The 131,263-nt window shown below is 37.4% G+C and overlaps 1 protein-coding gene across 4 annotated transcripts; it reads left to right on the top strand.

Moving 5' to 3' along the window:
* Window positions 1–32,162: 32,162 nt before the first annotated feature.
* LOC149787583 (CXXC-type zinc finger protein 1-like) lies at window positions 32,163–114,501 on the top strand. 4 transcript variants are annotated; one of them, XM_089973757.1, is made up of 15 exons: window positions 32,163–32,630; window positions 44,049–44,173; window positions 51,540–51,640; window positions 55,058–55,176; window positions 58,664–58,762; window positions 65,336–65,404; window positions 87,641–87,741; window positions 88,244–88,292; window positions 93,107–93,202; window positions 96,454–96,623; window positions 97,631–97,838; window positions 102,897–103,004; window positions 104,072–104,215; window positions 109,320–109,472; window positions 114,294–114,501. In XM_089973757.1, exons 2-15 carry the CDS (start codon window positions 44,097–44,099, stop codon window positions 114,435–114,437), a joined length of 1,638 nt encoding a protein of 545 aa, XP_089829883.1. In that variant the 5' UTR covers window positions 32,163–32,630; window positions 44,049–44,096; the 3' UTR covers window positions 114,438–114,501. The 4 variants fall into 4 exon arrangements, with proteins under 4 accessions (XP_089829883.1, XP_089829881.1, XP_089829884.1 ...); XM_089973755.1 differs by lacking the exon at window positions 32,163–32,630 and adding an exon at window positions 33,793–33,914; XM_089973756.1 differs by lacking the exon at window positions 32,163–32,630 and adding an exon at window positions 34,676–34,831.
* The last annotated feature ends 16,762 nt before the right edge of the window (window positions 114,502–131,263 follow it).

Genomic DNA, 131,263 nt, shown 5'->3' with positions numbered 1-131,263 from the left:
CTTTGGGGACCTGGTCTTTTTCTTTTTCTTCTTGGGGCTTCGTTGAACTTTTGTCTTAGGGATAACTTTGGGGGCATTAGGATCCCATCTTAAGAGTGAGCGAATGATGACCCCTCCTAGAGTACCGCTCCCTCCAGGTTTCAAAATGATTTGTTTTTTGGTTTGAGTGTCGATGCGGGGATCGGCCAGTTGGACCAAAGCGACTTTGTTTCGATCGAAAAAGCGTTGGGTTTGATGAGGAATCTGAATGATTCCTTGGAGTAATTGACGTGCCGTCACCGTGAACCATCGTAAGACTTCTTTGAGGCTAGCTTCTAAGACACGAGCTCGTGTTTGTGGATCTTTTTCTCGACTGATGCCATACAAGGCACGAATCAATTTGACGGGAAGATGCGACTGAAGGGACGTCATGTTCGCACTGAGTGTGAGACAGATGAAAAAGGGTCTGAGGTTTTTATAGATTTTTTTCATGGGGAGTGAAATGAAGTCGAGGACGGAGACGTGTACAGGACAGGCCCTCCGTCTTGGCACCAGTGGTGAAACAAGTGGGTACGAAATCGCAAATCCTCGGGAGTGGTAGGTTTCAAATCGACGAGTAAATAGGCGTGTGGCGTTTGAGTGGCATCGTCGTACGCCTGAGTCAGCCAAGGCGTTCCTAACTGTTTGGCTAAGACTTGCACTTGCGATTTATCTCGAGGGCTTTTAAACAAGACCACGTAATGCGCATTGAGACTGATGGTGCGATGGGCTTTACTTTGTTGAAACAAATTTTGGGTGATGTAAACGACACTGGCATTACGGTGATGCCCTTTGCGCGTGAACCACAATTTAATTTCTTCTTCGTCTTCTCCTAACATGTCGTCGAAAATGACCAAATGGGTTAGACGGGAGTCAGAGACGATGCCGTCGTCTTCTTTAGGAATGCCTTCCACAAACACGATGGAATCGCCTTGACTTTCTCGCAAAAGGCTGTACGCCGATTGCCACTCTTTGTAACATCATACGATCCGTTGAGGGGGCCGATCGATCAAATGATGTTTATGCTCGATCAAACGTTTGACGAATTCGGTTTTGCCCGAACCGCTAGGTCCAGCAATGAGCATGTTAAAGGGATGGCGAAGATACAAAGCCTCCCAACTGGCACGATCTAAGTGTTCGTCGATGACTTTGACAGTAGAGGAAGAGGGAGCAGAGACAGCAGAGGTAGCCATGGTGTGAGAAATGTCACTTGTGACACGAAAAACAAACAAGACAAGAGTTTATATACTTTTTTCAGAACACGTTTATTGAATGTTTCAAATATGAACACGAAAGACAAAAATACATACAACCCAAATAGTGATGTACAGGAATATAAAACACAGCAAAGCGATCAAAGTGGAATATAAACAAGTGTCTGTACAACATGTTTTGGTTAACCAAGATGTCCTAGGGACAGTGTGTAATGTTCTTACAGTCTCTACATGAGGTATTGTCACACAAGTGTCCTCCCGGAATGACCTTTCAGGAATGTCCATGACAGTCCTGTCCTGAAGCGAGTGGTTGTTCTCGGTGACGGGTTCTTCTGGCACCGTCACTAACACAGGTTGAAAAGTAACTTTTTTCCTTGAACAACTCTTGTGCATACTGGGCCACTTCTTGGGTCCAAACCTCAAAACCCCCTTTTTTCCAGTCACGAACATCTGTCCAATGAGGGTGTAAGTCACAAGCTACACACACATCGTCATACACGTCTTGGGTAGCTAAAAGTTGACGAATCTTTTTTTCCTGTTGAGGTCGAGAAGTATCCAGATGAAACCGCAAGGCTTTGAGCAAAAGGAGTTTTTCGTGACCATTTAAGGCCATGGAGGTGGTAAGTACTGATCGTAAAGAGTCCACAAAGAATCGGCTGGTAAACGAAATCCCAGAAAACAAGTCACTAAGACACACACCACTTGTCGTCCCAAATTGAATGGATACAGTTCTTGCAATAATCGATGGTAATGATCCACGGTTTGAATATGGTCATTGAGTTCCTTCCACGGAATCTGTTGGATTACATACGACATAAGTCGTGGCATAGCTGCCTGTTTTTATAGTCTCTTTGTTTCGAAAAGAATACACGTACTTTCTAGCCAGTGATGTTCGTTTTCCAGTGGGTAATGTAAATCTTGCATACTGTAACCGAAACGTCAGAGTTCGATTAGAAGTTTCCTCTTCCGCTAAGTAGATTCCACGTAAAATATGTTGGTAATCCTTTACCTCGTCTTCCTCAATGGGTTGCTCTAGGTGAATCTCGAAGTAACCAAAATGATCAACACGTGAATCATCGGGGGCCTGGAAGTATTGAACAAGGTCTGACCACTGAAACAATTTCTGACGAATCAGTTCTCTTATACCCTTCAGGTACCAGTGGTTAAAGATCTGGTGACGTAACGGATGCAATTGTTCTTTACGTTTCACTTGTATTTTGACCAGCTCTCGGTAAATGCGTTCTCTCAACTCCACAGGTAAAGCACGAATGTTCTCTTGTAAAGTATCCATGAATAGGTCATACTAAATCCTCTTTGGTCTGACACAAGAAATGTACTCTTTGCACAAACATGGTTTCACTTCAGTGTCGAATTTAAATCGTTGAGTCACTAATCTACACATTACAATTCGTTCAGAAGTTTCCTCTTTCACTAAGTTGACATTGTGTTCAAGATGTTGGTAATTCGTTAACTCTTCCTCTGGAATTCGATGCAGTACGTTTACAATGATGTAACTACAATCGTCCATACCAAACCAATCCTTTTGAAAACTAGAGGATCGTTGATCAATGTCTGTCCGATGGAACACTTTCAATTGAATCAATCCTTGTATAGCTTTCAGGTACCAGTGGTTCAAACACCGGTGACGTAACGGATGCAATTGTTCTTTACGTTTCACTTGTATTTTGACCAGTTCTCGATAAATGCGTTCTCTCAACTCCACAGGCAAAGCACAAATGTTCTCTTGTAAAGTATCCATGAACAGATTATTATGGTAAGAAGTTACTTCAATGTCTCGGTCCCACTAAGGGTAAGTAATGACAATTCGGTGACCATCGAGCATGTTCTACGTAGGCCGAATCTTGCGGTTCCCAGTGGTGAAGTGACACACCGCAACTGAAGCACTTGACTTTATCTCCTTCGCCCAAGTAGAAAAATCCGGCTCTGGCTAATTCTTCGGGGGTCGGTCCTCCCAGATACTTAGGCCATTTTCCTTTGAACGATTGAAGACGATTTTCAAAGTCGCAGTATTCCGACAAACGCACAGGGAACGAATATTCGTCTTTCACAGGTTCGTTTCGATGAGGGTTGAGTGACATGGGTAGGAGTTTGCTCAGGGCTGGATGACATCCGTAGGGGGGTAGATGTGAAGGTGAACATTCCCCTTTAAAACGAAACCCAGTAAAATGTCCAAGAGGACGAGCGGCATCACTTTCGCATCCCACAGGTTTGACACGCACAGCATCACTTTCCATGATAGGGGTAGGGGCACTAAAGTTCCCATGATGCATTACGGCATCGCTCAGGTCACAAGGTACAGCATCGTACCCATCGCAAGGCTCACAATCGCATTCCACTTCCGAAGCCTCACACTTGAATTGTGCCCTTCTAAACAACTTGTTCTGTGTTTCTCTGAAAGTATTCATCTTGTTCGCTCGGTATTGGTAGTCACAATGAACTATCGATTTTGCCTAGGGTTCCTTTTTATATACAGACCAATACCGACGTGACCGTACGGTAAGGTGAAACGATTGGGAAGTCGAACTCGCTTCTGGTATACAATTTGATAGATTTTTTCCAAGGGTCGACTGACGATGTGGTGAGTGGGTAAACGTACAATCTTGTTCGGTTGATAGGTGGTCACTTTAAAGTTTCCATCCTCTCCCGATTGCAAGGCTTCTTTCAATACCCCAAAGTTGACCACTCGACTGGTACGATAATTCAGAGTCAGTCCTTTCACTTTGCACGTCGTGTGCACTTCTCCTTGTTTGTCACGGTATTCGTAGCCGTAATTTTTGGGACCGCCACTGACGAAACTTAAAATCTTGTCGTCGGGATGTTCGTCTGTCCAGGCTCCTAAACGGTCTCCTTCGATGTTAGGGTGATGTTGAATCGGGTGATGGCTGTAAATGCAACTGTCCGTGTCAAAGTACAGGACGCGTTCCCCTAACAGTTCTAAAGCCTCGTACAATTTTAAGCGAGCATTGGCTGTCACGTAAGCCGCAATGATGACATTTCCAAAAGGGTCGTCTTGTACAAAGTCCAGATCTTCTTCGTAATTGACCAAGATCAAATTCTCTCGAACGACGTCCACGTGTTTCATGTATTTGGTTTTGTCGTGAATCATCTGGAAGTAGCGGGAAGGTTCTGTCAAATATTCCGTCTTGGGTAAACACGGTCGTTGTGCCATTTTACCCCACAAGCAATTTAACATCACTTTGGCAAACGATCGCCTGCCTTCGTTTTTCTCGATGTGGTCTAAAGTGATGCCTTCTTGTTCGTAGTATTTCTCTTTGAATTGTATTTGGTCTTCGGGAGTGTGACACCAGGAAGGATAGCCGCTGGCTTCTTGCTTCAGTTTCAAAAAGGCATCCACGTAGTCTGCGAAAATGCCTTTCTGAGTAGGGTCACCCTTGCGGTATTGTTGTGTCTTGGGAAAGTGGCAAATTTCGTACACTTCTAACAGTTGGTATCCCATGTCCAGAGCTTTGAACAATTCTACGCTGACCCACGTTCCCGTCAAGGCCCGTTCTTCCTGGCTGTGCTGACAAGGTTGGTCTTGGTTGCACGATTCGGCACAAGTACGGCACAAGGGAAACATCAGTTTGCCTTGACAATGGTGAGGTAAGACGGGATGGTAGAGGTTCGTGGGAGGCAAAACTTTGCACTTGATCAAGCCTTCGTATTGTCGAATGTTGACCAGGTCGATGTGTTCCGTCAGCAATTGCGGGTGCCCTGTAGGAAAGTGACAATATTTGCACACGTAGGGATACAGCGAACACACGTCCAAGTATTTGATTTCTTCTCCTTTCTCTTCGTCGGCTTGGTACAGCAAACAGGTGGCATTGGTCCTTCCTCCGTACAAACTATCCCTCGGGTTCAGGGGGTCCATCAGCTTGTAACTTTCCACGACACGTTTAAACTCGGGATCGGTTTTCATACGGTGATCGTACTCGTGTTCCCACATTTCCACCACTTGGTATCCTTCCTGTTCTAACTTTAGGCGTCGCTGACAAGTGTCCTGGTACAAGTCTTCCATGGTTCGTTGGAAAAACTGATTTTTAGTACCACGGTCAGGGTAACAAACAGGACATCCGTGAAATAAGCAACCGTTAAACTCATACACGATCTTGGGGTTTTCTAAGTCCCAGCCATCTACCGAATACGTTCCGATGGTCTTTTCACCCCCTCCGTTGCGGGCATGCTGAATCCACTTGTCTTCCTTGTCGCACAAGTAATGTAACCAACGTAGGGCTTTGACCGAGTATTGACGCTTGACAAAGTGGGTCGTTTGAGGGCTTATGACAGCCACTGTGTTTTCAGGCATGAATCGTTGTCGATACACTAGGGAACACGCTTTGGCAATGGTGCAAGCTTCTTTCAAAGGATCCACCCCTCCGTGTTCCATGAACAGTTCTCGAAATTTTCCACAGCAACGCCGTAAAATGTCCACGTCGGAACGACAATACTTTAGCATTTCTTCCTGAAAGTCGAAAGGGTCTGAGGCGTGAATCTGGTACCAAGCGTAGAAAGCTTCTCGTTGTTCGGTACACATGTTGTCGGGGTCGTAATAGTGAGCCTCAGGCAAATGGGGTAGAACGGCGTGTTGATTGGCTTCCGTATTGAAAAAGTTTGGAAAGTACCCTTTAGCCATTTCTGTCATTCCAAACGTTTTAGGCATTCGACTCAAAGGCATGGCCAAATAGCTCATCGAATCTTTAAACTGTACTTGTCCCACTTGCATGAAAATGATTTTGGCTCCGTTCAAAGTCACTTTAGGACGCTCGGTGCCTTGTTCCGTATAGTGCCTCAAAAGAAACTGTCCATCGTATCCGGAGAAATTGTGAGCCATCACCGTGGCATGACGATGACAATCTCCGTAACGTTCGATGTCCTCTTGGCTCCACGTCTTGTCGATGGGGTCTAAGACCCATCGAGCGAAATCGGCTAGCGTGTTCGGCCCCCGAAAGATTTTTTCACGTCCTCCAGGAATCTTGCTGCAGTGAGGGCAATGACTAAAGATAGGTTCTTGAATGCACTTCTCGCACGCTCGATGAGCCACGCAGAAATTAGGAATGTGAATGCCGGTCTCTTGCATGCATTCGAAATCGAAAAAGATGAAATTGCCTTTCTTCTTGTGACCGTCCTCTTTCTCTGGTGGGGGTTGGTATTTTTGCACGTAACATTGGTGTTCCAAGTCCACGATGTGGTGACAAATGTGACATTTTTTCTTTCCTGAACATACGTGTGCCTTGACACTATTGGTACGTATGACTTGTTCACACGTAGAGCACAATCTCAGCAGTTGACAAGCGCATTTCTTCTGTGAACCTTGCGTCATCAAATGTTGTTGGTAACAGGTAGGGCTGACAAACGTGCGCAGACAAGTTGAACAAGGCACTGGTTCTTCGCTCAGACAGGGTGAAGAGGCCAAACATCCTGTGCATTTCCATCCACAATGCTTGTGTTGCTCTCGATTGTTATAACCATGGTCACATTTTTCACAGTAATAACTGTATCCCAGGAATCCAGTGATAGTGGTAATCGTATCGAAATGGTCATCGTGATAATAGACATGAATGTATTTTCCGTCCTTAAAGTCTTGCCCTCGAAACAATAGAGGTCCGCGCACTTCTTGAGGGTGCACTTTCAAGGTGTAGCGTGGAGCTAGGACATCTTGCAATTTTTGCATCTCAGGAATGCCACAGGGTGTGTCTTTGGGCAGTCCGGCTTGTTGTAACAGGAGTTCTGCTTCATTTCGTTGTTTGGCTCGGTCGGAACGTTGAATAGTGTCCCAGGTTCTTTTCCATTCTACCGTGTCGTTCTTGTTGGCATAGGTTCGTCCCACCACGATGGCTCGGGCTAAGCACATCTGGTCATGAGGGTTGTCAATTCGGACGAGACTTGTTTTGGTGTTGCGAAGGTCGTCCACCAATAACATCTTTTTGCGTCCTGTCCCTTGAGGAGGAGAGACGTGGGTCATGTCCAGTGTGGCTTTACCATCGGTGATGTCAAACTGGTCATTAGATTGTTGTACGTGTTGAATCTTGTCCATGACTTTGGAAGCAGTCAATTCTGCAGGGGTGCTAAACTCGATCCAAACAGGGGATTTCAAACCGTCGTGTTGTATGGAAAGTCTCAAGCGATCGTCTTCTTTGGGTTGACATTGTCGCTTGAGTGCGGTGAGCAAAGAATCCCACACCTCGGTGATGAACACTTCTGCTTTCTCTAACGGCACTTCAGCCTTGAAATCTTTAAACTTCACCGTGTATTTGTAAGCCGTGGTTCTAAATTTTCTAGAGGAGCGCTTTTCCGTCTCTCGAATGGAATAGTACTTTTCAGGGTTAACTAAGGGTGGTGAACTTGGTTTAGAGGTTTCGGATTCTGGTTCACTCATGTCCTCTTCAAAATCACTGGCATGAATTTGTGCCAAGATTTCAGCCCTGGTACGAGGCGATAGATCACGTTTCTGCCTCTTACTTTCTTCTTCTTTCTTCTCGAATGAATGGGATCGTTTCATCTTGAAAGCAAAAAGTCAAATGACTCAAGTTCAAACACCATAAACTACTTTATAGTCATGGCAGACCAGCGTATATAAAAGGGTGTGTGTCTTGTCCTTTCACTATTCATTTCACTCTCAAGCCGAGCACAACGATGGAAGAGACTAACCAGATGGAACGTTTCGTCAGAGCTTTGCGAGGGGTCATTAGAAAATTCTCTTCAGACCAGCCTACGGACTACTCTCCTTCCTTTAGAGATAAAAGTCAAGATACTTGCTATATCTGTCAGAAGAAAGGGCATTGGTCTTCAGAGTGTCCAGACCGTCAAAAAAGAAAAAAAAACAGGGGATAAAAAAGACAAAAGTCAAGATACCTGTTATTATTGTAAAGAAAAAGGACATTGGTCTCCAGATTGCCCAAAAAAGAAACAAGAGGAGTCAGAAGAAAAGAGGAATTCTTCAGAAGAAGAGAGGGATTCTTCAGAGGAAGAGAGGGATTCTTCTGAGGAAGAAAGAAGACAGGTGAAGAAAAAGAAACAGGAGAAAAAAAGAAGAAGGGAAGAAAGCGAGGAGGAAGAAGAGGAAAAGAGTGTGACGGTGAAGAAATTCAAAAAACAGAGAGACTAAACAAGGAGAAAAGAAGAAATCAATGAACTTTTCATTAAAGTGTTGTGTTGTGAATTGTGAATAGGATTGTAAAAAAAATGGAGAAAAGAATAAAATAATGATATAAGGTAAGTGTCTTTGAGTTTTGATTTTAAAAAAAATAAGAAGCTACACTCACGCACTCATACACAGACACGTACTATAAGGGTAAAATGGGTGAGTTTTTTTGAGTTATTGGCAAATTGAAATTGTATTTCTTTTCGAGAAATGTGGGTGGCCCTGAAAAGGGCCTTTTTTTCTTCATGGTGAAAGGGTGAGTTTAAGCAATCAACTTTAACTGCCTTATGCCTTTGCCACGGCCAAGGCCTACTTCTGGACTGCGTAATGTTGATGATGATTGAGTTGAAATCACTAAGGGTGGTACGGTAGGCTTAGTCACAGGGTTGACGTGTTTAGCTCGGGAAGGTCGTATTCTCTTCGGTCGTGATAAAGAAGTCTGATACATTTGTTTCAGACTTCTTAACTCTGCTAAAATGTCCAACAGTACCGTGACCGTTTGATTTTCACCCTCTTGTTTCTTTGCTGCTACTTCTTCTTGCTGTTGCTGTTGTTGTTTTTTTCTTACCTCTTCTTCTTGTTGCTGTTGCTGTAGGAGAAAAGCCTGTTCCGCTTCCTTTTGTCGTTGAATAAATTTCTCCAATTCTTCTTTCTGTCTCTGTCTAAAATTTTCCACTTGCGGTAATGAAGAAGGTAACGAAGGTTCCGGAACAAATTCTTGAGAGGAGAGAAAATCCACAAAATCCCAATTCACCTCTTCTGAAAGTAAGTCCGAGTTCCCTTGGGCAGTCTCCCCTGCTAGTGCACCCCAATGGATCGTTTTCTGAGTTTCCGTCATGTTGAATCACTGTCGCATAGATTGACTGCACACAAACGCTAGCGAATCTATATAGACTACGTGACGTCACAGACTGCTCTCTTCGGATTGGATGCGGGCTGACTGAATTCTGTAACGCGTGTTAGGATTGGTGAATGAACTCAATCCGTTTCAATCCTTCCTATCCCTATAAATAAGCGCCGTTCACTGCAATGATTCACCTATTCTCGGAGCCTCAACATGTGGACCGACGTTGAATCTTCAACCCTTGTGTCAACGATGATGTTCAGGACGGACATGCTCATGTATGTCCGATCCAAGTGGACCGTTGTCCACAGGACCAACAGCAGCCTGTGGATAAGAAGAGTCTATATAGAGAGACAAGGTTGCCTCAAGCGGACTCTGATGTATGGCCCTGCTGTAAGACGAAGTTTGAGGACAAGAAGATGTCGCAAATGCCCTTTATGTTAAGGGCATATTAACATAAACCCAAAGGCCCTTTTCAGGGCCAGCCATATTTCTCGAAAAGAGATAGTCTTTGAATTGCCTACCCCTTTTTTTAAAAAAATTTTTAAAAAAATAAATCCCATGTTAAATTCCCCTTGTCCGTAGAGTGACCCACGATTTATCGCGATGTTAAATTCCCCTTGTCCGTAAAGTGGCCCACGATTTATTCCCATGTTAATTCCCCTTGTCCGTAGATTTGCCCACGATTTTTCTCCATGTTAAATTTCCATTGTCCGTAGATTTGCCCAAGGGGTTTTTTAATGCTAATTCCCATTGTCCGTAGGGTGCCCCCATTCACTACTGTCAAAGGAATTTAAACAGGGTGGGACTGTATAGCGTCAAGGGAAATTGAACATGGGATTTTTTTAAATTTTTTTAAAAAATTTTTAAAAAAAGGGGTAGACAATGGAAAGTCATTCTCTTTTCGAGAAATGTGGGTGGCCCTGAAAAGAGCCTTTGGGTTTATGTTAATATTAATATTAACATAGATGGCATCTGTCACATCTTCTTCTTCTTCTTAAACTCCTTCTAACTGCAGGTCCATACACAAGTACCCTCTTGAGACATCCTTGTCTTTCTATGTAAACTCTTCTCATCCATAGACTAGTATCTGTCCTATCAACAACAGTCCACTTGGACGGGACATACATGAGCATGTCCGTCCTAAACATCATTGAAGACACAAGGGTGGATGATTCAACTGTGGTCCACATCGTGAGGCGACGAGAACAGGTGAATCAATGCAGTGAACTGCGCTTATTTATAGGAAGAGGAAGGATTGAAACGGATTGAGTTCATTCACCAATCCGAACACGCGTTACAAAATTCAGTCAGCCGGCATCCAATCCGAAGAGAGCAGTCTGTGACGTCACGTGGTCTATATAGATTCGCTAGCGCCTGTGTGCTGTCAATCTATGCGACAGTGATTCAACATGACGGAAACTCAGAAAACGATCCATTGGGGTGCACCAGCAGTGGAGACCGCCCAAGGGAACCCGGACTTACTTTCAGAAGAGGTGAATTGGGATTTTGTGGATTTTCTTACCTCGCAAGAATTTGTTCCGGAACCTTCGTTACCTTCTTCATTACCGCAATTGGAGAATTTTAGACAGAGACAGAAAGAAGAATTGGAGAAATTTATACAACGACAAAAGGAAGCGGAACAAGCTTTTCTCCTACAGCAACAGCAGCAAGAAGAAGAGGTAAGAAAACAACAACAACAAGAAGAAGAAGTAGCAGCAAAGAAACAAGAGGGTGAAAATCAAACGGTCACGGTACTGTTGGACATTTTAGCGGAGTTAAGGAGTCTGAAACAAATGTATCAGACTTCTTTATTACGACCGAAGAGAATACGACCTTCCCGAGCTAAACATGCCAACCCTGTGACTAAGCGTACCGTACCACCCTTAGTGATTTCAACCCAATCATCATCATCATCAACAGTACGCAGTCCAGAAGTAGGCCTTGGCCGTGGCAAAGGCTTAAGGCAGTTAAAGTTGATTGCTTAAACTCACCCCTACACCAAATAAAGGCCCTTTTCAGGGCCACCCACATTTCTCGAAAAGAAATAGCCTTTCAATTTGCCAATAACTCAAAAAAACCATTTTACCCCTATAGTACGTGTCTGTGTATGAGTGCGTGTTTGTAGCTTCTTATTTAAAATCAAAACTCAAAGACACTTACCTTATATACTTAATTTATTCTTTTATCCATTGTTACAATCCAATTCACAATTCACAACAGAACACTTTAAAAAGTTCATTGACGTCTTCTGTCTCCTTGTTTAGTATCTCTGTTTTTTAAATTTCTTCACCGTCACACTCTTTTCCTCTTCTTCCTCCTTGCTTTCTTCCCTTCTTCTTTTCTTCTCCTGTTTCTTTTTCTTCACCTGTATGCTTTCTTCCTCTGAAAAATCCCTCTCTTCTTCCGAAGAATCCCTCTCTTCTTCTGAAGAATCCCTCTTTTCTTCTGACTCCTCTTGTTTCTTTTTTGGGCAATCTGGAGACCAATGTCCTTTTTCTTGACAATAATAACAGGTATCTTGACTTCTGTCTTTTCTAGCCCTTTTTTTTTCTTTTTTGACGGTCTGGACACTCTGAAGACCAATGCCCTTTCTTCTGACAGATATAGCAAGTATCTTCACTTTTATCTCGAAAGGAAGGAGAGTAGTCCGTGGGCTGGTCTGAAGAGAATTTTCTAATGACCCCTCGGAAAGCTCTGATGAAACGTTCGATTTCGCTAATCTCTTCCATCGTTGTGCTCGGTTAGAGAGTGAAATGAATAGTGAAAGGACAAGACACACACCCTTTTATATACGCTGGTCTGCCATGACTATAAATTAGTCTATGGTGTTTAAACTTGAGTCATTTGACTTTTTAATTTCAAGATGAAACGATCCCATTCATTCGAGAAGAAAGAAGAAGAAAGTAAGAGGCAGAAACGTGATCTATCGCCTCGTACCAGGGCTGAAGTCTTGGCACAAATTCATGCCAGTGATTTTGAAGAGGACATGAGTGAACCAGAATCCGAACCCTCTGAACCAAGTTCGCCACCCTTAGTCAACCCTGAAAAATACTATTCTATTCGAGAGACGGAAAAGCGCTCCTCTAGAAAATTTAGAACCACGGCTTACAAATACACAGTGAAGTTTAAAGATTTCAAGGCTAAAGTGCCGTTAGAGAAAGCAGAAGTGTTTATCACTGGCGTGTGGGATTCTTTGCTCACCGCACTCAAGCGACAATGTCAACCCAAAGAAGACGATCGCTTGAGACTTTCCATACAACACGACGGTTTGAAATCCCCTGTTTGGATCGAGTTTAGCACCCCTGCAGAATTGACTGCTTCCAAAGTCATGGACAAGATTCAACACCTGCAACAATCTAATGATCAGTTTGACATCACCGATGGAAAAGCCACACTGGACATGACCCACGTCTCTCCTCCTCAAGGGACCGGACGCAAAAAGATGTTATTGGTGAACGAGCTTCGCAGCATTAAGCGTAGCCTCGTCCAAATTCACAACCCTCAAGACCAGATGTGTTTAGCCCGAGCCATCGTGGTGGGACGAACCTATGCCAACAAGAACGACACGATAGAATGGAAAAGAGCCTGGAAAACCATTCAACAATCGGACCGAGCCAAACAACGAAACGAAGCAGAAGTCCTGTTGCAACAAGCTGGCCTATCCAAAGACACACCCTGTGGCATTCTTGAGATGCAAAAATTGCAAGATGTCCTAGCTCCACGCTACACCTTGAAAGTGCACCCTCAAGAAGTCCGCCGACATCTGTTGTTTCGAGGCCAAGACTTTAAGGACGGAAAATACATTCATGTCTATTATCACGATGACCATTTCGATTTCATTACCAGTATCACTGGATTCCTGGGATACAGTTATTACTGTGAGAAATGTGACCATGGTTATGATAATCGAGAGCAACACAAACATTGCGGATTGAAATGCTCAGGATGTTTGGCCTCTCCACCCTGTCTGAGCGAAGGACCAGTGCCTTGTTCAACTTGTCTGCGCACGTTTGTTAGCCCTGCCTGTTACCAACAACACCTGAAGACGCAAGGTTCACAGCAGAAATGTGCTTGTCAACTGCTGAGATTGTGCCCTACGTGTGGACAAGGCATACGTACCAATAGTACCAAGGCACACGTATGTTCAGGGAAAAAAAATGTCACATTTGTCATCACATCGTGGACTCGAAACACCAATCTACGTGCAAAAATACCAACCTCCACCAGAGAAAGAGGATGGTCACAAGAAGAAAGGCAATTTCATCTTTTTTGATTTCGAATGAATGCAAGAGATCGGCATTCACATTCCTAATTTCTGCGTGGCTCATCGAGCGTGCGAGAAGTGCATTCAAGAACCTATCTTCAGTCATTGCCCTCACTGCAGCAAGATTCCTGGAGGACGTGAAAAAATCTTTCGGGGACCGAACACGTTAGCCGATTTTGGCCAATGGGTCTTTGACCCCGTCGACAAGACGTGGAGCCAAGAGGACATCGAACGTTACGGAGATTGTCATCGTCATGCCACGGTGATGGCTCACAATTTCTCCGGATACGATGGACAGTTTCTTCTCAGATACTATACGGAACATGGCACCGAGCGTCCTAAAGTCACTTTGAACGGAGCCAAAATCATTTTCATGCAAGTGGGACAAGTACAGTTTAAAGATTCGATGAGTTACTTGGCCATGCCTTTGAGCCGAATGCCTAAAACGTTTGGAATGACAGAAATGGCTAAAGGGTACATTCCACACTTTTTCAATACGGAAGCCAATCAACACTCCGTTCTACCCCATTTACCTGAGGTTCACTATTACGACCCCGACAACATGCGTACCGAACAACGAGAAGCTTTCTACGCTTGGTACCAGGCTCACGACTCGGACCCTTTCGACTTTCAGGAAGAAATGTTAAAGTATTGTCGTTCCGACGTGGACATTTTACGACGTTGCTGTGGAAAATTTCGAGAACTGTTCATGGAACACGGAGGGGTGGATCCTTTGAAAGAAGCTTGCACCATTGCCAAAGCGTGTTCCTTAGTGTACCGGCAACGATTCATGCCTGAAAACACCGTGGCTGTCATCAGTCCTCAAACGACCAACTATGTCAAGCGTCAATACTCGGTCAAAGCCCTACGCTGGTTACATTACTTGTACGCCAAGGAAGACAAGTGGATTCAGCATGCCCGCAACGGAGGGGGTGAAAAGACCATCGGAACGTGTTCGGTCGATGGCTGGGACTTAGAAAACCCCAAGATCGTGTACGAGTTTAACGGTTGCTTATTTCACGGATGTTCCGTCTGTTACCCTGACCGTAGCACTAAAAATCAGTTTTTACAACGAACCATGCAAGACTTGTACCAGGACACTTGTCAGCGACGCCTAAAGTTAGAACAGCAAAGATACCAAGTGGTGGAAATGTGGGAACACGAGTACGATCACCGTATGAAAACCGACCCCAAATTTAAACGCCTCGTGGAAAGTTACCAGTTCATGGACCCGCTGAACCCGAGGGATAGTTTGTACGGAGGAAGGACCAATGCCACCTGTTTGCTGTACCAAGCCGACGAAGAGAAAGGAGAAGAAATCAAATACTTGGACGTGTGTTCGCTGTATCCCTACGTGTGCAGATATTGTCGCTTTCCTGTAGGGCACCCGCAATTGTTCACGGAACACATCGACCTGAAAAACATTCGACAATACGAAGGCTTGATCAAGTGTAAAGTTTTGCCTCCCACGAACCTATACCATCCCGTGTTACCTCACCATTGTCAAGGCAAACTGATGTTTCCATTGTGCCGTACTTGTGCCGAAACGTGCAACCAAGACCAACCTTGTCAGCACAGCCAGGAAGAACTGGCCTTGACGGGGACGTGGGTCAGCGTAGAATTGTTCAAAGCTCTGGACATGGGATACCAACTGTTAGAAGTGTCCGAAATTTGTCACTTTCCCAAGACAGAACAATACCACAAGGGTGACCACACGCAGAAAGGCATTTTCGCCGACTACGTGGATGCCTTTTTGAAACTGAAGCAAGAAGCCAGAGGCTATCCGTCCTGGTGTCACACTCCCGAAGACCAAATACAATTCAAAGAGAAATGCTATGAACAAGAAGGCATCTCTTTAGACCACATCGAGAAAAACGAAGGCAGGCGATCGTTTGCCAAAGTGATGTTAAATTGCTTGTGGGGTAAAATGGCACAACGACCGTGTTTACCCAAGACGGAATATTTGACAGAACCTTCCCGCTACTTCCAGATGATTCACGACAAAACCAAATACATGAAACACGTGGACGTCGTTCGAGAGGATTTGATCTTGGTCAATTACGAAGAAGATCTGGACTTTGTACAAGACGACCCTTTTAGAAATGTCATCATTGCGGCTTACGTGACAGCTCATGCTCGCTTAAAATTGTACGAAGCTTTAGAACTGTTAGGGGAACGCGTCCTGTAATTTGACACGGACAGTTGCATTTACATCCATCACCCGAGTCAACATCACCCTAACATGGAAGGAGACCGTTTAGGAGCCTGGACAGACGAACATCCCGACGACAAGATTTTAAGTTTCGTCAGTGGCGGTCCCAAAAAGTAGGGTTACGAATACCGGGACAAACAAGGAGAAGTGCACACGCAGTGCAAAGTGAAAGGATTGACTCTGAATTATCGTACCAGTCGAGTGGTCAACTTTGTGGTATTGAAAGAAGTATTGCAATCCGAAGAAGATCAACACTTTAAAGTGACCACCTATCAACCCAACAAGATTGTACGTGTACCCACTCACCACATCGTCAGTCGACCTTTGGAAAAAGTCTATCAAATCGTGTACCAGAAGCGAGTGCGACTTTCCAATCATTTCACCTTACCGTATGGACACGTCGGTATTGGTCTGTATATAAAAAGGAACCCTAGGCAAGATCGATAGTTCATTGTGACTACCAAGACCGAGCGAACAAGATGAATACTTTCAGAGAAACACAAAACAAGTTGTTTAGAAAGGCACAATTCAAGTGTGGGGCTTCGGAAGTGGAATGCGATTGTGAGCCTTGCGATGGGTACGATGCTGTACGTTGTGACCTTAGCGATGCAGTAAAGCATCATGGGAACTTTAGTGTCACTACCCCTATTATGGAAAGTGATGCTGTGCGTGTCAAACACGAGGGATGCGAAAGTGATGCCGCTCGTCCTCTTGGACATTTTACTGAGTTTCGTTTTAAAGGGGAATGTTCACCTTCACGTCTACCCCCCTACGGATGTCATCCAGCCCTGAGCAAACTCCTGCCCATGTCACTCAACCCTCATCGAAACGAACCTGTGAAAGACGAATATTCGTTCCCTGTGCGTTTGTCGGAATACTGCGACTTTGAAAATCGTCTTCAATCGTTCAAAGGAAAATGGCCTAAGTATCTGGGAGGACCGACCCCCGAAGAATTAGCCAGAGCCGGATTTTTCTACTTGGGCGAAGGAGATAAAGTCAAGTGCTTCAGTTGCGGTGTGTCACTTCACCACTGGGAACCGCAAGATTCGGCCTACGTAGAACATGCTCGATGGTCACCGAATTGTCATTACTTACCCTTAGTGGGACCGAGACATTGAAGTAACTTACCATAATCTGTTCATATATACTTTACACGAGAACATTCGTGCTTTGCCTGTGGAGTTGAGAGAACGCATTTACCGAGAGCTGGTCAAAATACAAATGAAACGTAAAGAACAATTGCATCCGTTACGTCACCGGTGTTTGAACCACTGGTACCTGAATGCTATACAAGGACTGATTCAGTTGAAAGTGTTCCATTGGACAGACATTGATCAACGATCCCCTAGTTTTAAAAAGGATTGGTTTGCTCTGGATGATTCCATCTACTACATTGTAAACTTACTGCATCGAATTCCAGAGGAAGAGTTAACGAATTACCAACATCTTGTTCACAATGTCAACTTAGTGAAAGAGGAAACTTCTGAACGAATTGTAATGTGTAAATTAGAAACTAAACGATTTAAATTCGACACTGAAGTAAAACCATGTCTGTGCAAACGATAAATTTCTTGTGTCACACAAAAGAGGATTTAGTATGACCTATTCATGGATACTTTGCTAGAGAACATTCGTGCTTTGCCTGTGGAGTTGAGAGAACGCATTTACCGAGAACTGATCAAAATACAAGTGAAACGCAAACGCAAAGTTATTGAACCGTTTTTAAATTATGCTCTGTACCAAAGTATAAGAAGACTGATTATGAGTGGATATTACATCAGGCACAAAGGTAAACGAGGCTATTGGCCACCACCCAAGGATTCCAAAAACAGTGTATATACTTATGGATACTTTACAAGAGAACATTTTGGGCTTCCCTGAGGAGTTGAGAGAAAGGATTTACCGAGAGCTGGTGAAAATACAAGTGAAACGTAAAGAACAATTGCATCCGTTACGTCACCAGATCTTTAACCACTGGTACCTGAATGGTATAAGAGGACTGATTCGTCAGAAATTCATTCAGTGGTCAGACCTTGTTGAACACTTTCAGTTTGTGAATGATGAACTAGACGTTCGTAATTTTGGTTACTTCGAGATTCACCTCCTGCAACGTATTGAGGAAGACGAGTTAAAGGATTACCAACATTTGTTATGTGGAATCTGCTTAGCGAAAGACGAAGCATCTAGACAAACTCTGACGTTTCGGTTACAGTACGTAACATTTAAATTCCCTACTGGAGAACGAACATGTCTAGTTAGAAATTACCTTTATTGCTTCCGAAACAAAGACTATAAAATCAGGCTGCCATGCCACGGATTATGTCACATATTATTGAACAGATTCCGTGGAAGGAACTCAATGACCATATTCAAACCGTGGATCATTACCATCGATTATTACAAGAACTGTATGCATTCAAAATGGGTCGACAAGTGGTGTGTGTTTTAGTGACTTGTTTTTTGGGATTTCGTTTACCAGCCGATTCTTTGTGGACTCTTTACGATCAGTACTTACCACATCCCCCATGGCCTTAAATGGTCACAAAAAACTCCTTTTGCTCAAAGCCTTGCGTTTTCATCTGGATACTTCTCGACCTCAACAGGAAAAAAAGATTCGTCAACTTTTAGCTACCCAAGACGTGTATGACGATGTGTGTGTAGCTTGTGACTTACATCCCCATTGGACAGATGTCCGTGCCTGGAAAGAATGGGATTTTGAGGCTTGGACCCAAGAAGTGGCCCAGTATGCACGAGAGTTGTTCAAGGAAAAAAGTTACTTTTCAACCCGTGTTAGTGACGGTGCCAGAAGAACCCGTCACCCAGGACGGGATTGTCGTGGACAGGCCTGAAAGACCCTTTCGGGAGGACACTTGTGTGACCTTACCCCCTACTATAGAACTGGTCAGAACTTTACCCAAAACATATTGTACAGACACTTGTGTTTATTCCACGTTAATGGTTATCATGTGCCTTTTATCGTTGTACTTAAGCCTTTGGCTTTTATGTATTTTTGTCTTTCGTATTCATGCTTGAAACATTCAATAAACGTGTTCTGAAAAAAGTATATAAACTCTTGTCTTGTTTGTTTTCGTGTCACAAGTGACATTTCTCACACCATGGCTACCTCTGCTGTCTCTGCTCCCTCTTCCTCTACTGTCAAAGTCATCGACGAACACTTAGATCGTGCCAGTTGGGGGGCTTTGTATCATCGCCATCCCTTTAACACGCTCATTCCTGGACCTAGCGGTTCAGGCAAAACCGAATTCGTCAAACGTTTGATCGAACATAAACATCATTTGATCGATCGGCCCCCTCAGCGGATCGTGTGATGTTACAAAGAGTGGCAATCGGCGTACAGCCTCTTGCAAGAAAGTCAAGGCGATTCCATCGTGTTTGTGGAAGGCATTCCTAAAGAAGACGACGGCATCGTCTCTGACTCCCGTCAAACCCATTTGGTCATTTTCGACGAGATGTTAGGAGAAGACGAAGAAGAAATCAAACTGTGTTTCAGGCTCAAAGGGCATCACCGTAATGCCAGTGTCGTTTACATCACCCAAAATTTGTTTCAACAAAGTAAAGCTCATCGCACCATCAGTCTCAATGCGCATTACGTGGTCTTGTTTAAAAGCCCTCGAGATAAATCGCAAGTGCAAATCTTAGCTAAAAAGTTAGGAACGCCTTGGCTGACTCAGGCGTACAACGATGCCACTCAAACTCCACACGCCTATTTACTCGTCGATTTGAAACCTACGACCCCCGAGGATTTGCGATTCCGTACCCACTTGTTTCACCACTGGTGCCAAGACGGAGGGCCTGTCCTGTACACGTCTCCGTCCTCGACTTAATTTCACTCCACATAAAAAAAAATCTATAAAAACCTCAGACCCTTTTCGTCTGTCTCACACAAAGTCAACATGACGTCCCTTCAGTCGCATCTTCCCGTCAAATTGATTCGTGCCTTGTATGGCATCAGTCGAGAAAAAAATCCACAAATACGAGCTCGTGTCTTAGAAGCTAGTCTCAAAGAAGTCTTACGATGGTTCACGGTGACAGCACGTCAATTACTCCAAGGAATCATTCAGATTCCTCATCAAACCAAACGCTTTTTTCATCAAAACAAAGTCGCTTTGGTCCAACTGGCCGATCCCCTCATCGACACTCAACCCAAAAAACAAATCATTTTGAAACCTGGAGGGAGCGGTACTCTAGGAGGGGTCATCATTCGCTCTCTCTTAAGATGGGATCCTAATGCCCCCAAACTTCTCCCCAAGAAAAAAGTCAAACGAAGCGCCAAGAAGAAGAAGAAAAAGACCAGGTCCCCAAGAAGAACTTCTCCAGTGGCGAGACCCTCCTCTTACCAGATACCACCACTCCGGAAAAAGAAAAGAAGCCCCCAGAAAAAGAAACAGAGAAAAAGTCCCCAGAAAAAGAAAAGTCCACAGAAGAAAACTAGTCGCAAGAGAGGCACTTCGGCCATGACGCAACTTTATACTCGCAAACCACGACCTGCCACGGCGGTGACCGCGTCTCCGGCAGCCTCACGTTCATCCACTTCTCCGTTGATGCCACCAAGAACTGAAGAGTACTTGGAGACGTTGATCACACCAAGAACTTCTCCGTTGATGACCCCAAAAAGAACTTCCCCAGTGGCAGGACCCTCCAATTTAGTGGCAGTGGCTTCTGCTCACAAAGGACCTTCTCCCAAAATCAAAGTCCAAGAAAGATCGGGCATGTTGCAAAGTTTACTGGATTTGTCCAAGCAAGAACTGGCTCGATTTAGTCCGTTGCGTACCCTTGCACGACGTGTCATGCCTGTCCTCAAACTGATACGACGTAAAGACAATCAGTGGCGACGCGTTCCAGTATAAAAAAGGCCTGTGACCAAGTCGGGGGGTATCAGTGTTTTTTGGTGCTCCTGAAGACTCAAAGATGTCACCCTCCAGAAAACCCCAAGGAAAGAAAAGGAAAGGACTACCACCATGTTTAGTCAAACATGGGGACATGTTATCTGTCCTGTCCAAAGCATCTCCACCCCTACGAAAAAAACTCATTCAATCAGCCTCCAAAGAGGTCGTCGATACCGTGTGCGAATGTTATTTGAACGTCTTGAAAGGCACGATCCCTTTGTCTAAACACCAGAAACAATACTTAAGCAAATATCGTCACGTTCTTCGCCAAATGGTTCAAAAGAAAATTCCGATTCGTCAAAAGAAGAAGATGTTGGTCCAACGTGGAGGTATTTTACCCCTCTTGTTTGGTCCCTTGCTAAAAGGAGTCTTGGGAACCATGTTGGGAGGACTGGTGGGAGCAAGATAAAAAGACCCTCGGAAGTCCCAAGATCTCAAAATCGACCCCTGACAACCCCATGGAAGGACGAAAGCTAGCTTTAGTGCCTTACAAACGATGGATGGAATACCATCGGTGGCAGGAACAACGCACCCCGCATTTACCTCCCAATCCCAATTTGAGCCAGATGTCCCAGTTACAACACGAATTGCAGTCCTTGATGGATCGCCAAGATTTGTCCGAAACAGAAAAATCGCAAAAGTACGGTCAACTCTTGCAACGACTGCAACTCTTTCACCAAAAAGCTTTAGACGAAACAGCTCTACCCACTCTGAAAGATTTTAAGACCTTGATGAAAAGTCCAGTACCATCACCAGTACCAGTACCACCACTACCAGTGACCAAGACAGATAAAGAAGAAGAAGAAGAAGGGTTTCAAACTCCACCAGAAAAAGTACGCAAGTTAACAACACCACCTACCCCCAGAATTGGATGGATGAAAAAGATGATGGCCATCCCTTCTTCATCACAAGAGAAAAAGAAAGTGAAGACAGAAGTGAAGACAGAAGTGAAACATGAACCGATATCCCCCACTCAGACATCCTCCTCTTCAACACCTATTGCCGGCCGCACACGCAAAGCATTGCAATCCAAGAAAATACCCCAAGAGAAAAAGAGTAGCATCCTCCAAGAGTGGGTGTCTTATTAACACACAAACACAAAAAAATGGAAAAAGTCTTAACCAGCATTTACTACGATCCCTCTCATCCTGCAGGTTACGCAGGAGTTCAAAAATTGTATCGTGCTGCCAAAACTCGATTGAAAAGTCTCCGTTTATCCCAAGTGCAACGATGGTTACAAGAACAAGCTACCTACACTTTACACAAACCCATTCGACGCAAGTTTGCCAGAAGTCGCACCCGAGTGGAAGGCATCGATCATCAATGGCAAACCGACTTAGCCGATGTCTCTCATTTGGGCAGCTACAATCGTGGCTACAAATATTTGTTTTGTGTCATCGACGTCTTTTCCAAATTTGGCTGGGTCGTGCCCTTGACTTCCAAATCGAGCAGCGAGTTAGTGCGAGCCCTGCAACGGGTGTTGAAACAAAGCGGTCGTCACCCTCTTCGATGGCAAACGGACAAAGGCACCGAATTTCTGAACCAAGCTTTCCAAAAAGAATTAAAGAAACGTGACATTCATTTTTTTACCACCGAGAATCCCGAAACCAAAGCCAGCATCGTGGAACGTTTTCAACGTACTTTGAAAGAACGCATGTGGAAATATTTTACGCATCACCACACTCTGAAGTATATCGACATCTTACCGCACCTGGTGCAAGCGTACAACCAATCTTACCATCGAAGCATCGGACGTGCCCCGCAAGAAGTGACTCCCGACAACGAAGTGCTGATGTTTGAGCGTCTGTTTGGTACGTCCCCGACGAGGGCTGTCCCCAAGAAAAGTGGAGAGTTGGTCGTAGGAGATTGGGTGCGCATTGGCAAAACCAAACGCACTTTCGACAAAGGTTACTTACCTAACTGGACGACCGAATTGTTTCGCGTCACTGGACGAGTGCATGGCCGTCATCCTACCGTCTATAAATTGGAAGACATGAACGGAGAAGTGCTCAAAGGAACGTTTTATTTGGCCGAGTTACAACGTTTCACCAAAAAAGAAGACGACGTGTACGACATCGAAAGCATTCTCGAACGCAGAACCCGTAAAGTGGGCAAACGACGTGTCAAAGAAGTCAAAGTACGTTGGAAAGGATATCCACCCAGTTTTGATTCTTGGATCGACGCTTCGCAAGTCATCGACTATAAAAAGAAGTGACCATCATGCCCTTTCACACAGACGCAGCTACGTCGACCACTCCTTCACCTAGTTCTTCTGTGCAAGATTTACAAAAACAACCCGTGTGGGTGTGGTGTGGAGAACGTGTGCCTAAAACGCAAATCGTCTTTTTCTGCCAAATCTTCGTGGTGTATTGTGTCATCGGGGCAGCCATTGCCAATTTGAGTTTGCAACAAGGAGACAAACAATTGTGGACCATTTTATTGAGCAGTTGCATCGGTTACCTGCTTCCTAATCCCTCCCTGAAATTCACCTCGAACGGGAACCCCGGGAACCTTGTGTCCAGTGCCAGTGCCAGTCACCACTCCAACAATAATAACCACAACCAGAACCCCATTTTGGGCGGAGACACGCCTCTGACGTCCAGTAACCCCTCGGACAGCCACAGAACTCTGGAATTATGAGTCACCAAAACCAATTTTACTTAACCTTACCCAGTGACAGTTTCATGGAGGTGTTTCCCCACAACACGTTGTGCTGTTACACGGCCAAATTACCTCAGGCCATCCCCTTAGATCACGAAGCCCATTGGAAAGTGGCTTTAGTGGAAATCATTCACCCGACCCAAGTCCTCAATGTCCTTCCCAATCAAAATGTTTTTGATGTGGAAGTTTATAACGAGCAAATGCAAAAGCACTTGGATACCAACGTCAAATATGACAAGAAATCCCGTACACAAAATCCAAAGTCAACTATCTATCACTTGTTCATTCCCCCAGGCTATTATTTTAGTGGTCAACATTTGGTCAGCACCATAGCCACCAGGTTTAATGGCGTGTTTCTGAAAGCTTTGTTGTATGTCAAAAAAAGTGTCACCCTGGAATACCACAAAACAGCTCTTCGCTTCCTGATGAAATTTCCTGAGTCGGGTAAAATCATGTCTTTCTTATTTTGTCCTGAATTGTTTGACATGTTGGGCGGAGACATGAACATGAGAATGACCATGATGAAGAAAAACGAATTACCAATCGTTTACGACAACGATTCTTTTAGCAAGTAATTTCGTACCCCAGTAGAACTGAATCAAGGACTGAATTTAATGTTCGTGTATTCCGATGTGGTGGAGTACAACGTGGTGGGACACACCTCCGTACCGTTACTGCGTGTCATTCCTTTCAAAGTGGATTCTGCCACGAACGCTGACGAGGAAGGTGGAAACACTTACCATGTCCACCGCGAATTTGTACATCCTCACTATTTGCCTGTCAGCAAGTCGTATTTGGACACTGTCAACATTACTATAAAAGGAGATCTGGGACAAAATATTCCATTCACCAAAGGAAAAGTCACGGTGAAACTCCATTTTCGAAAACGGTTCTCTCACGTCTCGTTTGTCATGTATCCAGTGTACCGAGGGGTTGCTCGACAGCGAGGACACGGTTTAGGAGATATGTTAAAATCGGCCTTTCGTTCGGTGGCCCCGGTGTTGAAACAGATGGTGACACGCGGATTGCACGCCTTGAAAGATGCGGCACTGACGCAAGGCAAAGAATTTCTCCAAAATGTCATCATCGACAAGCAAAACCCCAAAGAAGCCTTCATGAGGGCAGGCAAAAATGTCTTGCTGCAAACGGGTAAAGACCTTTTGGGCCGACGAGACACACGTATAAATGCCCTGCACGCTACCGAGTCAGGCATTCAACAAGGACAAGGCAGAAAGAGACGACGAAGAAAACACCCTTTCACCAGATTTCACACGTCTAAAGCGAGAAAGGCCAAGAAAAGAAGAACCGTTCGAGACTTAGACGTTTTCGATTATTGAGAAAGAGACAAAAAAATGATGCACCGAGAGTCTTGCGCTTGTTCCAAGTCGGAACTGGATCTGTTTGCCATGCCCCCCACCATGATGACGATGCAAGAAACCCAGTGGGTGGAATTTCACCCCGTCTCCTCTTTGATGGATTCCGCTCCCATCGAGTTTGAAATCAAAGGACAACCCAAAGATTACATCGATCTGAATAGCAGTTACCTGTATTTGAAAGTGAAAGTGATCGAACCACCTAACGCTAACCTAGACAATGATGATGTAGTAGCTCCCGTCAATAATTTCATGCATTCCTTGTTTAGCGAAGTGGACTTGTACTTAAATAACAAACTGGTCAGCAGCAGCATGGATACTTACCCTTACCGAGCGTACCTGGAAAATCTCTTGACGTACGGAAAAGAAGCGAAGAACACTCATGTGGATGCTTGCGTGGTATGGAAACCTGACCAAGCGACTAAGTTCAACGGCATTACACTTGCTGGGGATGCTTCAAATCCAACGGGATTTGTAGAACGACGAAAGAAAATTCATCTAAGTCGTAGTTTAGAACTGATGGATCGTTTACATTTGGACATGTGGTTACAAGAAAAGTATTTGCTGAACGGGGTGGATATCCGCTTGAGACTGAATCGCAGCAGTGCCGCTTTCCATTTGATGGCTGCAGAAAATTCCACTTACAAAACCGTCATCCAAGAAGCCAGACTCTACGTTCATCGTCTGGAAGTGTTACCTAAAGTGGGAAACGACGTCAGTCAGACGTTGAGCAGAACGACCGCCAAGTATCCGATCCGACGAGTGGAAGTGAAAACGTTCACCATTCCTGCTGGACAGCGATCCATGATCGAAGATCATCTGTTCCAAGGACAGTTACCCAAACGTTTGATCCTTGGTATCGTCAAGAATTCAGCGTTCAACGGAGCCTACCATGAAAATCCTTTTGAGTTTCAACATTACAAAGTGTCCAAGATCGAGGTCAGTCGTGATGGCAAAACCTTGTGTACCCGACCTTTCGAGCCTAACTTTACCCAGAAGAATTACTTGAGATCGTACTTGTCCCTGTACGAAGCCACCGGACAGTTAGGAACCAACACCAGTCACGGCATTACGTACGACGATTATGAAGGAGGCTATGCTTTGTGGGCTTTCGATTTCACTCCAGACCAAGGCAGAGACGAGGGACATTTCCACCCTATAAAATCCGGCCAGATTCGTGTGGAAATTCAGTTTGCGAGTGCACTGGAAGCAGGGCACACAGCGAACGTCATCCTGTATGCAGAATTTGACAATACAATAGAAATCAACAGTTTGAGAGAAGTCATTCTAGACTATTAGAAGCCATGGAAGACTGTTATCCATCTTTACCTAGTGGAGAAACCTTGGAGATGGAATGTAAGGAGACCGTTGAAAAAGAAGAATCCCAGGACAAAGACGAAGAAGTTGTCATGATGAAGTCAAGATGGCCAGAACAAGACGCCCATTTAGTCTCCTGTTTTGCCAAACACTTGGTCGAAAAAATGACGGAATTGATCAAGAAAAATTGCTATGGATGTCAAAACGATCATCCCAGTCAAATTCAACACGATAAATGCCTGAAGTTGAGTCAAGAAGAAAAACTGGACGAGTATCTGGACGAAGCTTGGAGTCTCATCTCGGACGAAGACGTGTTGCATCAGTGGTATAAAGACTTGCGTGAACATTCTTGTCCACCATTAACCACTCAAGAGATCAATCGTATCGAAGCTCTCCTGAAACAGAGTGAGGAGACGAAACGAAGAAACGGTTATTCGTCAGACATTTTCAAGCAAAAAGTCAGGATCGAATTGATGACATATTATTACCTGTGAAGAAGAAGAAAACACACAAAACAATGGATACCTGGGAACTTTATTACCTTTTGAACCACAGTTCGTACACGGCTTCTTGGAATCCTGTCGTCTGTGCTAAAGACGAACTACCTCATCGCAAACCTCAAGACCATCAAGCTTATGTCATCAACACGGACGACAGTCATCTCCCAGGAACCCACTGGGTAGCCGTTTACTTTCCTCAAGAAGGATGTGTGGAATATTTCGATTCGTACGGATTGCCCCCTTTGGAAGACGATATCATCGACTTTATGAGAAGAAATGCTCAAACCACCCGATTCAATAATGTGAAATTACAAGGCACAGATTCCTTGGTGTGTGGACAGTACTGTGTGTATTTTCTGCATCATCGCAGCCTAGGTTATTCCTTAGAACATTTAGTGACTCATTTTGATCCTCGTTCTTCTTCTTGAAACGATGTGAAAGTAGATCGATGGTTTTGTGACCATTATGCTTATCTTTTGTCTCAAGCTAGGAAACGTAGTGTCCATTAATGGCCTAATAACTTCCAACAGTGGAAATCACAATTTCATTCACAACGTTGTCAGCCCTGTTTAAAGTAGAGTGTGAATTGAGAAAAAAATGTTTGTGATTTGAAAAAAATATTTGATGTTATAGTTAGTTAGTTAGTTGGATTATAGTGGTTTTCGTTCTTTTGAACATGTACCACTTTTTTATTCACGCACTGCGTGATTTTTAATTACTCCTGGGGGAAGGAAAAGGAGCCTCATCCCCCAGGCTTTTATGTACTCAAAGAGTACTTTTTAATTTAGCCACTCAGGTGTAGGACTAACTAGTCCTTAACAACCTGACTGAAAGGCTAATAGACATGAGTGGGAATAGTCACACCACACACTCGTGTTTCTTAGTTGGATTGAAATGCCCCAGGTGTCAAACCAAGCAGTATGTGACTCCCGCCACGATTGGTCGGCAGCGATGAGGTCACATTAGGACAGGTTTGGGTTATTGTTAAAAAATGTTAGAGTTGTTGGTTAGTGTTAAGTGATTTTTGAATAAAAATGTTGTGTTTTGAAAAAAAAATTGCCTTTGTCTTTTTGTTTGGCTATAAGAATGTTTGATTCATGCTCTTTGACTTCTTACTATCCCTCTCATGACACTCATTGAACGTTGCGGCTCGAAAACCGTGGAGGGATGTTTTCCTTCACGTCCGCGCTTTGACTTTAAGAACCGGGGCAGTTTCCAGTCTAACCATCCATTGTCGACTGATCCTCCTACGAAGATGTGCTCCAAACTAGCTAAGCTAAACGAAGCCTACGTGAATTTGCATAGGGTCAGACACAGTCTGATACCGAAGCCAGAAGAGATAGAGAATGTGAGAATGTCAAAAGTCACTGAAGACCTGATAGAAGAGCTCTTCAGAGAAGAAGTGAACAGGGAGAAAGAAGAATGGACAGAGAAGTACAGACTTCAGAGACAGCAGCAACAGCAACAACAACAACAGCAGCAGCAACCTGAACCTGACAGAGGCTTTGTCGATTGTCGTATCGACACCAAAGAGTTCTTCTTCTCTTTCCGAAGAAGCAGACCTATCGCCAGAAAGTCTATCCTCAGAGGACATCGCATTCTTAGAAACTAAAAGATTGCCATAGCAAAGAAAAAAAACAGCCCTTTTCAGGGCTACCCAATACTCTAGAAAAGAAATAACCATCGATTTGCCAATGTGTGTAGGTAGAGTAGTGTGAATATAAACACAAACTCTTTTTTTAATAGTGTGAGTGTATGTGTTTGTGTGTTTGTGTTTGTAACCGCTCACGTACGTTGGTGTGGATAGTAGATTAAGATGATGTTTTTTTGGTGTTTGAGGTGTGGGGAGAGTAGATTTGGGGGTTTGGTTGGATTGCTTTGCGTATGTGGATAGTATATTGAAGTGATTAATGAAAAATTTTTTTAGAATAGTGATGGGTAGTATAAAAAAAGTGAGTGAGTGTTTCTTTTAGGTCCCTGCGTTGTTTGGTCATGATCTAGGTAAGATCAATTTTATGTTTTTAGGGGGATGTTTTCCTTCACGTCCGAACTTTTAGTATAAATTGAAACTCGTTCGGCAGTCCAGCTACCTTTGTTGATTGATCAACACCAGAATGAACACCAGACTAGCGAAACTGTTGGAACTTCATGTGCATCTGGAATATGGCAGGCGCCTGTTGAACGAACTGGCCGCGGAGGCCATTGTCGAAGAGGGAAGGATGAGAGTGGAGGAGGAAAGAAGAAGCAAAGAAGAGGAGGAAAAGGAGAGAAGAAGAAGAAATTTCAGAATCCCAGAGACAGAAAATTGGGATTCTGAAGCTCTTTATCCTGCCTCTGCTCTCTCCCCCAAAAAAGTAAAAAGCAACTGGGGAACAAGATGTGTATGTGGCGCCAGGCCTGGAAGGTGCCACCATTAACCAGGTGTCCATGAAGTTCCAAAAAAACAGCCCTTTTCAGGGCTACCCAATATTCTAGAAAAGAAATAACCATCAATTTGCCAATGTGTGTAGGTAGAGTAGTGTGAATATAAACACTGACTCTTTTTTCATAGTGTGAGGGTATGTGTTTGTGTGTTTGTGTTTGTGTTTGTAACTGATCACGTAAGTTTGTGTGAATAGTAGATTATGGATTTCTTTAATGTTTCTTAGCGTATGTGAAGAGTATAGTTTGGGTTTTATTATATGAAATGAGAAAGTAGGGGGATGTTTTCCTTCACGTCCGCGCGTTGTTTGGTCTAGGTAAGATCAATTTTATGTTTTTAGGGGGATGTTTTCCATCACGTCCGCTCTTTCACTATAAGAACCCACAAGATTTTATGTTCGAACCATTCTAAGGAATAATAAAAACGAAGATGGTTGTTGCAAGTGATTTGTTCAACAACTTGGTAGATATATACAATTGGATAATGGATGGTATCTATGTAGTGGAGAGACTAGAAAAAGAATGGAAGAGAGCAGAGTATCTGGACTACGCTAAATGCCTAAACGTAGCAAAAGAAGTGATAGCAGAAATGATAGAAGAGGAGGAAAAGAGATTGAGAGGTATGATAAATCCCACCTATGTCAGAGTGGGAAGCCTAAAGGAAGCACTTGACAATGCAAGCAAAGTCAGGTGCTTCTTGAAAATATGTCACATGGGACAGAGTGCTCTTTTGTGGAGAGAGGTCAGGACAGACTGAGGAAAGGAGATGAGTTGATGAGAAAAGTGATGGAGGTAGAGGTAAAGAAGATTAAAGAGAGATGGAATAAAGAAAGAAAAGAAGAAGAAAATAGAAAGAGAAAAGAAAGCTTTGAGAAACTGAACAATAACTGGATACGAATACAGGAGAAATTCCAAGCCATGGGTCACCCGGACTGGATGCCTGAATCAGAAATAAAGAAGAAGACAGGAATAATGGCTACAGAAGTGGAGGAAATAAAAGAAGAAGATAATGATGAAACCAAAGGCCCTTTTCAGGGCCACCCACATTTCTCGAAAAGAGAATGACTTTCCATTGTCTACCCCATTTTTTTAAATTTAAAAAAAAAATCCCATGTTCAATTTCCCTTGACGCTATACAGTCCCACCCTGTTTAAATTCCTTTGACGCTATACAGTCCCTATTCCTATGTTCAATTCCCCGTGACGCTCAACAGTCCCACGATTTTTCTTCATGTTAATTTCCCTTGACGCTATATGTTCCCACGATTTTTCTCCAAGTTAAATTTCCCTTGACGCTATATGTTCCCAGGGGGTGTTTTTAATGCTAAGTCCCATTGACGCTCTAGTATCCCCATTCACTACTTATATCACGTCTCCCGAGCCAGGAACCAACTTTTAGTTCTCCATAACCTTTTTCCAGTGGGAGAGTTTTGACACACGCGGAAGCTTCGCTTCTCAAGGCCGCGTCAGGGGTTCATGGGTAGGAACACCATGATAGGTAAGTGTGGTCTTGTACACATCTTCGGTAGTATTCCATTTTGTTGAGCACCCTGTAAAACTCCGCCGTGCTAGTTCAATCTTCGATAACCAACCAGTAGAGTTTACTACGTTTGTTGAGGCTGCTGTGTGCTGCAGCCATAATTTGTGAATAAACACGCACTTGTTGATGTAATTGTAAAGAAATTATGTTGTTATCACTGCCAGACACACTGGTTACTATCGGTATACTTCCAATAAGAAATCGAATTAATGTGCCTATGATAGCCAACGCATTCTTCATTTCCGCCACGCCAAAGCCAATAATTCGCGGGTAAAATGATTTTCGTTGTGATATCATCTCGCAGCTGAAGTTCCGATTCGATTATGTTGTTTACGTCGATGGTTTCATGGTCCATCACAGTTCTTCTATTAATATTGTCATTGTGGGGATTAATTGCTCGACAAGCTGTCCTTATTCAGCTGAAACAAGGCCACGCACTTCAGTTCAAGCATTTGTAACATTACAAAAAATATGGTGTAACTCCCATGCATTCATAGAAAATGTATTTTTTCGGATGAATATTGATGTCACCGGCAATTGTTCCTTCTTGGAGAATGCCACCATATTCACCTAAAACTAGATTGATTACGCACATGCTATGTGTCTGCAATGATCGCCAAAAAATGCTACGACCTCAAGTTGATGTTTGTCTTTTTCTGTCAGGATAAATGCTGGTGTGACATGACTAACGATGAATGTAACCTGGGTTGATTCGTCGATTTATTACAATTTATCGTGGCAGAAACACTCCTTATATGTTTTTACTTTGATTTTTCAGTTTCCCGAGACTGGGTGACACTATTAGATTAACTGAAAATGGAAATCAACGTAGGGTTCAATAAAGTGACCCCAAAGTAAAATTATAAGGTGGTAAAAATCCCCAACTCACCAGGTCCAACCGCACAATGCGGTAAAGTGACACACTTTCGACAAAAAATTATTAACAATATTAATACATGACCAAACTCAACAAAAGTTAGATTATATAATTTTGTCATAAACCCTAACCACCAGGCTCAGCCACGCAAGGCGGTAGTGATCAAATCGAATCATAATACACAATAAAACTAATGTAAAATTTCTAGAAGCAAACAAAAAGAAAAAAAAAAAAATAATAGGGCACGACCCGATACTATGTCAAACCCACCTCTATCTCATTATATATTAACAAACCGCCAGAAGCACAAACAGTACGCATTTTAAGTCCAGTGCAAGATAACATCTTTCATACCAACGATTCCTGGATGAATAGGACGCAACCAGAGTGGCGTTCAGTGTAAATCAACAATGTAATGTTAATTGCCTTGTGCCCTAGGGTGGCACATATTACTACCCCCCTCCCCTTAGAGGTCAGCAAGGACAGACAATGTAGCTCCGTGTTAAATTCACGTTACAGGTCAAATGGTCTCATTTGAGATCAGCAACTTCTAACAATGTATATAATGTGCTCTCGACTATATGAATGCCATCTTTATAGCCTCAGTGTCAAATTCCCGATTGAGTCCAGTGTCCGCAGCGTAAACCTACGTCGTAATGTTAATTCCCCGTTTGAGGCTATGGGTTCATGTATTATTACTCACAGACTCTACTCCCAGCTGGTAACATGGACGGAAGATCAACTGTACACGCGGTGGGGAGTCACCCCTGTAATCTGAGCAATTCGTTAAAAACAACCAGTTGACTGGATAACAAAGAGCTGGCCTACAAGTCATACAACTTCTAAGCTTGATGTCTAAGGTTGAAATTTTGCCAGTCAAAAAGGATTTTACTTTTGTACAGCGACTTTTTATTGGCTGAGGTGAAAGTTTCGTTTTATACTCAAGCTTAAGAGTTCTGATATCCCGCTATGTAGTTTTGCAAGGAGTAACTGGCAATTGCTTATGCTTCACTTTTTTTGTATGGAAGACAAACGGAGACATAACATATTTACGGCAAATGAAATAATACTTTCTTGATGCAATTTTGGATAATTATGCGACGGATGAATAGAGTGGCTTTCTTTTCACGTGTAAGAAAATCAAAGCACACTCTTACTGGCTAAATATGAACTAACTTACCTGTTTTCAGGTAGTTTGTCTCACGGGAGAAAACGAGATACAAGCAAAGCACTTGTCTCACCATAATACTTGAGTGATTATCAAAGCGCAATAGGTTCAAGTTGTTATTTTAAACTCGTGGGGAATAAACAAGATCAGGTAAGTTTGGACTGAAGAGATAAAATATGACTTCCTTACTTTACAACTATGTACATATATAACGTAATTTCAAGAGCATGTTTTTATCATTATGGTCGCAAGCTCTTATGCTTACTAAGTTGTACGATGACTGTAACGGGTATTGTTTATACGACTTTATACTATGCCAGTCAATGCTAATTACGAAGATGGTGGTGGTATATCAGTCCAGTTGGCCCTACACTACATTGAGGGGGGAGGGGGGCCGCACTATCTTCGTACTGCCCGCCATGCAGTCCCCGTAAAACGAAGCTATAAAGCTGAACTAGGTAATATTTCTTGATATTCTTGGGTACTGCTGGCTAATACAGGTAAAGGGTAAGTGTAAATGTCATTAGGAAAAGGCTGGAATTAGGTAAAAAGAAATGTAATTACTTGCCACTTGAACTAGCAGTATTCCTTTTTTAGTTTCTTAAACATTAGCCAAAAGGCTGACCAAGACAAAAACATAAAATATAGTTTGCAACATTTCATAAAAATGTACATGAGAGCACATGCACACGTTTCCACAACATACGGATAATCTGTTCCAACACATACTGGTGACGTTACAGGTGAGCAAACTCAGCTTTAGGACTACATTTTTTAAAGGGGTTAATTGAAAATGTACATGGTTATTTTGAACTTTGAACTCTAAATCTTAGTTATGCCTCGATATGAGCATGAATCCAGAAAAGCATGCAGACACTATTCCTACATGCAAGACCTCGACGCTGATATTGATGTTGTGGGCGTCATGGTCCTACAGCCAAACGGCGCTGTGTAGCGTGTTTTATGTTGACTAACAGTGTTATGAAAGTCAAATTTTCAGGAATATTTGACACAACTGACAACTAAAATAAAGACGCTTTTCTACAAAGTAATGGCATAATGTTTTATTCAGACTTTACTTACTCTGATGTCTTTTCTCTAAAAAAATTCAGATTATCACAAAAGAAATGGACCTGTTTTCAAGTTTCGTTGGCCTACATTTCAGTTGGCTGGAGAGCGATGAAAGCCAGGAATGCCGAAATCGGGTTAAGTTGAAATATTATTCTTTAACGAAACGAATAAAAATATATTATGCCTATTTGAACTGTAAGCAACAGTTCGTTTCGTTCAAGAAACATATTCCCAACTTGAACCTACTTGTACTTCGGCAACTACCGTCGCATTGCAACAAATTCGAATGTATGTCAACGGAACGCGAAAATGCATCCATTTGTTAGTATCACATTTTCATTCCTCCAGGGTAAAGACAGCACAGTAAGTATATTAATTACACATAGATTAGTGGAAGAGTGTCGATATAGGCTGCCAAGTGTGTGACAAGTTCCTGAAACTTTGATTTCTCATTCCGATGTCAAAGACCTCGGAACACGCTATACAAGGCCATTATGGTAAACACAATATGCGCTATATCTAACTAAAGCAGACACGTGAAAACCATTACAAACATAATTATGTTATAAATGCGCAGGTAAGAAAAATTTAATTTTTTTTTGCCATTATTTAAAAAAAACCAAGGAAATAAAATTTAAACTGGTAACGCAATTATGGAACATATATGTCATAGCACGGTGTTTGAAATGATCTAAACGTACAACATAATTAAGGTGTGACGGACGTCGTACGGGTTAGTGTCACAATTTATGCCCATGCCATGGTGATGCGGTATGAAAAGGGCAAATATGAACTTTACTATCATATTGACACTCCCTATATTCGACCGTAACAACTATGTGAACACTGATATAATGACACAACTTATGTAATTCAGATTATTAATTATTGAAGGAAGTCTGAGTTGGTAATGAGTGTATATCATAATCTAAGGGCCTGAAAACAGACCAGTATTTTATATACTTTTATTGTACTTTGTTTTTATTTACTCATTTGTTTTTATATTTCATTTTATTTATTTTATTATTTTATTTAGTCAGTGTGGTAATTTTTTCGACATCGGAAATATCCGGATTAAAACTGATAGCGGGAATACGTTTTTCTTTTCTTTTATACAGAACACTTTATTCGATGACGTTTCTTACAAGATCATTTTACGAACAGAACCTTACGTACAAAATTGTCACAATAATTTGTAACTGGTTGCGTTTCATTATGATATTTTTCATTCTTTTGTATAGCTGCCTAAGCAACTTTAAAATATTTTGAAAATGCAATCGGTAAGTTTGTCGTTAATGGTAAAATGTAGTCATCATTTGCAAGCATTTAGTGATGGCTGGAGCGTGAACTATCGGTAAAGTATGTTTCAAAGGGCATCGCAAATGGTATTCTGTCATCATTCAGACAGTATCATGCGATCGTTCCCAAAACTTACAAAATAGGTTTTAATTTGAACTTGAATGGTTTCAGAAGGTACAGTCCTGTTTTTTTTTTCTGAACGCTCAACCTGGGTTGAATATCGTAATGCAATTCCGCGTTCATTTGATTTAGCTGGAACCAGGAATCGGTCGAAATCACGGTCTCTCTAAACACCTGAGGACTCTCCAAGAACACCCCAGTATTACATATATTGGCACCAAAGCTCTCAAAAACGCACTAAGAAGCGAAAAGAAAAGCAAGCACACATACATATTGTTACCATCAGTCATTTATAGTATTGGTTGATGTCCCTATTTCCAATAACCTACGGAAACTAACTGTTATGCATCAAATATCTTTAATTGTATAATATTATTAAACAATTTCCTTTTTTAATGGCTATGTACCATACTTCTCTCATTTATTTTGCTACAAACTGTTTATATACAAATTTTCATTTTAAATCATTCATCAACATTTTTGACAGAGACGTTTAGAATACATGACCAAAGAGTGTTACAAGCTGCACACGAGTGATTTCCCTTGATTTTATGTAGCCGTGAATGAAAGTCACTCTGTAATTCCTTTCGATTTTACATCAATGTCGTACACAGACGCTTCTTACAGAACTTACAAGAGCTTTCTGGAACATATTGCTACAGAGCTAGATAGAGGTGTTGAGTCCATGGAAGTAAGAGTGTCTGAAATGATGGAATTTGGAAGTGATGATGAGAAGAGTATAACCAAGCCAATATAGCCTGTATTCACATCGGTTACACGCTATCTTTGCACTAAACATCTGAAGGATAATGCCAGGCACTTCCTTCAAAATAAAATATGGGTGGAAAAGGGTGAACGTGATATAATAATGACCCAAATAGTTGATACCGATGTCATCACAGACACAAATACTATCATAGATTTTGAAAGTCGATCGGAACTTTTGGAAACAGTCATCAATGAACAGCATCTGACATTTGCACCATACTTTATAAATAACTTGAAACCAAGACTACATACATATTTTTTAAAAAGATAGCTGTAAAAATACTGAACGCGTGATTTGACTAATGCATCCATCAATAACATTCTACAACTTTCCGTTTGACTGGGAACCACAACACGCACAAGATCTAATACATAAACTTTTTTCATGGTTGATAGAAGCGCTCTTTACGACAGTGGAAATTATCAGTTAACTAAAAAAGAACACATTTGCCACATATATAACAGCGTCTGGAGGTGCAAATCTGAAAAGCAACGCATGGAGATTTTTGCAAACGTCCTCAAGGACATTAAACGTATATAGAAATCAAAGTCATGAAATCACAACATGGAAAATACACCGTAATTAATAAAGCTATTATTATTATTATATACTACTAATTATAAAATATATATTGTTTTGGAAAGCTAAATGTTTTATTAAGAATTTTACATGCATCTGTAATCGTATTGATTTATTGTATAGAAGATTTCGCTACTAACTTCATGATCATTAATAATTAATTTAGAAATAAAACACATTGGAAAGTACAGAACATGATATATTGTTATTTAAAGTCAAACATTTAATACTTCGCAATTACTGCAAACAATGTTGGAGTCAGCCTGAAATATTGAAATTAGTAAGAGGTTTTTACTAATCGTTAATTGATTCAGTATTTAATTATTTACATTATGTTCTAAAAAAAAAGAAATCCTATAACTGTATGAAGTTGGTAAGATTGAAGGAAAAAAAAATTATATATATACTTTTATATCTAAAATGTATGAATATACAAGCATCATCTATGCTACTTGGTATGTTCAATTCAGAAATAGATAAATAAATAAATATTTAAGAGATGAAGACTGAAAGAATAAAAAAGGATAATGAATAATTACACTAACCTGTATCGCAAATGTGATGCTATCATTTCCTGCATATATTACAAAACAAAACAAGCTAACAAGGCCTGACATGATTTAGATAATGTACACAAGGATAAAACACCATTGTCACAATTAACAGTTATGTTCATATTGTACCACAATATATCCGATCGAAATGTCACAATATAAACTGTAATTACTATAAATTAATCCAAAATTTACACACGTTGGCTCATTTGTACAACTTTAAAGCGTGTGGCGCATTTAATTTTCCAACCTTTTTCTTTTCATTCAAATTAGAGTGCATTGATTAACTTAATAAAAGTGACTTTAATTATAATTGACTGTTTTCTATCTTTTTTTTAAATTGCAGACATCATTGAATAATCGTGTGATTTGTGGGAATGGCCATTAGCAGTGTGCTAATTATTGTTTCTAAAACAAATCGGATTTTTTATGCAAATTTCTAGTGTGCAGTAAATGTGATTTATTTTCATTCAGATTAGCGTGCACTCATTAACTTAATAAATGTGACTTTAATTAACTGTTGACATTTTTTTTCGGCGACTTAGAGATGTGTTGGTATCTTCTTTAATTGTAGATGTCAGTAATGGCATGATTAGTGGAAATGAATATTAATGCTAATTATTATTTTAAATATCCATGAATTGGTGGCGAATTGTCCCTGGACTGGAGTTGAAGTGTCTTTTATGCTGTATATTCAAAATAAAATGTATTCCTTATACTAAGACGTATTTACTGAAATAAATACAATTAGTAGTCTTCTACATGTTACATTCTTTATGTCAATATATGAACTACCCTGTCTCAATAGCGAATCGAGAGGACATGCCAAAACTGTAAAGATGATGCCGTTACATTGACAAAATGGGTGTATGTCTCTTTATCTAAAGATGTTGTAAGTGGTGCAGATGTCGTAGCTCGTAGACATAGTCTGAATCCAATTTATAAAGGGTATTTTTCTGTATGAGTACCTTCACTGTTTGTTTCAAAAGCGGCATTTTTTTTAAAAACACAACTAAAAATTTGCCTCCCCTCCTCAGTTTTGCTGCTCTATGTATCAGGCTGATTCGGGTAATGGCTGATTGGGACCATGCTTATTCAGCACATATTATGGGCTGATTCGTCCCAAATTACAGACTGATTAAAAGACGAAATACAAACAATGAAACACACATACCTGGTTTACTTTAGAAGTTATGAATGTTTTCGCAAGCATAGTAAGAACATATAAAAGGTCAATTTTCATCGTTTTACATTTATTTATTATATCAAGGTTATAGATTAAATCAGAAACAAGATATGAACTATCGCATTTACATTTATTTTTACCAAAATAACTTTCCAATGTTTCAGTATAGAACATATAAAGTTAACTTTTTCATAAATTAGGCCATTATCAACACTATCAATCAATAATGCATATTTATTTATTACTGAATTCTCTAGCAAAACTTATTTTCTTCGCATTATATTTACCAAACAAATTGCATAACGAGTTATTGACGAGTAAAATGAAAGTATAACGTTTCAGTTATTGATGAGTAAAACAATATAATGTATCAAATAGTTGTCAGAAACAGTACAAAAGAACATCCGATATGCATTGATCCTGTCCTTCTGCACACACACGCTTTTTACAAAACTTACAAGAGCTTTATGGAGCATATTGCTACAGATCTAGGTGAAAGTACATACTAAGTGTTTGTTCCATTAATCAAGGTTGACACGCTAAAGACCAAAATTATTGTGGAATAAATAATAATCTATTGGGCCACGACTAGCAAAATGTTTATATTAATGCTTGACTGGGACTTTTAGCCCTTGGGGGTGCGGGTGGTTGGTTGACAGTGAACATATTTAAAAGTAGCCTCCATCGACGTGTATTAAAATCTTTAAATTAATGTGCTGAAGAAAATAAATATAAAAAACAGAAACAATAATAAGGCCCACTTAACATCAAATGTATTTATCGACTTTTTTTTAATGAACCTAAAACTTACTCAAGTATTTGACTTAGTCACAAGAACTCTTACATAAAACAACAACTGGATTAATTTGTTGCCTATTGCCTTAGAATTTGCTCTTCGTGACAGCGGGAATTATCAGTTAACAAAAGAAAAAAACATTTACCATATACACAACAGCATCTGGAGGTGCAAATCCGAAAATCATAAGACAGAGATTTTTGCAAAGTTCCTCAAGGACATTAAATGTACGCAGAAATCAAAGTTCATAAAATCACAAGATGGAAAATATACCCTAATTAATAAGGCTAGAGGAACTGCACGAAAACCTTGTCAGCGAAGAAGGCCTGTCAATGAGAGGACCAAGAAATGCTAAACAAGTACTAACAAATGAAAAATTGAATTGTTCATGCTCTATGTTAATAATTGTTAAAATAAAGGAATAGAGGAATAGTTAAATTGTTATTGAGATAAACTGATAATTTTGTATACAATACATTTGCTATTTTGTTTAACTTATTTAACGACTTATTTGTGGTATTGCTAATTATTTATAAATGTTGATAAATATTCACGTTACTGTACCGGAACACTCTTTGTCAAAACGGGAGTTATTTCCCTTGGCAACTCCTGACTTCACTACTTTTCCTGTTACACAAAATATCGCTAAATATTCGCAGCTTTTTGTTTGTTTGTTTGTTTTGGGGGGTTTGTGCTGTTGTTGAAATTTGAAGTAGGTATTATGTAAAGTTTAAGGTGTTCTTGGAGAATATTGGGGTGTTTAGTGAGACCAGTCGATATCATTACATGGACAAGAGAGCTTATCAGATGCCACCACAGTAAAATAAAACATTGTTTGCATTATCACCGATGGAAGAAAAGTGTTCTCAGGGACAAGAACAGGAGTGGTCACTTAAAAGAATCACAAGCCCAGACACAAATTCCAGAAGTCCAGACTCCAAAAGTGCCATGTTTTTATTATGTTTTCTTTCGCACAATGTTGCAGTTGGATTACAATGAAAAGAAATTACATCATCAGCATTGTTTTCCATTATCATTGGAACCTTATCTTGCTTTAAACAGTTTCTCTTCACACCTTATATGGTGTCCATTGCTATTGCTCAAGTTGTTTAACCAGTGTTGCATAAGAGTTTCTGCTGAAGTACTTTTTAGGTTTGTGTTTCCTTTTATTCTCACCTCCACCAAAAGGAAAGCTGACTTTTAATCAGAGAAAATCGGAGTTTTAAATTTTTTTAATGTATTTAAAACAATTTAAATCAGATAATTATAATATCTTAGATTGGTCATAAAGGCAAGAAATCACATGAATTGACATACTGTAGTGCCATGTTCTATAAGAACTAAATGTGTTTAAAGTGATAGTACACAAATTTCACATATTTGTCTCAGCACAGACATTATTGCTGGAAAAAACGCAACATTAATGGAGTACAAAACAGCAGCTGTAGCAGCAACAACAAAGATAGAGAATATATTGAAAGAAGTTATTTTTAATTTACAAAATTTTGTTCTAGTCACAAAAACATTTTGATTTTGGTCCATTGTAGTTATGATCCTGCTGATAATGATTATGATTTGTTATTATTTTGTGTTATTATTATTTCTTCTTATTATTGTTAATATTATTATTGATAATAATGAGGAGAATAAGTATTTATTATGCCACACTGAATGCAAATTCTAAAACAAACTTAATGGAAATAAATATGATATAATACAAATGTAGTGAATAGTAGCAAGAGTAGATAACTTTAGCTGAGAGAAAGAGAATGGGCATTTTTTTTTTGCAAAGAGAAATGAATGAGTGTACAGTCTGGTCAAGATCTTCAGTAGTGGAACTTCGTGCATTATTTATTAAATGGTTTTGCTGTCACATATGTTCTAAAACTTAACAATGCTACAAGTGTCTGATGAGACCTGACAGCATGTCCAGTTTCACTGAAACTAATTCTGACATACTTAAGGATAAATCTAGTCGGGTGACAGAGATCTTGGAAACACTTACGCGTATTTGGATGCCAACTTTTGATCTGGGATGCAGAAAATCACTGAGGCAGGTATCCTGTATGCATGTAATAGGTGTGCGGCAAAATTCAAAGACTTGCTAGTCCTGCTTCAGCCACCTGCTTTGTGGGGAAAATGTGTTGATCAATTAGCTGTGCTGATATTTACAATGACAGAATTCAGTGACTGAAAAACCTCTTGATGTACATGTTGCCATTATAAGAGTACATAAAAAAGAACATGATGCAATAGCTGGGCGACAAGTTCAAAGGCTTTGACTAGTGGAGGGTGGGGAAATGTACTGATATTTACAGTGATTGAATTCAGAGGCAGAAAGACCCAGAGATGTACATGTGGTCGTTTATAAAAGTACATCAAATAAACAACTTTAGCTTTCTTTATTGTGTTCATTTCCAAATGTATTGGAATAAGTAGTGCACGAGAATTAAGAGATGTTGAGACTTAGACAAAATGCCATTCGTAAATTTGGATAAGTATTTTGGGGTTAAACGGCAAACTTACGAAGATTGTAAAGAGCTTCAGAAGAGTGCTAAAGCTGCTATAATTGATAGTTCGGATAGGACACTAGCTACATGTAATAAAGTGTGTGATGCCTAGCTTAATGTTTGGAATAAGTCTTTGTATTAACAAAATACAGTATCACTCTGACGGACAAACAAGAGCTATTTAAGAGGTACATTGACTGACCATGCTTTTTAAAAAAATGCCCCTTGCCTTAGCCCAGTTAGTTCTAGTGTTGTAGCGAAATGTATTCATGAATAGATCAGTAGCTAGGCCTAGATTTGATATAGATTATGGTGACAAACAAACTCTTGTCCATTCACAAGCATATGTTTTGATAGCTGATTAACCATTGACCCTTTTCAGAGTAAGGTAGCAACTATCAATTTCCTGCATGATATCATTTGATGATAAAACATACATGTGTTTTAAGATCAGAATCATTGAAATGGATATAAATTAACTGACTCTTGTACACTATTTCATCATAAAATTAGTTTGAAATTGTAAGTGAACCAGTAGGCCTAACAGGAAATAATGCCAGACTTCGCTAAGTCTGGGATGTACCAGTTTATTAGATTGTTTGTTTTCGTAAATCATCAGGTAAATATTTTCAGAAAAATATACAAGTCACTGTAAGCAAAGCTAAGGTATTATTTGATTAAAGATTTAACATTAAACTGCAAATTATGTAGGTCAGAAATGTATAGGACAATGCTATGTTGTGGAATTCACAAGATACACTTTAAGGTCTAAGCTGTTTTCCAACTTGACATGTATTTGCAAAAATAAGAGAAAAAACAGCAATCAGATACTATTTAACCATTGCTTAAAATTAATACAAGGATGTAGACAAATAAATAATCCATACATTTTGCTATCCTGTCAATGGACTATTGCAATGAAGCTATATTAAAGTGAGTAATTACATTATGAAAACCTCTCAGTCTAAAAATAGATGCACTCACGTCTATGTTGATTCTGTAGGAAAGAAGGGACTGCAACTTTTGATGGTGGGACTCCTATTTTTACCAAAATGGGAGTCCTGGACTCCTAGTTTTAAAATCCTAGCAAGACCTCTTAGTGAAATATGATGTGATTAGGGTCAATAAGCATTACCACAACTTGCATTTGCATACATGACCTAACAATCAGTGATGAGAAACTGACAGTAAGTGGACATTAATGTATAGCTACAGAAATGCTATAATCTCGGCTTAGATGTCTCAATTCTCCCAACCCAGTTCTACTTGTGATTTTCATCTCTCTTGAGTTAAATATAAATCTTGTCAACTATAGTGGCTCTTATTCTTTCTTGATGGGAGGTCTGTATATAATACTGTTTTAGAGACAAATTTAGAATGTTTCCACCCATCCTATTTTAAATTGATCTGATTTATTCTATGTATTATTGTAAAATGAGAAATTTCTTTTAATAACCCACAGGATCACTATAATACAGTTTTGATTGATCTTGTCCGAAGTTCACTGATTATGTAAAAATCAGACAGAAGGTGGATCAGATTATAATTCAATGTTTATTATTCATTGACTTCAATAACAACTGTAATTCATAAATAAACTTATATGATGTATTCGATTCACTGTCAGAGCTAGGTTCAGTTATGTCTTTGACCATTGTTTCCTGTTCCAACAGCATGCCACAACTTGATGGCATCTCTTGGATTATAATTGTTAATGTTTGTTGAATTAAGGAGCACCATATTTAGCGTGATTTCAGTGACAATAAATGAAAGATTTGACACATCAACAAATGAAAATGAAATTACTCAACACACTTTCATATTTCTCTCAATACTCAGTGCAAAAAGTGCACATTACATCTATTCCTCAATCATACTTTGGCCATTTAATTTTCCCAGCATTTTAATAATTTCTTACTCTCTTGTTTTGATCAGGTTTATGATCATAATCTTCTCATCATCTAATTTCTGATGTTTAGCTGGTAGATGCACACATTGCAAAAACTTTCATTGTTTTTCAAACTTTGTCTTTGTTTGACACCATATAGCTACTATTATCTTGATGTGCTGTGAAATGCTACTGCAGTTGACACTGCAAAATGCATGCAATGATGTAAAATATCAGAACATGTTATCTGATATAATTCTGGGTTATTAATTTGAGTCAACCAAAGATATCTTTTCCCAGTGGCCAATATTAACCTGATATCATGAATTGTTATTGATATTGAAATCATTGTTTTTGCTAGTTTTGCCCAAACTAGTTCCATATGTGTGAAGACCATTGGGACAATAATCTTCCAAATTGACTAGATGCATGAAATGATTTTTATATATATATATATATATATATATATATATATATATATATATATATCCATTTCTGCCATATGATTTATTGTACCTTGTCTAGTGCAGGATATTAGTAGCTATTCAGTTAAGACAATAAAAAGTCATTTAACCATTAAAGGGAATGGCATTTCATGTTTTTGATACATATGACAAAGTACTACTTGTTGACTGCTATGATAGTGACGTGTACATTTTCACTGCTACAATGGATTAGTGTTGGCTGGTATCGCTGACTATGTGTTAGCAGATTTTCATGCCCTGCTTTAGTTATATTTTAATGCCCTGCTTTAGTTATATTTTAAAAAATTCTGCTTTAAATTTTTGTTCAATAGTTTGTGCTGCCAGAGAGGCAGGCTAAGGTGAACCAATTGATCCGAGCCATGGAGCAAGTGACTAACACTGATGAGGAGATTCGATACTGCATATGTAGATCCACTGATGGAACCAGGTTCATGATGTAAGTCTTTTGTACTATTTTTCAAGTTTGTTTAGGTTGTAAAAAATCGATTTCCACTTGTCAGTAAATGGAAAGCTTTAGACACAATGTTAACAATTGGGGTTCAAGAACTGAAGAATGAAGTTCTTGGAAACAGGGACTATTACTATACCTGACTCTTGCCTTGAGTGGAAATGATGTAGATAAGGAAATCTTAGTTATGTACCAGAAATGTTTTCAATTATGGTCTTTATAAACATTATTGTGTAGATGGTATAAGGGCTTTTTTTTTTCTTGAGTCTAACAAATTTATACTTATGAATTATGTTCTTATTGTCTCATCAGAGTTAGCAGTTAATATGACAAAGGTGTGGCATTTTTCTCTTTTGTCAGTAGTGTAAGTTTGGCAGTTAGCTTTTGTGTTGGAGTGTTTCAATGTTATATACAGAAAGGGTAAGTTGTAGCTTAGTTAGTGGCTCAGGCACATTGTTCCATTAAATGCTTTACCTTTTTGCTCTTCCTACTTAGTTTGCCAAAAATACACCAAATTTTGTTATATTACAAAAGTGTAAGTTTTCTTTTGGCTCCATTCCCATGCAGTGATCCATGGGTGAACCAGTTGATATTTTGTTCTATTCTAGCAATAAGGTTTTGTTCTCTCTGCCTACGGGGGCCCCAAGAGGCCAAAGGGTCTAAAGCACTCTTCGTTACGGATCACTGCCATTTCACCTCTGTCTGCATGGTTTTGAGTCTCAGGCTCGGCCAATGTGGATATGTGAGAAAGCTTGTCGGTAGCTTCTCGTGGGTCGGTGGTTCTTTCCAGGGTTTTCCTGGCCTCTTCCTCCACCATTAATACTGGCCGCCATGTGTAGCCTATCTTGTGCTGAAAAATGGCATTAAACCCTATAACAACAACAACTTCTCTCTGCCTACTACAGTTTAGTTTTCCAACAATAGCTTGATGTTGCCACAATTCATTGTTGCCAAACATTGTCATAAAGAAGCCTAGTGGCTCCAGTGGCCTATTGGTTAGAATGTCTGCCTCGGATGCGGGAGGTCGTGGGTTTGATCCTTGGCCGATTCATGCCAAAGACTTACAAAAATGGTGCTAACAGCTGCCTCGCTTGGTGCTCAGCATTAAGAGGTTAGTGTTAGGACTGGTCTGCCTGGTGTCGGGATAATGTGACTGGGTGGGACATCATGCCACATGTCTGCGACATGATGCCCCAGTGTTAGACATCACTGTAAACTGTCACACTGCAGACATCGTAGCGATGCGACTGAAAAGTTGTTGAAGCTGCGTTAAAAATCCAAATCACACACGCACACGTAAAGAAGTCTTTTGATTTAGGGTAATAAGATCAACTGTCAAAGTCAATGACTTTCCTCACAATAACATTAGTTATACTTCACAGACCTGCACAGTTTTGTGGATGGCATGCACTTATGGTAAGGAAGAAATGTATTGATTTTGGGATCAGAGGGCAAGGTCAGTGACTGAAATAAGGAAATGGTTCCCATACAGTAACATTAGTTCTACAATTCAGACGTAAACAACTTTATTGATGGCTTGTATATGGAGTAAGTTAGAAAAATATTAATTTGGAGGTCAAGTTTTGGTGTCACTATAGCAGAAAAATGAAAATTGGTTTGTATAAAAAATATAAATTTTAGACCTTATACTTTTACCGAGGATGACAAAAAAAGCTGGTTGATTTCGGATCAAAAGGTCATGATCATTTTGACTAAATGAAGAAAAATGTTTTTGCTTTATATCTTTAGCTGTAGACCATGCTTATTGACCATGTTTTTGGTGGGCTTGCACTGAAAAAGAGGCATATTAATTATGAGGTCAAAATGTCAGGGTCAGGGTCATTGTGATTTGAAGAATAATGAGATTTACAGAATAATTTTTGTTCTAGAGCAAGTTCTTTTACCAAATTTTGTGGATGGCTTGCATTTTAGGGTAGTAGAGGAACCTTTAGGTTCAAAAGTCATAGTCCTTCTGACTTTATTTACTTTGTGAGTGATTAGGTAAAATTTACACATCGATGAATACCCAACCATGATCATTTAATCCTATAATCTTTTTTAAGCAATGAGAAGCAAAGAAGTTTGATTTTATAGCAATCAATGGCATTTAAAATGTATGGTAAAATCCTGTAAAATGAACAGCTACCATTGCTAACTCCAATTTCGACCTTTCTTCGTCAAATCAACTTATTCCATCAGCAATGCATTCCATTTTAAGTAGCGCGTACTTGAGTTTCATTCACCATTTCACATTGCCCCATGATACATAACCTGTACAGAATCACACAAACATATTGACTACTGTCAGAAACTTCATACTTTACATCTTAGCCAATGGCTACTGATGGCTTCAACACATCTAGTTCATTTACAACATTCTTGTTCAATTTTAGTCAATCCCATCTGCTACGTCAGATGACCGTGACCTTACATAATAACAGCTGATATGGAATGAACTAGTGTGCTAGATTAAATTTCCAATCAAACCTTAAATCATAATGAATTTTATCAATGAACAACATGGAAACATGAACAAGATGATGCTATCCCTTACTAACATAAAGGTAACAGTTAAATAAATTGTATACAGAAATAGCATGTTATATCATTCTCAACAGCGTTAATACTTGTGAAGACCTGTTCAGTGATCTAATGTCCGATGAAATGCAACTAATGTCACAGTTAAGTTTATTCAGCAACTTCATACTTTACATCTTAGGCAATGGCTACCCGTGGTGTCAGCACATTTCTTTTCATATACAAAAAATAAACATTTTATATCTTTTTCATCAGTGTTAATACTTGACAAGACCCTTTGAGTTATCTGATCAGAAATTAAACGTGCAGTTGTTAAATGTAGAGTTGCATAGTTAAGTGCTGGAAACAATTAATGACTACAGATCCAAAATAATTTAAATTAGCAAACTTTGTTCAGTCTTTGAATAGTGGTCTCATAAATATTTGTTTTTATTTTTGTGAAAGTGGTCATGTTCACCAAACAACCAACATGTGCACACACATTTCATGTTTTTTAAAAAAGATAAGCAAACAAAATTAAAATCAAAAAAGTATTTAAAAAAATACCATTGACAATGCCAATGCCCCTTTTTGTGTTTCGTTTAGCAGCCTCTGAGTATTGATTTATTTCAAAAGCTTTTAAGTCCTCAGATAATTTCCTGAATCTTGGTTTATATCCCTCAGCTGCCTCAAAATTGACTGGCCCAGTTCCCACGCTATTATTGTTGTTGTGTATATCATGGGTGACTGAGGTCATAGGGTGCTGTGTGAGGGAATTTATCAATCTCTGTTGTTCTGTTTCATTTTCTGCACTTTTAACATACACCACATTATAGACAAATCCATTTTAATCTTTTTAAATCGCTGCTATTATTTCTTTTAACTCCTTGTCATCTAATTGTTCAAAAAACTCCAGAAAATTGCAGTAAAAATTCACCGTAATTGGTCATTTTGCATGACTAAGTAGCAGACAATTGCCAAATTGTAAAAAATGCATTTCAATCAAAGAATATTGAAAAAGTATAAAAAGGTTATAATTTCTATTTATTTGCTGAATATAAAACGTAAAAGGTGAAACAACCTTTTCACAGTGACGTGTCTACAATGTTTATTTATATTGCAAACAGTACAAAACATGAAAGTAGTCCCAGAATTTATCAGTGTGTAAAAAAATTCCAGATCAGTAGTTAAAATAGCTGAGATGTGAGATGCACCTTATATTGCCTATGAACATTTTGGAATGTTTTTGAGATGCCATATGAATTTGTATGTAATCACAATTTATATCATATATTAGCTTTAGGGCAACTTTCAAAGGTATGTTTAATTTTTTCACCATAAGTCTCTATTTTTGTTCGTTTTTCACCATTATATACAAAATCTTTTACCATATATACTTGCTTATAAGATTGCCAGATGGTATATTCTGTTGCCAATAAGGAAAAGAAATTGCAGTTTAGAACATTGGCGAAGCTCAGCAAAATACTGGTGTTGACAATAGTTTATTTCATCAGTGAAGTGATTTTTGTGATAAAAAGTTACTTTCTTCATTATTATTAAGCTTATACCTCACGTAAGCTATTGATCGTGTCTATTAAAATTGCATATCTGGTGTTTAAAAAGTTACGAATTTGCTGTATATTGTGCCGATCTTGGTCATAAACTTGATATAAATTGGCAGCGTTACATATTTTTGAGCCACGAGAACGATGTCACTCAGTATCTGTACAACATCCATCATTATGGCAATGCATCTTCCTGTTTGCATTACGTATCTGACAAACTTAACTAAAAACTATAACAGTATGATAAAATGTCAGTGCTAAAATCAGTATTTATTTTTAATTAGTTTATTGTTAAAATTTTAATAAATCTCCACACAGAAAAGTCTGATGAATTACGGTTACACCAACATGACTGCCACACCATGTAAAGTATGAAAGTTGATGCAAACTGTATGCATTTGATGGTAATAAGTATAAATAATAAAATAATGTATACAGTAAGAAAACATACTACACAGGTAGTTTGTCAATATTAGAAATCCAAGTGAGCGTCAAATTTCAGAGCCATAAATGACAAGATCTTCACACACAGGAGTTGAACCATGATTGAAACTCGTTTTATTATCAAAGGAAAAGCATGGTTTTTGGGTATGATTGGATTGGTTGTTTCGGGCCACCCTAGTCTCACTGAATTTCTGTTCTAAAAAAAGAATGCAATGCCCAGAGTCCTGGATGCACACAAACGAAAAAGCAAAATTTAAAATTTTGTACCAAAAAACCCCATACCAAACAGTTGTATGGCTGTACACTTACGAAAAAGGAAAAAACTTTCAAATTACAGGTAAACCATACAAGTTGACACCTATGTCATCAAGTCAGGAAGTACACATACTCAAGCATCTTACAGCCAATGAAAGGGGCTGAGCAGCTATGTTATTTTTAGCACAGATGTTTCAGAATAACGAAAAGCTTATGAATGAAATTGTTTATTGTCACAGAACCAAACACTATAAAGCTTACAAGTTAACTGTAGACTTGTAAAGTGAACTAATGCAGTGAGGTTAAGATGCCATTAAAATTGGTTTCTGGTAGTATATAAAGCAAACCATATGCAAAAAAGTCTTCCCCATTGATCTCACAATGCAATGCATTGAACAGAAGTCTGTTGCAGATGCATATAGTTGTGACATATTTAATCAAAGCTCTACTACACTACATGCTTTCTTTTTCAAAACTGCATCTTTCATTATCTTTGTAATGTCCATATTATATTTAGAGACAGACAGATTATGAATCATAACTTTCAGTCAACTAAGTTCATCTTTAGATTCAGAAAGTGCCATTGATTATTAGAGGGTATGCATTGATCCAATGTACTACAGTTAGTTACATTTTGGAGTTTACATACCCTCTAATAATTAATGGGTTAGGGTTACTGGCAGAATTTAGAAATAAAATGATACAGCTCTTTATTCAAGGTAAATTGCTGTTTAGCACTGATTTTTAAGTCCAGTGGCCATTGACCAAAAGAGCTTAGGAGATGGTTTGTTGTCCGTTGTCTGTCATCCATCATTCATTGATTAGGACAAGTTTGTTATTGCTTCTACTTTTAAACTATTTGGAGCATTGCCATGAAACTGTACACACACATTCATTGTAAGGTCTGGTTGGTCCTAAATAAAAAATGGGGATGCTCAGAGATCCATCATCTTGCTAACATTACTCCACCTGGATTGATGGTCATATCGTCATGATGATTTCACTGAAAGACTTCTTATTGTGTATAGTTGGTCCTTTATGAAAATTGCATTGATCGGATGGCTTCCACAGTGAAACTTTTGTTATTGCTGCTACTCCTGCATGAAAAGTCATATTGTCATATAGTTTTCTCAAGATGATTTCTTTTGATATCTAATTCATCCTAAATGAAAATGGTGCCAATTGGATATCCAGTATGGCCATCACAGTGACATCTTGAAAATTTCTTAACACTACTCCTTGCGAATGGATGATCATTTCATTTTGTATTTTTCACCAACAGATTTCTTGTGATGTCTAGTTGGTCCTTTATGAAAATGATGCTGATCTGATCTCCAGTTTGGCTGTCTCAGTGGTAGTCTTGAAAATCTGATTACCAGAATGGATGATCATTTCATTTTGTATTTTTCACCAACAGATTTCTTGTGATGTCTAGTTGGTCCTTTATGAAAATGATGCTGATCTGATGTCCAGTTTGGCTGTCTCAGTGGTAGTCTTGAAAATCTGATGTCCAGTTTGGCTGTCTCAGTGGTAGTCTTGAAAATCTGATGTCCAGTTTGGCTGTCTCAGTGGTAGTCTTGAAAATCTGATGTCCAGTTTGGCTGTCTCAGTGGTAGTCTTGAAAATCTGATGTCCAGTTTGGCTGTCTCAGTGGTAGTCTTGAAAATCTGATGTCCAGTTTGGCTGTCTCAGTGGTAGTCTTGAAAATCTGATGTCCAGTTTGGCTGTCTCAGTGGTAGTCTTGAAAATCTGATGTCCAGTTTGGCTGTCTCAGTGGTAGTCTTGAAAATCTGATGTCCAGTTTGGCTGTCTCAGTGGTAGTCTTGAAAATCTGATGTCCAGTTTGGCTGTCTCAGTGGTAGTCTTGAAAATCTGATGTCCAGTTTGGCTGTCTCAGTGGTAGTCTTGAAAATCTGATGTCCAGTTTGGCTGTCTCAGTGGTAGTCTTGAAAATCTGATGACCAGAATGGATGGCCATATCTTCATGGGGTTTTAGATTTCTTATGTTGTCTTGTTGATCACAAATGAAAACGGTGCAAATCTGATTTCTGATATGGCTGCCTCTATGGCCACCTTGAAAATCATTATCAGTACTTCTGGATCACTGGTCATATTGTCATTTTTAGGCTACAGTCAGACATAACTGGGACTGCAGTCAAGTGCTGACACCAGTATAATTATACATTTATTTGATGACTTAAGAATTACTATAATATATAATGGAATATGTGAATTTTGGGTGATTCTAGAAAGAGTATTAGAGACTTTCCCATCACCCACTAATGGAATTTTTCTGGCTTAAAAACAAATCACCAACAACGGTGATCATTTGCCATTTTCAGTTTTGGCAATTAGTTGTTTGAACCTAGGGAAAGTGCCCCCTCCATGTAAACAATTGGTATCTGTAATTCTTGAATGTGTAACAGATAAGATAACAGATAATGTTATTTTTATTTTATGACATAATATTTAAAATAATTGTCTCGTTTCTAGTGCATGCTTTAAAACATCTTGAATAGGGTAGAGTTGTAATTTCCTTTCTTGTAATACTAATAGCTACTAGTTCTTTGCAGTGGCTGTGACTGTTGTGAAGAATGGTACCATGGTGATTGCATTGGAATTACTGCTGATGATGCCAAGGCAATTAAGAAGTTTTTCTGTCATATTTGTAGAGGTATGCTATTGCTTTTTTCAGTAAATAGAAAGATTTTCTTGTTTACACATGTCATTCTATATTTAGTGTATATTTGAAGCTTTCATAATCACTAAAACAAGAAGCACAAGGTTTTGAAAAATGTCAATGTGGCATTTTACATAGCATCAAATATATGCACCCAAAAACAGGTTCCATTATTTGTAGCTCTGCTGGTCATAGACCAGATGAACTTATAGGATGGTTTCTTGTCCATCATTGGTCCTTCTGTTAGCCACCATTGTGGCCATCTTGAAACTTTTGAAATCACAACTCATGCATGGATGACAATATTGACATGACATTTTCATCAGAACACTTCTTTTGATGTCTAGTTGGTCCTAACTGAAAATGGTACCAATCTTACATCCAATATGACACTAAAAATCCTTCTATACATTTTCTTTATATATTTAACATCTGTCAAATGTGGACATTGGATAGTGATTTTTGGTCAACAAAGTTGTGTATAAAATAGACTTCAGGACCTAACACAGACACAGATTTACCTTCTCTATGGCTCACCACAAGCGGAAACAAATGTATACAGATTTGTGAAGCCCTTGACATTTAATTACGTAGCTGAAATTTTTTTAATGCTACGTTAAAAATCCAAATCACACACGCACACACACATACACATACGCACTCAACAGACAATGACCACTTTTGCATTAGGTTTTAAATTATAATTTATTTTTCCTGCTTAGTGGGATCACCATAAAAACATTTCCTGTCCAAATTTCACTCTCCTGGTTAAATCAAATAACAATCAGTTCATTTTTCTGATTCAGCATTTATTGTTTATTAATATTGCCTCAGATAAACAGTAAAAATTGTATTTCACAGAATTGTACGGGAGATAGTCAAGGTTCATGTTCATTTTCTATCATATTCATCATTACATTAGGTCAAGCATCAGGTATTTCTTGATATTTGGTGAGTTAAGGTGTACCTTCACTGGATCTGTCAGTGCAGATTTTCCTGGTGAGCACCTCCAATCTAATTTCACCATTTTCATTTTTGACTGAATGCATGTTCAGCATCAGCCGGAGGAGAGGGTAGAGACAGGTACATCAGTCCAAAAATGTTAGAATGTTGCTGGCTGTATTTCATGGGGACTGTTTTCCCACATCAAGTTATAAGCTGGTGTTACTTTTGTGCTTTAATATAGTGAATAAATACAAGTGTTGCACATGATGAATAAATACAAGTGTTGCACATGATGAATAAATACAAGTGTTGCACATGATGAATAAATACAAGTGTTGCTTATGTTTAATTTGTAATCACTGTCGCTGCAAATGGCATTATAAGTGATTATATGTGAATGACAGCACAATTAAAATTGACTTTTTGTATGTAGAGCTCGGTTTTAAGTAGACTCCACTCTTTCTCCATCTCCTGAGATTTCAAGTATTCCCTCTGCAGTACTGACTAAAACTGGTTCACGTGGGTGTTAACACATTCATCACCAAAGTATAGAAAATTAATAGATTTAGTATACTTGACTATGAAAAAGGAATGTTACTCTTAGTTTATGAAATCAGAATAAGTGCAGGATTATGTTGCCTTTTTTTATTCTAATGGCTGTCTCTTTGGCCTTTAGAACTTTTGATATTGATTCCTGATATTGATGAACTAAGCAATTATAGAGTTTGTCCAGCAGTATCTTGGAGTTGGCCATGCAGGAGTTCTCTCTTTTAGTGCCTGGCCATGGAATACATCAGCCTTAATAAACTCTCTCAAGCATTCTGTTGTACCATCACTGAAAATCACTTGAAATAGGTTAGGAAAAAATGAATCACATTCATGTAAGAATGCAAAATACGGCAGCTACAGTTTAAAAGAAGACCAAAAATATTTGTGGGAAATGAATATGATTTAAAAAATAACAAATTCACTGCTAATAAAGCAGAGTTGACCAGTCGTGATACTTACCAAAATTTGACACTGTTGCATTAACAAGTAACTGTACATCAGCAACAATACATGATGGGTTCTGCAGAACAGTGATAATTTTAATAGTACTTTAACCACACCAGTGAAGCAATAGGCAATTGTCATGCAGTTACCACTGTTCAGTGTCTTCAAATAGCCTTTAGCTTTCAACAGCATTAGTTCATGTCAAAGTACAGTGAGTCAGTGAATGTGTTACAGTTACAGAAAGTACCCACTATGTACATCAATAGAATCAATGGCTACCAACTCCTGTAATTAAATGGTTTTAAATATAGTTTCATATCTCTTGTTTCTTTAAGGTGAAACACATTGTCTTGAATGCTTTTATAAGTTTATAATCCTCAAGCTTAGATAAATCATCAAACACTCACATAGGTACTGCTCAATATAACTAACCAGAGATGCATTACACTCAATGGATAACACATTATTATTCATAAGGGACTTGTGAGTGCTAATATGAGGTAACCAGGGAGAAGAGAAATGGTATTTTTCCCAATTCATAGGTAGTGCGCTGTAGTCTGTGCACAAAATTTGTAGCTTTAGATGCATTTAAATAGATGATCTTCATGAAATGAGGTTCCTGTAAACATCCCAGCAGGGGGCTGAATATTTATGTTTAAAAGAAACCCACCTTCAATTTTTATGTAAATGTTCTTTTTTTGCAAGCAAGTGATACAAAGAAACCTAATTTACTGACTGGCATTTCTGGACCAGATATTGTTGGAAAATGACAATTTTCATTTGCCACAAATGATCTAGATAATGAGAAGAATAATTCTTTTCTAATATAAATCAGGCACAACCAACTGGCTTTTGTAGCAGAGATAAGTTACATTTCATAATGACAGGGATTTATTACCCAGGCATATAGTTAGAAAAAAAACAGAAGTCTTTGGGCCATCTAATAGTAGAAATCTATATGCCCTTGATACTTTTTTATGCATATAATGCTTCAGGATGTCTTGTAATGTAGCTCCGGAAGTGATGCTGAATTTTATTCCTTTAGTTTTATTGCTGCTTTTAGATCAGTCACGTATCTGATTTGATAAATATTTCATTAAACCTACAAATACAGTAAGACTTCATAAACTGGACTCTCATTGACCCAGCCACCTCAGTAACTCCGGTCCAACTACATGCCATATATTTTGGTCCCACAAGGCCACTGTAATGTTAATGTTATGTCAACTTCCATAAAACTTCGATTAGTTTTGGTCCCAACAATGTCTGGTTTAGGGAAGTTTGTATTCTATAATTTTTTTGATTAGTATTTAACAGACATTGACTCCTAAAAGTCTCACTAATGTTAACCCCCTTAACAGAAGTTTGCATGCTGTAATTTCTTTTCATCCTTTCTATAGTTATTTAAGATATATGCAAATGTATTCCTGGTATTGTGGCTGGAAATCTCTTACCTTTCTTTGTTTTCTCCAGACAAAAATCCATCATTAGAAATCAAGTACAAGATCAAAAAGAAGCATAAAATATCAAGATCGGAGGAAAAAAGACCAGACAAAGACAATCTTGAGTACAAAGAAAAGCTAAGAGAAAAGGTGAGTATACATTAAAATTTAAATGGAGACTGTTATATCTGTACCATATTCAAGAAAGGTAGGCAGTAATAGCTCCTCAGATTGTATATTGCAGCCATAGATTTTTTTTAATGAAATAACAAACAGGCCAGGTATTGATGGTGTCCACCCAGTAACTGACAGGTCACCATTTTTCACATGCCTTTCACTTTGTGTATTCTGGAAACACCGGTTCCATTATATACTTGTTCTTCTTCTCTTTAGTGTTGTCCCAGAATTTGGCATAACATTACTTGAATATTTAAAACCAGCTGCATATCTTAAATTAAGTAGTGACTATTAGGTTGGTCCATTATCTTTTCCTGGATTAAAATGATTAGGTTATGGATTAAACATCTGTTGACAACTTCAAACGTGGTCACTGGGCATTTAACAAAGATCCATTATACACCATTACAATTAACCAGTCATTTTACTCATGATCACAGGTCATAATGCATTTGTTTGTGCATACATATTTTTGCAGACTTTTCCTTTCTAGCCATTATTTTGAATCTTATTGTTTGCTTTACATAAGCTAATTGTAATTTGACTATATAACTAGACTGTGTAATGTTCGGAGCTGATTTTTAATTTTTAGATAAAAATATGTTATATAATCTTATTGTAAACCATATATCATTCTCATTATCTAGGTCATATAAATTTCTACTATTAGATGGCCCAAAGACTTTTTTTTTTTCTTTCTAACTATATGCCTGAGAGGGAGACTCTCTCTCTCTCTCTCTCTCTCTCTCTTATGCTATGACAAAGGAATCAGTGTGAAATCATGTTCTTTTCTATTTTTGAGACCCCAGTTACTATTTACAGGAGGGGATATTTAGCTTGCACTGTGGGTTTAGCATCCCAGAAAAGGAAGGTAATGCAATAGCAGCAGGTTTGTATTTCATGTTTAAAATTAGTTGTATCTCCCAAAAAGCTACATTTTCCTAATGCCTCATTAGGTTGAATACAGTATATACTTATTATGATCAAGTTTTTCATAAGTCACCTATGGGAGTGTTAAAGGTCTCATACCAGATTTTGCATCGTTATCAGTTTTTGTCTCTTATCAGGAGACTTGTCCTTTTTTTTTTATAGGCAACTGTTTGTACATCTGGATACTTTGAATTGACATTAATGGCTATTTAACTAAATTTGATTTGTACAGTGGGACCAGGTGCAAGCATTTTGTTAATGGCTTTAACCTAGCATTCATCTAGGAAGTTTTACAACTGCTTGTTTTAAATATGGGCATCCTATAAAACCCAAAATGGCTGACTGCATGCATGGTTCATTTTCAGTTGATGATTTCATTTGGCTGATAATGCTGATGATAGCAATGATGACAATGAATTTGTAAGTTTTAAAGTTTATTAGATTGTTGGAGCTGGGAATATGTTTCTGGAGATACCAGTGAGTAATTTGGAGCCTGAACATGATGGCATATTGGTAAGCCCTCTATTCAGCAGTATTTCAAATTTAAATGTTGAATGGAGAATACCTCAGAAGCGAGAGGTCATGGGTTTGAACCCTAGCTGAGTCATACCAAAGACTTACAAAAATGGTACTAACAGTTCCCTTGCTTGGTGCTCAGCATTAAGAGGTTAGTATTAGGACTGGTTGGCTTGGTGTCAGGATAATGTGATTGGGTGGGACATCATGCTATGTGTCTGAGGCATGATGCACCAGTGCTCGACATCACTATAAACTGCCACACTGCAGGCATTGTAGCGATATGACTGAAAAATTGTTAAAGCTACATTAAAAATCCTAATCACACACACACACTAATTCAGATACATGCATTAGAGTACAATTTTCATTTTTCTCAATATCACAAACAAGTTATCCTTGAGGGATCTTGTGCTAAAATACTCTAGGGGCACTTTATGCATTAAGATAAATTGAATAGGCTAGGATCTACAAAGAAATTAAAGAGCAAGGATATTTATTTGATCAAAATACCTCTGTCTGAACAAGCATTGATGGACTTAAAACCCTGATATATTATTATGCAAAAGGTTAGAAATCTGGCGCATTTCTCACAAGCACGGATTCCAAAATGTGAAATTTTTGGCAGAGTTTAAGCTAGTGAAAAATGTTATTTTGGAGCAGAGATGTCCAAGAAATCATACCTATGTGCTGTGGAAAATTGTATATAAGAGTCATAAGGAACAGTTTCCCGAGTTATTCCAGCTGGCTTCACTAGCTATGCATATATTGTTTCAGATGTGGAAGTGTGAAAGGGGACTCTCAGCACAGAATGCGATTCATACACAAATAATGAATAGATTAAGGTCAGAAACTATCAACATTTTGATTCTTATACAGCCAGCAGGGTTGTCTTTTGAGGATTTTGATTTCATTAGCACCCTAACAGAGTGAAGCAGGAAGAAAGATATTTTAGCATTGGGTAAATATTGAATTCAGCCCATTTCCTACCCCCTCCCCTTTTAGTTTCCTTCTTTTGCTATATTTTGATGACAAGGTCGGAGATTCTCCATGACCTAAGATCCTGGAAGCATATCTGCATAAGGAATTTAAACACTCAACTTTCTTTCCAAAGATTATTTTTAATTGTTTCCTCAAAGTTCAGTAATGCAGTAGGTTTATAATGTTGCTAAAATGTTCTGCTTCAGTTTTGATGTTTTGTAAAATGTCCAATCTGCAGTACTGACCTGTTGAATAAGCTGTTCTTACTATGTTAGCTTAATAATTTGTAACTCTTGTGGTCAGGGACAGTAGACCACAGGATCTTAAATGGTGGCTTGTTGTCTTTTGTCTGTTCATCATTTATCCATTGGTTAGCACAAGTTTGTAATCACTACTCTTTGTTGACTACTCTCAGGATTGCTATGAAACTTGATATGAACAGTCATTCTAGTTGGTTCTAAATGAAAATGGGGCTGATTGGGTATGATCATTTCCAACACAGTGGCCATCTGGAAAATCTGGTTATCATTACCTGTCATGATATCTAGTTCGTCTTAATTGAAACGTGTGCCAACCTGACTACCAGTATTATCACTATAACAACCATCTTGAAAATCTTGTTATCACTTCTTGTTCAAAATGGAAAGTCATATTGACATAGGGTTTTCACAAGAAGATTTCTTATGTATCTAGTTGGTGTTTAGTGAAAATTATTCCAGTATAACATCCATCCTGACCACAATCTTTAAAATCATATCAAAACTTTCCGAGATGGTTTCATCATGTAGCAATTAAAAGGGAGAAATGCTCTTATTTTGGGATTATGGAATTTCTTTTCAGCCAACAGAGCATCTGCCCATTTGTAGTACTCTTGTTATGAAATCAAATTAGTTTTGATTTATACTGTATTTTTCTTACCATTTTCCCCTAAGAAAAGTTTTACATACTAAAAAGTACTGTTTAGTGGGTATTGAAACTTTACGAAATTAAAATTGTGAATAATGGCCAAGTTATTATCTAATTATTCATGCAGGAAAAGGAGGATAGCAAGGCAAAAAAGTCAACAAGGAGATGTGGAAACTGTATTGCATGTCACCGAAATGAAGATTGTGGTAGATGTGACTTCTGCAAGGTAAATATTTTGTACTCGCATTTGAGAACATTTCCTTTATCGGTTTAAATATTGTCTGTCATTCCCAATTGTTTCTGGAATAGTTGCATGCTTCTTACAGTGTTTAAATTTATCTTGCAGATCCTGTTGGACTACAGGCAAACAAATATTGAAAGGATAATTAAAATGTTGATTTTGAAAATTGATAGTTTTGAGCTGCAAGGCAAACACCAGTTTTGAATACTGGTTTCTTATAATATAGAATTATATCAGAGTAGTCTTTAAGTTTATAGAGTGAAAATTTTAACTTTAATACTTGTACTAGATTATGGTTTGATTTTATTTTTTTAATCTGCCAACCATGGCTGGTACTTTAAATTCATTTGAGGTGTATTTTTTATATGCCTGTCTTAGGTCTCGCATATTATACTGTGTGATTGTCCATCTGTAAGTCATCTTGGCATGCATCTTTGTATTGTGATAAGTGTTTGTCACGTATAAGAATGGATTTGTCAGATTATTACATGTAAAGTGGGGGGGGGGGGGGCATAAACATTCAGTTACTGATAGATCTAGCATGAACAAGCTATGTGTTACAGTTTTTCACTTCTTCAGATATGTTGCCTGATCATAATAATAAAAGAACAGAAAAGCATAAATTTAATGCTGGAGTATACTTGCCATCAATGAGATCACTCCTCCAACATGCATTAAGGTTGAAAACCTTAAAAATGCGTCTGTGTGGTTGCTTCTCTGCATCAACAGAAGTAGTAACTGGAGCATTCATGGAATTTGGTGTCAATCCCTGTATCAAGGGGTGATCACTCTATCTGCTGCATAGCTGGGTAGATAACTTTGAGCTAAATAGTTTTAGCCTTGGCTGGGAGGGCTGGATTTGCAATGTAGTAGTTTTCCAAAGGTATTATGATTGGGTATGTATTATTGAAAAAACATTTTACTAGAAAACAATGGTTTCTAGCTAAATAAAACCCAGGCTTGACAAAACAATCTCTTGTAAAGATACAAGCCATGAAAAAGCTTTGACTTTCTTTTTATTCATATAATAAAATTTTTTTGTATTTCATGATAGCTGCACACCAGTTTTATAGACCCCAACATAAAATGATCCACCAGTGGGAATAAAAGAAACTTCGTTTGAGGGAAATCATTGTTCAAAGAAAATATTTTTTAGACACTTGCCATGACTCGTAATTTTCATTATTATTTTGATACAATATTGAAACTGTAGTACTTTAAATAAATAGTAACATAAACATAAACAGGAGTTGTACAAAAAATCCTCACATATTACTTGATTGCAGATGGAAACAGAAATGAAATATAGATTTAAAAAATTTTGAAATCAGTAAAAACTCTATCTTTAAGATTTGTAATAATTCAGGTCATGGAGGAACACAGGCATCACAATTACAGAATACTCCTACTCCATATGCAAGCAAAATTAGTGGCTGTCTACTCTTTCAATTAAGTTGATTAAAATGCAGTGTAATTACCATAAATTTTTTCAGGATGATCAAGCTTTTTGCTGAAAAGGTGGAACTTTGAATGGAATTAGTGCAATTTCATTATTTCTCATGGGGTTTTGTTGCTGCCCAAATAACAAATTTATTGCCCTGACAAACAATGTCTGACATGTGTTGATTAATACCCTGACAAACAATGTCTGACTTGGGTTGAAATCCCTCTCATTATCTTGTTGAAACATTCCCAGAGATTAACAAAGTGTAATGGTTTTTGACTGTTATGTACTTTATTTCTTTTTCTCACCAGACACTACTGACACTTTATTTGTTAAAGACACATTATGCAATAAACAGGATTAAAAGTATGAAAGAGTGAGACCTTTGTATGCATACTATACACATTAATTCAAGATTCAAGATTCAGATAAATTATACAGCAACAAACTGACAAATCAGCAGTCACCTGGATTCACATCATTGTGGTGGAGATGCAAACTTTGACATCAGGTCTAACATTTTGGTATTTTTCTTGTAGATTTTCATTCTTTCTTGTAGTCACTGATATGCAAGGGAAAATATCACTAACTCTCTGTATCTGTGACTTAACTCTTAAGTTTATTATTGCTTACGGACTGCGTAAAGGGAAGGGTTACTATTGAAAAGATTCTCTTTATTCATATAATTTACAATCTTGGGCAGAAAACGATTTTATTACTTAGAACTCTCGTAAATAATGTTAACAGGTGTTAATTGGACTGAATAAATATGGGGAGACAACTTGTTATATGACATCACAGAAAAGAATTATGTCCCATAGACAGCATTCCAACCAATAACTACTTAAAGTTGGATGAGGTACTTGGAGGAAGATTATGTTTGCCCAACAAATGCAAATAAGTTCATCAGAGCAAGAGTTTCAGTCAAAGAAAATGCGATATTTGAAGATAAATACACCTCTCCCTAGATAACTCACATACTTTGGGGTACAAAAACACAGATCACACTATAAGTGAGGGCGCGAGTTACTGAGGGACCTCCAAAGCTTTACATCCAGAGAACCGCAGGGTGGGGTGGGGGGTCCTGGGCTGTTTAATAACTGAACCCTCATTTTATAATCGCATCGAGAATAATCGTCAATAAAATGCTTTTTCTGATGAAGCTGTTCATTATTCTCTATAAATAACATTTATTTTCAAAATGTCCAACATCTGAAAGATTGATAACATGATTTCAGCTGGTTTCAGCAACCAACATGGTGCACGAAAACATTTGTGTATTATGTCTCAGCTTTTTGTTTTGTTGACTAGTCTGGTTCTTGGAGTGATGTTTAATAGTATTTTGCGAAACAAGGAGTCTATAAAGCAGAGAACCAGACTGTCTCATTTATTTTGTGAGACAATGGTCTACGTCAAACTCAAGTTTTGTATTGTTCAGTTAGTAAAATATTGATGCCGTGATTTCATTGCAAGTGATAGTGAAACTTCTTATCATCCTTGAGGATATCTCTTATGTGTGAATTCAGGAATTCTCTGAAACTTGTTTTCCCAATAATTGCCCATATCTTTGAAACGAAGCTCTTTATTTTTCTCATTTCGCTTGGTTGCCTTGCTATCTTTAATTACAGTTATGATTGAGTAGGTTAATTTAAGGTAGTTTATTTATATTACATACACAATAACATTTATAACAGTGTTTGATTGATCAACTGACATGATTTACCCGACAATCCACTAGGTCTGCTGGTTCTTAAGCATGTAGGATTTGTATGCCTGTTAACTTAGTTTATTCCACCTCCTTTATTTGATTCAAAAGATGTAATTAACATGATAATAGAAAAGAAGGCCATCTTTTTATTTAGTGCAACATTACAACAAATGCTTCCGCTAGTCTGATATCAAAACATGGTGGGCACTTCATTAGGTTCTCAGAGAATGCTCGCAGATATAGCTATTACAGTAGATTGACATATTTTACATTTAATTTCAAGAGGACACATTGCATCTATGATGATTGCACATAAAAGGAACTAAAAGATAGACCTAGAACACAAATTTCAATTGATAATTTTTTTTATTTAATTGGTATTTATTTATTGAAGTTCTGCCTCCACTAGGCATAAGTGACATTTTTATTTATCTAACATTTTACTGAATATCATTAATTGCAGTGTGCTAAAGAATGTCATTTGGAAACAGAATATAAAAAATGATGACTTCTTAATAAAAGTTGAGATGTCATAATGTTGATTAAAATTTCCAGGCCCTGCCTACCATGTTTGACGATAAAAGGAGTGATATATCAAAGTTTCCATCACCAATTTTGATAGCGCTTTTCTTTAAGATCAACAAATAAGTCTCAATTTTTAGGTATATTTTGGTTAAAAAATGGGATCCATGCCTGACCCAGCATTATAAGCAGGTTTGTGAGTTATCAGGGGATGAGTTATCGAGGGAGTGGTGTGTATACATTCAGTGATCACACATACATTTATAGAATTTATTAGCTGTGATATGAGGAGATAATTATTTTCATCCAATGATCACATAATCTTTACTTGTATTATTTTTAGCTGTAACTAATTTCCTTCCTATTTTAAAAATGTACATGCAGAACAGCAAAATCAGTTGTATAGTGTAGTAATTGTGATGATCTTATATGTCATTGATTATTGTTTCACAAACTTTCATCAATTATCATAATGACTAGGAACACTCTTTAATTAATCAACTTTATTTTGGTAATTTGGTAATAAAATAAGTGGTTTTATTTCAGCCCTTTAAAGTAAGAATTATATAGCATCTGATTGTAGTATACGTATATGAAAATTACGATTTAATACTTAATTAGATCAATCCTGCATTCAGGTGAAACTGTTGTTAAAAATTTATATCCTCCTAAAAGCAAGTCTCATTTTATCCATTTGCTTGTTGCATGGTTACTAATGAAATATGGGGGCCCTGAGTGGCCGAGTGGTATAAAACACACTCTGTTACGGATCACTGCCATCTCACCACTGTCTGCGTGACTTCGAGTCGCGGACTTAGCTAATGTGGGTATGTGAGAACGCTTGCCAGTAGCTTCTCGAGGGTCAGTGGTTCTTTCCGGGGTTTTCCCAGGTTCTTCCTCCACCATTAATACTGGCTGCCATATATAGCCTATCATGTGCTGAAAAATGGCGTTAAACCCTACAAAAACAACAACTAATGAAATACACAAATTACAGCTGAGTATTGAAGCTCGCACTTGCTTACTTTGTGACAAAAAACTAAATCAACCATGTGTAAATCAAGTTAGCTGTTACACACAAACGTTTGTTATTTATATAATCCTGAAATTGTTGAATTAAACGAGTCCTGTGTTCTCAAAGCTATGGATTATTACATCCAATTTTGAATACATATTTTGTGCTAGCAGCAATTACACATTCAGCTTGATTGATGAAGTTGTAAGTTCCACTAATATAGTACAATGATCTTCACCAGTGATTTCTTCATTTCCTTTCATGGTCTCCATGACCTGTTTGGCATGACATTTGCGGAAGTCAGTTTTAATTCTTCTTTGTGATTCTCGTTTATTGTAAAGTATATTGGTTAAAGTCGGTTCAGCATGAAGCAGGCTTAAACAAAGGAGTGATTCTATTGTCTTTTAGTTTATTTAGTATCTTTGCACTTTGATAGGCTCTGAAAACATCAAAATATTGACACTACCTAACTGCATAGACCAAGGGGCAGTTGGTCATGTGTTTGGTTTACATGTGGAATGATATTGTCCAAAACAAAGTGAGTCTAAATTGAATTTTGGCACTCTTGGCCACTGGATTAATGCCATAGTTATCAGGAGAGACTGCCAGTGTTGTAAGTAATGGATCATAAACATGTACTTGCTTACTTTGTGTTATTGGCTGAAAACGTCTTGGTTTGTATGAAACCACAAGAATTGAGACCCATGAAATAAAAACACATCATCTGCATTAACTTTTAGTTACCCATTAAGTCACCATGGATCGTTGATTAACAGTTAATTAAATAAGCTTGGTCTTGATATAATTACTTAGGTTTGGACTTGAAAATTCCTTTCGATAGTACTATCTTGAAGCAGGGTTGATTAGGGTGCTGTATGACAACCTGTCAATTGTCATAGTGTCAATTGTTTAGCCACAGGTGGGTGTAAACCTTTCTCTATTTGTGTCTCGTTCATTTCATCCATCTCTTGCCTACTGTTGATTTTTTTTAAAAGATAATATACTAATTGATAATGCCATTTATTTATATTAAATTGTATGAGATTATATTCAGTTGTATTTGTTTCTGATTTCTGTTTGTTCAGGGAATATGGTAGTTGTCCAAATGAGCAAATACTCCTGATTATGGGCATCTGGATAATCAAATGTTTTACATCATCTTTGTTACTTTAAGGTGAAAAACATTATCTTGGATGCTTGTAATTAATCCCGTAACTTAGCTTTTATCATGCAGTTGCATAGGTATTGCTCAGTATACTGAATCAGTGTTAATACATGACACATTATTATGTGACAACTTGTCATTACTGATAAACTAAGAGAGCACTAATTATAGGTAACACATGAAATATGGAGAACAGAAGCAGTAATTGTTCCCAATTCTTTGGTCATGTGCTTTGCTTTGTACTCAAGGTTTATAGCTTTAGATGCAAGTGAACATCTAATCATCAGTACGAGTGGGAAACCTTCATTAGAGAGCAAAATAATAATAATTTATAAGTTTCTTTCAAGAACTTCAGATGAAAATGTTGCATTTCACCTGTGCATACACACTTTTGTCAGGAAAGTTAGAAAAATCGTTTTTTGTTCAAACAAGCCCATTATGCAGATTGCTTATTGATAGAATATGGAAGCAGATGGACCTAGATTTAAAAGGGTTCCCAGGTGTGAGGCTATCTGAATTTTTTTAGCACTCTATATCTGCAAAATAAAGTACAAAAATTGCCATAGTTTTAATGACCCATGAAATAGTCACCTACTAATGAATAAATCTACAGTATATACTGTTGTCATGTGAACAAGTTATTATTGAAACTTAACACTTGTTGGAGAAATCATACAGATTGAAATATATATCTTTTTTGCCAGGATATGAGAAAGTATGGAGGCCCAAATAAAATTCGTCAAAAATGCAGGCTGAGGCAGTGTGTCAATTATGTAAGTATATTCACTTTTCTCTTTGACTCCATTGACATAGTCGTTGATTGCCAGAATTGTGTTAAAAGCTGCTTGGGAATATATAAATGGCATTGGGACCTTTACTGGGACTCTTTGCCAAAGTCCTCAGGAAATTTGTTTGTGGTAACTCAAGAAATATTTACATTCATAGCTTGATCATGTTTTTGAGGGATAAAATGGACTTGACTGTGTTTATAAAGCTTGTCATAAGAAAAGTAACTTTTTATGCTCCCATTAGTTCTTTTGAAAGAGTATATATCACACTCATGTCTGTCCCATTGCACCGTGTCACATGTCATATCCTGAATTTCAATTCTGTTTCATAACTTTTGAAAGTCTTCATGGATTCAAAACAAGACTGTACATTAAGAACACAAGTTTGATTTTAACAATTTTCTAACAAAATTTAATGTATTTTGCCTTAGTATGCCATTCATTAGACCCTTTTCACATTTGTTCACACATCCCTAAGGCCATACAGGTGAGGCTAAATTCCACGAGTGTTTGCAAGTTTTCTCTTTAGCTGGCAAACCTAGTAAAAGTATTGAAGGTCATTTAGAAGTTATTTGTAAAAAGCAATCACTTTCAGCAACATCTCCAGCTGTCATTTGTAGCCATTATTACTTATATTTCCTGCAAGAAATAATCCTAGTAGATAGTGACCCATGATAGATCATAAATAGTTTTAATAGCACTAATACATTAGCTGCCTTTATTGCATTGCTATATCTTTTGCGGTGCTGATCACCAGCCTAAGGTCATTTTTTTCCCTCCTCCAATTAGTAAACAGTCTAAAATGAAAAACAACATCATCCCAGTCTAATAACTCAGAATACTTATGACAGTTGAAATATTGTCCTTCTTTTAAATGGACTCTACATGTGTCTCTTGATTGCTTAACTCATTATGTTTAAAGGTAGATCTGATGCTGCCTAATCACCTATGAATTATTCATGATGATTTATGCAATATCTGAACATTTTGACTCCATGTGATAAATTCTTAGCGAGATATTTTGTTTAAAGTGTACACGTCAAAATTTTCCTGAAAAGCAATGTATAATTTTGACAGTTTCTGTGACTTGTGTTCGTGTAACATCACAAGAGGAACCCCACATTGCAAATCACCATTGATCTACCATTGTTGAGTGTGACGATAAACCTCAACAGGTTATAGACCAGAAGAGCTTAAAGCCTTACAGGATGTTCAGTTGTCCATTTTTGGTCCATTGGTCCTAATGGTGTCATTCAGACAATCAGTATGTTTGCCACAGTGGCCACCTTGAAAATCGTGCTGTCACTATTCATCTTAAATGAATGGTCTTATCAGCATGGGGTTTTCACTAGAAGTCTTGTGGTGTTAACTTGGTTGAAAATTAACATTTTGTTATCGCTACGCCTTCTGAATAGATGGTCATATCAACATGGGCTTTTTCCTAAAAGACTTGTGATATCTAGTTAGTCTAAATGAAAATAGTATAGATAATAATGATAATAATAATAATAATGAGACTTTGTATAGCGCCTAATCTTTAGAAGCTCTAAGAGCTGTACAACATAAGACAATTTCTAAAACATAAAAAAACATACATAATGATATGATTACAAAAAACAAACACCCTGAAATAAGAAAACAGAAAACATGCTAAAAATATTTAAGGTAGGAAACATTATTAGGTCTTTAAGTCTCTTCTTGCAGACGAAATAGGTAAGATCTGATGTCAGATATGGGGCCCCTGAGTGGCCGAGTGGTCTAAAGCGCTCTCCGTTACAGATCACTGCCATCTAACCTCTGTCTGCGTGGCTTCGAGTTGCGGACTTAGCTAATGTGGGTATGTGAGAACGCTTGCCAGTAGCTTCTTGAGGGTCGGTGGTTCTTTCCGGTGTTTTCCCAGGTTCTTACTCCACCATTAATACTGGCCGCCATATATAGCCTATCATGTGCTGAAAAATGGCTTTAACCCCTACAACAACAACAACAACAACAACATGTCATATATGGCCACTACAGTGGCCTTGTTATCTCCACTTCTCTTGAATGAAATGTATTATTGCCATGTGGTTTTCACCAGAACACTTCTTATGGTGTCTAATTTGCCTGAATGAAAATGGTGCAAATTTCATGTCAGATATAGCTGCCACAATGTCCATCATGGATATCTTGATATTGCTAATATTCCTGAATGGATGGTTGTATCAATATGGGTTTTTTAGTAAACAACTTCTTATGATGTCTGGTTGGTCCAGATGATGTCATTCAGATATCCATAATGACTGCTTTAGTGGCCATCTTGAATATCTTCTTTTAACTATTTCCCTGAATGAATGGTCATGTCAGTATGGGTTTTCATGAAAGACTTCTTTTGATGTAGAGTTGGTAAATGAAAATGGTGCCTGTCCAACTTCTAATATTAAAAATCTTGTTATCACCATTTCATGTAGATTGCTGCCAAATCAATAGTATGCTTTCACCAGAACTCTTGCTATGATGTCTGTATGTTATAGAATTGGTGCCAGTCTGATATAGAATATGGCATCCATCTTGAAAATCTTGTCATGCTTCTCCAAAATGGAAAGTTGTATCACACATGGGGTTTCCAACAGAAGACTTTATAATGTCTTGTTGGTCCTGAATGAAAATGGTGCCAATCTGACATGACATAGCAACTAATTTTGAAAGTCTTATTATCGCTGAAGAATATCAAAGAGGGTTTCAGCACTGCAGTTAAAAGGAAGATATGGTCTTATCTTGAATTCCTGGAAATTCTTTTCAGATAGTCACCATCATGACAATAGAATATCATTCTTATTAGCTAAACATCTAATGAAAATGTATCAAATCACAGAATTCTGGGGGGGGGGAGAGGTGATGTTTAGATTGTGCTCAGGACTGCTGAAGACATACAAGTCTACATACATTTTCACAGTATGTTAAATTTTTTCCCAATCTATTATATGTTGGATGTTATTATTTATATTAAAAAATCCTGTTTAAATTATCTTCGTTGGCATGCCTTTGGTTAAATGTTGTTCTTGACACAAGCATGTGTGTATGAAGCAGATACATTGATATTAAAGTCTTGTTATTGGCAAAGATGTTTTTAGCTAAATGTGTAATAATATATTTACACAGATATTAAAAGTAATAAAATATGTTGGTTGTGAGTGGTCATTGAAACATGCACGGACATATGTTAAATCTGAATGTTGGCTGTAAGTGGTCATTGAAAAATGCACTGAGATATGTTAAATCTGAATGTTGGTTGTGAGTGGTCATTGGAAAATGCACTGAGATATCATGTTAAATCTGAATGTTGGTTGTAAGTGGTCATTGAAAAATGCACTGGGATATCATGTTAAATCTGAATGTTGGCTGTGAGTGGTCATTGAAAAATGCACTGAGAGATATCATGTTAAATCTGAATGTTGGCTGTGAGTGGTCATTGAAAAATGCACTGTGAGATATCATGTTAAATTTGAATGTTGTTTGTGAGTGGTCATTGAAAAATGCACTGATAAACGTTAAATCTGAATGTTGGTTGTGAGTGGTTATTGAAAAATGCACTGAGATATGTTAAATCTGAATGTTGGCTGTAAGTGGTCATTGAAAAATGCACTGAGATATCATGTTAAATCTGAATGTTGTTTGTGAGTGGTCATTGAAAAATGCACAGAGATATGTTAAATCTGAATGTTGGTTGTGAGTGGTCATTGAAAAATGCACAGAGATATGTTAAATCTGAATGTTGGTTGTGAGTGGTCATTGAAAAATGCACTGAGATATGTTAAATCTGAATGTTGGTTGTAAGTGGTCATTGAAAAATGCACTGAGATATCATGTTAAATCTGAATGTTGGTTGTAAGTGGTCATTGAAAAATGCACTGAGATATCATGTTAAATCTGAATGTTGGTTGTAAGTGGTCATTGAAAAATGCACTGAGATATCATGTTAAATCTGAATGTTGGTTGTAAGTGGTCATTGAAAAATGCACTGAGATATGTTAAATCTGAATGTTGGTTGTAAGTGGTCATTGAAAAATACACTGAGATATCATGTTAAATCTGAATGTTGGTTGTAAGTGGTCATTGAAAAATGTACTGAGATATGTTAAATCTGAATGTTGGTTGTAAGTGGTCATTGAAAAATGCACTGAGATATCATGTTAAATCTCAATGGCTGTGAGTGGTCATTAAAAAATGCACTGGGATATCATGTTAAATCTGAATGTTGGCTGTGAGTGGTCATTGAAGAATGCACTGAGAGATGTCATTTTAAATCTGAATGTGAATTTCATCGTTTTGAATTAACCATGATTAGGAAAAGATTTAAAAGGAAGCTGTGAGAATAACAAAGAAATTAAGAGAACAAATAGCAAAAGAGAAGGATTCAAGTAAGGAGCTACTTACTCGAGTGTGTTGTCACAACATCACAAAAATAGAATGTCAGAAGCTGTTGATTTTATTGTCAGAAGACAGATGATTAAGTTAATGATGACTTCAACTGGTGTTCTATTGTCCCTAATAAGGAAAATGCTATTTTGCCACATTACTATTCATGTTAGCAGTAAATTTAACTCAGTATTTATGGACAAATATCAATCACTCAAGCTGTTAGTTGCTAGGCTACTTAGCCTATCGTGTGCTGAAAAATGGCATTAAACCCCACAACAACAACAACAAAAGCTAGGCTACTATTGGGCTGTTAAATATGCTCCAAGTTAGATGACTTCTTGTAATATAAATGATACCTTCCCAAAAGTGATCTTAAATTATCAAGCATCATTTGTCCAGTTATCAATCTTCGATTCTTAATTAATTGCAGGGCTACAGATAGGGCTATTAAATATTATGCTCACTGTTAGAGGACTTCATGTGATATGAATGACACCTAAATACACATGCATTGAATGTGCAAGACATTTTTTTTAATGATTATTCTTTTGTTGTTGGTTCATATATATATAGCTGACAATAGACAATCATTTCCTTATTTGGTATCAAGCTGTTGCTATTGTACAAAGGGTTTGTATGTCTTTTTGGTAAAGAAAATGATTCAGAAACATGTACTGTATCATTATTGTGGTGATTCTTGCAAGATTTTGACACGCAAGTCAGTTCTAAACATAAACATAAATGAGACTTTCGAGAAAATCTAAATGGGTGTCAAAGGTAGCCGTTCTTAATATCGATACTATCGTTAACTGTCATACTGATAAACCATGTTGCTAGCCAACTTGGGTTCCTCTTGTGACATCACAAGTTTGCATGTGCATATCTGGCTGATTGCAAAAAAGTCCTGGATGTTTGTGTGGCAGTCACATTTTGGTGGCATGTAATAGGTATATTTCTTGATCCAGTGAATGAATATGCATAATGTCTTAGTGCACCTGAAATGTCCAGCAAATTAAGATTCCTTATTGTTGTGTAAAACAATCAGGTCTACTTTTCGGTCATATTTTGGCTATTTTATTGTCAATCATATCTTTTTTGTGTTCGTTTTGTTATTTTCTCCTAAGTCCTTGCTATATTTTCATGTATCTGAGCCCAGCATTCTCATGTCTTCTGAATGATCATTTTACATTTTTCAGGGGGAGTGGGAGATGATGACCATGTCTATACGAAATCTCAGATCTGATCCCTCTTCAGAGATTTGTATTCATGGGGACAAATTTTCTCATCTTTCAAGGAACTATCTCTGTTCCTCCAGACAGAGTCTCACAAATACTGTTCTCTTAGTAAGACAGGCTGTGAAGACAATTTTTACTGTCCATGTCTACCTCCCTCTCCTGTGGACTCGGATCATAGTACTTGATTTAGTTTCCCTGGAAAGTCTTCATATTTGGCCCAACTGTTCTTCTAGCCAACTGAAGACCTCTCTAGGACCCCTGTCTGATCGGATACCCTTAGTATCAAGTTTCATCACCATCTAAATTCTGATTCACTCTCTGGAACCTCACTTCTTCCTTTACACGAACACCTTGTTTTCATTGGTTATGGGGATAACTAAAGTCCAAGGGAATAGTCCTGCAAGGCTTACAGTTACAGGGAAATTTGCTCTTCATGTCAACAATCTAGAAATGTGGGCTGTTTCGCACCTCAAGGATGCATCAACTGTATATGATAACTCTGTCTTGGTTGCTGTAGGCAATGTATCAGTCATGGTGTTATATCAGACCTCAAGGGGGCATTTGTTCCCCTTTTCACGTCACAGAAGCCCAGAATTTCGGTCAGCTTCAGAGGAGATTATTTTGAGTCTGACACATTCCAGAGCAAGAGGAACGTTTGGCTTGTCGAGACTGCAATGAGCAGTCATCATAGAATTGTTTCCTTGCCAGTTGGTAATAAAGTCATATTTTCATCAGTCTGTAAGGCCAGTGGTAGATTGTTCACGATGAGGCTGAAAAACCAGAAAGCATGGGCAATGGACAACACCAATATGATGTGGGGTCAATGGTATGTCTATGTCTTACCTCATTTCAGAATAATCCCTCAGGTTCTTCTCCCAGTCAAGACTTCCAAGTCGCGACTTCTCCCAATAATTCTTCTGTGGCCCCAACAAACAAGATTCAGCAGTCTTCTTGACCTATTGGTTGACCATTCCAGAGAATTATTGCAAAGTAGGGATGTGCTGTCAGCATAGAGGGTCTCAGCACTCCACAAATTCTCCATCTTCATGCATGGCTCAAGTTTCCAGATGCATCACTCAGGCTAGATGGCAAGGTTTATGATGCCAAGTGGAGAATTTCTGCGATTGGTGCAGTAAAACAAATGTGTTGACCTTATCTGCTCCACCTTTAACTGCAGTTGCTGATTTTCTTCTTTTCCTCTTCAGCAAAAATATGACTCAGTTTTCACCAACAAAGGCTATAGAGCAGCCCTCTCTGATACTCTGAATTCTCTGTGATCACCACTATAGGGTCAGACCCACATCTTTCAGAACTGATCAGGTACTTTGAACTGCAGAGACCAGTCTCACTCATTAATGTTAAGGTGGAACGTATCAAAACCTCCTCATGAGCCTTGCTTTGTAAATGGGTTGTTTACATTTCACTGATCTCTTGTTGTACAAAACTGGAATTCTGATCAAGAATCAGCTACCTTTGGTACCTCCTGCTCTTTTTAAAATCCCCCATCTCATTCATATCTGTGCCTGGAATAATAAAGATAGACTCCTTTGCCTTGTTACAGCATTGCGGTCCTTTCTTTTTCTCCCTCTAAGAGGTATTGCTGATACTTATCTCATGGTGGATGGTTAAAACTACCAGGAGCTATTAAATCTCTCACTGAGAGATATTTCTCTTTGCTGAATCTTGGGTCTATTGTAATAATTTATTTTTGGCACTTTCTGGCTTTTTTATCATTTTGACTCAAAACCTTTTCTATTTTCTTAAGTAATTTTTGTATAAAATGTTTATTTTTAAACAAATAATGGCCAACGATGAATAAAATACGATGTCACAGACAAAGGGATGATCATTACAAACTTTTTTAATTACATTTCCCATAATGCAGTGTTTGTGAAAATAATTTTTGACAATAAATTCATGTAAACCAACCAAGAATGTTTAGAAGATGTGATCTTGTAGCTAAAGAAACTGCTCAACAAGTTTGTGTTATCATATCTTTTTCATTTTATTTAATGGATGCATTTTTCGCAAAGAATAAACATAACTTTAATTTTCTTCATGAAGGATAATGCTGTATTGGATATGATCATTGTACTGTAACATTTTCTCACTGGTATAGTCTTAATAAAATAATAGTGACAATTAAGAGATATGTAGCTTTGCATCTTATCATTGAAGCATTTTTCATCAGTTGAACCATAACAGATTTTCAGAAACTTATTTCTATCAGTCACTTACAGGAAAAATTTAACAAACCCAAGTTTCATTGAAACTAAACAATTTCAGGCTTATATGTGGTTTTTATATGTTACCATAGGGTGTTATTCATCCATCCATCCATCCATCCATCCATCCATCCGTTACCAATTTTGTTTCAGCACAATGAAGCAAGTTGTGCATCAGAGTTGCCAGACTTTGTGTTGGCTTGCACTTGGTATTAAAACAAAGATCAAGGTTATTGTGGCTGAAAAATGAAATTGTTTTAGCACAAGAAACAGTTCTTAACTCTCTACAGTTACAAGTCTTTGTGTATGGCTTGCACTTGGGATAAGGAATAAACCTAGTATTTTTGGGGTCTAAAGGTTAGAAGTCATGGTCACTATGACCGAAAGAAGAGAAATGGTTTCTGCACAATAACTCAATTGCAAAACTTTGTTGGTAGCTTGCACTTAGGTTAAGGAAGAATCAATTGATTTTGGGGTCTAAAGTCAAGGTTAGTGTGACTGAAAGAAGAATTTTTTTTTCCACACAAGAATTAAAGTTGTCCAGCACCAGCAATTACCAAACTTTGTGGATGGTATGCACTTGGTGAACCCTATATATTTCAGGGTCAAAGGTAAAGGTCTCAATGACTGAAAGATGTAAAATGGTTTTCACACATCATCTCAAGTTGTCCACTATCTACATTTGTAAACATCTGCAGATTACTTGCATATGGAGAAAAGAATAAGCCTAGTGATTTTGGGGTCAAAAGGTCAAAAGTCTTTATGACTTTATAATATGGTTTCTGCACATGACATACCTTGACCAAAGTTTGATTGATTTGCACTTTTGGTAACAAGAAACCTATTGATTTGGGTTAGAAAAGGTACAATGGTTAAGGTTATTGTGGGGGAAAAACCCCAAGAAAAATGGTTTCATCACAGTACCATTAGTTTTACATCACCACCGTGGACCAAACAAGCGTATCAATATTTTGGTGTCAGAGTGTCAGACAGCAAGGACACTGATTTAAAAAATTGGTTTTTGCACAGCAAGTTTGGTTTCAAATAATTGCCCTTCACCAGAATTGATGGATGTCTTACATCTTGTGTAAGAGAGAATCTTGTTGATTTTAGAGTCAAAAGGGCAAAGGTCAGGGTCACTAACTGAAAAGAAGGAAAAATTGGTTTTTATATCACAACTTTTCTTTGAGAGAACAAAATTTAAATGTGCAGAGCAGACGGCTTGCACTTGAGGCATGGGTTAAGAAGGTCAAAGGTTAGTGTTATTTTGACTCAAAGGAAAATTGGTTGCAAATTTTTTTTGTTCTAAAGTAAGTTCTTTGATCAGACGTTTTGAATGGCTAGCACTTAATATAATGAAGAAACCTACATATTCTGGGGTCACAGGTTACGGTCATGCTAAATCCAAGAAGAAACAGTGGTTCCTGTACATTAAGTTAGTGTGCTGAATACTTGTATTAAGGGCTATTAAGCAATGGGTGAATATATAATGTGCTTTTCATGGTAATCTTATTTGAAAAAATTAAGTATACTTTAGATCATATTTGTAGTTGCAGCATAAGAACTGCTCACACATTTGTGCTTTTCTGTATTTATTTGCACAAGCTTATTTTCATGCAGTCATATAAACATTTCTTTAATGATTCATCAGTTTATTAATTCATGAATCCTTCATTTCATTAATTTATTCATGCATTTTATCCTTTGTTCTCTCTACATCATTTACTGGAGCAATACCCCTTCACCGTAAAACTATGCATTGTTTTTCAAGAAGTGGAGAGTAGCACTGAATGAACATGAAAAGAGTCAGTTGCATGACAGTTTTGTTCTTGCTCAGTTTTTCAGTGACTTTCATTGTTTGAGACCAAATTATCCATTGGCTTTTCATTAGAGAGTGCTAGATGTGTTCACTACTATCAGACAAAGGCTTAGGGATTGTTTAGTTTTTTTTATCTTACTACTTTATCTTTTATTTGAATCACATGGGGGAGGGGCATCCATGTCATACTGACACATTTCTTTTCGTTGAGTTTTTGTATGACAAAATTGAATTGCTACTTTAAAAAGAAAGAAATGGTTCACATGTTGGAAGCTTTTTTATTTCAAACATGATTCTAGATATAGTCAAACCTGTCTTAATCAACCACTTCAGAGAAATATGCTTCAGGTATGGAATGGACCCATTCTGCAGTTTATAATTTTTCCCGTTATCTCTCCTGAATCATCACTAGATGGTGCATTGTCAATTATTTGCATGGTGTTCGGAAGCAGAACAATATTTTTCATCATATACCTATGTAGACACAAATGCATAAATCACAGACTAAATATAGAATAGTTTTTATTAGCCATAGAGAAACCTAATTAAAAATGTATCTGTGTAGCTTGGATGATTTAGGTGATGAATTCCATTGTCTTTGTAAATGTCTCTTTTTTGCAGACATTAGAACCATTTACATTCCTAACATGTATGTTAGAAATCCTAATGCTATAAAAATTAGTAATGTCACGTGATGTTTGTGATACAGTAATTTGCAAACAATTTATACCGCATCGCACCATAACTATCTTAATATACCCTTTTCTTTGAAGTTGACTCATACTGGAATTTGTAAGGTTATCAAACTCTCTTTGCTTGGTAAAACTGCTTTCCATTTGAACCATACACATCGATACCAAATATACATTATATTTTAGAGTTTCTACATAAGTGGCATACATTATTAGTTGTATTGCTGCTCATCATTTTATTTCAATTTGAATGGACTCCTTAAGTGATAATTATGTTTCACATCCCACGATTATCAGTGAAAGTCCAAAAGTTTAGAAATTAAATACTGCTGGAATTCCATGCTTTTCTTTATTGCTATTTTCATTTCAGTTACTGTTAATTATGCAGTTGAAATGTTTTGGGCAATACAATAATGGAAAATCCAGTTGGTTTCGTCTCAGTGTAAACAAATGACACAGATGGTGTATCATGAAAACATTCTCTATATCTCATCACTTAAATGCTCTTCTGTTTCACATCCACACACATTCATGAACAAAAATTCTTGCTCAGCTCTCTAATATCAAATGAAAAACAGAATTTTATTTGTTTTTAACATTTATGTGTTTTGAGTAATGAAGCATGGTGTTGATGTTAATGTACTTGAGCATCTACTTGTATATAAAAGACATACATTTTTCATGCTTGTGGCATTCTGATTAACTGAAAACCTCATAAAACCAAAAATGAAATTTTGGTTCTAAGAGTTGTTGGTTTGGTTTCACTATATATTTTTGTACACAAAAAAAGAAATGTCAAATATGGCCTAAGTTTGTTAAAGTTTGAGACAGAAGAAAGGTTACTATTTAAAATCAGCAAAGTTTTATTGCCATTTTCTGTTGCCTATCAATAACTTTTGACTGTTGAATATGAGTAGCTAAAAAAGCATTCAGCATAATTAACTACTTTCGTTGCCAGCACCATTACTGATGTTATAATTTTATCCAGTGACACAGCACCTCCTTCAAATTGCCTATTTTTGAAAATAATATGAAGCTGAATTTGCCATATAGAGTCGGACAGGCCTTAATTTCCCCTGTATTGAAAACTATAAAGGTTTTTATTAATTGTGATAATTTGTGTTTATGTTGATGTCACTATCTATGAATTTCCGACTGGTGAATGGACTTGAAGTACAGTAGGATATGATTACTTTCATCCCTTGTCTCTTTTTAAAATACAGTATACTTTGTTTTTTTGCAAAGAATTTTTTTTTATATAGTTTTTAATATTTTACTAACTGAACTTAAAGTTATTTGCTTTCTCCTTGATTGCTGAACTGTGTTGAATGCCCAGGAAATAGTCTGTGACCAACATGCCATCTGTTATGATGACAGGTAACTCAATTGCAGAATTGGCCCATTCCTGTCAAAGTATCAAAATTCATTAGCTGTGACATAGAGTAATCAATACATGTGCAAGTTCAAAACCTATTTTAATGTTCCAGTATTCCTTGTAAGTAGTCAGGCAGATGAAACATTTTAGCTATGTGGCATACTTGTCATTGTTTTTTTTCCTTCATATTAATGATTCTGTATTGGAAAGAGATGCTGCAGAAAACTTATACTAAGAGATAGCAAAATCCTATCTCAGTTTGCACTGGAATATTAAATATATTATTTGATCAAACAATTACATTAGTACATTTTTTGTCTCACCTGTTTTATCATAGGCAAGATATAAGTGTCACTCATTTTGACTGCAGCAGCTGTATCATGGTCAGCATTGGTTTTCTTTGTGGTCATTAATGTTTTGAGGGATTGCTTTATACATTGATGATACAACCAGTTTGAATTGGTCTTTCTCATTTCAATCCACTTCCACCCCCATCCCCCCACACCGGTACCCCTCCAGGCAAGATGGTTATTTTTTACATTTTTTGTACCTTATCTTTAGTTGGCAATGTACAGCCACTATTGTGCTGAAATGCCATAACATACTATTAGAGTCTCTAAGGGCTTAAACTATATAACAAGAGAGAGTGATTACCAACAAGTTTTGTGTCATTGAAAATATTAATTAATTTTTCTAAAATAATAACAATAATAATAATGAGGACTTTGTATAGTGCCTAATCTTTAGAAGCTTTAAGCGCTTTACAAATTTAGACAACACCTATAAGATAAGAAACATAATAATATTATTACAAAAACAAACAACATGAAATTAGAAAAACATTGAAAAAATAAAAATAAAAAACATGCTGAGAATATTTCAGGTAGGAAACATTATTAGGTCTTTAAGTTTGTTCGTGCTGTCGAAATAAGTGAGTTTTGAGAGCCCTCTTGAATGTGATCACTGTGTCTTTGTGTCTAAGTTCAGTGGGCAATTCATTCCATGTTGCTGGGCCCTGATATGCAAAAGAACACTGTCCATATGACTTTATTTTCATACTTGGAATAATGAGTATACGATTGTCAGAAAAGGAGTGTAAGTATCTTGCTGGTGTGTACACATGGGTGAGGTCAGATAGGTATGTTGGACTAGAGTCCAACAGTGAAACGTAGCACAGAGAACAAATTTTTGTGTTTGATTGTGGATCAAATGGATAGCCAGTGTAGGGTACAGAGCAGCGGGGAGGTGTGCTCTGATCGTGGTACTCTAAGTATGATCCGAGCAGCTGTGTTTTTAACTTCTTGGAGTTTCTGGAGTAGATATTGAGATGAACCAGACAGAATTGAGTTAGAATAGTCCAGTCTTGAAAGTACTAATGAACACACAAGTGTTTTAGTGGCATCAACTGAAAGATATTTGCGAATTGAGCTGATGCGTCTCAGCTCAAGATATGCAGACTTGCATATGTTCATGACATGTTGGTGCAATGTGAGAGTACTGTCCAGAGTAACACTTTGGATTCGTACTGATTGTGTGAATTTAATGTTGGCATTGCTATTATTTATTGTTTGAGGTAAAGGATGTGAATGAGAAAGTCTTTGTGTTGTGATCAGAATGGCCTCAGTTTTATCATCAATCATTCATCTGCAGCTTGTTACATGTCATCCATGATTTCACATCAGAAATGCACCTCTCTACACCTTGGATGGTAGCATCAACTTCAGTTGGGTGGCTAGATTTGTATATTTGGGTGTCATCAGCGTACAATTGGTGAGACACTGGATGATGATCTATGACACTTTAGAGCGACTGAGTGTACAGAATGAAGAGAACAGACCCCTGTGGAACACCACAACATAGATTGGATTGGAGTATATTCCATTTGCAGATACAATTTGTGTCCTGTTGACCAAGTAGGACTTGAACCACAGTAAGGCTGTATCATGAATGCCAAATACATGCTGGAGACGGTGAAGTAATATATCATGGTCTATTGTGTCCAATGCAGCAGACAAATCAAGGAGGGTGAGGACTGTAATCTTTCCGCTATCCAGTGCAGAGAGAATGTCATTAACTACTTTTAGAAGAGTTGTTTCAGTACTGTGGCAAGGGCGATATGCAGATTGTACATTGCTAAAAAGACTATTTGAATTTAGATGAGATACAAGCTGGATAGAACAACCTTTTCTAAGATTTTTTAAATGAATGGGAGATTAGAAACTGGGCGGTAGTTGTTTAAATCGTTATGATCTAGTGTTGGTTTCTTCAGCAGAGGCTTTACAGTGGCAGTTTTGAAAAATGATGGGAAATCCCCAGATGAGAGAGAGGTATTAATAACATCAGTTAGTGAAGGCAATACTGGATCTAAGCACTCGAGCAGCAGTGATGTTGGAATTGGAGTTCACATGACTTTGGTGCACTCTTCATCACGATTGTACGTACGAAATCCATAGAGACAGGTTCAAATGCTGCTAATGGTTGCCGCTCAAATTCTGTATCCCAACTGTATGGTGACGATGAGTCAATTGAAATTGTGGTGTCAAGCTTATCTCTAATGGTTTGTACTTTGTCACGGAAAAAATTTGCAAACATGTCCGGAAGGTCGACTGGAGAGAAGGTAGTTGGAAGTGGTGTTGATTTGTTCCATGACATTGGCTTGTTAGTAATCTCGAAGAGCTCTTTGCAGCTGGAACTTTCCATGATCTTAGTAGTGTAGTGGGCTGATTTCGCTGCATGGACTATATTTGTGACATTCTTCTTAGCGACTTCATAGATTTGCTTATGAATAGTGAGTCTGGTGGAAAGCCAGAGCCTCTCAGCTTTACGGCAGTCTCTTTTAGCAGTGCAAAGCTGGTCCCTAACACTGCTATACCATGGAGAACACTTTTTAATTGATACTCTGCTCTTGGTAAATACAAAGTGAAAGAATTAAAAATAATTGACAGTTTTAATGAATTCCTAAAAGTCCTATCAAATCCAATAGTTTCTAGTAATTTGAATATATTTCATTGATATTTTGAATGATAACTGTAATGTCCTGATGTACCAATGCTACATAAGAATCACTGTTTTAAATCTAACTGTCTTTAAATGAATTCATGGTAATCCAAAAGAGCTATTACTCCAACAGAGCTATTAATCCAAATATCTTTGAATGTTTCATAATAAATCCATACAGCTATTGTCCAAATGTCTTTAAAATGAATGTTATATCACTGCAGTTCCAACAAATAATTATGTTAAATAAATGAATCTATCCCTTACTATATATTCCAAGACAAGTAATATGAAAAATAAATGATTCTGCACAATGATTCACATACATGTATATAGTAAACTTGCATGCAATAGCCAGAATGGAATATAAAGCTTTTGAATGAATCATACAAATTGAAATCACTCATTGCTGTCAACAAGGGTCAGTTAGTTTACTCTAGTTAATCAATAGCTATGTCTGTCTGACATTTTTACCATTACCAGAGTCCTTGTTGGATCATGTGATGTTTACTTGATATGTTACAGTACACTGACCTTGGAATTTTATGATACTGTGTGCTAGTCATTACTCATAAGTACAAACTACAATGTTAGAATAATAAAGTTGAAAATGTCATTAAGCCTTACTAAAATCATTATTTTGAAAATAATATACATTATAGATATGCTTATCACTTCCCCACATTAAAAACAGAAAGATTTATGCCATAAAACTTCCATTTTGCATATTAGTCAAAGATACCTTTAATTAATATTGCATAAGAATATGACTACTGCAGCATGTTTACAGAATAATGCATTATAGTACATCTATACACCTGAAAATGCATGAAGAGAGACTTTTGTTTGAATGACTATAATATGAAGCTCAAAGAAATGACAGGCACTGAGAATTCAGAGATAGCCTTGTTTTTGTTGTTATTGTAGGGTTTAACGCCATTTTTCAGCACAACGATAGGCAGTACATGGCAGCCAGTATTAATGCTGGAGGAAGAAGCCAGGAAAATCCCGGAAAGAACCACCGACCCATGAGAAGCTACTAGCAAGCTTTCTCACATACCCACATTGGCTGAATCCAAGACTCGACCCCACGCAGACAGAGGTGAGATGGCAGTGATACGTAACGGAGAGCGCTTTAGACCACTTGGCCCCTTGGGGCCCCTCAGAGATAGCCTTGCCCTTAACTACTAAAAGTTTAACTTGACCATGTCCTACAACAATTCCTAAAAAAATAGTAACAGAAGGATAGCAAAAGTCACTTGTATTTAAATAAATTGTCAAATTTGCTTCACAGGCTGATTTAAGATGGTTTCCAAGTTGTCTTTCCAGGTGTCATTTTGGATTATGACATCAGTGTAAGTGCCATAATTTCCTATTCCAGATATTATCTTGTTTATCAAATGTTGGAAAGTACTAGGAGAACCTTTCATATAAAATGGCATAACCTTATGTTGGTAAACTCTGTCTGGAGTCACAAAATATGAAATTTCATTTGATCTTTTGATAAGTGGAATTGGCCAGAGTGCATTCAAGAGGTCAAACTTGGTGACATATTTTGCATTTCCAATTCTGTCAGTGCAGTCATCGATTCTGGATATTGGGAATGAATCTGTCTTCGTGACACTGTTTACTTTTCTGTAATCAGTACACATATGGAAAGTATTATGTTTTCGGTACTAGAATACATGGTGAACTCCAATTACTTTTACTTGGTTTGATTAAGTCATTCTCAGTAAATACTTAACGTTTTCTTTAAACACTCTTCTTTCAGAGGATTCATCCAGTAAGAATGTTGTTTTTTTGGTTTGGAATCTACAATTCCAGCATCATGGCAAATTTTATTTGTTCCTGTGGGGAAACAATATCTAGAAACAATATTTCTGTATAGCAAAGATTGGTGACTTGGAGTCATGCTGTCCAGTTTCAGATCTAAATTCAAATCCTCTTTGTGTGGAACAGGTATAAATAAATAAATTTCAAATCCTCTTTGTGTGGAACAGGTATAAATAAATAAATTTCAAATCCTCTTTGTGTGGAACAGGTATAAATAAATAAATTCAAATCCTCTTTGTGTGGAACAGGTATAAATAAATAAATTCAAATCCTCTTTGTGTGGAACAGGTATAAATAAATAAATTCAAATCCTCTTTGTGTGGAACAGGTATAAATAAATAAATTCAAATCCTCTTTGTGTGGAACAGGTATAAATAAATAAATTCAAATCCTCTTTGTGTGGAACAGGTATAAATAAATAAATTTCAAATCCTCTTTGTGTGGAACAGGTATAAATAAATAAATTTCAAATCCTCTTTGTGTGGAACAGGTATAAATAAATAAATTCAAATCCTCTTTGTGTGGAACAGGTATAAATAAATAAATTTCAAATCCTCTTTGTGTGGAACAGGTATAAATAAATGAATGGAGTAATTTACATAGCTGTCAACATACTCCTATAAAAAGTTAATATGACAAAATTATTTATGTATTTGCCACACAGGGCCATTAATATTTCATTTTAACTTATTTTCTTATAAACTTCATAAGGACCATAATACCTAATCTGAATATAATCTTGAACTGATTCCCAAATAGGAATCAACAACAAATGAATTCATTTGTCCGAATACTTTCTTGTATTTTTATGAAATCCAAAATGAGAAAAACTTTACTAAAGCTTTAACTATGGTCTTAGTATTTATATTCCTCAAAGGAATTGCTTATGGAATTGTTCTTGATGCACATGATTGTCAGCAAATATTGGTTGCCTAACTTTGTTTTAGGTACACGGCCAACACACTCAACCATTATTCTGCTAAATAGTTCATCCATTGCAGGAATAGGTTGAAGATGAGCCTTAAGTATCTTTTGATTTGGTTTTCATACCATTTGACAAGTGTGACAAGATCTACGGTATTTAGAAAGATCACATTTTTTGGACAAGTGTAACAAGATCATGTGATAAGTCTTACGGACTCCTAAAGGACCAGACATCAGAGTTTCTTTCACTAGACTAAGAATTTCCTGTCTATATGACTCTGGAACAACAATTTGATAGTTTACTGACCACTTATCACCAGCAGGTACCTCAGGTGGCCTCCATTTCTGATTGTTATTATCAGAAATTTTATTCTTAACAGACTAGACATAACAGTGGTACTAACCCATTTGTTTGTAAAGAAAACCCACCAATTTCAATAATGGAAACCTTTAATGTGATAAAAGTGCAACGAACTTAGTCTATTCATTCATTGATTTATAATTTCTATCCTGACTGTGAGTGGAGTGGCCCTAACACTGTTATAATCTGTGCATGTCATGCATAACAAAAGTTTTCAGTATAATAGACATGCTCGAGAGCCATTTCCAGTTCCTAGACAGGTCCTTTTTCAGTAAAGGGGTGTGTGCATGACTATAGATGTGCATACATATGTCGTCTGCTTCAGATATTTACAATGTCAAATCAAGCAAAGAAAAAGAATGACAACAACAAATTAACAAGCCATTTAATTTCATGTTTATGTGTGCAAAGGGATATACATAATTCCAAACTCTCAATGTTATTGTAATTTATGGAATTATCCAGCAGTTACCGAATAGGTTGAACTGTGTCATTATGTTGTCTGATGGAAATAAAGTAGCCCATAGTGTACACAACATGGCGCCATGTTAGTATGGAAAGTCCGTTAAGCATGAAAGGGTGCAGGGGATGCCAATATTAGTGCCATTCTGGTCACAGTCAGGTTATAAATTATAAATCAGTGATTTATTTGACTTAGTTATGTGCACTTTTTATCACATTAAACGTTTTCGTTATTGAAATTGGTAGAGGGGTACAAACAAACAGGGATGTATAGTCTGACTATAGTAGAGTTTTCCTGGTTTCTTTCTTTTGATGACCCATTCAGTTTCATTGCCACCGCAACAACAAATGAGCATGTGTTTGGCCATCCAAAAGCTGGCCTTGGCGGCAACTTCAATAACACATGCACTTTTCATCAAAGCAAGCCAGCTACACCCTTCATCAAAGGAAGTCAGCACCATAACTATTTTCAGCACGTTTTTTTTATTTCTAATTTCTTGGTGTTGGTTTTTCATAATCATATTATACATGTATATGTGTTTAGGTGTTATCTAATGTTGTAAAGTGCTTAGAGCTTCTAAACATTAGGCGCTATAAAAAGCCCTCATTATTATTATCACAAATAAAATTGCCTAAGATCATTAGATTCAGATGTAGTCTGTTTTCCTGGCTTCTTTCTTTTGATAAATCATTCATTTTGATTGGATGAGTCCATCAGCTTTGGCCAGTCAGAATGTTCATTACACTAATTCATGATTATTTTTTTTAACAAGACTGTTCAGCCAGTTGAATTCTGGTTACATTGAACAAGCACTCACAAGTGCGTGAAAGTAACACATGCTCAAGGCTTCAAAATTTGTTAAGTTGATTTACATCTTCAGTTTTGTTTCACCTTATGTTTAAAAATGCTAGGTCTTTGCTCTTTCAACAATATCTGGATTGAACAAGAGAAATACAAGGAATGGCTGAAAAGGATAAAACATCTAAACGAACGGTGTTTTGTAGATTGTCAGATAAGGAAAAAGGAGAAGCAAAACTTTATAGGGTCCTCAGAATTATGTGTGAGGCAGGGAGAGTCCTGATATGATTTAATATTGACTCAGTATGGAAAATTAGTGGATGAAGTTATCCAATTGGACAATCATCCCATTGAATGCTTCAGTAGAACAGATGACAGCCTTGATGAAGTGTTTTATTCAGTCCTTTCCAAAAGAAAGGAATATGTTGAACTTTGGAATGTTCTCCAGAAAATGTTGTTGTTACATGGGCAGGCAACATTGGAGAGAGGATTTTCTGTCAACAAACAGGTATCTGTTGAGAACCTCAGCAGAGAAAGCCTCAGAGCTCAAAGGTTAATCATTGACACAATGAGAAAACCAGGTGGACCTTTGGAAATCATAATTAGCAATGAAATGATGGCATATGCCTCCTCTGCAAGACATAAGTACCATGCCTATCAGGGTAAGGGTAAGAAGAAAGCAGAGGAGGAGCATGAAGAGAACATCAGAAAAGAAAAGAAATGGGAGTTAGTCATGGATGAAGTGGAGGAACTTAAAGCCAAAAAGCTGTGTCTTGAAGCTGACGTTGCCAGCCTACATGCTTCCTCTGTTCAGAAGGCAGAAGAAGCAGAGTTAAAAGGACTCATTGTACAGATAATTGAAGAGAAAAAACATCAACGATAATAATGCATTTAAAGCCGTGCCCATGTCTGTTAAGAGAACAATTTATTTTGTATTAAATCTGATACATAAGTTACATATTTCTGAAATATCAATGAATGGTAACCTATCTTCCAGATCATTATAAAGCAATTTTAGGAAATTAATTAGTTTGAATTCCACAATTAAACAATATTGTAGTATTTTACATTCATTGTTTTCTCATATAACTTTTATACCAAATGTTAGCAAAAAAAAGATCTTGGAAATCTCTGTTTATGGTCTTTGAAAGTTTGGGAAAATTCTTTGAATTTATCATTCAGAATTCAATATGAACCCTGTTAAAGAAATTCAAATTCCAGAAATATTTAAAGGAATTTCGCCTCTCTAGGAGCTTAAATTTCATAACAAGAAAGAGCAATAACCAACAAGTTTTGTATAATTGAAAATTGTAATTTATGTTCCAGTAATACAAAGTGAAAGAAATAAAAAATAACTGATATTATAATAATAATAATAATAATGACCTTATTTAAAGAGGGTAACACAATTATGTACTGATAGTTGTTATGGAATTAAAAATAAAAAATCCTAAAAATTCTTTAAATTCCAATAGTTCCATGTAATCCAGATACTTTCCAGTGGTAGTCCAAATAATAACTATAATGTCTTGATGTACCAACACTAGATAAGAATCACTATATTTTAAATCCAAATGTCCTTTTTAAAAAAAAATGAATTCATGGTAAATCTGATAGAGCTATTGATCCAAATATCCTTGACTTTTTCATAGTAAATCTGTATCCAATACCCTTTAAAATGAATGCAACATCACTTCAGTTCCAGTAAATAATTGTAAATGTTAAGTAGTCAACTCCGCTTATATGCATAGCCTTAGGACCAGACCCAAGATATTCATATAAACGGAGTATGCATTTAAGTGGAATTCATGTATATTTACAATATAAAATGGGACCATACTTTCACTATGCACTTAAGTGATCTATGCAATTAAGCATTGTGCATTTAAGTGGAGCCAACTGTAAGTGGATCTATACCCTTACTATATCTTCCAAGACCAGTAGTAATATCATGAATAAATGATTCCACACAATAATTCACATATATACATGTAGTAAATTAGCATGCAATAGTTAGAATCAAATGCAGAACTTTTGAAGAATCATAGAATTTTTAAATCAGTCATTGCAGAATATTATGTGGTTTATTCTAGCTAATTAGTAACTTGGTCAGTTTGACCTTTTACCTGTACCAGCATCCTTGTTGGATGATGTGATGTTTACTTGAAATGTTACCGTATGTTGAACTTGGGGGTTTTATGAATGAAATCGTACTATACATTAAAAATGACATTAACTAAATGGCCCTTGCTAAAATCATTATTATGAAAATAATATAAATATAGACATACATAACAATGCTATTACACACATCCATAAATACCTAATCTTGGTCAAGTTTTCGATTACCTGTAGTGTTTCTGCATGGTCACAAGTCCTAAACCCTTAGGAGTATTGTTGTTTTACTGGGACAGTAGAATCAACTCCATGCTCCCCCACCATCTCACTGTTCCTGAAGCAAGATCAAGATCATTTGAATTTTTTGGCTAAATATTTGGTTAAATTACATGTTATAATTCCCAAACAGTGGGAAGTATTGCTGTCATACTTGATGTGTAGAATCATGCTGTTTCAGATCCATAATTTCTTACCTTCCTGTGACCCACAGATAAGGTCAGGGTCATCAAAAATTCTTGGTTAAATTTTTGTGATTATAGTTAGTTTTTCAACATAGACACAAGTCCAAAACCATGTGAGTATTAGTTATCATACATGGACTTAAGAATGAGAGAGCTTTGCAATTCATATCCCATTAACTCTAACCCTCACTCTTATGCATAGTTTAGGTCATTTGAAATTTATTGTTACATTTGTGGTTAATTAAATGTTTTCATATGATCATAAGTCCTGACTGAAAGGGATAGTTATAATACTCAGACTGTAGAATCAGTAAGAACTGCCCTGTCATAGTCAACCATCCCATCGAGATCAAGGTTAATGTAATTTTAAAGTGAAAACATTCATCTGTTTTATCAGGTAGGGAGCAGGCGAGACACATGATTCCTCTGAAACTTTTTTATTAATTAGACATTTCTTCAAATAGAAATTATCGTGGTATCAATTTTTGTGGAAGTGCAGTTTTTATTTCTTGTTTTTCCCAGGGTTTGGCAGGTGCACGAATTAGGTTGACAGAAAAGGACAGTTTGTCCCCAGCCTATCCTGATGAGTTTGATATGGAAAGTGGACTAGAACATTATTATGGGTAGGACTTGGAGAATATTTACTTTAAATATAGTGGGGACTTTGTCAAAAACATTCATCATTTTTGGTAATATTGAGAATGTAATTAAATTGGACATCATAATAATATGATCATCTCCATCAAGGTTCCTGATGATGCTAATGATTATTTCCATATAATGTTGTAAGAATGAGGTATCGAGAGGCAGAGAAATTAAATAATTGAAGATGAAATCACAGAATTTAGGAGAATAATATTAACATTGTTCTTGACGTAATTCGTGAAATTTATGCATTTCATCAAAATTTGGTACTTTTTGTCTGGAAAGTCATGTTCAGTTTGGAAATTCTGTTTGTTTCAAACCTCAAACAGGGATAAAACTAAAGCTTTGTATCCGAGATATCAAAGTGAAGAATTAAAGGATTTGCATTTATTCTTGGTAATCTTACAGAATATTGCATGCAGTAGGACACAAAGAAAGATAACTTTCTCAGAGAGAAATCATTTTAAATTTATATTCCAGGGAAGACAGTTTTTTCATGGATGAGGAGAATATACAGGAATCTCCCAAGGTTTGGTCCAGTTTTCTTAGCGTAAATCAGATTTGATTCCATTTATGTGAGTGACTCGCCAGTTAAACATGATCTGACATACATATCACTTTTATGCTAGATATAGTAGTGGCATCAATATTAAGGTACAGTAGTGACATCAACAGTAAGTTACAGTAGTGGCATCAACATGAAAGGTTTCTTTGTTTTTGCAAGTCATATGCCAGGTTGGAAAGTCATATCATGATATATATGTAGGTGAGACATGGGGTTCTGCAAGACACTTGTATTTATTATGCTAGTTATAATTACTTACACCTGATCACTTAATATGATTATTCACTATGATTACTTAAAATCTAAGATTGTGGCATGAGGGGGAAACCAGTGAACTAGAACTTAATTAATCAGTTAGATGTTTTGTCGACAAAAATTATATTTGTATTCAGTGTAAAAATCTATTTATTTTGTTGGATGATAATTAACACTTTCCCAAGATCTAACCTATCAAAATACAAAGCAAGAAACCATTTTCCTTTTGCACTTGTATATATACTGTATCCTTAGCTATGAATAAAACAGATCCAGATCTGCTGTCAACAAATTTGCAGGCACGTCAGGATCAACAGAGTTACTTGTTACGACTCTATGGTAATAAAGTAAGTAATTGAAAGAAGGAAGACCAACATGTTTTGTAAAACAGATCATTTGGTATCATTGTAGAGCTTCATCTGTCTACCTTTCTATAATACCACCCACTTTAGTGTATCATGCATGACCATGATGCTACAGAGCTTGGCAGTAGGCTACTACCTCCTGCCCTGTTAAGAGTGCCACTTTACTTACCACTATCAAAATGGTCTAGCAGATCTTGGATCAAGAAAACAAAGTTAGCAAACAACTGGCCCTAATTTGTCAACCTGTTTATTACATGTTTTAATGGCTAATTAACATTGTACAATACATAATTACCTTTATTAAATTTTTTGAGCATCTGTTTCAGATGATTGAAAGAAAAATGTGAAAAAGAAATGCAAGGAACACAAATGTTTTTATTTTGCCTCTTAGCTTTGTTGTGAAGAAAAGATTTTAAATTGTATCACTTTCCATGTATAAAGTTGTAAGGTTTGGTTTCAACAGTATTTATTATTGCAAACATCATCACAGAAAAGAGATACCTTTCTGTAGCATAATAGATTATGACTCTTTAGCTTAGACAAAACCCTTTTGCACAATGGCAGAAGTTCCAGTCCAGAATCATGGTTCAACATTGGCTCCCTCTCAATAATTTCAGTAGTTTCTCTTATTTTCCTTCGCATTGTATTGTTTTCTCTACAGAGTACTCTGATGTTATCCCAAGAAATATTTTGCCCTGATTCTTTGCAATGTTCACCAACTGCTGTCAGGATTCTATGTTGGTGTAAAAGTGTTCTTTAACTTATTTCAAGGCTTCTGGCAGGTTCCCAATGTAATCTCTTTCACAATTATCACACTTGAGTTTATAGAGACCCAACACTTCTTATTCAAAGGAGTCTGGTCTTTTGTATATACCAAGATTGAGCAGTTGGTGTTATAGTGTTTGTGGATCACATTAGCTCCATGCTTTTGGATGATTTTTAAAAAGCTTTCAGAGAGTCAACCAGTAAATAGTAAAGGGACAGTTACACATTTGTCTCCTTTCTTCTTCAAATGTTCCTCCCTTCACCATTCTTTTTCAGTAAACGCCAACATCCGGTCTTTGTAACTGTTGGCCTATGATCCTTTAAAACCAGGTCTTCCTCAACACTAATAATGATGTTCCCACAATGCAACTGAGTTCTCACCACTGATCACTTAAGTTCAAGATGGTGGTTGGAGTTGAAGTTAGTCTGTATGGGTAGGTTTGTGGCAAATGGTAACTTTTGTTTGTTCACCCATCATTTAATATGTGAACATAAGTGTCCAAAATTAGCAGCTCTCCATCATCTTCCACTTCATACAGTGGAAGAGGATGGAAAGCTGCTAATGGAACTGGATACAGTTGAAAACTAGGGACTCGTAACCTATTAAACTTCAGAAAGGTAACTATTCTAAGCTTTATTGGCTGCAATATTCATTCTAGAATCATCACAGAAAGTACATAAAATATCACATCAAGACAGGATTGAGCAAAAAGATGAAATTTGTTTCTGTAATGTATTTATTGAAGAAAACATCATCACATACATAATAATGTAATATCTGGGGATTTAGTAGAAAGCTGGAATTGTATTCGAACAATCAATATTTGTCCACTGTATAAAGAAGATCGATTGCAACCAAATATTAATATATCCATGATTAATTTGAGTATAGATAATTATTGCAAAGATCACATATCGTCATTGCTGTATATCTTAGGACAAGATATTAAATTATTTTTTTCCTGTCCCATAACTTAAGGTTAAACTTCTTGTTACCTAGATCATATGTCCCAGAACATAGGGACACAAATGAAATTGTGTCAAATTTCCTGCTTCCCCACATGTTACAATAAAGTAGGTATATAGAATGCTTATTTGATGACACACTGAAAGAAACTAACCTTGTACTGTTCTTATTTAATTTTAGGTTTTGTTCTCTGTCAGCAATTTAAGTGCAAAGAAACACATCTACTAAACAAAATAATGTGCTGTGATGGAGCATACCCATCCATAATGTGTATCGCTTGTGTTGAGTAAAAACACTGACATGTTGTTCCTTGACATGAATATGTATAAATGAAGCATATTTGGTTCTCCTCAATGGTTTTGACATATCAAACTGAAAATTGGATCAAATAAAATCTCAAATGAGAGAGAAATAACAGTTGCATCAAGGCACCTGCAATTCACACATGATACTGTGTATGGTGCAAAATAACCATAAGCATGTTATATCCAGGTTAACAGTAGAAAAATATTTTGTTCAAATTTTTTAAAATTAAATACATTCTGCGTGAGTGCAAATGATAATATTTTTGCTAGCACAGGTTGCAAAAGTATTTTAGACAATGCTGTGTAAGCTGATGTAGCCTGCAGACGTCAAGGCCTGTTTGTATCTATTATGATAACATGGTGCCAAGCAATAGAAGCTTGGATAGTATTTGAAACAATGAAACATTTAGGGCTCTGTGATACTTTGAGCACACATTCAGTGATATCTATTGAAACATATGCCACAACTGAATGTTTCAGTTGTGCAGCATGAGTATACTAATAGATTCTGATGAAATTGGTCAGATTTTGTTTTTTCAGTGTCATTTAGCCACTTAATTTACTTCTTCATTTTACCTTTTAGCCTTTTTACGAGCAATTGTGATTCTTTTAAAACAAGCAAGTTTGATAAGTCATACAAAAGAGTAATTGAAATTAAAGATACAAAATCTCAATATTGCTCTCACTGATATGTATATCTTAGACTAACATATATGTATGTAGTGCTCCTGACATGCACACAGAGAGGCCTTGACTGGCTGAGTGGTCTGAAGTGCTCACCGTTACAGATCACTGCCATCTCACCTCTGTCTGTGTTGGTTAGAGTCTCGGATTCGACTAGTGTGGTTATGTGAGAAGGCTTGCCAGTAGCTTTTCGTTGGTCAGTGGTTCTTTCTGGGGGTTTTCCGGGTTCCTCCTCCACCATTAATACTGGCCGCCATGTATAGCCTATCATGTGCTGAAAAATGGAGTTAAACCTTACAACAACAGCAACAACAACATGCACACATCTATTCATAAGTGCATGAATGCATCTTCTTTTCTTCACAACATCTAGAAAGTTAGTATGATGAATTGAACTTCACTATTGTTTCTGTGTTGCTGGAGCAATGCAAGGTCAGTTATCTTCTAGCAATAATTTTTTTTTTGTATGTTTATGCCGCAACCATCAGAACACATGTGATTTTGTTTCACTTCAGTAAGGAGTGAATGTGACTTTGTTATTAATTTGTTTGATGTTTACCATAGTATCACTGAATTTCATATGATCATTAATAAAGTGAAATTGCACGAACAGCAACAGAAATAAGGACATGAGTGCATCGATCTATTGACTCCAATTATGTAGTATTGAAAAAATAAACAACTTAAATAGATTCATTGTGCACAGTATGGTTCAAAATGCAGTGTCATTATTTTATTATCTAAAATTTGATTTGGCATTATATATCATAGATTATCTTTGGTAGAAATAGCAGTAAATGTTTATCATTAACTGAATGATGACATTTTGTCAGTATGAAAAAGTAAGCAAATTGCTTCTGAAAGAGATAACAATGTAGACCAATCAATGTCTTTCTTTCTCTGAACCTCTTTTCAGCATGTTTGCAGTGGTCATAAACAGTAAATCACTGCCATTTTACGAGGACATGTCCACTCCACAATTGTCTTCTGATGCAACTCTGCAAGAAGGCACGGTGTATAAAACTTTTGTTTGAAAAGCTGCAGCAATTCCTTTGTGATGTGTGGAGATATTGTGAAGATTTTTTTCTTAAGCCTTTCCACTCCCTTTCTACCCCTACTGCAAAGTGTGGAGAATAGATAATTGCATGAGCTGTATTTTGTGTGTTTATATGTGTGTATGTCTGTGTGTGTGTGTATGTATGTATATATATGTGTGTGTTTGTATATATATATATATATATATATATATTCTTCTTGTTTGGTGTAGAGTCACAATTGTAGTAAGAATATTATATACGTTTTTGCAACTTTATTAGGGCAAAAACTACTTTGGACTTGCTTAGAATCACTAGTGGGTTTTTGCATGAAGGGGTCACGCTATTTTTCCCCTGACAAATTTTATTAAATAAGTAAAGGTTAATTTTTATGATTTTGCAGAAAAGAAAGAAAAGGCAGTCTGGATCAGAGAAGGAGTCTGCCAAAAAGAAAACAAAGAAAGAGAAAGATAAAAAGTCCCCAACAAAAAAGAAACCAGTGAGTTAGATCAAATGTCTGTTGATGCCATTATGGTTTCCATTATGTTTTTAGGTGGCTTGGCCATATTGGTATCACACAGGTCCCATTTTTATGGCACTAACTAAGCTTAATACTCTAGAAACTGTATTTGTAAACATTGACTGTAAAGTTTCATCATTTGGGCCTTTTCATTAGATTAGTTTATTTCTGTACTAAGTAAATGGGGAGGAGGACTAATGTCCAGACATTGGCATCTACACCAGCAATGAGGTCTGCACATATTAAAGTTTATACATATACGCAGCCACATTTCACCTCATTCTTTCTTCTTTGGGCTTTGGCAACAGTTTAAAGTGGGTGTCATAGCATTTACCCCCAGCGAAGTGGGCAAATCTGATTGACTTGGCACATGTACATTATTTTTGTGTTCCTGTTTAAGTTCCATACAATTGCATCTGCAATCATAAAACATTTTGATATTATGCATTTTGATTAGTAATACACCCACATCACAAATGGGGGTCTCTGAGATATACTTTCTGCTTCACAGACTTTGGATAAGTGTTTTGTTTCAGCTGTTATTCGTTGAACCATTGAATAGATGATTTTATAAATCTGTTAGTCCCACATCTGTGAATGGTTACTGGACACACCTTTCATATTTTATTGTTTTTGGTCCAACTCATGGCCTTGTCAGTTTTTACAATCTGTGTTTTTACAATTCTATCTGAAATGATAAAACTTTGTGAGGCTGTACATCTTGATGAATTCTACTCCCTTATTTCATAAGCAGGTCACTATAGTCCATATTTTATGATTCATTGACTTTATTTCAGTTTTGTGTTTGATGTTCATTTTGCAGGCACTGTTCAAGCAAATTAATCATGATATGCATCTCTCTTAGTAACAAATAGAAACTCATTATTACCGATATTTCATTGTTTATGGGCATTGGTTACATTGTTGCATTTAGCTCATGACCAGATGAGGTTTTGGCATGCTGTGTGTATGCTATCCTACCTTGAATCATGAAATTTGGTGAGGAAAGAATTTGTGTTTCAGGCTTGTTTATTGGTGCTGTTTATGTTTGAATCGTAAAACTTTATTATTGGATGCATGTCTGTTAATACTATACCCTTGCAACCAAAGATGTTCATTGTAAATAGCATTTTATGCTTTACTGACACATCTTAAATGTTTGTGATCAGCTTATGCCCACATAAATTTGTCCATGCAACATACATTCTGGCTTGCATGGAATGCCCTTGCTATTAAAACCAATGCAGTTGGAAGTAGGAATAACAATCTTTTTATTCAGCGGTGAACTTTACATATTAATGACTTCACAATTTGTTTTGTGATATACTACCCTCAGTAGATTAACTGTGTATTGTACATGTACATGATTATTGGAATCAGATGAGTGGAGCATACACCACACTTTTCATTGTGTATTGTACATGTGCATGATTTTTGGAATCAGATGAGTGGAGCACACTTTTCATTTCATCCTTTAGTATCTGTGCTTGTACTATTGGCTGTCACTAAAACTTCTCAAAGCCTTGCCTTTTACCAAGAAAAAATTGGGCTTCATGGGGTGGACAACAATAACTGAAAAATAGTAATATATTTACTTTACACTTGAGTGTGAAGTATACAAACTTATTTGCAAAATAATTTATATATTTTTTCATTCCTATATTTTCATATGTGAAAAGTATATACTCTTATTTTCATGTGTGAAAATATAAGATTTCTCATCATGCCATGCAATGCTTGATTGTGTGACTTACATAAGTTATACTTGAAGCAACAGAAATGAGCACTTTGTGAGCTAGAACAAATAAATAGAAACTGCTACATCTTACAGATATGGAAATTAATTTTTGCTGAAGAAATTTGAAGCCATTTGCATTGCTGTGAAGTTATTTCCCCATACTTCCTTGACAATAATAAGAAACCTGCTGTGACACATTACTGAATTGGACTTGCTTTGTGGTTACATACACGGCTATTCCATTTAAACCCAGGGAATGCAGTTTTTTAAAATATATGCCAGGATACTTTGATTTCACATTAAAATGACAAGAAAATTTTAAATTGCATCTGTGGTTGAGTAGCCTATTTTAAAAGTGCATTCCCTAGGTCCCATGTATGTTTTAATAGAACAGCCCTAATCAGATAATTTTAAAGTGTCAAAAATGTAATTTACTGCACCAAATTTGGTCAACCCAGTCTAACTGACTTCTTAAGTGACTAGTATGATGAGCATAGTTAAGTGAGGTGAATTGATAAAAAAAAGGGGGTGGGATGCTGTGCTGAAGAGTGAGTTTAATCTTCCAAACCTTGATTCTGGAGTAAATTTGGTATATAATGAAAAGACAATTGTCTTTTACTGCATAAATATCAGATATATTCCATTTTATGGCACCAGAAGCAAGATATTTTAACTGGTTGCTTTGCCACTTATTAAACTATGTGTTTTTGGTACCACATGATCTGGTATTAACATAGATATAGCAAATATCCTATATAGGTTTTTTTAATACCATTTTTTTTCTATGAACTCATTATGGTATTTCCACTTTGATATCACAGAAAAGAATGTTTTTTTATTATTGTATTTTATGTCCCCTTCACAGTATGTATGTATGTATGTATGTATGTATGTATGTATGTATGACTATATCAGCACAATACTAACTATATAATGCCAATTGAAATTAGAAGATTGCTAGTTAAAGGTAAAGAAAATTGTTGATTCCAATAATTAATGAAATATTTAGATTTCTTATTACATGCAAAAACATTTTGTCTTGTAAATGATGAAGCACTATATTTGGATTTTGAAAAATGATTGTTCTGTTCACATACAAATTTGATTTAGCAAGTTGAAACTACAGTACAGCTTCACCACTTCAACCATAACTACTTCCATGAAAATATAAATCTATGATTATATGATTTGACTTAATGATTTACAATTAATTCCTCTACACACTGTTTTGTATTGTAAAATAAAGTCCAATAAACAGAGGTCAGATCAACGATTAGAGTCGTGCTAAAACAGCTGTTTTTGTCCAATATCATAAGAAAACAGTCGAGTCATTTTAATGCAAAAGGTTTCCTATTCATTAAATTTGAACTACTTTAAATAAATTGGTTTTGCTTATGTGTCCTATTTAAATGGTCAGTAGAAAACAAACATCAAAATTACTGAGACTGGACTGTACTTTTTCACTGACTGTTACCTACCTATCTCCATTCAGAAAGTAAAGGACAGAGTTGTTACATCAGAGAGACATCATAGGGCAGACTTTGAGGACCGTCATGAAGAAGAGGAGGGTGCTCATCAGTGTTATGGACCAGGCTGTACTGAACATGCAAGGACTGGTTCAAAATACTGCTCAGATGAATGTGGCATGAAACTGGCAAAAAGGTCAGCCGTCTTCATCACTTTATAGAAATACATACAAATACATCGGTTTCCTAACAATTAAGAGCAATTCTGGCAATGGTTACCATTGAAAACTTGGAAACACGTAGTATAGACAAGCACTATTGTTAATTTGTTGACCTATGTTTTGGCAACTGTCTATTAAAAATTTGCTTTGATTGGTGTGTATACCTTGCGTCAATGAATTTAAAGTGAAACCATATTGATCCCAGCTGTACCTTTCATATGGATTAATTAGGTATCTGCATTACAAAGATTATTACAGGGTTTCACTTTATTTCATTAAATTAATGAAACTGGTTTGATCCGCTGTTAGCTGAATGTAACAGTCTTTCATGAGAACAGCTTGAAACCAAGAGCTAGACAAAATATTTGGCACAAGGAAACTTCATCATTTGAAAGTTGGTTGGTCAATTAAAATGAAGCTCTGTTGAGCAGAACATTTGTTTTCATTTCCAGTTGCATATGATGCAGTTGTTTCATAAGACATGGTGTCTATTGCAAAGGCAGAGTCTAGGGCTGGTCCTGAAAACCTGATAATAACATTTTAGTGTAATACCTGTGCAGATGTATATGTGTCACTTACTCTGGTGGTGGGAAACAAAAGAGTAGATGTGTATATTTGTCTTCCTACATGCTCTTTTGCCACCATCAATAGCAAAATATTTGTTCTCTGTTTCCAATCTTTGTCATACAGGTTTGAAATCTTGAAACAAGTTTGCAGAATGATAAATGTTTCAAAGAAATTTACAGTTTAAATTGCATAGAAGCTGAAGGTCATGGTATATTTACTTAAAAACAGGTATATATTCCTTTAAAATAGATTTTGTTCTTTAAAAGTAAATATATCTTTTCAAGTCATTTCAAATATTGTCAGCAACACTGAATTATATAGTTTCATATGATGCTTTGCCTCAGATTGATTATTTTCTCCATGAAAAGTAAACCATGGCTGAAGAAGCCAATTCATACATTATTTTCTCTTGAAGCCGGATATATGAGTTACTTCCACCCAAAATTCAGCAGTGGCAGAGCAGTCCCTGTGCTGCAGAAGAGAACAACAAGAGGGCACTGGAAAAGATTCGGCGCATGCAGCTTGAAGCTCGTCAGAAACTGGCAGAACTGGATCTCAGACACCAGGAATTGGATGTGGTTACAGAACGAGCTAGACATGCAGTAATCGAGCCAGAGCAAGAGGTATACAGGAATTTAGTATTTATTTAATATGCTGAACCAAACAGAAAAGCAAAGATGATAAATTAGTTGCATATTGTCATTGCAGTACAATTCAAATTTTCAATGAAATTTACTGGAACATTTAGCATTTTTCATAGATATAGTTCAACCAAGTCAACTAAATACTGTTAACATGATCCATACATAGGGAACTTAACCTTCCAAAACTTGTAGCCTCTGCCTTACAATTGAATGCATGACAGTAATCTGAGATCAGGTTATTTTTGTATCTATAGTTGTCAAGTACCGTTGGGCCAAGGATATATTTTTTGTATTAAAATGTATACGGCATTAGTCTATTGGACTAAAATTTTAAGAAATACTGAGGCTTAGAGCTGAGTTGCTTGATTCTAATTTGAAGATTGCCTTATTTGTAGTATAGAATTATACAGTGAGCCTAGTGTTCAAATTCTTCTTAGAATTTTGTATGAAAAATGTTTTGCTTACTCAGCTAACACAAGAACAGTCTTGTGTCATGCTATGTTTGAAATTATATCCTTTCTTTGGCTTCTCATTGCCATCATTAAACTTGACATTTACATGCATCCCAAAATGAAGGAACTTGTTTAACAAAAGTATATCACAATGGACAATTTGCCAGGTTCTGTTGCGTTTTACTAAGTTTGTTATTGTTGTGGTTGATGATGGTGATAGTGGTGGTGGTGGATTTTAAATACCTTTAGTTCTTGTAACATACTACTATATGTATCCAAAAGTACATTGTGACCACTTTTTAAAATATTATCGTCTAGAATTCTCCTTGTTATTGACATTTTTGTTTGTACACCACAACCTCGATAACTCGCGCCCTGATAACTTACGAACCTGCTTATAATGCGGTGTAAGGCATGGATCACATTTTTTAAACCCGAAAATACCACAAAAAGTTATCCCTATTTGTTGAACTTGAAGAAAATCCCAATCAAAATTGGTACTGGAAACTTTGATGTATTGCTCGTTTTATCGTTGAAAACGGTCGATAGGACCTGGACATTTTAATCAACACTATGAAATATCAAATTAAAAAATAGCTCATAAATTTTTTTACATTTTCTTTCCAAATGACATTCCTAGTACACCGTAATTAACGATATGTAAGGAAATTTTGATCAATGAAAATGTCACTTATGCCGAGTGGAGGAAGTACTTTAGTAAGTAAATACAAATTAAATTTAAAAATTCCAATTGAAATTTGTGTTCTAGTTCCATCTTTTAGTTCCTTTTAAGTGTAATTGTCATAAATGCAATGTGTCCTCTTGTAATTAAACGTAAAATATGTCCATCTACCGTAACAGCTATGTCCGCAAGCGTTTCTCTGAGAACCTAATTAAGTGCCAACTGTGTTTTGATAACTGACTTGCGGAAGTATTTTTTGTATTGTTGCACTGAATAAAAAAGTTGGCTCCCTTTGTATTATCACATTAATTATGTCTTTTGAATAAAAAAAGGAGGTGGAATAAAAGAAAATTTAAAAGGCACAAAAATCGGACTAACTTAAAATCTAGCGGCCTCGGTCATATGTCGGGTAAACTCATTTCATTTGATCAATCGAACACTATAATAAACGTTATTGTGTATGTAACAGAAACTACCATAAATTAACCATCATCTGACAATCATTGTCTATCATCCATCTAAGCATAAAAGTTAGTTATCACGAGTCCTCCTTAACTACTTGGAGTCCTCCTTAACTACTTGGAAGCTTACCCATGAAACTTCATTCATCCTATTTGAGCCTGTATAAAAGTATTGCTGTTCAGACATCCAGTAAGGCTGCCGCAGTAGCTATCTTGAAAATCTTGTTACTACTCTTCCTGACTATCATAATGTACTTTTCACTAGAAGTTTTTCTGTAATGTCTAGTTAGTCCAAAATGAAAATGGTGATGATCGATGTCTGATATTGCCACCGTCTTCTTACCACCTCTTATCCTGAACTGAAACTCATATTATCATTGGGTTTTCACCAGAAATGATGTCTAGTTGGTCCTAGTTGTAAATGGTTCTGCCATGGAAGCCATCTTGAAAACCTTGTTATCACTAATCAACCTGAACAGAAAGTCATATTGTCATTGGGTTTTTCATCACAAGTCTTTTTATGATGTCTCTTCGGTCTTGGTGCTGTTGTGATATTCGGTATGGCTACCACAGTGACCATCTAGAAAATCTTGTTGCTACTCCACCTGAATGGATATATTCATATCAGTGCTGGGGTTTTACTTAAAGACTTCTTATGATGTCTAATTGGTCCATGTTGTTATTGTTGTTGTTATAGGGTTTAATGCCATTTTTCAGCACAAGATAGACCGTACATGGTGGCCAGTATAAATGGTGAAGGAAGAACCCAGGAAAACCCCAGAAAGAACCACTGACCCACAAGAAGCTACTGGCAAGCTTTCTTACATACCCACATTGGCCGAACCCGAGACTGAAACCTATGCAGAGAGGTGAGATGGCAGTGATTCATAATGGTGAGCGTTTTAGACCACTCGGCCACTTGGGGCCCCTCTTATTGGCCCTAAATGAAAAATTGTGCTATTATGACATATCCAATATAGCCATCTTAAAAATCTTGTTATTTGGGAAGTCATATCAGCAGGAGGCTGTATCATAAGACTTATTTTTGTGTCTAGTTGGTCTTAAATAAAATGGTGCTGATATGATATCCAATATAGCCTCCACCGTAGCAAAATTGAAAATTTGATTGCTACTCCATGCACATGGAAAGTCATATCAACATTGCTGCTAAATGAAAATGGTGATGATCTGATATCCAGGGTGATAACCATTCTAGCTATCTTGAAAATCTTGTTATTGTTATTCTTCCTAAATGGAAAGTCATATTGACGTTGGATTTTCACAAGAATACTAATTATAATAACAAGTTGGTCCTGAATTATAATGTTACCTATCTGACTTTGGATATGGCTTCCACAATGAATGTGTTGAAAATTTTGTTAGTTATTCTTCTACGTGGATGGTCAGATCAACATACGGTTTTCATCAAAAGTCTTCTAATGGTGTCTAGTTCAACCTAAATATAAATGGTCTTGATCTTACATCCAATATGGTTGCCATAGTGGCAAATATGGCAATTTTATTACCCAAGAATATCAGAGATGATTTTATCACTTGGAAGTAAAAAAGAAGAAATGATCTTATCTTTAATTCCTGAAAATACTTTTGGTCAGTAGAGCAGATGACTAACTGGAACAGTACCATATGCATCAGCTTCATGGACTTGGAAAAGGCTTTTGACCGCCTTCACTTTGACTTCCTCTTGAAATCTTCAAAAGCAAATGTCTGAGGAAGATTCTTGGCATCTTCAGGTCTATCAGGATATCAGAATTAACATCTTTGTCCAGACTTTCATCAGAATTAACATCTTTGTCCAGACTTTTATCAGAATTAACATCTTTGTCCAGACTTTCATCAGAATCAACATCTTTGTCCAGACTTTCATCAGAATCAACATCTTTGTCCAGACTTTCATCAGAATTAACATCTTTGTCCAGACTTTCATCAGAATCATCTTTGTCCAGACTTTCATCAAAATTAACATCTTTTGTCCAGACTTTCATCAGAATTAACATCTTTGTCCAGACTTTCATCAGAATTAACATCTTTGTCCAGACTTTCATCAAAATTAACATCTTTTGTCCAGACTTTCATCAAAGGACAGAATCAACATCTTTGTCCAGAGTTTCATCAAAGGACAGAATCAACATCTTTGTCCAGAGTTTCATCAAAGGACAGAATCAACATCTTTGTCCAGACTTTCATCAGAATCAACATCTTTGTCCAGACTTTCATCAGAATCAACATTTTTGTCCAGACTTTCATCAGAATTAACATCTTTGTCCAGACTTTCATCAAAGGACAGAATCAACATCTTTGTCCAGACTTTCATCAAATTACAGAATCAACATCTTTGTCCAGACTTTCATCAAAGGACAGAATCAACATCTTTGTCCAGACTTTCACCAGATGACAGAATCAACATCTTTGTCCAGACTTTCATCAAAGGACCGAGTCAACATCTTTGTCCTAACTTTCATCAAATGACAGAATCAACATCTTTGTCCAGACTTTCATCAAAGGACAGAATCAACATTTTTTATTTCCAGACTTTCATCAAAGGACAGAATCAACATCTTTGTCCAGACTTTCATCAGAATTAACATCTTTGTCCAGACTTTCATCAAATGACAGAATCAACATCTTTATCCAGATTTTCATCAAAGGACAGAATTAACATCTTTGTCCAGACTTTCATCAAAGGACAGAATCAACATCTTTGTCCAGATTGTGAAGAAAGATGACAGTGGCTGGGGCATGTATGCCAAATGTCACTGGATGCACCACCCATGTAAGCCCTCTACTGCACCCCGGATGGAGCCGAAAAAGGGTTGGCCCAATTAGACTTAGTGGAAGTCTGTTAAGAAAGAGATGAAGGAATGTGGTCTGACATGAAACACCATGGCAGGTAGCGCTGCAAACCATCAGCAGTGCCACTTTCTCATTCAAGCCCTATGTTCCACTTGAAGCTAGACGAGGAATGAGTGAGTGAGTGTGAAGCATCTATTCTGTTAAGGGACTCGTATTTAAAAGGATCTACTGTTTGCTACCAAAGATGGGGTGATGTGATGTTGCTTAAAAATGTCCAAGCTGCCTGGCCTGCATTCATTAACAAATCCAAACATATTTGCACTGATATATATATGCATACAAGAAATTATTTGGAATTGTGTTTGTAAGTGTTGATGTAATGGTTACAGAAAGTAGACCTTCTCAAATACATTTTCATGCATCATGAGCATGTCTGACTGAAGATAAAGAAAGAAAACAATGTTGCTACTGAATCATATAATGGGAACAATGAGATTTTTACAAGGCTTTTCTTAAATAATGCAGAGTGCAACATAGAACAAGTAAACAATAATGCTACATAGCTCGATTCACACAGTGTGATCAGATTTTACAATCTTAATGATATAGTTATTACTTCATATGTTTACAGGCAGCAGACACAGATGATGAGGCTGAGTATAACATCTACTGTGTAACCTGTGGCCTGGAAGTCAGCCAAAAGACATCCCTTAAGCACATGGAGAAATGTTTTGCAAAGGTAGGACTTCTGCTGGTTCATATTATTCTTGTTTGAATTTGAGCTTTTGTTAAATAACAAATAAATTTCTTTATTTTGGGGTTATTGCAATGTTGCAATTCCGTTGAAGCTATATAATATAGATGTTGTTCATGCATGGGTTTTGATTTGGAGTTTTACGACACGGTAACAGATAAAGATCATTTGGTGCCACAGGAATTGCAGTAAAGTGTCTTGCCCTATGACACACCATGGAGCTGACTTGGGTTGATCTGATGGTAACATTGGAACCAGCACCCACTTTGGACATGGAGAATAAAATGGTGATACTCTTGTTACCAACTAACTACTCATTCTGCTGTCTTTTTGTTTATGTTTAAAACAGATTCATTCAGATAGATCCACATACATAAATGGAAGAAGCATGGTTCATACATTAAGGTATTTCCAGTGGCTTAACCCTTTGATGCCTCTCTTTGTCGAGGTGGAGGGGTGTATTCTCTTTAGGTATAATAAAATTGACTTTAAAGTTTACAAACTGGTATGTGATTGACATAAAATCAGTAGACTTGAAACACACTCATTATTCCTACTGAACCTCTTGAAACCAAAACTGTATATTAACTTTTTGTTGTTTTTGTAACATGAAGGGGATGAACTCATTTTGACCACTCTACCCTAAGAATTATGTAGTGTTAATAGTAACATCTCAGATGACATGACTGAATTTGTTACAAAACTTATAGCTATCAGTTTTACAGACTCTATGTACTTAGATTTAATAAGTTCTGGTCCGTTTAGTACACCTACACAAAAGCCCAGGATTGTCTCTGTTGTAGTCCTTATACCTTAGGATGCCCTGCCATGGCAGATGATGTATATATAAATGATAAAATAAACAACACCAACACATAGAATATGTGTGTGTGTGTGTAGTTTTATGGGTAAGAAACCACTGTAAAAAAATTCTGTAGAGTGTATTATACCTTTGCCTAATAACTAGAACAGACAGAATTCTGATTTATTTCAAGTAATTACTTGATTGTAATCTTCATTCCTCCATAGCAAAATTCCTATTTACATTTCAGTTTGAGGCACAGACATCCTTTGGTTCCATATACAAGACCCGCATTGAAGGCAACTCTATGTTTTGTGATTACTACAATCCCCAGCAGAGAACCTACTGCAAAAGGTTGAAAGTTCTTTGTCCTGAACATACCAAGGAACCAAGGGTGAGTTGAGTTCTATGCCTTCCAGTTATTGATTATTGTAACAAAGTAAAGTAAATTGGCTTATACCATGTACAAAATAATAAATACTGTTTTTACAAATCTTATGTCTGATGTGGACTGAAAATCATATTCTGCATGTTTCATCTGAACTTCAGTATGATAAACAGGATAGAACCATATGTGCCAATATGTACACTTTTGAATTCTCATAATGATTTTGTCAGTAGCCAGAGCTGGTCCAAGAGTTATGTAAGACTGTATTATTTGTTAATCAAAAATGACAATGACATAATTCTGTGTTAAGTATTCTCTTTTCTCCACCACACTTACATAGTAATAATTCCTTTCTAAATATATGACACAGCAAAAAGACAAGCTGTCAAAACTTACACAAACATGTTTGCTCACCTCTACAGAGTATAGGAGAACTATATTACTACCTTCATCATCAGTGTCATTATTGGCATCCATATAAAAAATAATAATAATATAAATATGTTTGGCCCTACTTCATCACAGCCAATCTGTTATACCTGGAATAATGAAACTTGGATGCATCTTGATGAGTAGTATGCCCTCATTACAAAAGTAGGTCACTGATCAATATTTCATGCATCACTGACTTAGCTTACATTTTTTGCTTTAATTGTTTTCACTTGAATCATTAAACTAAATAATTGTGGACATCTGTGCTAATATCACACGCAAAACATGAATGTCACTGAGTTACATTTCACATTACTGGCTTGGGTGGTGGGTGGGGGCAAGTGTCCAAGTGGTCTAAAGCGCTCTCTGTTACAGATCACTGCCATCTCACCTCTGTCGGGTTGGGCTCGAGTCTCGGATTCAGCCAATATGGGTATGTGAGAAAGCTTGCCAGTAGCTTCTCGTGGGTCAGTGGTTCTTTCCAGGGTTTTCCCAGGTTCTTCCTCCACCATTAATACTGGCCGCCGTGTATAGCCTATCGTGTGCTGAAAAATGGCGTTAAGCCCTACAACAACAATCACAACAACAACTGGCTTAGGTTAAGTTTTAGCATTCAGCTCATGACTGCATTTTTTGTGTGCATGCTGTGTACATGATATCCTTTTTAAAATCATGCAGCTTGCTGGTGGGATACATTTCAGTGAGCACTACTCTCTCATTTTCAGAATAGGTTGTTATGGCTCATATTTTATGCTTCACTAAATTATGTTGTTTTGCATTTGATGTTCATTTCACAGGCACTATTCATGCTAGATTCATGAAATTGATGATATTCATCTCTTTTAGTAACATCTGTCTCAACAAAAGGAGCCCACTGTGATCTATTTTCAATCTGTTACTTGTTTTTATTTTAGTTTTTGCATTTTGTTCATGACCAGATGATTTGTGGGCATGCTAGATGCATACTATCCTTTCGAAAGTTTTAAAACTTTGCAAGGGAATGCATCCTGAGAAATACTACACCCTTATTGCGAAAAGAGATCTTTGTGACCTATACTTTAGTGCCTTTCTTGACAGGTTATGATTAAGGTTTTTGTATTGGGTGCTTTTTCTGTTCTTATCATCATACTTGATCATTGGTACTGCTAAAGGTCGATGTGACCTACATCCTTTGCTTTGCAACATAAGTCAGATATTTCTGTTTAGCTTATAACCTTTTAGATTTTTCCAGGTTTTTTTGTCCCAGCCAACGCAGGTCTTTTCTGATACTTGATAACCGGAATAAATACCATTTTTCAGTTGTTAATGACAATACAGTGTGTACAAACAGCTACAGATTAGATGTATGTTGCACATGTGAATGAATATTGGTATTAGATGAGTCTGCTGCATTCTTTTCATGTGAAGCCTCCACTGTAGTGGCTAATCATGGTAATTAGTGTGTATGAACTATGCTGGTAATGCTGGCTGTCACTCAAGGGTTACCCAAAGCCTTTTACAAAGTAAAATTTTGTTTCTGTATGGTTTATAGTGATAATAGCTTGCTGAAGCAGAGTTTAAGAACAATGATTTCGTTTTAAAACAATATTTGATCTCATGTTCTTATCAACTGTTTGAGTACCTGTACTTTGATATCAAAGAAAAAAATCTTTTTTTATTATTTTAAATCTTTCATGCCTAGTCAGAGTATGCTTGAATGAGGTTTAACTGCATGTCAGTACACTATTGTCATGCTGATTAACATTTTAATGTGGTTTAACTGCATGTCAGTACACTATTGTCATGCTGATTAACATTTTAATATGGTTTAACTGCATGTCAGTACAGTATTGTCTTGCTGATTAACATTTTTAATGTGGTTCAACTGCATGTCAGTACACTATTGTCATGCTGATTAACATTTTAATGAGGTTTAACTACATGTCAGTACACTATTGTCATGCTGATTAACATTTTAATGTGGTTTGACTGCATGTCAGTACAGTATTGTCATGCTGATTAACGTTTTTAATGTGGTTTGACTGCATGTCAGTACACTATTGTCATGCTGATTAACATTTTAATGTGGTTTGACTGCATGTCAGTACAATATTGTCATGCTGATTAACATTTTTAATGAGGTTTAACTGCATGTCAGTACACTGTTGTCATGCTAACATTTTTAATGTGGTTTGACTGTATGTCAGTACACTATTGTCATGCTGATTAACATTTTTAATGTGGTTTAGCTGTATGTCAGTACACTATTGTCATGCTGATTAACATTTTTAATGTGGTTTACCTGTATGTCAGTACACTATTGTCATGCTGATTAACATTTTAATGTGGTTTGACTGTATGTCAGTACAGTATTGTCTTGCTGATTAACATTTTAATGTGGTTTAGCTGTTTGTCAGTACAGTATTGTCATGCTGATTAATATTTTTAATGTGGTTTAGCTGTATGTCAGTACACTATTGTCATGCTGATTAACATTTTTAATGTGGTTTAGCTGTATGTCAGTACACTATTGTCATGCTGATTAACATTTTAATGTGGTTTGACTGTATGTCAGTACACTATTGTCATGCTGATTAACATTTTAATGTGGTTTAGCTGTATGTCAGTACACTATTGTCATGCTGATTAACATTTTAATGTGGTTTGACTGCATGTCAGTACAGTATTGTCATGCTGATTAACATTTTAATGTGGTTTAACTGCATGTCAGTACACTATTGTCATGCTGATTAACATTTTAATGTGGTTTGACTGCATGTCAGTACAATATTGTCATGCTGATTAACATTTTTAATGAGGTTTAACTGCATGTCAGTACACTATTGTCATGCTGATTAACATTTTAATGAGGTTTAACTGCATGTCAGTACACTATTGTCATGCTGATTAACATTTTAATGTGGTTTAACTGTATGTCAGTACAGTATTGTCATGCTGATTAAAAAATTTTAAAATCTACAGAAAATAATTGCAAGAAGTGCTAAACATTTCGGCTTGATAATTAATATTTACAATAGATGCTGTGTGTTGTTGATCATTATGGTTGTATGTACTGTTTTCTGTCAGTTTGAAAGCACTGTTATGAACAAATACATTTCTCTATGCAAGTTCCCTATTTCATATGCCTGATAGCTGTTTCTGTTTCCTGGCGTGTTAGAGACACTACTTTATTAGACACTTTCCTAAACCGTACTCACTTCACATCATAATAATATTGTGTAGCACTAATCATTGTTACGATTGGGAAGCATAGGCAAGACACAGGATCACTTTTACTCATGGAACAGTTGCTATTGTAGGAGTCAGTGTTCATTTTGTACGCTGAGCTCAGTTTCTGACATAGTTGTATGTATTTGTCATGAATCTTGATGGGTTATGTTCATCTTGGAGGGTGATAGGCATGGCTTCCTTAGCAATCAGTGGGAAAACCTATCTTCAGATTCTTCTTTAGCACATCTGCACCAGTTTTGATCAAACTTGATATGAAATTGTGTCTTGGTGGCACTCCTAACAATCATGTGGCTTCCATAGCAATCATATGGAAAACCTTGGTGGCACTTATAACAGTCATGTGGCTTCCATTGGAATTATATGGAAAACCTTGGTGGCACTCCTAACAGTCATGTGGCTTCCATAGCAATCATATGGAAAACCTCATTTCAGCTTCTTCACCAGAATGACTTGGCTAATTGCAGTCACTAGGCGGGAGTGTTTATTAGGACATACCTTACTAAATTAGTTTTTAAGGTGACTACCCTAACAACAGTGTGGCTTTCTTAACAGGCACTTGTCACCAGTCACAATACTGGTCACTAGGCATCAAGAACAAATGCAGAATCTAGATAAATTCCCAGATATGAGGTCAAATTTCTTCTTGCCTCCCCATTATCTAATTATCCAACTGCAGGGACAGAACCAGCATTTATGCACACTGCTGGAAACAAAAATTGAATTTGATGTCCCCTCCTTCTTCTGAATGAAGAATCGTTATTTGGTGTTACCTAGTAACAATTGTTGGAGGCTGTTGCAAGACATGAAGTATTGTATATGGCCATGGTATTGTCGGTTGAGTTCCTCCAACTCTCCAGAGATGTCACATTGGACTCTTCTTAGGGCTGCACTCCTGGAATCTGAGACTTTATTCATTGGTCTCATTCTAGTCATTGCAACTCAGGAGTTTGAATTTTGACCTGCCTTGACTTAAGGCTTCAGCCCTTTGTCCATGATGGAATCTTCCATGGGTTTGGACATGGTTAATTAAAATACCCTTTGAACCACATTCTCAAGCAATAATGATTCAGCTCTTATACAAAAATGCAGTTTTCTTTGTACCTGTTGTCTGAAGAGTGTCTATTGGAATCTGTCAGGACCCCCAAGTGGTACCTGACATGAACTGATCTGGACAAGAGCCAGACCTCACTTGTTCTTACCACTCAAATAAGGAAGTGACAATATTCCACTTAGGCTCTGTTGTCCAGGATATGATATATTATCTTTTCATTCTACAAGGAACTAATCCAACTCCAGGTCATAATTTTAGGGTGGTTGCCACCTGTACATATTTTGAATGCAACTGCTCCCTAATGGGGCATATATGTTTTACAAACACAGGTCTATCTTGTAATAGGTTTCACTATTCATTTATTCCACAAAATTACTTCCTCTTGTGTTTTGACAGGTTCCTCCAGATGATGTTTGTGGTTGTCCAATTGTCTCCAATGTATTTGATGATACAGGAGAATTTTGTCGAGCAGCTAAAAGGAAGTGCAACAAACATTACTGCTGGGAGAAACTTAGAAGAGCAGAGATTGATATGGAACGTTTGCGGCAGGTAAATGTTTAGCTCGGCTGGTTGAAAACCAAAAGAGCTCTTCTAATGGTCCTTCTTCGATCATCTGTCCTACATATATCCATCTGTTATCTTTCTGCAGTTGTTTATTACTGCTATTCTACCTGAACTACTTGGAGGAAAGTCATTAAACTCTGCACACAGTTTCATACTGTAATCTAATTGGTTCGAAGTCGCTTTGACATCCAATATTAGTTATCTTGAAAATCTTTTTATTGCTAAACCAAAGTTGATTCTAGTATTGACACAGGGTTTTTATTAAAATATTTACAACATTTAGATTGTCCTCAGTAAAAATGATGCCAGTCTGACCACCAATATCACAGATGTATGGAAAATCTTGTTTTGGCTACTCCCTCTTAATGCAAGGTTGTTTTAATATGGTTTTTTTTGTCTATGATAGGTAGTGGTCAGAATGGCTCTGATATAACCTGAAGCAATCTTGAAAATCTTATAATTCCCACTCCTCCCAAACAGACCATGGTATTGACATGGGCTTATAATGCCCACTCCTCCCAAACAGACCATGGTATTGGCATGGGCTTATAATTCCCACTCCTCCCAAACAGACCATGGTATTGACATGGGCTTATAATGCGTACTCCTCCCAAACAGACCATAGTATTGACATGGGCTTATAATTCCCACTCCTCCCAAACAGACCATGGTATTGACATGGGCTTATAATGCCCACTCCTCCCAAACAGACCATGGTATTGACATGGGCTTATAATGCCCACTCCTCCCAAACAGACCATGGTATTGACATGGGCTTATAATGCCCACTCCTCCCAAACAGACCATAGTATTGACATGGGCTTATAATTCCCACTCCTCCCAAACAGACCATGGTATTGACATGGGCTTATAATGCCCACTCCTCCCAAACAGACCATGGTATTGACATGGGCTTATAATGCCCACTCCTCCCAAACAGACCATGGTATTGACATGGGCTTATAATGCCCACTCCTCCCAAACAGACCATGGTATTGGCATGGGCTTATAATTCCCACTCCTCCCAAACAGACCATGGTATTGACATGGGCTTATAATGCGTACTCCTCCCAAACAGACCATAGTATTGACATGAGCTTATAATTCCCACTCCTCCCAAACAGACCATGGTATTGACATGGGCTTATAATGCCCACTCCTCCCAAACAGACCATGGTATTGGCATGGGCTTATAATTCCCACTCCTCCCAAACAGACCGTGGTATTGACATGGGCTTATAATGCCCACTCCTCCCAAACAGACCATGGTATTGACATGGGCTTATAATGCCCACTCCTCCCAAACAGACCATGGTATTGACATGGGCTTATAATGCCCACTCCTCCCAAATAGACCATGGTATTGACATGGGCTTATAATGCCCACTCCTCCCAAACAGACCATAGTATTGACATGGGCTTATAATTCCCACTCCTCCCAAACAGACCATGGTATTGACATGGGCTTATAATTCCCACTCCTCCCAAACAGACCATGGTATTGACATGGGCTTATAATGCCCACTCCTCCCAAACAGACCATGGTATTGACATGGGCTTATAATGCCTACTCCTCCCAAACAGACCACGATATTGACATGGGCTTATAATGCCCACTCCTCCCAAACAGACCATGGTATTGACATGGGCTTATAATGCCCACTCCTCCCAAACAGACCATGGTATTGGCATGGGCTTATAATTCCCACTCCTCCCAAACAGACCACGGTATTGACATGGGCTTATTATTCCCACTCCTCCCAAACAGACCATGGTATTGACATGGGCTTATAATGCCTACTCCTTCCAAATAGACCATGGTATTGACATGGGCTTATAATTCCCACTCCTCCCAAACAGACCATGGTATTGACATGGGCTTATAATGCCCACTCCTCCCAAACAGACCATGGTATTGACGTGAGCTTTTCACTAGAACAATATGTGTGATATCTAGTGGATCCTGAATGAAAACAGTTGATCCTGAATGAAAATGGTTGATCCTGAATGAAAATAGAGACCATTTTGAATATGTTATCATATCTTCTCATAAACAGATGGATTTGTCACTAAAACAGTCCTTACATAGTTGTATTGTTTTTCCATTGAAACAGTTCTTATGCAGTTGTATTGAGATGGGTATTCCGCTGAAACAATTCTTATGTAGTTGTATTGAGATGGGTATTCACTGAAACAATTCTTATGTAGTTGTATTGAGATGGGTATTCCATTGAAACAGTTCTTATGCAGTTGTATTGAGATGGGTATTCCGCTGAAACAATTCTTATGTAGTTGTATTGAGATGGGTATTCACTGAAACAATTCTTATGTAGTTGTATTGAGATGGGTATTCACTGAAACAATTCTTATGTAGTTGTATTGAGATGGGTATTCACTGAAACAATTCTTATGTAGTTGTATTGAGATGGGTATTCCGCTGAAACAGTTCTTATGCAGTTGTATTGAGATGGGTATTCCATTGAAACAATTCTTATGTAGTTGTATTGAGATGGGTATTCCGCTGAAACAATTCTTGTGTAGTTGTATTGAGATGGGTATTCACTGAAACAATTCTTATGTAGTTGTATTGAGATGGGTATTCCGCTGAAACAGTTCTTATGTAGTTGTATTGAGATGGGTATTCACTGAAACAATTCTTATGTGGTTGTATTGAGATGGGTATTCCGCTGAAACAGTTCTTATGTAGTTGTATTAAGATGGGTATTCACTGAAACAATTCTTATGTAGTTGTATTGAGATGGGTATTCCGCTGAAACAATTCTTATGTAGTTATGTTGAGATGGGTATTCCGCTGAAACAATTCTTATGTAGTTGTATTGAGATGGGTATTCCGCTGAAACAATTCTTGTGTAGTTGTATTGAGATGGGTATTCACTGAAACAATTCTTATGTAGTTGTATTGAGATGGGTATTCCGCTGAAACAGTTCTTATGTAGTTGTATTGAGATGGGTATTCACTGAAACAGTTCTTATGTAGTTGTATTGAGATGGGTATTCCACTGAAACAATTCTTATGTAGTTGTATTGAGATGGGTATTCCGCTGAAACAATTCTTATGTAGTTGTATTGAGATGGGTATTCCGCTGAAATAATTCTTATGTAGTTGTATTGAGATGGGTATTCTGCTGAAACAATTCTTATGCAGTTGTATTGAGATGGGTATTCCACTGAAACAATTCTTATGTAGTTGTATTGAGATGGGTATTCCATTGAAACAATTCTTATTTAGTTGTACTGAGATGGATATTCCACCAAAACAATTTTAATGTAGTTGTACTGAGATGGGTATTCTACTGAAACAATTCTTATGTAGTTGTATTGAGATGGGTATTCCACTGAAACAATTCTTATGTAGTTGTATTGAGATGGGTATTCCACTGAAACAGTTCTTTTAAACTTTGATTTATTGATTTATGATGCAGAAGTAAGATCAGCAAAAATGTTGTAGAACATGGCAGATATTATGTGTTATAAATAAAGTGTTATATTTGAGGAGTGGGGTTTCCCATTTATCATTTTTGAGAACTTCAGTTCATTTTTAAAGAGTTATTGTTAATACTTTTGACTAATAATAGGGATTTGATGTATTTATTTTCTCAGTGTGGAGTTAATTTTATACAAATTAGAAAATATGCAGAGATTCATGCTTCTACATTTGAATAGACAGTATTTTTGTAATTCTTTAAAATAATAGTCATCATTTGTTGTCTTCAGTTGATTAATTTTGCAGATGATCACAGTTCATTTAATAACCTATTGCAAACTCCCTATACTATAATTTCTACATTAGTGAATTTGTTCTAGTGATATGTCACTTCTGTATAAATGTAAGGTTATACATGAGCTCACTTTTGTGAGGTCCTCACATTCAAATGAAAGTATTTGTAAATGATGCAGTAGATAATTATAGTAAGAATGAATGAGATTTTCAGGTACAGAAGATTCAAAAATAGGTTTAAACAGAAACCTTTATATATGACCCTTAAAGAGTAATTATACCCTATTGTTAACTTTGTATATGGGGAATACTTGAATCAATCTGTCCATCCATTCATCAGATATTAATTTCTGACTATGACTTGAAGTTGTTACATGTAGCAATATGAAACTTTGTACATTTATATATGAACACTATTGGAAGTGTTTGATAACACTCTCAGTCTTTTCTTCCAACAAAAATCATAAGTTAATGTTATTTATCTTTATGTTCTGGCAGTAACTATGAAGCTGCCAAAGATAGTGATAGGAATTCTGTTACAATTTCACATCATTACTAAAGAGTGTATCACAAACCACTTTTATGTTTTTGTCTTGAAGGTCAAAGTCAATGGTCAGCTTTACTTATTGATATGTACATAAGTTCTTTTGAACAATGTTAGTGCTCTGAAACTTGCTGTACTTAAGTATTATAATATAAGTTGTTAAATACATTGAAATAAAACTATGTGCTTTAAGATCATAACTTGAAGGTGAGCCTTGTACTACTTTACAATCCTATCATCAGGGTCACAGGTCAAAGTTACAGTCATTTACAGGCAGTAATTCAAGTGGTGTTAAAGTGATCTTGGTACACATTTACATGATAGCTTGAGGTTTTTGGCATGTACAACTGTTCTTTTTTGTGCTCATAGTCACCTTTCCATGCTACTTAGTACTCAAACTTTCATTCATTAGTCAAGGCTTTACATACATGCATACAAGTCATCAGAAGTAGATTCTAAGACTACATTTGCAGTGGGTATTCTGTACATCTACTTACTAACCATCAAATTTTCTCTATTTCAGTGGTTGAAGTTAGACGATTTATTTGAACAGGAACGCAATGTGAGGGTGGCCATGTCTAATCGTATGGGTGTTTTAGGCCTAATGCTTCATCAAACAATAGATCATGATCCACTCAATCCCATCATTCCACCTGATATAGATTAAAATATGATATCATGCAGATAAATGTGTCATATTCTGTTAATAAATTTTTAGTTAAAATTTAGAAGTTGTTGTTTTCTTAACTTCTGTCATTGCAAAAAAAGGACTTGATTTTAAATATTTGTTATAGCAGTAATATCATGGACATTCTGCTGCCTATTAGAGAGCCTGGGGGAGTGTAAAATATGTGCCAGAGTGAATTATGTGGCAGTAATCTTTTTTTAGGTCTAAGTCTCTATACAGTGTAAAACTTTTTGAACCTTTTTCATGAAAATGCTTGCTGTGCTCATTACAGCATAGTCTTGTTTGATGAACTGTTTCCAATGCTACCAGTAAACTATCTTGACTATCTAGACATCATTTTCATCAATATCCAACTGATCATAGTCAACATGAATTTCATGTTATGAACACATGCAAGAACATGGTGTTTTCTGAATTTATTTTCTCCATACAATGTTAGCAGAATTTTTGGTAAAATATCCATATTTCATGATGATTTCCTTCTGTGGTCAAACTTGTAAGTCTGAGAGAGAATTTAATGTAAACAGTAAATGTACAAAATACTTGCCACTTTTTTATGCCTGCCATAAACACATATCCTAAAAAAAACATGATTTTTGGCTCCAAAACTCCTCGTGTTTCGAAAATAATCTGAGACAGACAGAGAATGGTCCAGTTTATACAGCTAATTGTCATAGAAGCAATTAAAAAGTAAGGCAGGTCACAGATAAACACCATTTTATATATGACTTCATCTGGCTGACAACAGTACTTTAAACACTGCTGTGGGGGAGCCCACAAGGCTAATTTGTATAGGTGAGGTATGCAAAGTGAAACAACCCAGTTTATTTTAGGTTAGGTAAATGAAAGAGATGAATGTTAAGCACCATATCTTTGAAGTCAGATTTTATTACATATATAAAATGCAAACATTATATTAATAGTAAGAACCGTACAAATGTGCCTCATTTTTGAAGGCAAAAAATCAAGTTACAGATGTGATTCAGGGAAGGCCGAAACATCTGTGAAGTGAGCAGTGCCCAGCAATACAGAATTTCATAACTTGTGGTTGATGGAGTTTGACTGTGTGAAGCACAGCAGCAGGGGAGAGCATTTTATTCCTTGCATACACTGCAAATGGTATATTGACATGAACCATTCTTGTGTGTACGATATCTGTTGACATGGCAACACCACCAACATGTAAATCATCGGGACAAGCCAGAACATATCCAACATGTCGAATAGAACATTCAGGTTCTCTTTTTTATTATTTGTTATCCTAGTCTTGTTAAACTACCTACTTTTAATCAACCCATGCTTCTCAGGATAATTTTGGCCATGAAATTGATGGATTAAAAGATAATAATTATCATGCAGTCATGTGTATACAGCTGATATGCATTGATAAATGAGACTGCATTACATTTTTTACTGGACAGGCGCTTTTTATTTATTGCTGTATTATCTGTAAGGCCCCCTGCCTAAACTTTAGAAGGAACAAAATGCACCCCCCTCCCTCCACCACTAAATGGTTAGTCCCTAATGTGATTTATTTTTCCTTTTTTCTATAGAGACAGGTATGTATGATGTTTAAACTGCATCAGATACAGTTCTAATAAGGCCATGGCAAAAACAACTTGGTTCTGACCAGGATTCACTTAGATAATCCAGCAGGGAAGTTTAAACAACAGTACCATCCAGTCTATATCTGCAGAGATCAACATGCATTACACTTGCATTACCTTCAAACCCCTCTACTTAACTATGGACAGCAGCCAAGACTGCATCCTGCATCTGTTTAGGACTATATCTAATTAGGACTGTATCTAATTAGGACTATATTCCACTCTCCAATGGATTTTAAAGACAGGAACTTGGTGGATTTGTTTATTTAAATCCTGTATGGTTGTGATTTTTTTAGTGTGTGTGCATGTATGTGTATGTGCATAGTGTTGATATTTGATGATGATTTTTTTGTTTCTAAGTGTTATTAAATGCTTCAAAGAAAACAGATTTGTTATATTCTTTTATTCTTATTTGAATTTCTAGCCATTTTCTATATATTAAGGAAAAGCTAACTTAATCTCAATTGGATGTGATCACTTTTGGGGGTTCACACACACTGACCCACCAACCCCTTTGGACCTCAGAACATTTTGAGTGTCAAAAAAAAACTCACTGCCTGGGAATATAGCTGGTATGCATGCTTCCCTGGTAGATTTACAGCCAAAAACAGCATGCCTGATTTAAGATCCAGTTTGGGATGGAGAATTGCTCCTCATAGATTTCAAGAAGGCTTTCAATTTGGAAATTTGATATGAAGGCTATGAGCTTGTTTAATTTTGGCAATTCTGTCAAAAGATGGATGACTATAAATGATCCAAGATCATGTGTAATAGTGAATGGACCACCTTCTTTAACATTTCACTGTGGTTGTTGACAAGGTGTCCCACTTCCTCTTCTGTTTTCATACACTGTACATAGATATGGCAATAATGATTAGGTATAATGTTACAGAATGTCTTATCACATAATATGCAGATGACAGTTACAAATTTTTTTTTGATCTTATGATAATACGTTTTCCACTTCACTCATGAAATATTTTCCTTGTATCTACACAGTGTAGACATCCTCTTTGTATATATTACGGGTAAGTGCTTGATAAAGTAGGCTTCATGTTAAGTGTTTGATAGCATACATGTATATATTAAGTGCTTGCTAGAGTCTGTGTACATGTTAAGTACTTCATAGAATATAAATATAGGTTAAGGGCATAAATGCATTTTTTCCAAGGATTGACACATGTGATATGATCTTGTATAATTTACAATATCTTCCGTTTAAGCTGGGTTAGATTCCTGTTTGGTTAATTGAATTTGTTCTAGCTCACATTGCTAATTATAGTAACCGTATGCTTTAAAAAATGTTTTATTATATGCTTTAAAATATAGTTATCTTCCTAAGACCTCAGGTGAATGAGTGGTCTGATGCGCTTGCTTATAAAGTTCATTAAATCGACAAAACCAACCAAACAAACTTCCCTATCTATCTCTTCCTATCTTTTCATACATTAACTGCTGTTATTTTCATGTCCATGCATGATTATATGCTTTTTTCTACATCACAGTAAATGGAGAGCTTGATCATTCAAGAAAACTCTAGCAAGCAGAGATTCTGTATTTTTTGTCTAGACATGGTTAAAAGTAGTGAAGAAACTTAAAGGTCACAGGAGGAAATTTTGTGACTTGGCACCTTTAGTCAAGTTTCATACAGCTTATTTTACATAAAAAATTATTATATTAACTGTATTTGGGATGAAGTGACCCCCTTTCAATTTAGGGGTCAAAGCTCAAGTTTACTTTTAAATTGATTTAAGATTTTAGGAAGATCAGTCTGATGCCATTTTTCATTAAATACTTTACATGGATTGCACATGGGTAGAGATAACACTTGGCCTTCGGTGCATGGGCCAAAATATCTAAGGTAAAGATTGTCAGTGTTTCTGTCATTTTGGAGAATCGGACACTGTTCTATGGTTATTTTATACCATTTCACACAGTTTTTAAATGTACTTTATTGAAACAGATAAAGCACCCTTCTTCTTCACGTGTTGAAGTTATAGCACTTTAGGAGTTATCTTCCAAGTGTGAAATTGATATGAGATGTACTATAAGTGTTGATATTGATGATTTACCTTTTCAAACTAATGTGCACTTACATAACGATGAGCTCTAAATTTACCTGGGTATGAATTTTAATGTAGTTTAAGTTGTACATGTTATTTAACTTTTTATCTAATAGTAATAATAGGGGTTAGCCTGGGGACAGAAGGTTACAATAGGAATTAACATTTTGGCCACCGTTTTGAATGGAACTGGCTGGGGACAATATAAATGAAAAATATGGCCATAAGACTAACATTATTGGACTGTCTGGGGACAAAGGGAATGCCAGTTTTAAAATAATCATTGGTTTAACATGATGGGACTGCCTGGGGACAAGGGGAAACTGTAATGTTCAATTTTTACTTACTAGCTTGCATGTCATATGACTGACCAGCACCTACAGATACTTAACAATACCATCTAAATGGCCAGCACCTATGCATCTACTGACTTACGCTTACTAACCAACACACCATCTGACTTAACAGCACCCACCAATATATTGACCAACACTTACACTTCTTAACCAATATGCTATCTGACTGACCTGCACCCACTCCTATAATGACCAGACCAGTACTTACACTTGCTAAGCAACAAAAAGAGTAATTCTTACACATATACACAAACACATTATTAGTAGTGTTGGAGTGAGCATCACCCACAGCAACGAACTTGTTTGCTGTTTGAGAAGCTCTCACGCCTGTTAAACAGTACCTCCAGTAACTAAACAATCAACAAAGTAGCAGTGCTTACATATATACACAAACATTCTGTCGGCTGTGAAAATGGTAGGAATATACGCAAAAATATACCTACTTACTGTCAAACACAAGGGAACCTTCATGTTAGTCATTTGTATCTTCACTTCTTCCTTTACTTAATTAAATTTTCCCATTATGGAAGGAGATCGTCCCCATCTTGATATGTCTTGCATAGGGGCAATACCTTTTTGCTTTGTGCAGGATGTGTGTCACTCGTTCCAAATAAGATGTGGTTTCGCTCAATTTACCTACTGGTTATCTCATTTTTGCTCTTTTTGTCAATTCGATTATGAATTGCAGGTTTAGTGAACTCTTCACTGGATATGATTTAATTGTGGAGGTGAAAGAAAATATCCTGCATAGTTAAGACGCAACTTGAAAGAAAGTCTTCTCTTAAACAAGTTCAAAGGTCAGCAAAGAGGGTAAAAAGAGTATGTCAAAAGAACTTTTGTATATAATAAAAAAAAACAATTGGCACAAATATTCTTTGCCGTTTTTATTTCTTGAATAAACAATATTGAGAAGAACGTGAAGAGGAAGGTTTTTTTTTTTGTTGTTGGTTGCTAGCCCCTCCCTCTTCGTGTACAACTGACAAATATCAAAATATTTTTAAACATTAATGTATTTAGAAAGTTGACAACACTGAGAAGCAAGACTTGACTTCCAGTGGTCAACAAGTGTAATTTTGCCATTAACAGACTACATTTTTGAGCTAAAGAAAAGAGATTACCATATCAATAACTAAACCAAATTTCTTTTTTTTTTTTTGTATCATACATAGAGAAATAGCGTTCAAAACAAGCCAGTAAATGTTCTAATGGGAACCAAAGATTGCGCTGATAAAGGAAAATGCACACAATTGTGTCCACACACCATGGGATCGGATCCTTGTAATTTCATTATTGAACTGAGCGGATAGGGGCCGTCCATTTAGTACGTACGCATGGAGGGAGGTAACCTAAATGCATACGCTTGCGTATGGGGAGGTGTGTCCACTGATAATATACGTACGCGTAGGAAAAGGGTTGGTGGTGAAACCTCAATAATAATTTGTCTAATACGTAACCTGTTCGACTGGGTTCAGTTGGCGTTTGAATTTTAGCGGAGATTGAAGCTACGCAGCTTATTTCTTTGATGCAGCCAGACATTCAACGTTGGTGGACTATCTGTTTTATTAAACGCGTTAATATTTTTAATCCTTGATCGTTTCTGCGCGGATTAAATATAGGACGTTCTATAAAATGGGGGGGGGGGGGCGGTACAAAGCGTACGTTCGCAGGTGGCCGGGGTTGTAAAGTACGCATGTGTATTGGGGGTGGGGGGTGGGTCAAGCTTTGTCAGATTTTTGAGTACGTACTAAATGGATGGACCCATACACGATTTCTTCTAATGAAGTCTATACCCTCTTCGAAAGGGTTTTCTCGGGTTCTTCCTCAAACAGCTATACTGGCCCCCATGTGTAGCCTATAATGCGCTGAAAAATGGCGTCGTTGTTGTTGTTGTAGGGCTGAACGCCATTTTCAGCACACGAAAGGCTATACATGGCGGCCAGTATTAATGGTGGAGGAAGAACCCGGGAAGAAACACCGACCCACGAAAAGCAACTGGCAAGCTTTCTCACATACCCACATTGGCCGAATCCGAGACTCGAACCCACGCAGACAGAGGTGAGATGGCATTGGTCCGTAACGGAGAGCGCCTTAGACCACTCGGCCACTCGATATTGTGGACAGGCCCAGCCCTAGGATGTGCGGGGTCCAAGGCAAAGTTGATTTCCTGAAAGCACGGGGCCCCAAGCCAAAATATTGCATTGCAAAGTTGATTTCCTGAAAGCGCGGGGCCCAAGGCGGTTGCCTTGTTCACCTTGCCCTAGGGCCGGGCCTGGTAGTGGGTTAAATATATGACAGCCATTACTAAGGCCGTAAGCGGTCAAATCGCAGATTTGCGATTGAGTTCAGTACCCCCTCCTCAAATAATCATGGATCATTCGTTGAGGTTCAAAGTATAAGCTTTGATAAAATCCGCCTAGTGGAATCCGCGAAATAAGGGACAACTTATGGGTACTGACTGTTTAAAGCAAGTATCTTGTGGATCGATTTAATGAACAATTTCCTGCAACTGAACCCCAGCATAGGGGACTTTGATTTCAACCCTTCTTGTAAAGTTTATTCCAGTAGTTGTTTTACCTCCATCTCGGTAGCGATCGCAACACAGAGAAGGAGAATTAGTCTCCAAAAATATACGCTTTCCAGTGCGTTCTGCCTAATCACCGATATTTTGTAAACTTTACATTTGCAAACGTTTGAATTTATATGTTCACGATACAAAACATTAAAAATGTTATAACGTATTGCACTTAATAGATTTTAAATAATTTACTAATATAGTACATCACTAACAAAAACTTATTTAATTCTCTCCGTTTGGCTAAATCACTCCATTTTCAAACAACATTTGCTTGGAAAGCTATTAAATTTGAGTATTATTAATAGGTTTTTAAGCGTAATTCCATGTGACTTATCTGTTTAGGTTTGTTTTAGCATTTAACTTGCCCGTCACTTTGATCCGACACTGTCGTTTCAACTCCCAAGCATACACTCAATTAAGTCTTGTCGGTATGTGAGAAAGCTTGCCAGTAGCTTCTCGTGGGTCGGTGGTTCTTTCCGGGGTTTTCCCGGCTTCTTCCTCCACCATTAATACTGGCCGCCATGTATAGCCTATCGTGTGCTGAAAAAAGGCGTTAAACCGTACAACAACAACAACAATTAAGTCTAATAAAAGTGGCCGCTTTCTCTACAATCCTAGTACGTCGTCGTACCTTTGTTTAGGAGCAGCAGAGGGGGTGAACCGTACAAGTTTGTTTCCCGAAAAAACCATTACACGAAAAATTGACCCCAATAAAGGGTTATTTTACGAAAATAAGTCCTTATTTTCATCTACAAAATTTGACAAATAAATCTCTGTGAAAATATTTTTTTTTTCGACGTGAAAAAAATGGGATAAAAACATTTTTTTCCTCGTGGGCCCCCCAGTGAAACTTTATTTACCGGTTTACCCTCGTTGCTGCTCTCATGAAAAATTTTATGTCAACGGAATTTGTCAGCGGAATTAAATAATTACTTATCAAATAATGGCACTTACTACTAGACTGGCTCGAGAACGACTAGAAGCAATCAAAAAATTTCTTCCTGTCCGTGATAGTGTCAGACAAAAATTGCAGACAAGACAGCAAGTAAAAGAAGGTTTCGCAGAGGCCACGGAAGAATTATTTAAACCTGTAACTGCACCCGCTCAAGCGGTTACAACGGCTATCGCAGGAAAACCTGATCCTGATCAACCACAAAAAAGTTTACTTCAGGCGATAGAAGAACTTCGAAAACCAGAAGCAATCAAAGGAACATTTATAGATAAATTTACTGAAAGAGGTATCGAAGAAATAAAGACTATTCCGTTGAGTACCAAGGAAGATTTAATGCAGCTTCCTGTTTGGATTGTTGAAAATTTTCATCGCAGGCGTGACTTTTTAAAACCGGGAGCTGACAAGGGAATATCTCAAAAAGAGTGGACTGATTATGTGTATAAAATACGACGAGATATTCCATTGATATCCGGTAAAGATATGGATCACAATGTTGTAAAAGCTGGCGTTTTCACGTATAAAAAACAATTAGAAGATGAGAAGAAAAAAGAAAAACAACAGCGATCACAAGAGCGAAAGAGAGTTACAAAAAAAAAGGACAATCACCACCTGAACAATTTATGTTGCAGGATGAAGAATATAGACTTCCTCCGCCGTTGCAACAGCAACAACAGGAATCCAAACGAAAAGGAAGACCTAAAAAAGAGAAACCAGCGCCATCTTACTCTGTTCTAGAAGAAGAAGAAGTTCCGGAAGAACCAAGCGGAGATCCCCTTGAAGAACTAGGGATGTTATCTCCGGAAGGACCCGAAAAAAACGGAGAGGGTCTAAAAATAGGAAGCGGTTTTATTGCCTGCCCTGACAATATCATCGATGATGTATCTCGGTTGGAAGTTCTCATCGGAGGAAAACGTGCCGGAAACAACTCTCCCGAAATCATAAATGAAGCCGCAAGTATCTGTCAGCGACTATTTCAGCGTGGTATAATGGGTATCAGCGTTTATCGCGAACTTATTAACGAGGTCGTAGACGGTTATTACAGTGACTAATAATTTTAGTTAGAGAAACAACAATTAAATAAAATGATACTACACGATTCTTTTCGCAGACCAAGCATGGTCAGAGTAGTAAATTCGAGATTACCAGTATACGAGGTTGTTTACGGAGATGGATTCGGTGATGTTGACAGAGATTTAGTCACAAGAATTGCACCAAAAGTTGGACCGTTAGTAAAACAATTTGCGATGAAAGCTGTTGATGTTGTTAAGGATAAAACTCTCGGTACCGTTGGCAATCTTGCCGGGAAAGCATTTCAATCAATCAAGGATAGAATATCACGGCTAATACGAGGAAAACCGCGTGTGGTTCAACCACCAGTAAAACTACCATCCACTGAAGCTATGCCGGCAAATGTTAGCAAAGTAGTAAATAGCGCTGTAAATCAGAAATTAGCTGAGCTCGCAACAACAGGAATTACCTCCAAGGCGTTGCAAGATAGTGTAACCGCTAATTTGATAGCCGGTAGTGGCTTCCGACGACGATAACATTTTTTATTTAGACCATTGTATTCATAATAAAATGTTTGCGCGCAAACCCAATGACGCGTTTAATATGTCTAGACCAGTACTTAAAGATGATTCTGTACGTGATTTTCAATATTATTCTTATGATGCTAGAACTCCTGATCAACCTGGACGAATTGAAATACAGGTCCAGGATACAAGTAGATATTTCTTGCCCGCTGAGGCTTTTATCGAAGTCGAAGGTAGACTATCAAAAAATGATAATACTGCTTATGACGTAAATGACCAAGCTGGATTTGTTAACAATGGCATCATGGCGTTATTTAAATCCGCTATCTACATGATTGATGGAAAGGAAATTGAAACTGTTCATGATAACATTGATGTTGCTACAACAATTATCGGTCTAGCGAGATATTCAGACGATTACACTAGATCAGCCGGGCCATCAATGATGTTCGCAAAAGATATAACAGATCATCCAGATCACAGATACGTTACTATGGGTAATGTAAGAGCCGCAGGAGGAGCAGCAGATGCACCCGCAGTATTTTCGATAAATGCAAACTACAATTTAGGATTTGCAACACGTAAATTGATGTTGAATGAAAATGGAGAGTTTTCGGGTGTAATTCCGTTATCTCATATATTTGGATTCTGCAGAGAGGTCCGCAAGGTCATATTCGGCGCTAAACATTCGGTTGTACTTGTACGAAAACCCGATAATAATGATGCTATCTGGCATGTGAGGTTAGCAGACGATAATGCAAATACTGCACTTCATTGTAAAGTAGTATTAACCAAATTATCGCTGTGGATGCCAGTGTTGTCTCCGTCAATCGTCGAAGAAGAAAAGTTACTTTCTTTTATGGACACAGGCGGTAAATCGCTGCTATCATGGAAAACAACAACCACAGATGTTATTCAAGGTGATCATGGTGATTTATTCACGTGGCATATATCATCGCAACAGGGAGTATCAGCTCCACGACATATTTTCATTGCATTTCAAGATCGTGCGAGATTAAATAATCAAAATAGAAGTATAATGATGTTTGACACGCTTGGAGTCAAAGAAGTCTCATTGAGAATAAACGGACATCAAGAACCGTCCGAGGATATATTAATAGATTACGACAAGAATCATGTAGCACGCGTGTATCATCGTCTGATGTCATTTATGGGACGCGACCTCAACGTGGATACTGGTCTGCAAATATCACAAAAGGATTTTACAACAATTTATCCGATTTATTACTTCTCGCTGGAACATCTTGATTTGGTTAAACAATCCGTGGTAGATTTGCATTTTCGAGCTCGTATAGGTGTTACACCTGCAGCCGGTTTCAGAGCTATCGCGGTTATATTATCCGATAAAGCAATGCTGCTTGAAGGTGTTGGCGGCTGAATGAGAGTTATCGATGCTCCCGTGGAAAATATGTTGTTTTCCAAAAATATGTAAATTAGATCAATCTCTGATAAATAAAATGTCATATCATCACGCTAACGTCGCTCTGACTTCTGGTCAGATCAACAAACTAAAATCAAAGCAAGCATCAGCGTCAGGAACGTCAATAACACTTAAACACGGACAACTTAGTGGTGGTCAAAATAAGTTATCTGTTACTCAAACACAACTTAACCAAATTAATAAAGCCAGACGAGAAGGTCACGGAATCAGACTTGATTTTACTGCCACAGCTGTCCCTGATATGATTAAATCCGGTGGAATCTTTCCTTTTCTCGCAGCGATACCAGCGCTGATTGCCGCAGCAGCACCAGCTGTAACAAAAGCCGCAGCATTAGGAGCTGTTGGAACCGCAGCAGGAATGGCACTTAAGAAAGAAACTGGAGGAAAATATAAACGAGGGGGAAACATATCACAAATAGCATCAGCTCTAGCAAGAGTAAGAGCAGCATTAGCATCAGCAGCAGTAGCAACATCGACTGTTAAACGATATTCTTCGCTGGCAGAAGCAGACCCCGCTACGTGACAGATGGTTGAAGCGGCACCAGCAATATTAAGAAAAGCTTTTATTAGTCCTGCTGCTCGATCCATGTTTCCATTGGCCGCATTAATGTCAGGAAAATCGGGATCAGGTTATTAAAAAACAGGCCGCGGTCTCAGACTCCCAGGAACTCCGGCGTCATGGTACCCAAAAAGGTTTTAAAAACGCTTCCAGCAAGCAATTTTGATTTACTTGATGCTGTTGCGCGGTTACGCATAAAGAATTTCAGAGGTGTATTTATGCGAGATGAATTACTAGCACGACCGGCGAGCACAGAAACAGGAATTATTAAAATCGACAACAAGGAAGGTTCTGGAACTCATTGGGTTGCTTACGCGATCGATCCACGTGGAATTATCTATTTCGATTCGTACGGGCTAGCACCGCCAGTTGAGTTTTTCAGGTACGTCCAAAGATTTTCCAACATTCCAGTTTGGCAGTCAACGTTACCAACACAAACACTAACCGATCCTCCGATATGCGGCCGTGAAGTATTAAATGTTCTTGATGCGATCTCAAAATCAGCGAGTCCTCCGCATAAAGTCGTGCATGAATACACGTTGAAAAATCAATAATTTTTCCAATCACAGATGTGATTTTAAACAACACTGTAATTGATAATGGTTGATATTTACGGAAGATCAAGCAGAACCAAGGAAAAAAAAGAAGATATCGATTTATCGAAGTATGCGACCAAAGATGAAGTTGATAATGTTTTAACGTTAGCCGGGATAGACCCAGATGAAGTTGTTATTTTTCAAGACCGACAAGGAAAACTAAAAACCAGTAACATTAAGTGGAATGACATAATTCGCAGGGTTATTGGAGCTACCACGGACAACATCGTTGTATTCACTGACAGCGGCAGAATCAGAGATTCGTTGATATCAATCGCGGCGCTTCGAGATGATGCACAGAAAGCCGCCCGGGGGCGTGTAGCGAAGACCGGTGATACAATGACAGGTGAACTCGGCATGAGCGGTAACAAAATAACTGTGTTAGCGAGTCCGGAAGGTCCCGAAGATGCCGCAAACAAACAATATGTAGACGCAGGCGATAGCGCCGTTGACGGTAAACTAACTACGCTGCGGACAGAGTATGATGATCACATAAAAGTGTTTACAAATCTCCGTAGAAATTTTAGAAAAACTGATGAGGCCGTGGATAAGTTCTTTGGGGTTCCTCCGGTCATCGACATGAAACTTTCTGAAATCAAGACCAACATTGACACGATCAAACAAATACAGCAAAATATCGTTAACAAACCCGATCTGATTGATAAACTCCCAACTGGAGTTACCCCCGGGCATATCACCAACATCGTATTCACGGTATCATCGGGACTCGCAACATGGTCCCGACAAAATAATACTATCAAATATACAGCAACAGCCACTGGCGTGTACAGGTTGTCTGTGTTTTCCGCCGCTAACTTTGAAATCTTCACAACATATCCCTGGAGACATTCCACTGACAAATATTCCGGGGTTGTAACTGTAATACTAAACAGCGGAACCGAAGAAATATTTATACTGGAAGCCGCAGACAAGAAATTAACCGCAACAACCTATTGGTGGTGTTTGGAATTCGTCGCAGGAACACCTCAATTGGTTACCGCGTAAATAATAATAAAAATGAAATCAGCATCAACGACAACATTAGATGCTCAACAATATAGATATGATCAAGTACGCGAATGGCAGTCAACGTTGAAAAACACTATTGACAAATGCGTAACAAAAATAAAAATATACAAACGGCGTGTGAGCGCACTAGACATGATAGTGTATTCGGTATCCGCGGTAGTTGCATCCACGGGTGTGCTATTGTCTGCGTTAACTCCGGTAACGACCGCAATCGCGATCACAATCACAATTTCAGCATCAACGACGATCGCAGGAGTTGCTAATATAATTGCAAAAAAAGTGTCCTCTTGTGCGCTAGGAAAATTACACGAGTATGAGCGGCTAAACAACGCGGCCAACAGCGCCTGCTCGAAATTGTTCTCGTTGATATCATCCAGCCTTGACGATACAACAATATCAGATTCTGAATTCACACTGATGTCTAGCATATACAACGATTACGAGCGTGCAAAGAATTTTAATTTGAAAACGATGAAGATAAATAATGACGGAGATACTTCAGCAGCGAGCGCTGCTCGACATAGCCGCAAATACAACTCCGGTAAGGACACAATGATATCAGTGTCCTCGACGCAACCAGAATTCGATATTAATTTTCCAACTGCAATTCCAGTGGAAGAAATCGCGTTGGCACAATTACGAGTATATCATAGCTGGCCCAACATCAGGTCGACATCATTTCACGGACAATCGCCGAATAATTCATTTGTATTTTCGTATAAAAACAAAGACGATGGAACTCCAGACTGGGATACTATCACGTTACCAACTGGAAGTTATCAGATAGAAGAAATCAACAAAGAAATACAGCGTCAAATAAAACGAATTACCGCCAAAGAAGCAAAAATATCAATCACCGCACACGAGCCAACGCTGTCCACGATCATTGAAATCTCAACACCGGGTTACGCCGTTGATATCTATAATAGTTCAATCAGAACAGTATTAGGATGGCCAGCGGAAACCCCTCATGTAAAACCGCGTCTACCAGAACCTGTAAAATCCGATTATTACACAGATACCATGTCATATCATGAAACTCAACCACGATACGAAATGTTTGTAAGATTAATGAAGCATACATATTATGGAACAGAAGAATATGTCGATAGTTTAGCTTACGATGACTATTTCCGACGTACGGGACCAGGTTGGGTATTTCCCAATCTTTACCCCATCATCACTCCTGGGCGTATTGAAGAGCATTTTAATGAAATTAACCAATTATTTAAAACACAACTTAAAATTCTAATACCACAGCGCGATTTACAATCACAAAGTGATTCCGATGATAGTGAATCACAGTGCGATTCCGACGATGATTTTGTTGTCACCGATGATGATGAAACACAAAGTGTTTCCACTGACAGTGAATCACAAAGTGATTCCGATGATAGCCCGGTGGGAAACGCCAGCGTTGGAAACGGCATTACCATCAGCGACAGCACCGTCGTGATAAATTATATTAAATAAAAAAAAATATATAATGACTGAAAATAGTTCATATCAGCATGTTCGCGTGCATATTTATGACCGAAACGAATTTGCCGATGCAATCAGAGCCGCATTTACAGCGCCGGAATATCCGCATCGGCTAGGACAAACCCGAATTCGTTGTTTCCGCGACGGCAACGATAGCATGTTGCTACGTCCTGACGATATAGCGCGGTTGAGTGACCGCGATTACATTTACGTGTACTTCTCCGATGATGAAATTTTGAACTATGCTCACTCATGTTTGACCCGGGAGCAGTTGAATAACGTTCTCGCGGGTGGAAATATTCCCTGATTATCACATTTAAACATATAAAATTCGAGCAAATATATAGCAATGAAATTTTCATGTTTCGCAGATATTCCATGTCAACGCGGTTGCAGTGTCAACGCGATATCGTTTGTTGGACCCGAATACGAGTCCTTGTTTGACAACGTTGAATACTTTCCATACGTGGATGAAGACTCCGACGAGGACGAGGATATTCCAGAACCGTATAACGTTTACTATTCCCCGTTAACGCTGCCGTTGGCGTTTGCCAAATATGGTTTGTTATACGAGTATAACAATCACGAAAAATCACATTTCTTCAGAATCATGTATAGCTATGGTAAAAATTATCAAATGCTCGAAGACTACCACGAATACGACGATTACGAGGTTGATCAGCCGCGATACGCCATTGACGCACTTAAATTTCTTGAGCGAATTATGATAATCGCGCTGATTTGTTGACAGAGAATTGTCTTGCCGGATTTATTTCCCGGTCGAACTCAGCGTCAAGTTGTAACAGTTGCTGATTCCAGTCAGTGGGTTCCACGACGGAGTTAATCTGTACTCGTCGCTGTTTTTTTTCGCTGACGGATTTCTCGGTAACGGGTTTCGATGAGAGCTTGCTGTGGTCCTTTTTTAATTTTTTGTTGTCCTGTTTTAGTTTTTCAAGTTTCGCCGTAAGTTCCAGATTGCGCTGTTGTTCCCTGGTAAACTGTTGTTCGATTGTGGCTCTGTTTTTTTTTTTAGCTGTTGAATCGTCTTTTCGAGATGCATAGTCACACCTAATTCGAAACATTTTGCATCCATGGAAGTTATTAGATTATTTAATTTAGTTACTTCTTCGCGGGAATTCATAACGTCGATGACGAGTTTGTCATTGGCGTCCACTAACTGTTGTATTTTTTCCTCGAGGTGTTGGCAGCGCTCTGTTGCAGAATCTCGCTGACGTGTCAACGACGTTATCTCGGCTTGATTAGGTTTCGTTGAAATTTTTGGTCTGATCGAGTCAGGATCGACCTGACGCCATATCTGGTAAATTCTGTTATATCCGATATGAAACTGCTTGGCAAGATCAGCAATCGGAGTAATATTTCGCTGAAGTTGAATTTGCTTGATTTGTTCGACATCGAGAACGACCTTCATTATGTAATCGCGGGAAAAATTACCGTAATAATAATTATCGACGATGATAAGTAAAAAAAATATGCGAAAAAAATTATTTTATCAAAAATACTGCAATTGTTCGCTGGAGTAATTATCGCGGTAATTATTATTGGTAATTTTTTCCGGGAAAATTTATTATTATTCGTCGAGAAGTAATTTATCAAGCTGATCAGAAAGAACTCTTGAAAGTTTTTCTTGCTCGAATATTTTTCCGATGTCGTCGAGGACCTTCTTTATGGTGCGGGCCACCGGAACGAAAATCTTAATTTGTTCTCGGTGCTGATAAATAATCTTAGATCGGAGTTCATCATTGAGTAACTTCATTATCCGATATTCGTTTTTATGAGTTCGATAACCTTGTGTGCGAGCTTCTACGACGCTATCGTATTGGTTTGTCAACCACGTAGAATTAAAAATTTCACTGCATGTGGCGAATTTCTTAATTGCGTTAATTTCATCAGTAAGCGTTGCAATGGTTTCTTCATTCATTATACTATATGTGATTTTGTCTTTAATTTATTGTCAAACTTAGGCAGATTCATAAAATGTTAACCAGGCGCGGAATCGCTTCGACCAGGTGTTTTTGAATATCTCGTTAAGAATTTGATGTATTGATTTTGATTGTACGTCGAAATATTTCGCGGCGGAATTCATCGAAGGAAATTCTATCTCGGTAACATCGATAACTGCAGTAACCGGTCTCCGTGTAATTTTTCGACGACTCTTTGTTTTGTTAAGAGAATTTTCACTCGGAGTAACGGCTCTTAAGTTTTCTACGCGATTATCTAACGGGTTTCTGTTTATGTGGTCGATAACTAACCCGTCAGGGATTAATCCGTTGAAACACTCGTAAATCACTCTGTGAGCGTAAACCGTTATCGTGCTGCCGTTAATTCTAAAACTAATTTTTTTGTAACCGGTATTACAAATGTATCCAACTAGTTTCTTTCGCTTGCAATTTCTGATGGTTCCATCAGATGAAGCCTCGTAGTTGCTGTAGATAAAGTGCTTGCGGTATTCCATATGATATGCTTTAGGCAAAATTATTTGTTTAAATCATGGCCAGGTTTTTTATCAAGATATTCTTGTTCCGTCAGCGTATAATCATACTTACGTCGATAGTACCTGGCGAGCTCACGAAA

Source organism: Sinohyriopsis cumingii, chromosome 11 (assembly GCF_028554795.1).
Source record: "Sinohyriopsis cumingii isolate HCF-2022 chromosome 11, ASM2855479v2, whole genome shotgun sequence".
Lineage (NCBI taxonomy): Eukaryota > Metazoa > Mollusca > Bivalvia > Unionida > Unionidae > Sinohyriopsis > Sinohyriopsis cumingii.
This window is presented reverse-complemented; position numbering and strand designations above follow the sequence as displayed.

Coding starts and splice junctions, on each gene's coding strand:
- LOC149787583 (XM_089973755.1), top strand. CDS start 33,861: ATGCATCCATTTGTTAGTATCACATTTTCATTCCTCCAGGGTAAAGAC. Junction 65,405..87,640: donor TGAGGCAGTGTGTCAATTAT/GTAAGTATATTC, acceptor TGTTTTTCCCAG/GGTTTGGCAGGTGCACGAAT. Junction 104,216..109,319: donor AACATACCAAGGAACCAAGG/GTGAGTTGAGTT, acceptor GTGTTTTGACAG/GTTCCTCCAGATGATGTTTG.